The 116,733-nt window shown below is 45.4% G+C and overlaps 1 protein-coding gene across 3 annotated transcripts; it reads right to left on the bottom strand.

The window, feature by feature from the left end:
- Positions 1-11,448: 11,448 nt before the first annotated feature.
- Positions 11,449-64,315, bottom strand: kdm8 (lysine (K)-specific demethylase 8). 3 transcript variants are annotated; one of them, XM_068056058.1, is made up of 8 exons: positions 64,159-64,312; positions 27,139-27,831; positions 21,115-21,290; positions 20,156-20,288; positions 14,687-14,737; positions 13,984-14,133; positions 12,663-12,755; positions 11,449-12,214 (listed from the first exon to the last, which is right to left on the bottom strand). In XM_068056058.1, exons 2-8 carry the CDS (start codon positions 27,592-27,594, stop codon positions 12,050-12,052), a joined length of 1,224 nt encoding a protein of 407 aa, XP_067912159.1. In that variant the 5' UTR covers positions 27,595-27,831; positions 64,159-64,312; the 3' UTR covers positions 11,449-12,049. The 3 variants fall into 3 exon arrangements, with proteins under 3 accessions (XP_067912159.1, XP_067912158.1, XP_067912160.1); XM_068056057.1 differs by having other exon boundaries at positions 64,163-64,312; XM_068056059.1 differs by lacking the exon at positions 12,663-12,755 and having other exon boundaries at positions 64,163-64,315.
- Between the last annotated feature and the right edge of the window lie 52,418 nt (positions 64,316-116,733).

The raw sequence follows: 116,733 nt of genomic DNA, 5'->3' as shown, positions 1-116,733 counted from the left end.
GGATGTCATGATGGAGGAGCCTTGACTTTGACCAACGGTTCCAGGTTGTTGCTACCTATGTAAATGAGAACAAGGACTGCAGGGTGAATGGTCAAAACTGACCACAGCACCATATGCAGGAGGCATTCAAGTGGGGGAGTGAAAAGGAATGTGGTCGTGATAGGGAACAGTATAGCAGGGAATAAATACTGTCCTCTGCAGCCTTGACCAGGAGTTCTGAAGGTTATGTTGTCTGACCGCTGTTGGGATTAAAGACCTCCTCGCAAAGGGAGAATAATTTTGGACTGGGAAGATCTAGTTGTCGTAGTCCACATAGAATCAACGACATAGGCAGATCTCTGAATGATGTTCTGCTGAGAGTGTTTGAGGAGTTGGGATCCAAATTTAAAAGCAGAACCTCATAAGTAATAATAGCTGGATTGCTACCTGAACCATGAGCCAGTTGGCCTAGGGATAAACAGATTAGGTTAAATATGTGGCTGATGGAGTGGTGTGGGAGGGAGAAGTTTTGCTTCATTGGCCACTGGCACCAGTACTGGGGAAAGAAGCTCCACTTAAGCTGGGCTGGGACTGGTGTCCTGGTGAATTGAATACAGGGCTCTAAACTTAAAACTTAAAAAAAGGGGGGGGTGGGGAGAGGGAGGATCCAGGAAAGGGTAATTTCAAAAGCAGCAACAGAAATGGCTCAGTTCTAGAACAGAGCTGCATTTTGGATAAAAAATAAGTAGAGTGGGTAAGGAAGGGACAGTAAGAGTAACAAAGGTAATAGGGCACTACACACCATCCTGACTTGGAACTGTATTGCCATTGCTTCACTGTCGCTGCGTGAAAATCCTGGCATTCCCTAACAGCACCGTAGATATACCTACACCACATGGACTGCAGCTGTTCAAAGTGGCTCACCATCACCTACTCGAGGGCAATTAAAGATCAGCAGTAAATGCTGGACTTGCCAGCGATTTCATCACTTGAGCAAATTGGGAAACTACATTAGAAGATATGATGGTAGACAAGAAATTAATAGCCTTAAAAGAGTACATAACTTGCAACAAATATAAACATTAGAGGCAGAGACAGGTGAAATTATAATGAGGAATAAGGAAATGGCAGAGGCAGTAGAAGACGCACAAAAATTTACAGAAATAATGGGGAACCAAGGGTCTAGTAAGAATGAGGAACTTGAAAGAAATCAGTATAAGTAAAGAAATTGTAGTGACAAAAATTAATGGGACCAAGTGGCAACACATCCCCAGGATCTGACTACCTGCATCCTAAGGTTTTAAAATAGGTAGCTGCAGAGATGGTGGATGCATTGGTCTTGGAACATCCAGATTTTGTTTGATTCTTCAACAGTTCCCAAAGATTGGAAGGTAGCAAACATAACCCCATTATTTAAGAAAGGAGGAAGAGGGAAAACTGGAAATTATAGGCCAGTTAGCCTAACAATAGATTCTAGCATTTTGCCTACTACAATTAGGGATGTTCAAACAGGGCACTTAGAAAATCATATGATCAAGCAAAGTTAATATGCATTTATAAAAGGCAAATAATGTTTGACCAATCTATTGAATTTCCTGAAGATGTTACTAGTAGGATGGATAAAGGGGAACCAATGGATGTAGTGTATTTGGATTTTCAAAAAACATTCAATAAGATGCCACACAAGGGGCTATCACACAAAATTAGGGCTCATGGAAACTCATCTAACCTGTCTATATCCCTCTACAGCTTTGTTAGAGTGGAATTGACTAAAATGAACCACTCGATGCTCAGGTCTGTTCCAATTGTCAAAAGGTTTATTTTACACTGGTGGGGAGTAAGACTTACCATGCGCTTCTCCACTGAACAAAGGAAAATCCACAACGGATATACAGTTACTCAGCCCATCTTGGCTGGACACAATCCAATCATAACCGTTATTGATTACATACATTACCAATAAAATTACTAATTGGGTATCATGTGGTTGTGGGGATAGATCGTGGTATGCCCCTGACGATCTCAGAATGTTTACCAGGCCCCCTTATCAACTATCCTTGAGTCTTCACAATGAATCTTTCTACCACTGTCAGGCCTGCTTTCCCAGCTGCTTTGTGCAGTCTGCAATTAGAGCAGCTGTCTTATGCACTGATATGAGGGGCCCTTTTTGGTCAGCCTAATTGCCTGTGCTAAGCAGTACCATGCTTTTGGCTGCAAGCTCACTAACTTGTCCCACAATGCCTTGGGTAAATACTCTTATTTTGTAACAATATGTGGCTACACTTTCATCTTGTATATTTATTTAGCTTCATCGGCCACAATTTTCCCCCTACAAGCTTCTTTTCCTCCTCCTCACCACTGACCTTCCCAGCTAACTTTGTATTGTCAGAAAACCTGGGAGACGTTACTCCCAGTCCCCTCATCTAAGTCAATATAGGTAGTAAATAGCTGAGGCCCAAGTACTGATTCTTGCAGTACCCCACTAGTTACAGGCTGGAAACCCAAAAATGTCTCATTTATTCCTATTGTCTGCTTTCTGTCCATTAACCAATCCTCGATTTATGCTATATATATATATATATATATATATATATATATATAGCATAAAACATGTTTTATTTGTTGACACTCTTTCTCCACAGATGCTGCCAGCCCTGCTGAGTATTTCCATCACTATCTATTTTTAATTCAGATTTCCAGCATGCGCAGTATTTGTTTTTATTCTTCTTAGGGTGTTTGAGGCCTTTGCCAGGTATTTATGAAAACTCCCCACCCAATTGTCAGCTCCATTCCTCTTCTGCACTCTGCGTTTTCTCACCTGCTGCAAATCCGACACGATCGCCTCTGTCCAGCTCCAGCCACCACCAGCTCACGATAGACGTGTTGGCGACCCCAGTCATAGGACAACCCCTCATCCGACGAACCAGTCTAGTGAATCTTCGTCGCATTCCCTTTAGGGCAGTTATGTCCAAAACTAATATAGTACTCCAGGTATGGCCTCACCGGTGCCCTGTATAATTGTATTAAGACTTATTTACTTATACTCCAATCCCTTTGCAACAAAATTTGACATACCATTAGCCTTCCGAATTGCTTGTTGTACTTGCATGTTAACTTTGCGATTCATGTACAAGGACACCTAAGTCCCTCTAAATGCAAACATTTCCCTGTAGCTTGTGATATTTTTTGTCTACCAGAAGTAGCTTGCACTAAAGAAAAGGTTAGAGATCCCTGCCCTAGAGGAGCAATTGAGTGCAACAAAAACAAGAAATGCTGGATTCACTCAGCAAGTCTGGCAGCATCTGTGGAAAGAGCAGAGTTAACGTTTCGGGTCAGTGACCCTTCTTCGGAACTGACAAATATTAGAAAAGTCACAGATTATAAACAAGTGAGGTGGGGGTTGGGCAAGAGATAACAAAGGAGAAGGTGCAGATTGGACCAGGCCACATAGCTGACCAAAAGGTCACGGAGCAAAGGCAAACAATATGTTAATGGTGTGTTGAAAGACAAAGCATTAGTACAGATTAGGTGTGAATATACTGAATATTGAACATCAGCAAGTGCAAACCTGAAGAAAAACAACCTGAAAAAAACAGTGGGTAAGCAAACTGAACAAACTAAGATGAAATGAAATAAATGCAAAAAAAGATTGTAAAAAAATGTAAAAAGGAATGCAAAAAAAAAAAAAGAAAAAATAACTAAAAATGACTAAAAATGAAAGTAAAGTGGGGGGCTGTCATGCTCTGAAATTATTGAACTCAATGTTCAGTCCGGCAGGCTGTAGTGTGCCTAATCGGTAGATGAGATGTTGTTCCTCGAGCTTGCGTTGATGTTCACTGGAACACTGCAGCAATCCCAGGACAGAGATGTGAGCATGAGAGCAGGGGGGAGTGTTGAAATGGCAAGCAACCGGAAGCTCAGGGTCCTGCTTGCGGACTGAGCGGAGATGTTCCGCAAAGCAGTCACCCAGTCTGCGCTTGGTCTCCCCAATGTAGAGGAGACCACACTGTGAGCAGCGAATACAGTATACTACATTGAAAGAAGTACAAGTAAATCGCTGCTTCACCTGAAAGGAGTGTTTGGGGCCTGGGATAGTGAGGAGAGAGGAGGTAAATGGGCAGGTATTACACCTCCTGCGATTGCAAGGGAAGGTCCCCTGGGACGGGGACGAGGTGGTGGGGGTAATGGAGGAGTGGACCAGGGTGTTGCGGAGGGAACTATCCCTTCGGAATGCTGACAGGGGAAGGGAGGGGAAGATGCGACTGGTAGTGGCATCACGCTGGAGGTGGCGAAAATGGCGGAGGATGATCCTTTGGATATGGAGGCTGGTGGGATGAAAAGTGAGGACAAGGGGAAGCCTGTCACGGTTCTGGGAGGGAGGGGAAGGGGTGAGGGTAGAGGAGCAATTGAGTGACCGTCAATATTGCTTGAAGTTTAGAAGAATGAAAGATGAAGAAATTGAAACATAAAACATTCTTCAGGGACTTGATGGATAGATGATAGTGTTTCCCCTGGCTGGGGAATCAAGAACATGGGGTCACAGTCTTACAGTAAGGGGTCAGCCAGTGGAGAAATTTCTTCACTCAAAGGGTTGTGTGTCTTTGGAATTCTCTAGCCAAGAGAGCTGTGGATGCTCAGTTGTTCAGTATTCAAGATTGAGGTCGATAGATCTTTTGGGCATTAAGGGATAAGCGGATAGTGATGGCTAATCTTCTACCTCAACTCCACCGTCCGTGATCTTGTTGAATGATGGAGCAGACTTGAAGGGCCAAATGGTCTACTCCTGCTTCTATTTATATTCTTATGAACTGATACTATTCTAGTGCCAAACCTGTAACTAGTACTTCAGAACTGTACTTAAAGCAGTGTGCTTTATTGAATTCCCCCACCTCTGATTCAACAACAATTTTCATTTAGTTACAACCGTCGAACCTGTCAAAGCCCCAATCAAAATGTGGCGGGACTAGCGCACTGTTAATTCAATCCCGTCACTCCACAGGTCAGCTAACATATCATTTAAAACTTTCCAAATTAAAGACCCAGCCAAATTGTGCCATCTATTAACCCCCCCCCCCCCCCCCCCGAATGAGGCTAACCAAACCAGGTGTCTTTAAATCAACAAATTAACTCTAATTAAAATAACTAAATTCTTAAACAATATGAAGACATAAACAACATTTAAAATAGAAAAAGATTGAGTCATTGCAAAGTTATAGTCCAGTGTTGCTTGACGTCCTCACAGGATGTTGCTGTCCTTCTCCAGCAAATTTCAACAGTTAACGACTTGCAGACACTTTCAACAGAATCAATCTGACTTGAATTTTTGAGGGATAAAAGATTGTCACAGTCTAACTTCCCTTCAATTTAAATTACCAGAGATCTCTGTTTTAGCTTGACTTTTTTTTTTCCAGAATTTTGACAGATAATAATTAAACAGACTAAAATCCTATTCCTTCAGTTTAAATGGTAGAGAGAACTCTTTTTCCAGGTGCTAATACCAGCTGTCCTCTGTCTGTGGTCTGTTAGAACAGACTGTCTTCAGCAAAAGCCAGTTCAAAAACTGAATTGTAAAAAATTTATTGCATGAATCTCACTCCCAGTGGCGGTTTCCATGGCATCGAGAATGCACCCCTTTGAATCGCAGTCTCCAAATGGCTGTTTCTAAGACAACAAAAATGCACCTTCCTGTAACTCCTGAGGCTTGCCAGTTCTTAAAGCAATACTGATCCCTTGCAAGCCTTAAAGACAAACCCCATATTCCCGAAAAAAAATCTACAGGACCTTGACACCACCTTTAATAGAGAGAAATATTATGTGGCACTGAAACAAACAAAAGGAGACTTAAGGAGGAAGAGTAGGACTTTAAAAGTGAGCATCATATAATAACACTGAAGGAGGCCAATGGGGCTGTTGTGCCTGTGTCAGTTCTTTCAAAGAGCTATCCAATTAGTCCCACTCCCTTACAAATTATTCCCCTTCAATTACTTATCAATTTGAAAGCAATTGAAGCTACTTCTATAACTCATTCAGGCAGCAAATTCCAAATAATAACTACTTGTGTTTAAAAATAATTCTCACCTTGCCTCTGGTTCTTTTGCCAATTACCTTAAATCTGTGTCCTCTGGTCTGAGGAAACAATTTTACTCCCTTCATGATTTTGAACACCTCTACTAAATCTCCCATGAACTTTCGATGGTCTAAGGAGAAAAACCCCAGCTTCTCCATTCTCTCCAAGTCCCTCCTCCCTAACACCATTCTAGTAATTCTCCTCTGCACCCCCTCCAAGGCTTTGGAATAGTTCCTAAAAGTGTGGTGTCCAGATTTGAACACAATAGCTAGGGCCGAACCATTAATGTTTAAAGGTTTTGTACTCTATGCTTCTATTTATAAAGCCAAAGATTCCATATACTTTTTAAAATCTTCTCAACTTCTGCCACCTTCAAAGATTTGTGTACATACACACCCAATTCTCCCTGTTCCAGCACCCCATTTAAAATTGTACCTGTTAGTTTATAATGCTTCACCATTTTCTTTTCCTACCAAATATGTCACTTCTCATTTCTCTGCATTAAACTGCATTTGCCATTTCACCAGTCTATGTTCTGCTACAGTTAAGGATCCTCTTCATTGTTTAATACATTTGAGTTGTTATCTACAAATATTGTAGTCATGCTTTGTAGGCCTAAGTCAAGGTCATTAATACAGTAGACTAGAATCTAATGTGGAATGATTTTATGTATGATTGTGAAGCTGTAGGAAATAGTTTACAGTCGAGTTCTTTTTTAATTTGGTCGTGGGATGTGGGCATTGCTGGCTATGCCAGCATTTATTGCCAATCCCTAATTGCCCTAGTGAAGCTGGAGGCGAGCTGCCTTCTTAAACTGCTGCAGTCCTTGGGGTGTAGGTACACCCACAGTGTTGTTAGGAAGGGAGTTCTAGGATTTTGATCCAGTGACAGTGAAGGAATGGCGATGTAGTCAGGATTATGTGTGGTACGGAGGGGAACTTGCAGATGGTGGTGTTCCCATGCATCTGCTGTCCTTGTCCTTTTGGGTGGTAGAGGTCGGAGGTTTGGAAGGTGCTGACGAAGAGGCCTTGGTGAGTTGCTGTAGTGCATCTTGTAGATGGTACATTGTTGCCACCGAGTCAGTGGTGAAGGGAGTGAATGTTGAAGGTGGTGCCAATCAAGTGGGTTGCTTTGTCGTGGATGGCGTCGAGCTTCTTGAGCGTTGTTAGAATACTCCACTTGCCTGGATGGGTGCAGCTCCATCACACTCCTGACTTGTGCCTTATAGATGGTGGACAAGCATTGAGGAGTTAGGAGGTGAGTTACTCGCCACAGAATTCCCAGCTCTGACCTGCTCTTCTAGCCACAGTATTTATGTGGCTGGTCCAGTTCAGTTTCTGGTCAATGGTAACCCCCAGGATGATATTAGTGGGGGATTCAGCGATGGTAATGCCATTGAACATCAATGGAAGATGGTGAGATTCTCTCTTGTTTGAGATGGTCATTGCTTGGCACTTCAGTGGCAAGTAACATTTATGCCACACAGCAGCCCAAGCCTGGATGTTGTTCCAGTTCTGAAGAAGGGTCAGACCTGAAATATTAACTCTGCTTCTCTCGCCACAGATGCTGCCAGACCTGCTGGGTATTTCCAGCGTTTCTTGTTTTTATTTCAGATTTCCAGCATCCACAGTATTTTGCTTTTATGTAATATGGATGTTGTTCAGTTCTTGCTGCACATGGATTGGGCTGCTTCAGTATCTGAGGAGTCGTGAGTGGTGCTGAACATTGCACAATCAGCAACCATCCGCACTTCTGATCTTATGATGCAGGAGGGTCATTGGTTAAGCAGCTGTAGCTAGTTGGGCCTAGGACATGACACTGCAGAACTCTTGTAGTAATGTCTTGGGACTTAGATGATTGACATCCAACAATCACAACCATCTTCCTTTGTGCTAGATGTGCCTCCAACTAATGGAAAGTTGTCCCCAATTCCCATTGGCTCCAGTTTTTCTGGGGTTCCTTGATGCCAAACTCAGTCAAATGCTGCCTTGATGTCAAAGGCAGTCACTCTCATCTCATCTCTGGAGTTCTGCTCTTTTGTCCATGTTTGAACCAAGGCTGTAATGAGGTCAGGAGCTCAGTGGTCCTAACGGAACCCAAACTTAGCATCAGTGCGCAGGTTATTGCTGAGCAAGCGTTGCTTGGGTATTCACCGAGGAGAGGGACATGACGGATATTGAGGTTAGGGACAGATGTTTGATTACTCTAGGTCAAGTCGGAATAAGGAGAGAGGACGTGTTGGGTATTCTAAAAGGCATTAAGGTGGACAAGTCCCCAGGTCCAAATGGGATCTATCTCAGGTTACTGAGGGTAGCGAGAGGGGAAATAGCTGGGGCCTTAACAGATATCTTTGCAGCATCCTTAAACACGGGTGAGGTCCCGGAGGACTGGAGAATTGCTAATGTCCCCTTGTTTAAGAAGGGTAGCAGGGATAATCCAGGTAATTATAGACCGGTGAGCCTGACGTCAGTGGTAGGGAAGCTGCTGGAGAAGATACTGAGGGATAGGATCTATTCTCATTTGGAAGAAAATGGGCTCATCAGTGATAGGCAACATGGTTTTGTGCAGGGAAGGTCACGTCTTACCAACTTAATAGAATTCTTTGAGGAAGTGACAAAGTTGATTGATGAGGGAAGGGCTGTAGATGTCATATACATGGACTTCAGTAAGGCGTTTGATAAGGTTCCCCATGGTAGGCTGATGGAGAAAGTAAAGTCGCATGGGGTCCAGGGTGTACTAGCTAGATGGATAAAGAACTGGCTGGGCAACAGGAGACAGAGTAGCAGTGGAAGGGAGTTTCTCAAAATGGAGACGTGTGACCAGCGGTGTTCCACAGGGATCCGTGCTGGGAACCACTGTTGTTTGTGATATACATAAATGATTTGGAGGAAAGTATAGGTGGTCTGATTAGCTAGTTTGCAGATGACACTAAGATTGGTGGAGTAGCAGATACTGAAGGGGACTGTCAGAGAATACAGCAGAATATAGATAGACTGGAGAGTTGGGCAGAGAAATGGCAGATGGAGTTCAATCAGGGCAAATGCGAGGTGATGCATTTTGGAAGATCCAATTCAAGAGTGAACTACACAGTAAATGGAAAAGTCCTGGGGAAAATTGATGTACAGAGAGATTTGGGTGTTCAAGTCCATTGTTCCCTGAAGGTGGCAACGCAGGTCAATAGAGTGGTCAAGGCGGCATATGGCATGCTTTCCTTCATCGGACGGGGTATTGAGTACAAGGGTTGGCAGGTCATGTTACAGTTGTATAGGACTTTGGTTCGGCCACATTTGGAATACTGCGTGCAGTTCTGGTCGCCACATTACCAAAAGGATGTGGATGCTTTGGAGAGGGTGCAGAGGAGATTCACCAGGATGTTGCCTGGTATGGAGGGCGCTAGCTATGAAAAGAGGTTGAGTAGATTAGGATTATTTTCATTAGAAAGACGGAGGTTGAGGGGGGACCTGATTGAGGTGTACAAAATCATGAGAGGTATAGACAGGGTGGATAGCAAGAAGCTTTTTCCCAGAGTGGGGGATTTAATTACTAGGGGTCACGAGTTCAAAGTGAGAGGGGAAAAGTTTAGGGGGAATATGCATGGAAAGTTCTTTACGCAGAGGGTGGTGGGTGCCTGGAACGCGTTGCCAGCGGAGGTGGTAGACGCGGGCACGATAGCGTCTTTTAAGATGTATCTAGACAGATACATGAATGGGCAGGAAGCAAAGAGATACAGACCCTTAGAAAATAGGCGACATGTTTAGATAGAGGATCTGGATCGGCGCAGGCTTGGAGGGCCGAAGGGCCTGTTCCTGTGCTGTAATTTTCTTTGTTCTTTGACAGTACTATCACTGACCTCTTCCATCACTTTACTGATGATCTAGAGTAGACTGAGAGGGTCGTAAATTAGCCAGGTTGGATTCATCCTGCTTTTTGTGGGCAGGACATACTTGGGACAATTTTCCACATTGCCAGGTAGATGCCAGTGTTGTAGCTGTACTGGAACAGCTTGGCTAGGGGTGTAGGTAGTTCTGGAGCACAAGTCTTCAGTACTATTGCCGGAATGTTGTCAGGGCCCATAGCTTCTATACTGCCCTATTAAACACTACCAGGGCAGGTACAGCAAGGGTTAGATACAAAGTAAGCTTCCTCTACACTAGCCCATGGGATACATGCACATTAAAGCACTGAACTCCAACTACTGCACCCGTTCTATGAACAGTTATCCAAACAGTTCCTCAAGATGGATCCAAATTCACTTGCCTTATAGTTGGTGGGGACAGGGTTTTACTCCATCGACACAGGTTAGCACAGAAACCTCTTCTGTCTATGAGGAGTTGGGCAGCAGACAACCATGGGATATGTAGGGATGGGACGAACACCACTCCTGGCCTAATATAGTGAAACAGATGTCCTCCAGTTCTAGTTTACAGCTCTGTTTAAGTTTGGACTGTTTAATGTTCATTTGCTCAGACTATAATTGATTTTGTTCTTACACACAGATCAGTGAGCAGGGCACAGAGTGCAATGGTAATGAACTATTGATCAAATATTTATACCAATGACAGTTTTAACACCCCTGACCTCCTTACTCCAAGACAAGATCTCTCTGGCATTGGCACCTTTGCAACAAACTACACACAAGGTTTCTGATTTAGCATTGCTTAATTATCACAGGCAAATTGTGTTAAAAATACAGCTATGATCTTGGTGCTCAATGGAAGCATCAACACAACCTACAGAACTGAAACACAACTTGAAAGTGACTGAGGACCACAAGTTTTTCATGCACATAATGATGCATGCCATTTATCAGCATGACATACCCACCCTCAGTGCTCTGGAGGCATTGAGAATTATAGCAAAAAGGATACAGATTTGTGTGCTGGTGACAGCTGGGTTTTGGAAGCAAGAGAAAATTCCAAACAGAACACCTTGGACTGAACTACTGCCCCTGCCCCACTCCCATGGTTCCATATGCAGTAGCAGCCTATCTATACTTCGCCCAAGTTAACAATTAACATGTGGGCGTCTGGAGAGAGAGTGAGTCTTGGGAGGCTATTCAAGCATGGGGGTATCATAGGTTCGGCAATTCCTGTCTTCACCCAACATTCTCAAACCATCCAACCCAGGACAGCAACCAGGGATCAGGAACCCTGGCTGTTTATAACAATGGCACAAAACAAATTCAGTGGGTCAGTTACCATGCATTTGTCCATTCAACTATCAGTTGAGCCCAGACCGAAGATTGGGTACGAGAGATCAATGTTTTGACAGAAAACGCAAGCCTCAGCATGCCGTGTACGAGAGTGCACGGTATTACTCACACCTGGCACCAGGTGTCAGTACAACACTGCTTTCAGTGTAATCCTTTCTGTTCCATACAGTTGAAAAATCAAATTCAGGTATAAAGCAAAAAAACATTTTAATTTCAGTGAATCACAAAAAGGATGGGTTTCCATCACTGTGGTTGGTTACTGTCCAAAATCATCTCATTGAGTTGAAAGCAAGTTTCCTTTCTCCAAAGCAAAGTTCATCTCGTCACAGATTGAGAAGGAAGACCTCGTATTGTGCAATAAAAACAAAGTGCTGGAAATACTCATCAGGTCTGGCAGCATCAGTGGAGAGAGAAGGACAGTTAACATTTCAGGTGATCTAAGATGATCAAATGAACTGCATTCAGCTCGGATTGCTCCTGGTGATGAAATGTGGTTTCATCCAAGGGGAGTCAGCAGCTGCAGAAATGTTCACTTTTTGACCAATAGCTGATTAACGCTCGAAGCTCTGCACGTGATGTGAAGCCATCTCTGTCTGTCTCCTGTTCCATCTCTTTCTATTTGTCCCTCTCTCTGTTCATGTCTACCTTTTGTTCGCTCAGTCTGTCTCTTACTCTCCCTCTATCTCTCTCAGGTCAGTTACTGTAATTCTCTGTTGCTGCATTCACCTCCAGGATTGAGAAACTGCAAACAGCTCAATGTCCCACATTCACTCCATTCCAGATGAAAACGATCAGGACCACCAGAAACTGACAGAGAAGCTGATGTCCAGGGACCTTACGTAATGCCAGTACTTCACTGGGATAAACAGGACCTCTCCTGGCCTCAGTGTGCATTCCTGAAAATCAGCCAAGCCAAACTCTGGAAAATTTATCAAATCCGGATTCTCCACATCCACCTGAAAAAAACAGAAATGCTGGTAACCTGGAGCTGGGATCAGTTAATCAGCTCAATCCTGTTAGAACGATAACACACTCAATTAGCTAGAATCTACAGACTAGGATAAATGGATTAGCAGAGGGAGAGTGAAGGATTGGTCCTTGCCAAAATCTCTGTTCTTTCACTCTCCTCCCCTGAACCCCTGCCTCCCACTCTCCATCGACTGTCCCCTTGCCAGCTCCATCCCCTCCCAAGCCACTGTCTGTGGCTGAACCAGACTTCCTGCAACTTCAGCAATCCTATGTGGCCCTGAACTGAACTTCTGATCTTAATATCTGCTCCACCACCAAGGCTGCCTATGTCCAACCCAGTAACATCACTCCTCTCTGCCTTCCTCAGCCCATTTGCTGCAGAAACCCTACCCCATGCTTTAGTTCCCTCCCCAACACTGAAAGCTGCTTCCCTACCTGACTGGTGTTGTGCAGCAGCTGGGTTGGGTGAGGATGCAGCTTCGCAGTTTGTGCTGGGGAATACAGGCGAATATATTTCCGTCCCACCACCTGCCAGAAAGAATGGTTTAAAGTTTCTCACACAGATAAAGACAAACCTTCCAACAGACTGATTTATGTGCTTTGACTTTTAACTGGTGTCGCCAGCTTCCCCTTCACACCTAACCCAAGTGGTCATTCTTCATGTGTGAATTCAGGCAGTAAGCGTGCTAGTGTGTGCATGCGCACACTGCACATTCACGTGCAGACACAGCTGAGAAAATTCTGAAAGAATCTCCTGCTGCAAAGCTAACTTTTTACTTGCTTGGCTGGAACATGGTTCAAATAGTACCATCACTTGCAAACTAACTTTTTTTTTTATCATTTACAAATTCCTGGAGGGATAAGAACTCTACGTACAAGTTCAACATCATTCTAATAAACCCTTCATCACAAACAGGCCTGTCCCAGACCCTGACTCAAGCTTTATTAAACTGTACAGTCTCCTAATAGGACACCATTCCTTTTAACGCACTGAATTTCAGTGCCTGCAACATACAGCTCCCTCAGACATTGCAGGAGTTGACTGGACAGTGTGAATGAAGGCGGCCTCACATGACAGACAGAACAGGTCGGCTAGTGCCTGCAGAAAACTAGATACAACGCAGTCACTCCATGATGGTATCAGGCTCTTGCAGCAGTGTGGAAAGCTGCCAACACTTAGAGCAAGCCTGGCGCCCAGTAAATCATCTCCTTCAAATAGTAACAAGTCCTCTAAATGACACACCGAAGACCATCAACTTGACTTTATGCTGAGGAATTCCACATTTCTCCCATGCTTCACTTCCTCCGACAACATACAGACTTTTAAACCCCTAGCATGGCGTCACCTAATCAATACTTCACTAGATAGACACAAGGCAGGGCAGCTATTTGGCTTATTCTAGTTCAGCCATTCTGTTAAATGATTCTGGGGTTTTGCTTGCACTATCTAGCCACGATTCCCATCCAGCTATTGATTGCTGTGTGATAACTATCCCTATGCCAGTCCTATATTCACTTTATCCAGAATCTGTCCTCTCTCTCTGCTATCACAATTTAATTTAAAGCAGTTTCCTTTCGGCAAACTTCAGTATCTCTCCATCTCGTTGTAACCTTGATCCTGCCCTGAATCTGACCTTTCCCCCAGATCCCTCACTATAATCTGGCCTCTTCCCAGACCCCTAACCATGATCCAGCCTTCCTCGTTACGATGCAGCAACGAATTTGCAGTTTTGCTGTTTTTGTTTCTTGCCCTAACCTGTGTCAGGAAATTGTGTTGTGGGTCCTGATGTAAGGGAGAAATTGTTCCCATGGGCCCAAACCAAGCATTTATGGTGATCTCATCTTCATCTCCATCGCCTAGACAACAGTAATCTGGTATGTCAATGTCTTGCCGCAACTCTGGAATCTGTGGAAAATAATAACATAACACAGAAAATAAACTCTATAAATGACATGCACAAAATACACACGACCTAAAGTTGGACCTTGCTGATGGGGCAGGTACAGCTCAGAGTTGGACCACACTGACAGGGCAAGTACAGCTTGGAGTCAGACTGTGCTGATGGAGCAGGTAGAGCCTAGAATTGCGCAGAGCGGGAATAGCTTAGATTGGATCTACAATCTGAGCTGCTCTGCCTCATCCTAGCAGGCCAGATACATTCGGCTGGAAGAAAAACACAGAATATCCCAGTCCTGATGCTTTGGTGAGAATAGGCTTATTCTGATGGCTCTGGTGGTTGAATAGCCTAGCAACCTTCACTGTCTAGACTTACACAGTGGTTGAGTTGACTAGTGCCCACTAAATAGTTTGTGTACTTCAGAAGCCAACATAGCATGATAGGAATTGTATAAAAATACAAAGGACCAGACTCAAAGACATGATGTAAATTATGACAGCAATGTCTAGCCACTAGGTTGGGCTCACTCCATGAAGTGGAGGGACAGAGAAAGTGCCTCACCTGCTCAAACAGTTGGTGCTGAGCTAGATATCCGATGGGGTCCTCTTGCACCTGTAGTGAGAATCAATAAGCCAGTGATTATAAATTGCACTTTCGAGTGGGCAAGTAACATGGCATAGGCCACACATCCCACCAACTCTATACTTACTCAATGGCCAACATGCCCAGTTATGTAGTAATAGCTCCAGGGAACACACCAAGATCCCTGGCTAAACTGTAGGTTAGAACTGCTTGCTCACTGAGTCCCCCAGAAGAGTCTCACTGCCCCTTGTTCAAGGCTGGGGTTTAGCTGGTTATAAAACCATTCTACAATTACACTTACAGTGCTCCTCACAGACAGAAAGGCACCTTTGCGCAGAGGGAAGCTAAGCAGGAGAAATAAAAGGCAAATGTGAAATATGTTAGGGAGCAGAGCCAAGATCATGGGTGGGGAACTGAGGTCCAGGAAGCTTTGAGAAGCAGATAACAAGGCAGTGAGCCAGAAAGTTACAGGTTGGGAATTCTCGAGTTCAGGGTATAATAAGAGAGGGTGCAATGAGTGAGCATTAAGGAGTAGACTTGTGTGAGGGGATGGATGGTTGCAGGAGATTGCTGGAGAAAGGTGGGTTGAGCCTTGAGATGACAAAGGCATGAAATAGGGTAACAATCATCACGTCTAGTTGCAACAAATGAGTGCGTTGGCAGTGTGAGGAGTACACATTCTCTGAACCTTTTCCATGGAAAACCTGGGCTGGATTTTCTTTCCAGGGTCAGGAACCTGACGCCCAGATCATTTCTGGGCCCTGATCCCTCTCCACGTCAGTATCGTGAACGCAATGCTATTTTCAAATGTAAAAGCAAATTGGCCTGGGGGCTTTGGGACCGGCAAGGAGATGGGACTCTGTAAACGAGGGCCCTTTGGAAAGGCGAGCGGCAGCCCTGGCTGGGCTCACTACTCGCTGAAGAAATGGAGCCGCAGGGGACTTCTAGGAGAAGCAATGGAATGAGCAGGCATCCACAGGTGGCCTCGTGATTCTCAGACACCTTCCTCAAGGCATTAATGGAGGCGGTCAGTGAGAGGACAGACATCTTCTTCCCACCATCCTGGAGAAGGAACCCCCCCAAAGGGAACAAAAAAGGCACAGATCAAGGTGGCGAGTGAGGTCAGTGGCAGGGAAGTGACCTGAAGGATTTGGATTCAATGCCAGAAGAGATTCAATGGCCTCACAAGGTCTGCAAAGGCAAGTGGCAAGCAGCAACTGGATGACGTGACCAGCTCTATATATAGCAGCATGCAGATGAACTCAACTCACAGAGTGTCGAAAGGTCTGCCGAACATCGTTAGATGAAGTGGCCAGTTCTATCACTGAGATGGCAGCCACCTTCACATATGGGGTGATTTTCAGAAGGGGGCATCACTGAAGCATGTCCAGTTTATGTGCATGTCATGCTGATGCTGGAACAGGTGGTGAAGGAGGGCATCCTACTCGTGAATCATTCTCTCCTCATCCTGCAGGAAAAGAGAGCTCACAATGCCCACAAAATGGCCAGATTGGATGGTGTGCCCAAGTTGTGCAGTCTAATGCCAATGGAGGCGGCAACGCTGGATATTACCAGGGTACTGACATGCCAGTCCGTGGGCAATGGGGAGATGGGAGGCCAACATCAGCAGGGTGATTTGACAGTTCTATCTTGGGGTGAAGGGCAAAGAGGAGATTGCTGCAGAATGCAGGCTTTGGCTCTTAGACAGATTGGTTCTCTGGGGTTGATTGTGCTGGGGGAACACAATGAGTAGTTCTCATAACCATCTTCCCACAGGGCCAGTAACTGAGGTGGAGAGCAGCGCCAAAGGACAAAAGTCACCGTCCTCCTTGGCGGTGGGAGAGCTATCAGAGGCAGCCCATCATTCCTCAGCACCTTCCACACACTCACTTTGGTCAGGCCACAAACTATCTTAAAACAGGGAACACTGGGTGAACCTCGCATCACACATGAGCAGGAGGAGGAGCGTGAGGCAGCGTCAGCTGTGGGCAGTCCCCTCGGAGGAGAGTCACAGTGATGCTCCACTGGGCAAAGATGCTGGCCCTTGAGGAGTCATAAGCAAGCAGGGTCTTCTTGAAGCAGATAGGAATCTCTGACAAACAGGACCCTGACGCCTTAAGGAGCCATGGATAGGCAACGGAGGAGTCCATACAGTGCAGATGCTCTGTCATGACTCAGCATTTTGAGCGCATGAGCTCCTCCATTAAGAGGTTGGGCAACCCCTTTTCTAATTCTTTCATGGGATGTGGTAGTCGCTGGCTAAGTCAGCATTTATTTCCCATATCTAATTGCCCTCGAGAAGGTGATGGTGAGCCACCTTCTTGAACTGCTGCAGTCCATGTGGTGAAGGTGCACCACAGTGCTGTTAGGAAGAGTTCTCCGGGATTTTTACCCAGCGACAGTGAAGGAAAAGCGATATAGTTCCAAGTTTGGATGGTGTGTGGCTTGGACGGGACCCTGCAAGTGGTGGTGTTCTCATGCATCTGCTGTCCTTCAAGGTGGTAGAGGTCACGGGTTTGGAAGGTGCTGTCGGAGAAGGTGTGGTGAGTTACTCCAGTGCGTCTTGTAGATGGTACTGCTGCCAATGTGCAGCAGTGGTGAAGGGAGTGAATGTTAAAGGTAGTGAATGGGGTGCCAATCAAGCGGGCTGCTTTGTCCTAGATGTTAAGCTTCTTGAATGTTGTTGGAACTGCACTTATTCAGGCAAGTGGAGGGTATTCCATCACATTCCTGACTTGTGCCTTGTAGATGGTGAACAGGTGGTGAGTTACTTGTTGCAGAATTCCAAACTTCTGATTTTCTCTTGTAGCCACAGAATTTATGAGGCTGGTCCAGTTCAGTTTCTAGGATTCAGCGATGGTAATGCCATTGAATATCAAGGGGAGATGGTAAGATTCTCTCATTTGAGATGCTCATTGCCTGGCACGAATGTTACTTGCCACTTATCAGCCCAAGCCTGGATGTTTCCAAGTCCGCTGCATCTGGATACAGGCTGCTTCATCATCTGAGGAATCGCGAATGGTGAACATTGAGCTGAGGACACTACCCTGAGGAACTGCTGCAGTAATGTCCTGGAACTGAGATGATTGGCCTCCAACAACCACAACCATCTTCCTTTGTGCTAGGTATGTTTCCAACCCGCAGAGAGTTCCCTCCCCCCACCCCAACCGTCCGATTCCCATTCGCTCCAGTTTTGCTAGGGCTCCTTGATGCCATATTCAGTCAAATGCTGCCTTGATGTCAAGGGCAGTCACTCTCACCTCACCACTGGAGTTCAGCTCTTTTGCCCATGTTTGGACCAAGGCTGTAATGAGATCAGGAGCTGAGTGGCGCTGGCGGAACCCAAACTGAGCATCGGTGAGCAGGTTATTGCTGAGCAAGTGCCGATTGATAGTACTGTCGATGACTCCTTCCATCACTTTGCTGACGGTCGAGAGTAGACTGATAGGGCAGTAATTGCTCAGGTTGAATTTATCCTGCTTTTTGTGGTAAGGACATACCTGGGCAATTTTCCACATTGCCAGGTAGATGTCAGTGTGCTAGCTGTATTGGAACAGCTTGACTAGGGGCGCGGTTTGTTCTGGAGCACAAGTCTTCAGCACTATGGCCGGAATGTTGTCAGGGTCCATAGCCTTTGCAGTATCCAGTGCTTTCAGCCGTTTTTGGATTTCACGTGGAGTGAATCAGATTGGCTGAAGACTGGCATCAGTGATGCTGAGGACCTCAGGAGGCCGCCGAGATGGATCAGCCATTCGGCACTTCTGGCTGAAGTTGGATGCAAATGCTTCAGCCTTGTCATTTGCACTGATGCTGGGCATCCCCATTGTTGAGGATAGGGATATTTGCAGAGCCTCCTCTTCCTGTCAGTTGTTTAATTGTCCACCACCATTCACGACTGGGTGTGGCAGGACTGCAGAGCTAAGATCTGATCCATTAGTTGTGGGACTGCTTAGCCCTGTCTATTGCATGCTGCCTGCACTGTTTGGCACGCAAGTAGGCCACTGCTGTAGCTTCACCAGGCTGACACCTCATTTTTAGGTATGTCTGGTGCTGCTCCTGGCATGCCCTCCTGCACTCTTCATTGAACCAGCGTTTGTCCCCCAGCTTGATTGTAATGGTAGAGTGGGGGATATGCCGGGTCATGAGGTTACAGATTGTGGTTGAATACAATTCTGCTGCTGCTGATGGCCCACAGCGCCTCATGGATGCCCAGTTTTGAGTTGCTAGATCTGTTCAAAATCTATCCCATTTAGCACGGCAGTAGTGCCACACAACACGATGGTGGGTATCCTCAATGTGAAGACAGGACTTGGTCTCCACAAAGACTATGTGGTGGTCACTCCCATCAATGCTGTCATGGAAAGATGCATCTGCAACAGCTGGACTGGTGCGAACGAGGTCAAGTAAGTTTTTCCCTCTTGTGAGTTCCCTTACCAACTACTGCAGACCCAGCCTAGCAGTATGTCCATTAGGACTCGGCCAGATAGGTCGGTTATGGTGCTACCAAGCCACTCATTGTGATGGACATTGAAGTCCCCCACCCAGAGTCCACTCTGTGCCCTTGTTATCTTCAGTGCTTCTTCTAATTGGTGTTCAACATGGATAAACACTGATGCAGTCGAGGGGGGCGCCGCAGAGGCAAACGGGAGGTTTCCTTGCCATGTTTGACCTGATGCTATGAGACGTCATGGGGTCCGGAGTCAATGTTGAGGACTTCCAGGGCAACAGTCTAGAGGCTGTACATCACTATGCCGCCACCAGGACAGGACATACCGAGGGATGGTGATGGTGGTATCTGGGACATTGTAAGGTATGATTCCATGAGTATGACTATGTCAGACTGTTGCTTGACGAGTCTGTGGGGTAGCTCTCCCAATTTTGGCACAAGCCTCCAGTAAGGAGGACTTTTCAGGGTCGACAGGGTTAGGTTTGTCACAGTCATTTCCAGTGCCTCGATTGAGGCCAGGTGGTCTGTCCGTTTTCAGTCCTTTTCTTAGACTTCGTAGTGGTTTGATACAACTGAGTGGTCTGCTAGGCCATTTCAGAGGGCATTTGCTGACAGGCCATTTAATGAGCTCCTCAAACAGCTCAACCACCAATTAATGGAAGTGTGTGGGTTTTTGGCCCTCCCTCTCCATCCCTGGCATTCCTTTTGAAAACGCTTCGCAATCCCGAGGTGTCAGGATCCTAAGACACCTTCTGGGAATATGATATTCAATCCCTGCCCGCACCCGTACTCACCACCTGATTGCATCAAACCCTTATTTCCGAAATCTACAAATTCTGCACAAACAGTTCATTAGCTGAGCCAATATTCCCCAAGTACAGAAACTTAATATGTGACTACTGACATTACAATGAAGATAACATGTATACATTTTGCTGGTTTTGAAAATTATTTATGCCTCAGAGCACAATAGGTTGGAACAAGTGATGTCAGAGACTAACCTGATCCAAAATATACTTTTCAATGAATTCGCCCACAGTCATCAGGGTCTGGGACCATTGCTCATCTGTGTAACGAGAGCCCAGCTCTACAGGCACAGTGCGACAGCCTGCAATGTCACGGATGTAATCCATGCTGTGAAGAGAACACTGTCAATTTCTCTATAAAATCCAGGAGCACATATTTTGGGCAGACTATAAGGCACTGAATAGGTTGAAGGTTTTCAATACTGGGAATGTTTACTGTCTGTTAACAGATTCAAACACTCCCAGGGCAGTTACAGCATGGGTTAGATACATAGTTAAGATCCCCTTGACACTATCACATCAGTCCAGTACTGGAGAACGGTCAATTTGATTTGGAGTGATGCTTGAACCTATAAATTTCTGACTGAGAGGTGGGAGTGCTTATACCACCCAACCCCACCCCCACTCTCACATGCATCCCCCCACCCCCCAAAGTCAAGCAGGCACTTCTGTTCCATCAGCCTGACCCAGCACTTACGTACCAGAGGTGAAAATCAGTGTCTAACCCAATAAACCACCTAGTCTCTGTTCCACCTGCGTTCTCCCAACACAGTACAACGGCAAGAGCGAATGTCTCACTGTACTGTTGCTTTGCTTGGATTCTAAGGACCTGCATATTGTTAACAGAAGAAAAATGACTGGGCTGTTGTTACCATGATGCATGGCATCATTATGTTGTAAGGTTACTGCAGATAGGATAATTATTGCTCATTAATCAAACTCCCATCCAGAATGGCTTGCAAAGGTGCACTGCACACAGCTTCCTGAAAAATGTCCTTTACATTTTAAAACTGGTACAGATTAGTACAGTATTATTGCAATAACATACAATTTACTCATTTGATTTAAACATAAAGGATGGAGCTTGCTGGCAGTTTATCCAATTTTTAATACATTGAGATTCTCAATGCATAGGATTTGCACCTTGTACCTACCTCCATTTGCAATCCCTCACAGCGGGCCAGTGATCAACAATGCCCTCTAGTATGACAGGTTTCTGTGGAATGAGAAACTGGGTTCTGAAATGTTCCAGTGAAGGGCAACGGACTCTCGGAACTGCTGTTCCAGTTCCAGTTTTGAATTCTTGCATCAAAGGAGCAATATTTAGTTTCTGGAATTACAAAGTCAGTTAAATTTTTCAAAAAGTTTGCAATCTGTCAGCACTTGCTATTAATCCCATGTTTATTTCTGCCAAATTCCCCCTAATTTATCAGGGAATACATTCCTCATGTGAGTAATCTAAGAGGTGGACAAAGGTTAGACATTTCCATTCTCCAATTTTCTCCTCTCCCAGGAACTCAAGAATCTCTGGATTGGTAAAGACAAAGGTCCATTGAATTCTATCATCCTAGTAGTCGAACGATACAATAAGGTTGTTGTTGATTAATCATAGCTATCAATCTCTACCAATTAGTCTACAACAGACTCAGACATGAGGTGAGGAAAATTCCCAGTGGTTGGTTCCCCAGTAGAGTTTGGGAACCATAGGTCCAAAATCACTTGCACCAGCCAAGAATACGACATTCACCACCTCCCCTCTTGCAACTATTGATTCGCGCTAGGATAAGGTTGCCGTAGAGTACCTCACCCAACTGACCACTCAGTACATGTGAGTCAGTGTGGGGGAGTTCTGCGATTGACTCAGGATTTAGCATGGCTCTAGACTCACTCAATTTTTATTAAATCTGTTCATGCGATGTCAGCATCTCTGGCAAGCCCAGCATTTTATTGCCTATCCCTAATGGCCATCAAGAAGGTGGTGGTGAGCCACCTTCTTGAACTGTTACAGTCCATGTGGTGTAGGTACATCCAGTGCTATTAGGGAGGGAGTTCTCGGATTTTACTTTGTGACAGTGAAGAAATGGCAATATAGTTCCAAGTCAGGATGGTGTGTGACTTGGAGGGGATACTTGCATGTGATAGCATTCCCACGCGCCTGCTGCCCTTGTTCCTTTAAGTGGTAGAGGTTGCGGGTTTGAAGATGCTGTCGGAGGAGCCTTGTTGAATTGCTGCAGTGCATCTTGTAGATGGTACTGTTACAGTCAAGTGAGGAAGGGTAGAAGGGCTTCCCCTCTTTTCCCTGTCCTTGTTTGACCACATCAGGTTTAATTCTTTCTTAAAGTGGATGTCCTGGCCAATTCAGCATGTGTTTGATTACTTACTTGCTAAAATCATAAGAACCAATCGGACATGTTTTTGAGTTAACAAAGAGCTTAACTTTATTGTACCTAACCAAACTAATAAAATAATAAACAGCCTGCCAACTTTCAGTGTCTCACACATACTAGAGGTTTACACACGCAAATAGGTTAGAGTGGGGAAAGGTAGATTGGTTGAGTTAGAGTCCATAAAAAAGTATACAGTCTGTGGAGATTGGTGATTTGGCTAGCTTCTAGCTGAATTCAGTGGTCCTGAGGCTTTTAGTTTGAAGAGGTAGATGACTAGTTTTGAGAGTCTCTTGGAGATAGCGATGCAGATGATTTCCTCCAACAGGGTTTCTCATTGTAGCCAGAGTATGCAAGGGTGGTCAGTCAACAAACAGGATTTGAAAGCTTTCAAGCTGGATTGAAGAGAGAGGAAGAGAGGGACCTCCACTTCGGGTCTGCTCATGTCAGAGTCCAGTTGCTTCTTCACTGCTGCAAAGAAAATAAAAGCTTAAAACCACAGATGGGGAGGGGCTTGTCACATGACAGTCACTCAGTCATTCAAACATAGCAGTTAGCAGTATCTTTCTACTTGCTGAGAGAACAGGTAGTTCCTTTAAACTTCCTGGGTCTTGGTTCTTGCTGGGGATTGAGTAGACATTTCTTCTCTCTCCTCACAGGCACTGCAGTGTAGAATACAGTGTTGCAAATTAGATGATCATCTTCAGCTGAAACGATGACTTTGCTGGCAGCTTGCCTTTTTAAAAATGTCTTAAAAAAATATATAAATTCAGATATCCAGTCAGTGGATTAAAGAAAATTATCATTCAACAAAACACATTGGCATTACACTTCCCTACCACACGAAATGAAGTGTGACAACAGGAACATTTCATTATGAGGCCACAAATTAAAAAAACTGTACACACACACATTCATCAGTCTCTCAGCCATTGACACACTCTAGTTTTACTTTTCTCCGATACCATTTACTAGCACTCTAGAATTCAATGCACTCTCTGGGGGAGAGGTCATGCCTTTTCCCAGCAGAAGGAATTGAGTGGCCCCTGTATCCCTAAGTATGACTATGGGCTTACTCGCCTCACTTGAAGGGTATGGGGTCACTATTCCTCTGGACACAAAATCCCGGTAACTCTCAGGGATTTTGTTAAGTTTTCCCACACACTCATCGGTAGGTTTACTGGATTTTACTTCCACAGTTAAAGCCACAGCCTGGTCTTCTGTGCTTTCCATCAGGGCCCCTTGTCCTGCACTAGTCTGGCGTACCCTTACTAAACCTATGAGTTTTGCCTGTAACTTTCAGCAGTCAGCTTGACGGTGACCTGTCTTGTTACAATGGAAACATATAGGCTTCCAGGATTCACTTCAGTTTGCAGCACCTTCCTTTTTGGCCTAAGGAGGGTTCCCTGTGTTTCCAGCTCTCCCTTCTCGCTCATGACTGTTCATCCTCCTATCACTCTCACCTTCTGCCCTTTTTAGGTTTTTGTAGGTGACTAGGGTAGGATTTCCCTTGGGGCAAGGGCTTGTGAATAAGCGTATAATCATCAGCCAGGATTGCTACCTGCCTGGCTCTTGGAACTTTTTGTTCCTCCGTATGGTTTCTTATGGAAAAGGGAAGCAAGTTTTTGAACACCTCGAGGAGGATCACCTTTCTGAGGTTTTCATAGGTGGACTCTATCTTAAGTGCCCTTATCCATTGGTTGAAAATGAGTTGTTTAACCCTTTTAAACTCGATGCAAGTTTGTTCCGGCTGCTTTCGGAGAGATCAGAACTTTTGGTGGTACACCTCCAGTACTAGCCCATATGCGCCCAGGATAGCATTTTACTCATCTCATATGAACTCTCATCAAGCAACAGTGAATAAACCTCATGGGCTTTTCCTGTTAGTTTGCTTTGCAATAATAATGTCCTGCTGTCTACTGGCCACTTCAACTGTTTTGCAAGCTTTTCAAAAGAGATGAAAAATGCTTCCACATCTCCGTCAATGAACTTTGGTATCAACTGGGTAAACTTTAAGAGCTCAGCACTCGGTCCTGAGCTAGGGGTAGTTCCCTCACTAACGGTTCCTTCACTGGGTCTTCCCCTACTAAGTTCGAGCTGCCTTAACTCACTTTGGAAAACTCTTTCTTTTTCCCTTTCCTGGAATTCTCTCTCCTTTCTCTCTCTCTGGAAAGCTCTTTCTTTCTCTCTTTCCTGAAACACTCTCTGCACTTTCTTCTGGAATTCTAATTCTAGTCTCCTCTGTTCTAGTTGTATCTTGGCTAATGTAAATTTGTCTGCTTCAGATTCTATATCTGTCTCCAGTTCTTCAGTGTCAATTTTAAAATGGCTGGCCAAAAGTTTTAGGATTTAGGGTTTCTTAGCTTTTGGATAGATAGTAATCTCTAATTGCCCAGCTACAATCCTTCAACTCTTCAACAGACAGGGCTTTTAACCTGGCCCAAAGTTACTTCACTCAGCTCTAGGAAGGTACTGGCTTCGAATGTGGACAATTTAGTACTCTAGCAGTGAAAACCACAAGAAAACCTGTATTAAAATCTTGACATTATTGGTAGGGATCAATTTGATTTCCCGCTTCCAATTTCCCATTTATCTTTGGGTTTGAACCCAGACTAAACCCAAAATTTCTGTTAGGGTCAAGTGAGGAAAGGTTGAGGGGCTTCCCTCTTTTCCCTCTCCTTGTCAAACCACAAAAAGTTTAATTCTTTCTTAAAGTGGATGTACTGGCCAATTTAGTAGGTGTTTGATTACTTACTTGCTATGATCATAAGAACCACCAAGCGGACAGGTTTTCGGGTTAACAAAAAAAAAAGGGTAACTTTATTGTACCTAAACCGAACTAATAAAATATAAAACAAGGCATCAACTTTCACTCACACACACACACACGTTACAGAATTGGGGAAAAGTAGATTGGTTGAAATCAAGTCCATAAAATGAAGTATACAAGTCTGTGGAGATTGGTGATTCGGCTGGTTTCTAGCTGAATTCAGTGGTCCTGAGGCTTTTAGTTTCAAGAGGTAGATGACTGATTCAGTGAATCGCTTGGAGATAGCGATGCAGATGATTTCCTCCAACAGGGTTTCTGACTGTAGCTGGAGTATGCAAAGGTGCTCAGTCAACGAGCAAGATATGAAAGCTTTCAAGCTGGAATGGGGAGAGAGCGAGCGAGGAAGAGAGAGGGACCCTCACTTAGGGTCTGTTCATCTCAGAGTCCAGTTGCTTCTCTGCTGCAGAGAAAAGAAAGCTTTAAACCACAGATGGGGAGGCGCTTGTCACATGACAGTCGCTCAGTCATTCAAACAATTCAGTTAGCAGTATTTCTCTGCTTGCTGAGAGAACAGGTAGTTCCTTTAAACTTCCTGTGTCTTGGTTCTTGCTGGGGACTAAGCAGGCATTTCCTCTCTCTCCTCACAGGCATTGCAGTTTAGGATACAATGTTGCAAATTAGGTGATCATCTTAAGCTGAAAGGATGACTTTGCTGGCAGCTTGTCTTTTAAAAAAATGTCTTTAAAAATAAAAATCAGATTTCGAGACAATGGATTAAAGAAAATTATCATTCAACGAAACACACTGGCGTAACAGTGCATAACAGCTGTCACTGTGCACCGGTGGTAGAAGAAGTGAATGTTTAAGGTGGTGGATGGGGTGCCAATCAAGTGGGCTGCTTTGTCCTGGATGGTGCAGAGCTTCTTGGGTGTTGCTGCAGTTGCACTCAACTAGGCAACTGGGGACAATTCCATCACACTCCTGACTTGTGCTTTGTAAATGGTGTACAGGCTTTGGGGAGTTAGGAGGTGAGTTCCTCGCTGCAGAATTCCCAGCCTCTGAACTGCTCTTGTAACCAGAGTATTTTTATGGGTAGTCCAGTTAAGTTTCTGGTCAATGGTGACTCCCAGGATGTTGATAGTGGGGGATTCAGATGATAATGCTGTTGAATGTCAAGGGGAGATGGTTAGATTCTCTCTTGTGGAAGGTGGTCATTGCCTGGCACTTGTGTGATGCAAAAGTTATTTGCCACTTACCAGCCCAAGATTCCCATATTTGCCAGCATGGGTTTCTGGATTAGAGGATGATCACAGTAATGAAGCCAATGTAAAACTCAGACTGCCTTCCCAGACAGGGGCCTATCTGCACTGGGACCCTCATGTCCTCAGTGCTACGGTAGCACAGCACTTGCCAACTGAAAGTTGATTCTCCCTGTGATTCTTCCAATCTCAAACATGCAATCTGGGAGTACACCAAATAAGAGCTGGGAACTTCCCTAGAGGTGGAAACTAAATCACAGCACGTTGTCCCGCAATGGATAGTCAAAAACTGACAATGGACAGACAGGCCAGGCACTTTCCTTGCCCTCTGACTACACTGGCTGACATTACATGTCACCCTGCGGTCTAGAAACAAGGAAACACTGTGAAGAAAAGTAAATTCATTCTTTGGTCCAGGACTGCCAGTAACTCATACAGCAACCTGGCAGTTTCACATTTCCATTTCCCACACCAGCTATCATTTCACTTCTCTCATCGCTTTATAGCCAATTAGTATTGAATTACGGGCAGTTGCATCTTAGATTTGTGTTGTGCCGAACAGATTTGAAACTATTCCAAGCTCATTTCCCTTATGATCACGCACAGCCTAGTCTACTTTTATCCCATTGCATCACCCATTCCAGGTCCAATCTCTGTGGGATTTAAGTGGAAAAAAACTGACTGAAGTGTTTGCTTACTCTTTCAGTTTTTAAAGGTAGCAATGAGGCACATGGAGAACTGGCACAATAATAATGAAAACGGTACCTTTTTGCTCGATTCCTGATCGGATGTAGCATCTTCTAAAGGCCTCTTGCCAGTGGTATTGTGGCTCTGAAGGACTTTGACCAGTCTGATGAGAATGTTGTCCAATATGGTCGCCCCCATCAACAATCCCATATCACAAGTTTTTATTGCCTCTCTAACTGCTGTCTCATCCTTGCACAGACAGACAGCTTTAAAAAGACAGCCATGTGAATAGACTCTCCTCCATTCCTTGTCCACCTCCTTCCAAGTTCCAATGTTGAGCTTCTCCCAGGAGAAGTCTACAATAGTCTGACTGAGCTGCAGACACTTGGCTACATCCTGGCCTTCATACAGTAACTCCACCGTTTGTCTTAATAAGAAAATGAGGCTCTTATCCACCGTTCTGTTGAACCTCAAGCTTAAGTTTTCTAAACTGGGTGGCAAAAGTGCCATTACCTCATCCCAAAGGCAAGACATCTGTTAATGAGCTTCTGTTAATCTGCAAATTCAGTATGAAAACAGTCCTACTATTGTTATCTTGGGAGTTGATAGCAAAACATTTCAGAGTTTAAAACTACAAAGAGATTATTCAACCATTTAAGGGACTAATGCTGGGGCAAGACTTTTTTTCCGCATACAGTAACTATGATGAGGTCTGTGTTTGTAGACTTGGCCTGGTCTTCACTGGCTCAGACATTGGCTGTGGAGACGGTCCTAAACAAACCAGAACAAATTTTCCAATTACTGTTTTAATAAAACTGCTAGAACACGATGAAACACAAGTTATGGAAGCTACAGAGCAATTATCTACGAAAATATCAAACAAAACTGAAATTGCCCTTGCTCTCTCCTCAACTTGTGTATTTATAATTTCTCTCGTTCTCTCCTGGAGGACTTTCCGGTGTCCCACAACAAAAGATTCTGGTAACTTATCCACATGATCATGCTTCAGAGTGTCTTTCACTAAAGCTCAGCTCCTGACCTTATTACAGCCTTGGTTCAAACATGAACAAAAGAGCTAAACTCCAGAGGTGAGGTGAGAGTGACTGCCCTTGAAATCAAGGCAGCATTTGACCGAGTATGGCATCAAGGAGCCCTAGCAAAACTGGAGTCAATGGGAATTGGGGGAAAACTCTCTGCTGGTTGGAGTCATATCTAGCGCAAAGGAAGATGGCTGTGATTGTTGGAGGTCAATCATCTGAGCTCCAGGACATCGCTGCAGGAATTCCTCAGGGTAGTGTCCTAGGCCCAACCATCTTCAGTTGCTTAATCAATGACCTTCCTTCAATCATAAGGTCAGAGTGGGGATGTCCGCTGATGATTACACAATGTGCAGCACCATTCGTGACTCCTCAAATACTGAAGCAGTCGGTGTAGAAATGCAGCAAGACCTGGACAATATCCAGGCTTGGGCTGATAAGTGGCAAGTAACATTCGTGCCACACAAGTGCCAGGCAATGACTATCTCCAACAAGAGAGAATCTAACCATCTCCCCATGACATTCAATGGCATTATCATCGCTGAATCCCCCACTATTAACATCCTAGTGGCTACCATTGACCAGAAACTGAACTGGAGTAGCCATATAAATACCGTGGCTACAAGAGCAGGTCAAAGGCTAGGAATCTTGCGGCGAGTAACTCACCTCCTGACTCCCCAAAGCCTGTCCACCATCTCCAAGGCACAAGTCAGGAGTGTGATGGAATACTCTCCACTTGCCTGGATGGGTGCAGCTCCAACAACACACAAGAAGCATGACACCATCCAGAACAAAGCAACCCGCTTGACTGGCACACCATCCACAAACATTCACTCCCTCCACCACCGACGCACAGTGGCAGCAGTGTGTACCATCTACAAGATGCACTGCAGCAATGCACCAAGGCTCCTTAGACAGCACCTTCCAAAGCCGCGACCTCTACCACCTAGAAGGACAAGAGCAGCAAATACATGGGAACACCACCACCTGCAAGTTCCCCTCCAAGTCACACACCATCCTGACTTGGAACTATATCGCTGCTCCTTCACTGTCGCTGGGTCAAAATCCTGGAACTCCCTTCCTAACAGCACTGTGGGTGTACCTACCTCACATGGACTGCAGTGGTTCAAGAAGGCAGCTCACCACCACCTTCTCAAGGGCAATTAGGGATGGGCAATAAATGCTGGCATAGCCAGTGATGCCCACATCCCATGAATGAATTAAAAAAAACTAATGTGTTTGTTCATCCAATGCAGGCATTTTTGATGCACACTCAGATTAATTATTAATGCACGTGTTGCAAAGAACTTCCATTTACAGAATATTCAATGCTACTCAGTTAACTAACAACATTTCAAACCTGCGATTTCTTTAATGGACTTGCTAACCTACTCCCCTTTGGAGGGGAAACTAGGATCTGGGTTTTTAAAGAAAAACCTTTTCTACCTGTTTCTTTCTTTAAAACTCTTTGTGCTAGTTCCTTTCCTCAGGTTTACAGCCAGTTTCTCCTCCTCTCTCTCTGCACCAACGTGCTGAGCTTGGCAGTTGCATTGTTGAGAGTAGTGGCACGTTGATTTCTCTCCAGAGATTGACCTGCGAACCATGACCCACTGGTGACAGCAATAATATTGCTGACATGCCAATCTGCACCAATTCAGTTGATGGACATTCAAGACTAAATTGATTACATTATAAAAAGACCTGTTAGAAGGGCATGTATTTGAATCATCTCCTGCATTGCAACATACCAAACGACTCTGCAAGATTTTAAAGAGGATGCATTTTACAGCAGCGTTGCCATCTCATCCACTGTCCACTTATACTGCTCACAACCTAGATAGAGCCCTCAGGATGAGAAGTACAAAGATGCAACTACAAATTCTAGCAAGCGCGAAATAACAGAAGTTGCAGCTCCTTAAGTTGGTAGATGCACCAACCTGCAAGTGAGTGAGTCACACAGAGCACAGACATCCCAGGTTCACTGGCCAGCATGTGCCATTAGCTAATCATAGGCAAGGTGGTAGTAGGAATGCTGTTGTACTGTATACTCTGGGTTAGAGGGACAAATGAAGTTCAGTTGCGGTCTTCCCTTACTGCCGATCACTATTTTTCAATTCTTGTTATGTAACGAGAGGGCCGGTCGTCGGCATCCCTTCCATCTACATGAGATACGAATGCATTTGGCCCCTTGAGCATGCGCCACCATTCTATAAGACCATGACTGATCTATTTGTGGACTCAACTCCACTTTCCTGTCTACCCTCGATACACTTTGACTCCCTTGTTTGTCAAGGGTGGCGCAGTGGTTAGCACCGCAGCCTCACAGCTCCAGCAACCTGGGTTCGATTCTGGGTACTGCCTGTGAGGAGTTTGCAAGTTCTCCCTGTGACCGCGTGGGTTTCCGCCTTTCCGCCGGGTGCTCTGGTTTCCTCCCACAGCCAAAGACTTGTAGGTTGATAGGTAAATTGGCCATTGTAAATTGCCCCTAGTGTAGGTAGGTGGTAGGGGAATTGAGGGGATGTGGTAGGAATATGGGATTAATGTAGGATTAGTATAAATGGGTGGTTGATGGTCGGCACAGACTCTGTTTCAACGCTGTATCTCTAAACTAAAAAAAAGAAAAAAGAATCAGTCTACCTCTACCTTAAAAACATTCAATGACCCTGCCTCCACCACTCTCTGGGGAAGAGTGTTCCAGACTCACGACCCTCAGAGAAAAAGCATCTCCTCATCTTGGTTCTAAATGCGAGACCTCTTATTTTTAAACTGTGCCTCCTAGTTTTAGTCTCTCCCACAAGGGGAAACATCCTTTCAGCATCCACCCTGTCAAGTCCCCTCAGGATCATATATGTTTCAATAAGATCACTTCTCGTCCTTCTAAACTTCAATGAATACAGACCCAACCTGTCCAACCTTTCCTCATAAGATAACCCTATCATCCCAGGAATCAGTTGAGTGAACTTCTCTGATCTGCTTCCAAAACAATTATATTCTTTCATAAGTAGAGAGACCAAAACTGCATACAATACTCTAGATGTGGTCTCACCAATGCTCTGTACAACTGTAGCAAAACATCTCTACTTTTATATTCCATTCCTCTTGCAATAAATGACATTTCAGTTGCCTTCTTGATCAATTGTTGTCCCTGCAAACTAACTTTTTGTGTTTCGTGTATTAGGACACAGCGATCCCTCTGCATCTGAGTTCTGCAATCTCTCTCCATTTAATTAATATGTTGCTTTTCTATTTTTCCAGGCAAAGTGGACAAGTTCACACTTTCCCAAATTGTACTGCATCTGCCAAATCTTTGCCCACTCACTTAACCTATCTATATTCCTTTGCAGACTCCTTATGTCCTCTTCATAACTTACTCTCCTACCTATCTTTGTGTCATCAGCAAATTTAGCAACCATACATTATGTCCCTTCATCCAAGTCATTGATGTTGACTGTAAATACTTGAGACCCCAACACTGATTCCTGTGGCACTCTACTCGTTACAGCTTGCCAACCTGAAAATGACCCATTTATGCCTACTCTCTGTTTCCTGTTGGCTAACTGCAATGTATCTTTGCTGAGTGTCATGAAATCTCTCCTTAAATGTCTGCCACTGCATCTCTACTGACCTTTCCCTTAACCTAATTTCCCAGTTTACTTTATCCAGCTCTGTCTTCAAACCCTCAATTACCTTTAAGTTTAAAGCACTAGTCTTCGATCCGCTCTTCTCACTCTCAAACTGAATGTGAAATTCAATCATGTTGTGATCACTGCTACTGAGGGACATCTTTACTATGAGGTCATGAATTAAACTTGTCTCATTACACATTACCAGATCAAGAGTAGCCTGCTCTCTGGTTGGCTGTGGAATGTGCTGCTCTGAGAAACTGTACCAAAAACACTCCATGAACCCATCCTCCAGGCTACCATTGCCAATCCGATTTGTCCAATCTATCTGTAGATTAAAATCACCTATGATTATCGCCGTACTTTTCTCACAAGCCCCCATTTATTTATTCCTGTATACCCCGTCCTACAGTTGGTTACTGTTAAGGGGCCTATAAACTACTCCCACAAGCGACTTCCTACCGTCTCTATTTCTTATCTCTACCCAAACTGATTCTACATCTTGATTTTTAGAACTAAGTGTTAGTATCTAATAGGTTCTGTAGCAAGCAATAAACAAACAATCACCACCAAAGCATCCCAGTCTCAGTGTCTTCTTCACAAACAAGCTTGGAAGTTTCTCTGACACTAAAGTCACTTCTTTCTATTGTACAATGTCATCCTTAATTTCCCATCATTCCGAATGTCATGTACCCTTGAATATTCAGGTCCCAGCCTTTGTCATCTTGCAGCCATGCATCTGTGAGATGATGGACATGCAGCAAATCCATGGCGATGTAATAGTTGCACATGTTGCACTTTTGCCGATGGCTGAAGAGACCAATCTGTGAGATGCAGGTTCTGCTGCACATCAGGTAGTTATCAGGTGTCATTGTGAGGTGCTGTTTTCAGCATTGGTGCGTGCTGTAAAGCTGCTGTAGCCACTGATGGCACATACTGGCCCAGAGGCAATGGCGCCATTTCCCTCTGCTGTTGGGTAGTGTCTCCCACGCGTGAAAATCAATGTTTAGGGCCTTCATGTTACGCTTGAAAGCAGCCTTGAATAGCAGCTTTTGGGTGTCCTGCTGAATATCCTTGAGAATGCATCAGTCTTCCATCCTGCAAATGTGCCCGAGCCAGCAAAGTCGCTTCTGTTTGATGAGTGCTCGCATAATTGGGAGATTTACCTTTGAGAGGTCTGTCCTTCCATGAGATGCCAAGAATGAGCTGCAGACATCGAAGATGAAAATTGTTGAGCTTCACTTCTTGATAGCTGCACAACCACATCAGGTGCTGAGAACACAGGCCTCATAAACCAACATCTTGGTCCTAAAGGTCAGCAGCTTGTTGTTTGTCCATGCATGTTTTGTGAGGCGGCCAAAGCTAACAACTGCTTTCCCCATGCATGTGTTGAGTTCTGCATCAAGAGTCAGATTGTCTGTCACCGTGAACCCAAGGGATGTTGTTCAGTGTGAGCAAGGGCGGTGATGTGACACACTGTCCCAAAACCACTGTTTTCCTGACGCCTATAGTAAGGGAGAGCAGGTTACTGGCATGGCAGAAACATGAGTTTTTGTCACTTGAGTATCTGTGTGGGCGACTAGCGCGGCATCACCAGCGTAGAAGTTTTCTGATCAAGACGCGCTGTATTTTTGTCTTCGCTTTTAATCAGGACAGATTGTAGAGCTTGCCATCTGACCTAGTTTGCAGGTAAACATCTTCCATATCTGCAAGGAAGGCAAAGGTCAGGAGCATGCAGAAGAAAAGTACCAAACAAAGTGGGGGCTGGCCCTGTTTCACTCCATTCCTCACTGTGAAATTGTCAAAAGTGGAGCTGTCAAACTATACAGTACTCTGCATGTTGTCATGAAAGGAACGGTCGAGACTAAGGAGCTTTTGGAACAGCCAATTTTTTCCAGAATCTTGTAAAATCCTGCTCTGCTGATGGTGTTGAGTATTTTTGCGAGATATGTTTTGTTCCCTACACTTCTCTTGCACCTGGCATATGGAGAAGATCATGTCCGCTGCAGATCTGCCAGCATGGAAACCACATTGTGCTTCTGGATACACTCAATCTGCAAGCTGATGGAGTCTTTTCAGCATCATCTTAGCAAAGGCCTTCCCAGTAATACTGAGGAGTGAGATACCCCTGTAGTTGCTGCAGTCTCCTCCGTCACCTTTGTTTTTGTATAACATGGTGACTTTTGCGTCACGCATGTCCTGTGGAATAGATCTTGCCCTCAAACAGAGAAGGTGGTCATGAAGGTTTAGCAGTAGATGGGACTTTCCATGCTGAAAACAGTTCAGCTGGAATTCCAACCTCGCTAGGTTCCTTTCTGCTTGCAAAGGAATCAATAGCCTATTCAAGCTCAAGGGATGAAGGCTCTGCGGCTAACTCGTCCATGACAGAAAGATGTGGAAGAGCATGAGGTGCAGACTAAAAGATGTCCGGCTCACAGGAATACAGCTCACAGTAGAGTACAACTCAGTGGGACATCTGTTTGTTTTCCTATCGGTGAGTACTTCACCACCTGCCGATATTAGAGGGGCAACTTTGGTCCTGATAGGACCAATCACCCTCTCGATCCCATCATACACAGCACTTAGATTTCCATTGTCACAGTCAGTTTGGATTTCTTGACATATAATCATCCAGTGTTTATTTGCGCAGTGTCTCCATCTTTTGCATGACTGCCTTGGCTACTTTCAAGTCATGCAGTGTACTGGCCGTTAGGTTAACATTGTGCATCAGGTAGGCTTTGCTTTTCGCTTCAATGACAGATGTCATCTCTGTTGAATTGGTCTCAAACTAGTCTTTGTTGCAGGATCCACTTTTACCAATTGTTGCTGCTGCTGTGTCATAGATGATTGAACTCAACAAATTCCAAGCTTCATCAATATCAACATCAGCATTTCCTGATAAACCTTTAGCAGGTAGCAACTGCTCGAGTGCTAATGTGAACTGCTGGCATTATTTCTTGTACCAGGGATGTTGGCGTGTAGTATGCGAGGGTAGGATAGCAGCAGAAAGATTTACATTTATTTAGCAGCCTTCACAACCTCAGGATGTCCTAAAATGCTTTACAGCCAATGAAGTACTTTTGAAGGGTAATCACTGTTGTAATGTAGGAATTGCAGCAGCTAATTTGCACACAGCAATGTGGCAATGACCAGGTAATTTGTTTTGTGATGTTGGCTGAGAGATAACTAGTGGCCAGGCCACTGGGGCAACTACCTGCTCTTCGTCGGAATAGTACCACAGAATCTTTTACATCCACTGAGTGGGCAGACAGTGCCTTGGTTTAACAAGCGACAGAGCTAAGCAATCCCACAACCAATAGATCAGATCAAAGTTCTGCAGTCCTGCCACATCCAGTTGTGAATGGTGGTAGACAATGAAACAACAAACCGAAGGTGGAGGCTCCACAGAAATCCCTATCCTCAATGATGGGGGAGCCCAGTACATCAGTGTAAAAGACAAGGCTGAAGCATTTGGAACCGTCTTCAGCCAGAAGTGCCGAGTGGACGATCCATCTCGGCCTTCTCCTGAGGTCTCCAGCATCACAGATTCCAGTCTTCAGCCAATCCAATTCACTCTATGTGATATCAAGAAACAGCTGAAGGCACTGGATACAGCAAAGGCTATGGGTCCTGTCAACAACCCAGGTGTAATACTGAAGACTGCAGAACTGGGGCTGCAGAACTAGCCATGCCCCTAGCCAAGCTGTTTGAGTACAGCTACAACATTGGCATCTACCCAACAATGTAGAAAAAAGCAGGACAAATCCAATCTACCAGTCAATTATCACCCCATCAGTCTACTCTCAATCATCAGCAAAGTGAAGGAAGGTGTCATTGACAGTGCTATCAATCACACTTACTCAGCAATAACCTGCTTATCGATGCTTAGTTTGGGTTCCGCCAGGGCCACTTAGCTCCAGACTTCATTACAGCTTCGGTTCAAATGTGGACAAAAAGGCTGAATTCCAGATGCGAGGTGACTTGACATCAAGGCAGCATGTGACCCAGTGTGGCATCAAGAAGCCTTAACAAAATGGAAGTCAATGGAAATCAGGGGGAAAACTCTCCTCCACTGGTTGCAATCATACCTAGCACAAAAGGAAAATGGTTGTGTTTGTTGGAGGCCAATCATCTCAACCCCAGGACATCGCTGCAAGAGTTCCTCAGGTAGTGTCCTAGGCCCAAACATCTTGAGCTGCTTCATCAATGACCTTCCCTCCATCATTAAGCCAGAAGTGGGGACGTTTGCCGATAACTGCACAGTGTTCAGTACCATTTGCAATTCCTCAGATACTGAAGCAGTCTGTGCCTGTATTCAGCAAGAGCTGGACAACATTCAGGCTTGGGCTGTGTTACGACCAAGGCGGAAGGAGTGCACTGTTTATTTTCGTTCCACTTCTCCACAGGCCACAACATATATTTACATTTTTTTCCCACATACCGATACGGAGACTCTATTTTTATCCCAGAATAAAACACACCAACCAGGTTTCTTTAACAAACAACAAAATTATCAGTTTATTATAAGACAATTCTTAACCAGTAATGAAGCAATGCATGAACACACAGATCGAAATATAAAAGTTCCCTTTTTACCATAGCCCTTCACACTCACACACATACACTGGTTAACCAAAAAAGGAGATTTACCCTTTAGAGCTCCTATTACAAATAAAAACAGAAAAGAATATGTTGGCTGAATACTTGCTAATTCTTGAAAAAAAAAGGTATGAGTAGATGTAGATGTCCTTTTTTGTTTGGCGCCCCAAATATGTGTAGACAGCTGTCATTGGGATCTTCTTAAAACAGTTCTTGTCAGGCGACGGTGAAGATCAGTTTGGGCAGGCTTTCCAGGGGGAGAAAATGCAGCAACACAGGTTTCAGGCAGTTGCTTTTCAGCTTCTCAAGAGATGGAAAACTGGCAGGCTTTTTCAAAGAGCTGGAACAGACCGAGGTGGGGTTTATTCTCTTGGCAGGTTTTCTCCAACTGTCTTTTCAAACCTTTGTCCATATCCCAACTCACTGTCCAAAATGAAACCAAAAACAATGTCATAAGAATCAAGCCTCCTGTTCCAAAAATCTTGATGTCATTTCTTTGTAAACATCTTTCCCCAAGTCAAAAACAACCCCTGCTGGGTAATTATTGGACGACAGGTGCCTTCTCGTAACTGTTCACAATCCAGACCTCAGTGACCCTTGTAAAAAAAAAATCCATGGACTCCTTTCCAGTTTTAAAACACAAATCCTCAAAATTTAACAAAATGGAAGCACTCGTAACAGCTGATAGTGGCAAGTAACATTTGCACCACCCAAGTGCCAGACAATGAACATTTCCATGAAAAGATCTAAACATCACCCCTTGATGGCGTTACCATCACTGAATCCTCACCATCAACATCCTCGGGGATACCAGTGACCAGAAACTTAACTGGACCAGCCATATAATTACTGTGGCTGCAAGAGCAGGTCAGAGGCTAGGAATTCTGCAGCGAGTAACTGATCTCCTGACTCCCCAAAGCCTGTCCACCATCTACAAGATGCAAGTCAGGAGTGAGAGAGAATACTCTCCACTTGCCTGGATGAACACAGCCCCAACAACACTCACGATGCTTGACACCATCCAGGACAAAGCAGCAACTTGATCAGCACCCTATCCACCATCTTAAACATTCACTTCCTCCAACACTGGCGCACAGTGGCAGCAGTATATACCAACTACAAGATGGTCTGCCGCAACTCGCCAAGGTTCCTTCAACAATACCTTCCAAGCCCGTGACTTCTACCACCAAGAACAAGGGCAGCAGACACATGGGAGCATCACCACCTGCAGGTTCCCTCCAAGCCTCACATTATCCTGGCTTGGAACTATATTGCTGCTCCTTCACAGTCAATGGATCAAAAATCTAGAACACTCTCCCTCACAGTACTATGGGTGTACCTACACCAAATGGAGTGCAGCAGTTCAAGAAGGTGGCTCACCACCACCACCTTCTCAAGGGCAATTATGGATCAACAATAAATGATGGCCTTGCCAGCAACGATCACATCCCACGAATGAATTTTTAAAAAAACTTGAAAGATGGTACCCCCCGACAGTGCAGCACTCCTTCAGTACTGCACTGGAGTGTCAGCCTTGATATGTGCGCTCAGCAACATTCATGTAATTTAGAAAAGAGCTAGGCATCATTTGAAATTCTGACTTCACCAAACAGAAGCATCCTGAGCAAGAGACGAGGGATGGATGGCCCTCCCCATTTTAATCTAGTATGGGGATAATGCTCCACAACAACGCCTGCTCCCACATTTTCAGCAGCTATAAACCATAAAAACACAGTAACACACAGCAGTAACAGAGGAATCAGCTCCCTCGATAGCAATTAGGATTATGAAACAATTCAGCAAATTCCATCTATTAAGCAACATATTACCTAACTACACATCATAAAACTGGCTTCTGAAAAGTTAATGGAATGATTACACGGGTAATAATGTGCAGCTTGAGAACAAGGCTTCTCTCCACTATCGGCAAGTTGTCTTCCGATTAGAATTGGCCTGTGTGTAAGCTATTTAGAGTCTGTCTCAACTCAGCTCCTAGTGAATCTGAATTCACAGAACACAACTGCCATCAACTCAGCACAGCTCTGCAATTGCACTGAGGGGTACAAGCACAGCTGATGTGGGAAATGGAAAGAAAAAAGAGAAGGCTTGTATTTATATGATGCCTTTCAAGACCTTATGACGTTCCAAAGCACTTCACAGTCAATAAGTACCTTTGAAGTGTGGTTACTGTTGTAATGCAGGAAACACGGCAGCCAATTTGCATACAGCAAGCTCTCACAAACAGCAATGTGATGTCGATTGAGGGATAAATATTAGCCGGGACGCCACAGATAACTCCCTGTTCACTGGTGCCTGTTGAGGTGTTCTTCTAAGGCTGGGGTTAAGGCACAGGGTTAGGGCAGCTGAAGGCGAGAAGTGTCATGGTCACGTTACACCTAACTCAAGTGTTTCAAGCCAACACAGGGCTGATGAAGAACTAGCACGTAACCAGACCCTAATTAACAGAAAAAGTCACCAAATAAATAATACAAAACTGGCCTGTCAAGTGATCTGGGAACTTCTTGTATCTATTCCTTTTCGTGAGTGGACTGTTAATCCGTACGTTTGTTTGCCTACCTTGTATGACACTTCCAATTGCAATGTAGGAGAAGCAGATGTTCTTATCCGTATGTTCCTGGTTTATTCTAATATGTTTGACCTTCTCTTCACTTGAGGGCTTCATTTATTCTGCAACTCATGCTCAAGTTTGCAATCGTTTAATCAAACGACACTTTGTTCAAATTAAACATTCAAGATGTGCAGAAAGAAAAAGTTGTGTAAAGAAACACTGCAGCCTTAATGAGCAGTGTGGCGTGTTGACCAGAAATTGGGACTGTTCCCTCCTCTCTGAATCCCTGATGTTTCTGTTGCTAGGTGCTGGTAGAATCAATGTGACATAAGGGCCAGGGTTAAATATGTGAGAAACAAAATCATTTGCCATCTGGTGAACAGCACTACACTTCCGCGTTCAGGATCTTATTCTGTTTCCTTGTCCTTCTCCCACTCCCAATGAAGGAACTGACTGCTGCTAGGGGTAAGGGTGCTGCAGGTGCCTGCCACTATTATAATTTTCCCGAGTAACCGCTTACAGGTGTGAACCTCAATAGCAATTGAACTCTGGAGCCATGAAACCTGGGCTCAATTCTGTCCGCACCCAACATCCACAAGACATGCACTTTCAAGCAGTATTCACAGGATAACAATCTGAAGGAATAAGCTTAGCTGATTTTCTCTTTGCCAGGCTCAGGGGTTCCTCGAGAAACAGGAGCACTCAGAGCAGAAATTGAACCAGGACCCTTTCTGGTCTGCATACCTCAATAGCATGCAGGGCAGTGGATCCACCCTCTGAGCCAACAAAGGAGGCTGGACCCTTCTTAAAATTTTAAAATCTTTGCCCCAACTGTCATGGGAATGGTAGCTTGGTGGTTATATTACTGGACTAGTAATACAGAAACCTTGACTAATGATCCAGTGACATGAGCTCAAATTCCACCACAGTTGCTAGGGAATTAAATTCAATTAAACAGATAAATCTGGAATAAAAAGCTAGTATCAGCCATGTGACCATGGAACTACCAGATTGTCGCAAAAAGTAATTTGTCTCTGGGGAAGGAAATCTGCCATCCTGACCCAGTCTGGCCTACATGTGACTCCAGACCCACACAATATGGCTGACTCTTAACTGCCCTCTGAAATGGCCTAGCAAGCCACTTGGTTGTATCAAACTGCTATGAAAAAGTTTAATGAGGATAAAACTGGTCAGACCACCTATGCACCGGACATGACAAAAGTACATCCAGCCCAGTCAACTCTGCAAAGTCCTCCTAACATCTGGGATAGCTGTCCCACAGTTAGGTCAAATTAAAAAAATCATATCTTTCAGCCATTGTCCCAGACACCGCCATCACCATCGCTTGATACATCCTGTCCCAACAGCAGGACAGACCCAAAAGAGGCAGCAGCACAGTGGTATACAATTTGGAGGGAGTGGTCCTCAGAATCCTCAACATTGACTGCAGATCCCATGAAGTCTCATGGCATCAAGCCAAATATGGGTAAAGTAACATTCTGTTGATTACCACCTACTATCCTCCTTCAGTTGATGAATCAGTACTCATGTTGAACACTACTTGGAAGAAGCAGTGAAGTATTAAGGGCACAGAATATACTCTGGGTATAGGACTTAAATGTCCATGACCAAGGAGGAAATTTTAAGGAGGTGACAGGGTTCTCAGCTGCCGACTGGAGAGCCAGTGAGTGATCCACGCTGCCGCCTCCTCCTGGGAAGGCCCGCCGTATTATGAGCCAATCAGGCAACTGACAGGGCACAGGCAGGCCTTTTGCTGGATTAGGACCCCAGGGACAGGAAGTCCCGCCTGCCAAAAACGGGCAACTCTTTTGTACAGCAGCACCACTGGAGGCGCGATGGCTGCTGAAGGAAATACTCCCACTGGAGGCCCAGGATTGTTGAACGACCCAGCCAAAGGTGAGTGATGGCAGGAGGGGATTCACAGGGTGGAGTCTGCGGGGCACGAGATGTAGGGGGTCAGCAGCAAGGGCAGGGGGGTAGCTCTCAGTGCTCCCCCCCCTTCCCAATGCCAGGTCCCTCAATCAGGCACTGAGTGCCTTGAACGAGGGACTCCCCGGGGAGACCTCAAGCAACCCACACAGATTTGCAGGTCATGCTCCCCGCATGGTGACAGGCCTGCCCACCACTGGGTTAATACCAGCGGTGCTGGGAAGAGGCCCTTAATTGGGCATTAATTGCCCACTTAAGGGCCTCAATTAGTGGCTGGATGGGAAGGCCATCCACAGGCCTTCCCACCAAGGACTTAAAGGGGGTTGAAGCAGGAAGGTGGCAGTGTCCCCAGCTGTCACCATCCTGCCTGATGAAATGCCCTCCCCACCTCCGAACTCGCCACAGGGGAGAGCACAAAATCCAGCCCAAGACTGCCTTGGATGCACCAAACTGACCGATCTGGAGTACTCCGTCCAGTTTTGGTCACCACACTTTAGGAAGGATATGAGGGCCCTTGAAAGGGTACAGAGGAGATTTACCAGAATGGTTACAGGGATGGGGGATTTTAGTTACAAGGTTAGGTTGGAAAAGCTGGGTTTGTTCTCCCTAGAACAAAGGAGATTTAATGGAATATACAAGATTATGACAGGCTTAAATAAGTTAGACAAGGAAAAACCGTTCCCACTAACAAATGGTACAAGGACTAGGGGACACAGATTGAACGTTTTGGCCAAAAGATGTAGGGGAATATGAGGAAGAACTTTTTTTTTTTACACGGTGGGTGGTAATGACCTGGAATTCGCTGCCCACAAAGGTGGCGGAAACGGAGACTATCAATGACTTCAAGAGGAAGTTGGATGGCCATCTGACAGAATGGACTTGCCGGGCTACGGGGATTGAGCTGGGGAGTGGGACTGACTGCATAGCTCCATGGAGAGCCAGCACAGACTCTATGGGCCAAATTGCCTTCTTCTGTACAGTTTGCGACTCTATGACACTATCTGGCACAGTCCCGAAGGACACAGCCACCAGGCAGGGCCTGCAGCAGATGGAGACAGAACCAACACAAGGAGAAAACCTACTTGATCTTTTCCTCATCAATCTACCCAACACAAATGCATTTATTGGTAGGAGTGGCCACTACACTGTCCTTGTGGAGAAAAAGTCCCGTCTTCACATTAAGGACACTCTCTGTTCGGCTGTATGGCACTACCACTGAGCTAAATGGGATAGATTCAGCACAGATTTAGCAGAATGTGTTTTTAAAAGGCATGAAACTTCTAAATGTCGATGTTCAGAAACTTGGGTGAATTCGTACAAGTAACATATGCAGATACAGCAACCAATTAGGAAGGCAAATGGCTTGTTGTACTCCAATCACGTTGCATAAAGGCCAAGAGTAAGGAAGTAGTGCTACAATTGTATACAGCTTTGGTGAGACCACACCCGGGTGTACTGTGTGCAGTTTTGGTCTCTGTATTTAAGGAAGGATCTACTTGCATTGGAGGTGGTACAGTGAAGGTTCACTGAGTAAAATTGGACCAACACTCGCTGGAGTTCAGAAGAAAGAAAGGTAATCTCATTGAAACGTACAAGATTCTGAAGGAGCCTGACAGGGTAGACACAGAGGTTGTTTCCCCTGATTGGGAAATCTAGAAAACAGGGGCACAGTCTCAGGATAAGGTTATTTAGGAGTGAAATGAGGAAACATTTCTTCACTCAGAAGATTGCAAATCTTTGGAATTATCTACTCCAGCGTGTTGTGGATTCTCTATCATTGAGTATATTTCACACTTAAATAGATTTTTGGCGTCTCACGGAATCAAGGGATATGGGGAGCAGGCAAAAAAGTGCTCGGCAGAACATCAGCCATCATTGTATTCAATGGTGGAGCAGACTTGAGGAGCCAATATGGTCTACTCCTGCTCATATTTCTTACGTTCAGTTCAAAACTGGGCATCCATGAGGCACTGTGGGCCATCAGCAGCAGCGGCAGAATTGTACTCCACCACAATTTGTAATCTCATGACCTAGCACATCCATCAATCTATCAGTGCCAACAAACTAGGGGACCAATCTGGCTTCAATGTGTAGAAGAGCACGCCAATGGCAGTACCAGGCATACCTAAAAATAAGGTTCCTATCTGGTGAAGTTACAACACAGGACTACATGCATGCTGAACAGCAGAAGCAGCATGCTATAGACATAGCTAAGTGATCCAACAACCAACGGATCAGATCAAATCTCTGCAGTCCTGCCACATCCAGTTGTGGATAGTGGTGGACAATTAAACAACTAAGGGAGGAGGCTCCATGAACATCCCCATCCTCAATGACAGCACAGCCCAGCAGGTGAGTGCAAAAAACAAAGCCGACACTTTTGCAACTATCTTCAGCCGTAAATGCTAAGTGGATGATCCATCTCTATCTCCTCCTGAGGACTTCAGCATCACAGATGCCAGTCTTCAGCAAACTCAATTCACTCCACATGATATCAAGGAACAGCGAACGCACTAGATACAGCAAAGGCTATGGGACCAACAACATTCCAGCTGCAGCACTGAAAGCTTGTGCTCTAGAACTAGCCGGGCCCCTAGCCAAGCTGTTCCAGTTCAGCTACAACACTGACATCTATCCGACAATCTGGAAAAGTGCCCAATATGTCCTGTCTACAAAAACAGGACAAATCCAATCCAGCCAATTACTGCCTGATCAGTGTACTCTCAATAGTCAGAAAAGTGATGGAAAGTGTTGTCAACAGTGCTATCAAGCGGCACTTAGCAATAAACAATACACTGCTCGCTGGTGGGTCACAGCCTCAGATTAAAGGGTTAGCCATTTACGACTTAGCTTAGGATAAATTTCTCCACTCACAGCTATCAATCTTTGGAATTCCCTAACGCAGAGAGCTGCGGATGCTCAGTTGTTAAGTATATTCAAGTAAATAGACTTTTGGGTACTAAGGGAATTAAGAAATATGGGGATAGTGCAGGAAGGTGGAATTGAGGTGGAAGATTAGCCATGATCTTGTTGAATGGTAGAGCAGGCTCAAAGGGCCAAATAACCTACTCAAGCTGAATTTATTATTTTCTTATACTCAGTTTGCGTTCTGCCACAACGACATGGCTCCAGATCTGATTACATGCTTTGATGACGATCATTAACTTTGATTCATAACTTGTCAGATACTGAAGCAGTCTGTGTCCATATGCATGAAGACCTGGACAACACTGAGGCTTGGGCTGATAAGTGGAAAGTAACATCTGTGCCACACAAGTGCCAGAAAATGACCTTCTCCAACAAGATAGAAACTAGCCATCTCCCCTTGGCATTCATTGGCATTATCATTGCTGAATTCCTTCCAATCAACATCCTGGAAGTCACATCTGACCAGAAACTTTACTGGACTACGTACATAAAAGCTATAGCTACAAGAATAGGTCAGAGGCTGGATATTCTGCAGTGGCTAACTCACCTCCTGATTCTCCAGCATTTGTCCACCATTTACAAGGCACAAGTCAGGAATGTGATGGAATACACCCCACATGCCTGGATGAGTGCAGCTCCAACAACATTCAAGAAGCTTGACACCATTCAAGCCAAAGCAACCACCCGACTGACATCCCAGCCGCCACCTTAAACATTCACTCTTTCCACGAACAGAGCGCCTTGGCAGTGCCATCTACAAGCTGCACTGCGGCAACTCACCAATGCTTCTTCGACAGTACATTCCAAACCTACAATCTCTACTGCCTAGAAAAATAAGGTAGCAGGACTATGGGAATATGACTGCCGCCAGTGCATGTTCCCTTCCAAGTCACACCATTCTGACTTGGAAAGATCTCATTACAGCATTGGCCCAGATATGGACAAATTAGCTGAATTTCCCCGACTGATGATGTCTTTTTTTAAAACAAAAATCCTATCAACCTCCTTGTGCTGACGATCCACAGTAATACTAGGTTATGATTCCAGTGTCTCTAATCAAACCGTAGCCATTCTTCAAGTGTGAGCTCGCACGGTGAGTGTTGGCTGGCCAGCTGATAGTAGGGGCCACTGGGTTTCAGCTGTGACTCAGTGGTAACACTCTCAACTGAGTCCGAAGGTCATAATTTGAGGCACCACTCGAGAGATTTAAGCACATAATCCAGACTGACATTCCAGTGCAGTGGTGAGTGTGCGCTTCGGATGAGATATTAAGGTACTGGGTGGAAACTGCCAAGAACACAAAGGCGGGGTTGGATGCAGGACCTGGAGCAAAAGTTAAAAACAGCACGTCAGGTTGGCTCCCCGGCACGTTCCCATGTTAGAGCGATCTCGCTGGAGGCAGGGTCATCACGGTCACGATTACACGCCTGGCATTGGCAGGTAGCCAATTAGGCCCACTGAGGGTCCACTGGGGGCAAGCTGACAATGGCCGAGGATCTTCCCAACATTGGAGCAGCCCCCACATCCCCGAGCGTCAAACCTAGAATCTCCTTGGAGGCAAACTCTTGGCGGCAGACCAGAGGGCCATTGGAGCCAGAGGCTGCATGTTCAAATGAAGGAAAAAAGGCCACAGCCACAGCCAAAACTATAGTCGTGGGCACAGCACCTTAGAAAAGTTACAGTTACCTTGGAATGAGTGCAGTGCAGATTCACCAGAATGTTACCAGGGCACCAATGATTAGATTATGAGGAAAGATTGGCTAAACTAGGCTTGTATTCCCTGGAATATAGCAAGTTAAGGGTGATTTAACAGAGGTTTTTAGAATTTTGAAAGGAATTGATCGAACAGATAGAAAGAAACTTTTTTCTGCTACAGAGTCTAAGACATGGGGACATAACCTTAAAATCAGAGCCAGGCTGTTCAGGAAGGAAGTTAGGAAATACTTCTTTACGCAAAGGTTGGTAGAAGTGTGGAACGCTCTCCCACAAAAACCAGTAGATGCTAGCTCAATTAATAATTTTAAGTCTGAGATCGATAGATGTTTGCTAGCCAAGGGTATAAAGGGATATGACGCCATGGTGGTTGGAGTTAGATAGAGATCAGCCGTGACCTCGATGAATGGTAGAACAGGCTTGAGGGGCTGAATGGCCTTCTCCTGTTCCTATGTTCCTTTATAACAGTGACTACATTTAAAAAGTACTTTATTAGCTATAAAGTGCCTTGGGATACCATGAGGTTGTGAAAAATTTATAAATACAAACTTTTTCTATTAATCCTGATCACATCCAACAGGTACTTTCCAGCACAGATTATTTAGCAACAATAATAAATGGTAACGCTGGCTGATTGCAGGCTCATGAGGCGACAAACACTGAAGCCAAATGCCACCCTTCCTGCACCCCGGCCACAGTGCCGCCCAGCTGGGATCAGATAACTCAGCACAGACCAGTGACTGAACCTAGAACCTTCTCGTCTACATCGCTCAGTTCCACTCTGCTTTAAAGCTTTACTGTTCCAGATCTATTAATCAGGTTTATAAAATCAACTCTACACTGTCCCAGTGAAATGAACGAATGAATGAAAATGAAACTGACAGTAGCAAATAGCCCTTTTTCTGGAGTCTCCTTATGACTAAGCTCTATAATTACAGTTTGAAATGGCACTATCCAGAGACACAATGCTTTGATTGTATTCTCTACAGAAGAGCATCAGGAAGTCCTGGGCAATCACACTGATTCTACAAATCAGTCGTTTAGTTCGAAACAGAATTGTTTTTTTTATAAAAGGTAAACTAAGTAATTTTATGCAAGGTAATTGATCTGTCAAGTCAAAACTCGCAAGGAGACAGTAACTCTGTCAGTTTGACTCAGTTGGTAGCGCTCTCACCTTGAGACAGGTCATGGGCTCAAAATTCACTACAGGATTTGAGCATATAATCTAGAGTTGGTGTGGGGTTGGAGTAACATATAGATCAGGCTGGGTAAGGACAATGGGTTTCCTTCCAAAAGGACATTAGTGAACCAAGGAATCTTTAAAAGGTCAATCAAACAAGGCTTCAGTTTTAATGACTTGTCTGAAGGGAGGTATCTCGGACAATGCATGAGAGTACTAGATTACATGTGCATGTCCTGATGTGAGAGTAACAGTCCAAAAATCCTGACTCAGAAGTGAGAATGCTAACCAAGTCAAGCCAACATTGGAGACTAGTTACTTGACCATGGACCTCACCCAACATCTACAAATATACCACAAGGGTCATTGCATATGCTGACTTTTCTCTCCCTCGTTCAGATTTGAACCAAAGGAAAAAAAAAATGCCATGAGATCTTTAACACCTCAACAAAGGATTTTTAAAAGGGTTTCCACTCCCATCCTCTGAATGCAATGTTTAAACCCCTATACACAGCACAGATTTCTATTCCATTAAGATTCTCTTCCCAGAAACATAATATTCATAAATTAAAGCATGGCATATAAAACAGCAAAGACGTATCCTCTGTCCCCTTCTAGACAATAATTTTCAAATTCCACTTTAAATAAATCAGTGTACATTTTAAAAGTGCATTGTCATTATTTTTCTTAATCTTATTAAAAACTGCAGCAGACGTGCATGTTGAAAGAATCTGGAAATAAGATTTAAGTACTCATTTTTTTGAGATGAATTGATTTTTTAAGTGACAGCATCTGTTTGTTTATATTTCATTTGCAGCTAATTCGTCCCTGGATGGCTGTTTCTGGCTGTTCGGTGAATATTAACCAGCTGTCACAATTAGGCACAGCAAATCCAATTAGCTCATGCGTAAAGGAGTTTCTGGACATAGTTTAGAAGTAATAATTTTTTTTTTAAAACTGGTGCCAGTTTGTACTTTACAAAACTGTGATAAATGAATCCTATGTTGGTTAAGGAGCCGGAGATGAATTAAGGAGCCGGAGATGAATTAAGGAGCCGGAGATGAATTAAGGAGCCGGAGATGAATTAAGGACATGGTGTAACCAGAAGTTTGTCGAGTGCTTCTGGCAATCCATCACTGTAGACCAGAGCTCAGTGCTACCGTCAGTTAGTGCCAGTCACTCACTGCACCAGTTCAACAGAATCAATCCCTTTTGTCATTTTTCCCTTTCTTCTCACAAGGGCAGACCCTAGTTGGGATACAAATCCACAAGCAGTACTTAGCCAAATGGCCATCATCATGCATGCCTATAGAGAGTGGCAGAGGTTCATTAACCTCAGAAAGCATCACAACTGAGTTTGGTCCTGTCCTCGCTGGATTTCCAGATATGTATTTTCCAGTTGGAGTCATTGCAAAGTAATCAGGATTCTGAATGATATCTTTCTTCTCTGTGGCTCAGGGGCAGTGAGGTTAACTGCTGTGGCCTGGCTGTGACACTGCTTACGGTCTCTCCCAACTTAGTGTCCTTTCCAACTTAGTACCATCTGCAAATTTGGATAAATTTTCCACTAATCCTTAATTCAAGTCATGAATGTATATACACCACTTATCACATCTACCAATCAGTGTATGGTCTCTTTATCCATTTTCTCTGTCTTCTACCTACCAATCCAGAAGTGAGAAATTATACCTATCAGGAAAGATTGAACAGACTGGAGTTCTTTTCTCGAGAATTGAGAAGTCTGAGGGGTGCCATAATAGACTTTTTGAGACAATGTAAAGAATGGGATCAGTCCATTAGTAAGGGAGGATCTCAGATCAGAAGAACAAAATGTGGAATCTGTTTGGGTGGAGCTAAGAAACAGTAAGGGGCAGCAAACATTGGTAGGAGTTGTTTATAGGCCACCAGACAGTAGTGGTAGTGTGGGACATGGTATTAATCAGGAGATTAGAGAAGCATGTAGCATGGGTAACACAGGAATCATGGGTGAATTTAATCTGCAAATAGACTGGGTAAACCTAATTAAGCACTAATGCTGCGGCGGACAAGTTTCTGGAGTGTGTTGGGATGGTTTTCTAGAGCAGTATGTTGAGGAACCGACGAGACAACAGGCTATTTTAGATCTAGTATTATGTAATGAGAAAGGGCTAATTAATAATCTTCTTGTGAAAGAACCTTTAGGCATGAGTGACCATAACAAGATAGAATTTTACATTATGTTTGAAAGTGAGGTAGTTCAATCTGGAGCCACGTTAAATTTGAACAAAGAAAATTATGAAGGTATCAGGGGCAAACTGGCTAAGGTGGATTGGGAAAATACATTAAAAGGTATGACAGTACGTAGGCAATGGATAATCTTTAAAGAAATATTACATAGTTTACCGCAACTATACATTCCTTCAAGGCACAAAAATCCCAAAAGTAAAGGTAGTCAACTGTGGATAACAAAGTAAGTTAAGGATTGTATAAGATTAAAAGAAAAGACCTACAAAGTTGCCAGAAATAGTAGTAAACCTGAGGATAGGGAGGATTTTAAAATACAGTAAAGGAGGATGAATGCAACCTAGCAAAATATATTAAAACAGACTGCAAAAGCTTCTATAGGTACTGTCATGGTCCTGTAGTTTTGTTTCCGGGAATATGCAGTTTACCTTTAAGGCTTGCAAGGGATCAGTATTGCTTTAAGAACCAGTAAGCCTTAGAGGTTATCGGAAGGCACATTTTCGTTGTCTTAGAAACAGCCATTTGGAGACTGCGATTCAAAGGGTGCATTCTCGTTACCGTAGAAACAGCCACTGGGCTGATGCAATACATCTGTTACAATTCAGTTTTGGACTGGCTTATGAGTTGGAGACAGTTTGTTCTAACAGACAGAGGACACAAATGTCATGAGCACACCTCAAAAAGAGCTCTCAAACATTTAAACTGAAGGAAGAGGATTTTAGTCGGTTTATTATCATCTCTCAAAATTCTAAAAAAATGTCAAGCCAAAACAAAGATCTCTGGTAATTTAAATTGAAGGGAAGTTAGACTGTGACAATCTTTTATCCCTCGAAAACTCTGAAATCAGATTGATACCATTGAAAGTATTTGCAAGTCATTAATTGTTGAAATTCGCTGGAGTAGGAAAGCAACATTCTGTGAGGACTTCGAGCAACACTGGACTGTAAATTTGCAAGGACTCTAATTGTTCTATTTTAAATGTTGTTTATATCTTCATAGTGTAAGAATTTAGTTCTTCTAATTAAAAAGAGTTAATTTGTTGATTTAAAGACACCTGGTTTGGTTAGTCTCATTCGGGGGTTAATAGATGGTACAATTTGGCAGGGTCTTTCTTTAACTTGGCAAGTTTTTAGTTTAGTTTAGTTTAGAGATACAGCACTGAAACAGGCCCTTCGGCCCACCGAGTCTGTGCCGACCATCAACCACCCATTTATATACTAATCCTACACTAATTCCATATTCCTACCACATCCCCACCTATCCCCATCACCTACCTGTACTAGGGACAATTTATAATGGCCAATTTACCTATCAACCCGCAAGTCTTTGGCATGTGGGAGGAAACCGGAGCACCCGTAGGAAACCCACGCAGACACAGGGAGAACTTGCAAACTCCACACAGGCAGTACCCAGAATTGAACCCGGGTTGCTGGAGCTGTGAGGCTGCGGTGCTAACCACTGCGCCACTGTGCCGCCCCTAATTAAATGGTATGTTAGCCGATCTGTGGAGCAACGTGATTGAATTAACAGTGCATCGGTCCCACCACAATCAGAATCGTATATTTTGATTGGGAGCTTCGACAGGAGCGGTCGGTCGTAACAATACGTAAAAAGGAACGTTTGTCTAAGGCAAATGTGGGTCCATTACAGGCAGAGTCAGAAGAATTTATAACGGGGAATAGAGAAATGGCAGAGAAGCTAAATGATTACTTTGTGTCTGTCTTCACTGAGATCCAAGGAATTAGGGGGAATGAAGAATTGAAGGAAATTAGTATTAATTTGAAGGTTGTATTGGAGAAATTAATGGGGCTGAAGGTTGATAAGTCCCCAGGACATGACATTCTACATCCCAGAGTGTTGAAAGAGGTAGCTATGGAGATAGTGGATACATTGATCATCTTCCAATATTCTCTAGATTCTGGAGCAGTTCCTGCAGATTGGAAGGTCACAAATATCACCCAACTATTTAAGAAGGGAGGGAGAGAGAAAACAGGGAATTATAGACCTGTTAGCCTTACATCAGTCATTGCGAAAATCTATTCTAAAGGATGTGATAAATGGACACTTGGATCATAAAGATCCAATTGGGCATAGTCAACTTGGATTTATGAATGGGAAATCATGTTTGACGAACCTGTTGGAGTTTTTTTGAGGATCTTACTAACAGAATTGATAAAGGATAGCCGGTGGACGCGATATACTTGGATTTTCAGAAGGCTTCTGATAAAGTCCCCCACAGGAGGTTGGTTAGCAAAATTAAAGCACATGGAATAGGAGTTAATATACTGGCATGGATTAACGATTGGTTAACAGGCAGAAAGCAGAGAGTAGGAATAAACGGGTCATTCTTGCATTGGCAGGCTGTGACTAGTGGGGTACCGCAGGGATCAGTGCTTGGGCCCCAGCTGTTCACAATATATATCAATGATTTAGATGTGGGGACCAAATGTAATATTTCCAAGTTCGCAGATGACACAAAACTAGGTAGGAATGTGTGTAGTGAGGAAGATGCAAAGTGGCTTCAAGGGGATTTAGACAGACTTGGTGAGTGGGCAAGAACGTGGCAGATGGAATATAACGTGGAAATGTGAGGTTATCTACTTTGGTAGGAGGAGCAGATGTGCAGAATATTTCTTAAATGGTAAGAGATTAGAAGCAGATGTACAAAGGGACCTGGGTGTCCCTGTCAATAAGTCACTGAAAGCTAACACGCAGGTGCAGTAAGCAATTAAGGCAAATGGTATGTTAGCCTTTATTGCAAGAGGATTTGAGTACAGGATTAGTGAAGTCTTGCTTCAATTGTATAGAACCTTGGTTAGATTGCACCTGGAGTAGTGTATGCAGCCCTTACCTTAGGAAGGATATTATCGCCATAGAGGGAGTGCAATGAAGGTTCACCAGACTTGTTACCGGGATGGCGGGACTGACCTATGAAGAGAGATTGCGGAAACTGGGCCTGTATTCTCTGGAGTTTCGAAGAATGAGAGGTGATCGCATTGAAACCTACAAAATACTTAAAGGGATAGACAGGGTAGATGCAGCTAAGGTGTTTCCCCTGGTGGGGAGCCTAGAACCAAGGGACACAATTTCAAAACAAGGGGGAAGCCACTTAGGGCAGAGATGAGGAGAAATTTCTTTACCCAGAGGGTTGTGAATCTTTGGAATTCTGTACCCCAGAGGGCCATGGAAGCTCAGTCATTGAGTATGTTTAAAGCAGAAATTGACAGATTTCGAAATACCAATGACATAAGGGGATATGAAGGAAAAAAACATTGAAGTGTATGATCAGCCAAGATCATATTGAAAGGCTGGGTAGGCCTGATGGGCTGAATGGCCTACTCCTGCTCCAATGTTCCTATGAAAGGGTTTGATAGGGTAAATGTAGAGAAAATATTTCCATTGTAGGGGGCACCAAAACTAAAAACCATAAATATAAGATAGTTATTAGTACATCACATCTGTTAACCTGAATGTGATTTTCATTCACTTGTTTTATTTCTTGCGATACGTGCATTCCTGTACAGAACTTTTACCTGTAACGATCCCACCTTGCCCACATGTCCTGCTGGGCTTTTTAAATCACTTAGTGTGGATTTTCCCCTCCCACCCATGTACAATAGGATCCTCTTTATCCCTCCAACTTAGTAAAGCTTGCTGTCGAACTGGCAATCACTGTCTTGTCTCCAGCAGTCTCTCTTCCTTTTGCCATCTTTCATGATTTTGTTGATAGTACAAAGGTTCTTGTTCCTCTCAAGTTCACGCTTCCTATTCGGGGTGGACTATTCCTTGCTTTTACTGCCTGTTTTCGAGTGGCCACAACAGGTAAATCATGAAATTGTGCAAGCAGGCTTACAACCAAATGTGTGAATTGCGCGGGCGAGCTTATCGCCACGCCCGAATTGTGCGGGTGAGGGTACGGTCAAGCCCCTGAATCGTGTGGATAAGCGTACTGCCTGGTCATGAACCGTGTGGGCAAGCATACCGTCAAGCCCCTGAATCTTGCGGGCAATTTACCGCTAAGCTCTTGAATTGCGTGGGTGAGCATACTGCCAAGCTCTTCTATTGTGCAGGCGAGCGTACCGCAAACTCTTGAATCATGCGGGCAAGCATACTGGAAACCCCTGAATCATTTAGGCGAATGTACCACCCAGCCCCTGTATCGTGCGGGCGTGCGCGCCAAGCCCCTGAATTGCACGGACGAGCGTACCGCCAAGCCCCTGAAACGCGTGGATGAGCGTACCACCAAGCCCCTGAATCGCGCAGGTTAGCGTGCTGCTAGGCCCCTGAATTGTGCGAAGGAGTGTTTGGGGCCTTGTATGGTGAGAAGGTAGGAGGTAAAAGGGCAGGTGTTGCATCTCCTGCGCTTGCATGGAAAGGTCTCATGGGAAGGGTGTTGAGGTGTGGACCAGGGTGTCGCGGAGGGAATGGTCTCTTTGGAATACGGAAAGAAGAGTGGAAGTGAAGATGTGTTTGGTGGTGATGTCATTCTGCAAGTGATTGAAATACCAGAATATGATCTCTTGAATATGGTGGGATAGAACGTGAAGACAAGGAGACCCTATTGTGGCCCTGGGAGGGAGGGAGTGAGGGAAAGGTGTGAAAACAGAAGTGCGAGTAATGGAGTGGTTGAAGGCCCCGTCAACCACGGTGGGGGAGGCAAGGGGGATACGGGATTCTCGGTTGAGGAAAAAAGACATATCAGTAGCGCTGGTATGAAAGGTGGCATCAGTGGGTGAAGCAACAATTTATGTATACTTCTTTCAATTTAGTACACTGTATTCACAGCTTACAATGTGGTCTGCTATACACTGGGAAGACCAAACGCATGCATGACCCTGAGCTACCAGTTGCTTTGTTCACTTTGTTTTCACACTGTCCTCAGCCTCCTGCAGCGTTCCAGTGTAGCTCAACCGAAGCTCGAGGAACAGCACTGCATCTCTCGATTAGGCACTTTTCTGCCTTCTGAACTGAACAATGAGTTCAACAATTTCAGCCCGTACTCTCAGCACCCATTTTGTTTCCTTTTCTCTGCATGTTTCAGTTCCCTTGTTTTTGTTTCACCATTCTGCAATTCACACCTGCTCTAGGCACATCTTTTGTTTCTTAAATTTCCTTCCCTGCCCCATCACCACTCCCTTCAGCCCTGCACGACAAACTCTTTTGTCATTTAATCTCCTTTGTCTTCCACACTATCACAGAACTTCCCTTTTGTTCTTTTTCCCACCCTCCCATTTCACCTTCTTAAAAACTATTACATTTCTAACTTTTCGCAGTTCTGATGAAAAGTCCGTTATATGAGTTATACGAATTAGGAGTAGGCCACTCGACCCCACGAGACTGTTCCTCCATTCAACAAGATCATGGCTGGCTGATTGTAACCTCAATTCCACATTCTCACCTAGCCCCGATAAGCCTTCATCCCCCCCTCACCCATCAAGAATCTATCTACCTCTTTCTTTTTTATTTATTTAGAGATACAGCACTAAAACAGGCCCTTCAGCCCACCGAGTCTGTGCCCACCAAGAACCACCCATTTATACTAACCATTCTTTCTTTTGGGCCTCCTTATCTCGAGAGACAATGGATACGCGCCTGGAGGTGGTCAGTGGTTTGTGAAGCAGCGCCTGGAGTGGCTATAAAGGCCAATTCTGGAGTGACAGGCTCTTCCACAGGTGCTGCAGAGAAATTTGTTTGTCGGGGCTGTTGCACAGTTGGCTCTCCCCTTGCGCCTCTGTCTTTTTTCCTGCCAACTACTAAGTCTCTTCGACTCGCCACAATTTAGCCCTGTCTTTATGGCTGCCCGCCAGCTCTGGCGAATGCTGGCAACTGACTCCCACGACTTGTGATCAATGTCACACGATTTCATGTCGCGTTTGCAGACGTCTTTATAGCAGAGACATGGACGGCCGGTGGCTCTGATACCAGTGGCGAGCTCGCTGTACAATGTGTCTTTGGGGATCCTGCCATCTTCCATGCGGCTCACATGGCCAAGCCATCTCAAGCGCCGCTGACTCAGTAGTGTGTATAAGCTGGGGGTGTTGGCCGCTTCAAGGACTTCTGTGCCTTGCCACCTGATGCCAAGTATTCTCCGAAGGCAGCGAAGATGGAATGAATTGAGACGTCGCTCTTGGCTGGCATACGTTGTCCAGGCCTCGCTGCCGTAGAGCAAGGTACTGAGGACACAGGCCTGATACACTCGGACTTTTGTGTTCCGTGTCAGTGCGCCATTTTCCCACACTCTCTTGGCCAGTCTGGACATAGCAGTGGAAGCCTTACCCATGCGCTTGTTGATTTCTGCATCTAGAGACAGGTTACTGGTGATAGTTGAGCCTAGGTAGGTGATCTCTTGAACCACTTCCAGAGCGTGGTCGCCAATATTGATGGATGGAGCATTTCTGACATCCTGCCCCATGATGTTCATTTTCTTGAGGCTGATGGTTAGGCCAAATTCATTGCAGGCAGACGCAAACCTGTCGATGAGACTCTGCAGGCATTCTTCAGTGTGAGATGTTAAAGCAGCATCGTCAGCAAAGAGGAGTTCTCTGATAAGGACTTTCCGTACTTTGGACTTCGCTCTTAGACGGGCAAGGTTGAACAACCTGCCCCCTGATCTTGTGTGGAGGAAAATTCCTTCTTCAGAGGATTTGAACGCATGTGAAAGCAGCAGGGAGAAGAAAATCCCAAAAAGTGTGGGTGCGAGAACACAGCCCTGTTTCACACCACTCAGGATAGGAAAGGGCTCTGATGAGGAGCCACCATGTTGAATTGTGCCTTTCATATTGTCATGGAATGAGGTGATGATACTTAGTAGCTTTGGTGGACATCCGATCTTTTCTAGTAGTCTGAAGAGACCACGTCTGCTGACGAGGTCAAAGGCTTTGGTGAGATCAATGAAAGCATTGTAGAGGGGCATCTGTTGTTCACGGCATTTCTCCTGTATCTGACGAAGGGAGAACAGCATGTCAATGGTCGATCTCTCTGCACGAAAGCCACACTGTGCCTCAGGGTAGACGCGCTCGGCCAGCTTCTGGAGCCTGTTCAGAGCGACTCGAGCAAAGACTTTCCCCACTATGCTGAGCAGGGAGATTCCACGGTAGTTGTTGCAGTCACCGCGGTCACCTTTGTTTTTATAGAGGGTGATGATGTTGGCATCGCGCATGTCCTGGGGTACTGCTCCCTCGTCCCAGCACAGGCATAGCAGTTCATGTAGTGCTGAGAGTATAGCAGGCTTGGCACTCTTGATTATTTCAGGGGTAATGCTGTCCTTCCCAGGGGCTTTTCCGCAGGCTAGGGAATCAATGGCATCACTGAGTTCCGATTTGGTTGGCTGTATGTCCAGCTCATCCATGACTGGTAGAGGCTGGGCTGCATTGAGGGCAGTCTCAGTGACAGCATTCTCCCTGGAGTACAGTTCTAGGTAGTGCTCAACCCAGCGGTCCATCTGTTTGCGTTGGTCAGTGATTATGTCCCCCGATTTAGATTTGAGGGGGGCGATGTTCTTGATGGTTGGCCCAAGAGCTCTCTTCATGCCATCATACATTCCTCTGATGTTTCCGGTGTCTGAGGCCAGCTGAATATGACTGCATAGGTGTTGCCAGTAGTCGTTTGCGCAACGCCTAGCTGTTCTTTGTGCAGTACTTCTGGCTGCTTTAAGTGCTGCGGATGTTAAATCGCTGGGGGCTTTCTTGTAGTTCAACAGTGCAACTAACCCTACAGTTTAGTTTAGAGATACAGCACTGAAACAGGCCCTTCGGCCCACCGAGTCTGTGCGACCATCAACCACCCATTTATACTAATCGTACACTAATCCCATATTGCTACCACATCCCCACCTGTACCTATATTTCCCTACCACCTACCTATACTAGGGACAATTTTTTATAATGGCCAATTTACCTACCAACCTGCAAGTCTTTTGGCTTGTGGGAGGAAACCGGAGCACCCGGAGAAAACCCACGCAGACCCAGGGAGAACTTGCAAACTCCACACAGGTAGTACCCCGAATTGAACCCGGGTCGCTGGAGCTGTGAGGCTGCGGTGCTAACCACTGCGCCACTGTGCCGCCCAGTAATCCCATATTCTCTACCACCTACCTACACTAGGGGCAATTTACAATGGCCAATTTACCTATCACCTGCAAGTCTTTGGCGGTGGGAGGAAACCAGAGCACCCGGCGAAAACCCACGCGGTCACAGGAGAACTTGCAAACTCCGCACAGGCAGTACCCAGAATTGAACCCGGGTCTCTGGAGCTGTGAGGCTGCAGAGCTAACCACTGCGCCGCCCTTATAAGAGGAAGAGAGTTCCAAAGACTCACGACCCTTAGAGAAAAGATTTCTCCTCATCTCTGAGTTAAATGGGCGACCCCTTATTTTTAAACACTGACCCTTAATTCTATATTCTCCCACACGGGGAAACATCCTTTTCACATTCACCCTGTCAAGACCCCTCAGGATCTAGTATGTTTCAATCAAGTTGCCTCTTACTCTTCTAAACTCCACTGGATACAAGTCTGTCCAACCTTTCCTCATAAGATAACACGCCCATTCCAGGTATTAGTCTAGTAAACCTGCTCTGAACTGCTTCCAAGGAGACCAATAATATACACAGTACTCCAGATGTGGTCTCACCAATGCCCTGTATAACTGTAGCATAACCTCCAGACTTTGCATTCAATTCCCCTTGCAATAAACAAGAACATTCTACTAGCTTTCCTAATTACTTGCTGTACCTGCATACTAACCTTTTGCGATTTATGCACTAGGACACCCAGATCCCTCTGCATCTCAGACCTCGCAATCGCTCATCATTCAGATAATATGCTTCCTTTTTATTCTTCCTGCCAAAATGGACAATTTCATATTTTCCCACATTATACTCCATTTGCCAGACCTTTGTCCACTCACTTCACCTATTTATATCCCCATCGTTGACCTGAACCATTAACTCTGTTTCTCTCTCCACAGATGCTGCCAGAGCTGCTGAGGATTTCTAGCATTTCTTGTCTTTATTTCAGATTTCCAACATCTGTAGTATGTTGCTCCTGTTTCAGCATGTTTTGGAGGTAAGAAAGAAGTTGGCGAATGGTGGGAAAGGAGGAAAATGGGCAGAAAGCCGGGGGAGGGGGGGGGGGGGGGTGGGGGAGAAACGGGGTCAGGGAAATGGAAATGGGGATTAGAGAAAAAACAGGGATGGGATTGCCAAAATTCCAAGATTTCTCTGAAGACCCCAGCAATTAAAGACTAATCTCCAGGACACCATTATGAATAACTTGGAGAAAAATTATAATTGAGCATTTGTTTTTCTAATTTTCCATGAACAGTTTTTAGTTATAAAAAATTTGGAGCTGGTACTGAAAAGCTGCTTGGCTGACGGTAAAGAATCATCGAATCAAGTAATGAAGAACTGATTCACTTTCAGATTGATGTAGGTAGGTGGCGTATCACAGCGATCAATGGTGGGAGTGTTTGGGGGGGGGGGGGGGGTCGAAGACGATACACTGCGAGGATAGACACACTGGGCGACCAAAGGCAAAGGGGTGTGGGAGGGTGAGGCACCACGATGATGAGCATGTTAGGTAACCAATTATGAGTATCAGGGTAGGCCACCATGTGGGAGGCATCATGAGGATTGACCTGCTGAGTGACCAATAATGGTAATCAATTCTAAGAGATAGGATAAACTGTCACTTAGAAAGGTACAGGTTAATCAGGGATAGTCGGCATGGATTTAAGGGAAAGTCGTGTCTTACTAACTTAATTGAATTTTTTGAGGAAGTAACAAGGAGGATTGATGAGGGTAGTGCAGTGGATGTTGTCTACATGGATTTTAGTAAGGCATTTGAAAAGGTCCCACATGGCACACTGGTCAGAAAAGTAAAAGCCCATGGGACACAGGGGAATGTGGCGAGTTGGATCCAAAATTGGCTCAGTGACAGGAAACAAAGGATAATGGTCAATAGACGTTTTTTGGGAATGGAAGGCGGCTTCCAGTGGCGTTCCACAGGGCTCAGTGTTGGGTCCCTTCCTGTTTGTGGCATATATTAATGATATGGACTTAAATATGGACGGCATGATTGGGAAATTTGCAGATGACACAAAAATTGGCCGTGTACTTGATAGTGAAGAGGATACCTGTAGACTCCTGAATGAGATCAATGGTTTGGTTGAGTGGGTGGAAAAGTGGCAAATAGAATTCACATCCAAGGGGAATTTCACACAGCGAGTGGTTAAGGTCTGGAATGCGCTGCCTGTGAACGTGGTGGAGGCAGGTTCAATTGAAGCATTCAAAAGGGAATTAGACAGTTATATGAAAAGGAAGAATGTGCAGGGTTACAGGGAGAAGGCAGGGGAATGGAACTGAGGGAGTTGCTCTTTCAGAGAGCAGTGGTGACATGATGGGCTGAATGGCCTCCGTCCACACTGTAACAATTCTGTGATGTGCGAGGTAATGCTTTTGAGGAGGGCAAACAAAGCAAGTGAATGCACATTAATCGGGAGGATACTGAGAGGGGTAGAGGAAATGAGAAACCTTGGAGTGCAAGTTCACACGTCCCTGAAGGTGGCAGGACAGGTAGATAAAGTGAAGAAGGCATATGGAATGCTTTCCTTTAATGGCCGAGGTATAGAATATAAAAGCAGGGAAGTAATGCTGGAACTGTATAAAATGCTGGTTAGGCCACAGCTGGAGTACTCAGTACAGTTCTGGTCACCATATTACAGGAAGGACATAGATTGGGACCTGAATATTGAAGGGTACATGGCATTTAGGAAGGACAGGAAGCTAGGAAAAGGTGGAGGGGTAGCTTTGTTAATTAATGATGGTATTAGCGCAATAGAGAGGGATGACCCAAGTTCAGGAGACCAGGATGTAGCAGTCTGGGTACAGATGAGAAATCATAAAGGCAAGAAGTCACTTGTGGGAGTGGTGTACAGGCTACCTAACATTAACCACACTGTAGGATGGGGTATAAAGGAAAAAATAATGGCAGCTTGTCAGAAAGGTACAGTGATAATTAGGGGGGTATTTCAAACTACTTATAGACTGGAAAAATCAGATGGACAGAGGTAGCCTAGATGAGTACATAGAATGTTTTTGGGATAATTTCTTGGAACAATAGGTCCTGGAGCCAGACAGCAGGCTATCCTAGACCTGGTATAGTGCAACAAGATAGGATTAATGAATGAACTCATAGTTAAGGCGCCCCTAGGTAGCAGCGATCATAATATGATTGAATTTGAAGTCTGAGGGAGAGAGAAGTGGGTTCAAGACTAATATTTTAAACTTAAATAAGGGCAATTATGAGGGCATGAAAGCAGAGCTAGCTAAAGTGAACTGGCAAATCAGGTCAAGGGATAGGTCAATAGAGATGCAGTGGCAGGCATTTAAGGGGATATTTCAGAATACACAGAATGGATATATTTCAACGAGAAAGAAAAATTCCAAGGGTGGGATCCACCATCCGTGGATAACTAAAAAGGTTAAAGATAGTATCAGACTTAAAGAAAAAGCCTATAATTGCGCAAAGATGGGAGGCAGGTCAGAAGATTGGACAGAATATAAAAACAGCACAGAGTGACTAAAAGATTGATAAGGAGGGTAAAACTAGAGTATGAAAGAAAGCTAGCTAGAAGTATGAAGGCAGATAGCAAGAGTTTCCATAGATATTGAAAAAAGTAGTTAATAAAGTGAGCGTTGGTCCTATTGAAAGCGAGTCTGGGGAATTAATAATGGATAATAAGGAGATGGCAGATGAATTGAACAGATATTTTGCATCGGTCTTCATTATTGAGGATACAAATAACATCCCAGTATTAGCTGTAAGTCAGGAAATGGAAGGGAGGGAGGAACTCAAGAAAATTACAATCACCAGGGAAGCGGTACTGAACAAATTGTTGGAGCTGCGGGCTGACAAGTTCCCGGGTCCTGATGGACTTCATCCGAGGGTGTTAAAAGTGGCCAGTGAGATAGTTAATGCTTTAGTTTTAATTTTCCAAAATTCCCTAGATTTGGGGAAGGTTCTGTTAGATTAGAAAATAGTGAATATAACTCCTCTATTCAAAAAAGGGAGGGAGACAGAAAGCAGGAAGCTACAGGCCAGTCAGCTTAACATCTGTCTTAGGGAAAAATGTTAGAAGCTATTATTATTGAAGACGTTATAGCAGGACACTTAGAAAAATTCAAAGTAATCAGGCAGAATCAACATGGTTTTGTGAAAGGGAAATCATGTTTAACCAATTTATTGGAGTTCTTTGAGGGAGTTACATGTGCTGTGGATAAAGGGGAACCAGTGGATGTCTTGTACTTAGATTTCCAAAAGGCATTTGATAAGGTGCCACATCAAAGTTTATTGTGGAAAATAAAAGCTCATGGTGTAGGAAGAAACACTGCCATGGATAGAAGATTGGCTAGCTAACAAGAAACAGAGAGTAGGCATAAATGGGTCATTTTCTGGTTGGCAAGATGTAACGAGTGGTGTGCTACAGGGATGTGTGCTGGGGCCTCAACTTTTTACAATTTATATAAATGACTTAGATGAAGGGACAGAAGGTATGGTTGCTAAACTTGCTGATGACACAAAGATAGGTATGAAAGTAACTTGTGAAGAGGACATAAGGTGACTGCAAAGGAATATAGATAGGTTACGTGAGTGGACAAAGACCTGGCAAATGGAGTATAATGTGGGGAAGTGGGAAATTGTCCACTTTGGCAGAGAGAATAACAAAGAAGCACATTATCTAGGTTGTGAGAAATTGCAGAGCTCTGAGATGCAGAGGGATCTGGGTGTCCTGGTGCAGGAATTGCAAAATGTTAGTATGCAGGTACAGCACATTAATTAGGAAAGCTAATAGAACGTTATCGTTTATTGCAAGGGGAATTGAATACAAAAGTAGGCAGCTTATGCTTCAGTTATATAGGGCTTTGGTGAGACCACATCTGGAGTACTGTATACAGTATTGGTCTCCTTATTTAAGGAAGGAAGGATGTAAATGCATTGGCGGCAGTACGGAGAAGGTTTACGAGACTAATACCTGGAACAGGCGGGCTGTCTTACGAGGAAAGATTGGAGGGGCTAGGCTTGTATCCACTGGAATTTAGAAGAGTAAGAGGCGACTTGAGTGAAACATACAAGATCCTGAGTGGTCTTGACAGGGTGGATGTGGAAAGGATGTTTCCCCTTGTGGGAGAATATAGAACTAGGGGTCACTGTTTAAAAATAAAAAGTTGCCCGTTTAAGACAGAGATGAGGAGAAATTTTTTCTGATGGTCGTGCGTCTTTGGAATTCTCTTCTTCAAAAGGCGGTGGAAGCAGAGTCTTTGAATATTTTTAAGGCAGAGGTAGATAGATTCTTGATAAGCAAGGGGGTGGAAGGTTATTGGGGGTAGGTGGAAATGTGGAATAATCAGTTCAGCTGTGGACTTATTGAATGGCGGAGTGGCCTACTCTTGCTCCTAATTTGTATGTATGTTCGTATGTACATCATTACTCTGGAGTACAGAGGAGATTTGGCCTAAATGTGGCCTAACCATCAGCCTCAAGAAAACAAACATCATGGGACAAGACGTTAGAAATGCTCCATCCATCAATATCGGCGACCATGCTCTGGAATTGATTCAAGAGTTCACCTACCTAGGCTCAACTATCACCAGTAACCTGTCTCTCGATGCAGAAATCAACAAGCGCATGAGAAAGGCGTTTGCTGCTATGTCCAGACTGGCCAAGAGAGTGTGGGAAAATGGCGCACTGACACGGAACACAAAAGTCCAAGTGTAACAAGCCTGTGTCCTCAGTATCTTGCTTTATGGCAGCGAGGCCGGGACAAAGTATGTCAGCCAAGAGCGACATCTCAATTCATTCCATCTTCGCTGCCTCCGGAAAATCCTTGGCATCAGGTGGCAGGACCGTATCTCCAACGCAGAAGTCCTTGAGGCAGCCAACATCCCCAGCATATACACCCTATTGAGCCAGCGGTGCTCGAGATGGCTTGGCCATGTGAGCCGCATGGAAGATGGCAGGATCCCCAAGGACGGATTGTACAGTGAGCTTGTCACTGGAATCAGACCCACCGTCCATGTCTCTGCTTTAAAGGCGTCTGCAAGCGCGACATGAAGTCCTGTGACATTGATCACAAGTCATGGGATTCAGTTGCCAGTGAACGCCAGAGCTGGTGAGCAGCCATAAAGGCGGGGCTAAAGAGTGGCAAGTTGAAGAGACTTAGCTAGTGGCAGGAAAAAAGAAGCACAAGGGGAGAGCCAACTGTGTAACAGCCCTGACAACCAATTTTATCTGCAGCGCCTGTGGAAGAGTCTGTCACTCTAGAATTGGCCTTTATAGCCACTCCAGGCGCTGTTTCACAAACCACTGACCACCTCCAGGTACTCTCGAGACAAGGAGGCCAAAGAAGAAGACGACAGAAGAGATTTACAAGAACGTTGCCAGGGCTTGAAAATTGCAGCAATGAGGAAAACTTAGATAGGCTACGGTTGTTTTCCTTAGAACAGAGGTGGCTGAGGGGTGATTTAATTGAGGTGTACAAAATTATGAGGGGCCTAGATAGACAGGAAGGACCTGTTTCCCCTAGCGGAGAGATGAATTACCAGGGGGCACAGTTTTAAGACAATTGGTAGAAGGATTAGAGGGGATGTGAGGAAAAACTTTTCACCCACAGGGTGGTGGGTGTCTGGAATTCACTGCCCAGATTGGTGGAAGCAGAAACCCATCTCATTTAAAAGGCATCTGGACCTGAAGTGCTGTAAGCTGCAGGGCTATGGACAAGGTGCTGGAAGGTGGGATTAGATTGGGTGGCTAGTTTTTTTTAACTGGCATGGACACGATGGGCTGAATGGCATCTTTCTGTGCCATCATTTTTCTCTGGTTCTATGGAAGTATGAAGGCAGAGCATTGAGAGAATGGACATAAAAGCAAAATACTGCGGATGCTGGAAATCTGAAATAAAAACAGAAAGTGCCGGAAAAACTCAGCAGGTCTGGCAGCATCGTGGAGAGAAGCAGAGTTAACGTTTCAGGTCAGTGGACCTATTAGACATGTTGCGTGGGGACAGTTGGGGCACGAGGTGATGGAATGAAACCTCACGAATATGTCCAACCAGAGTTTGGGAACCCTAAATGGGGATAAGGGGACATGGGCAAAAGAAAATGTGGGAGATAAATTACAATTCAACAATGCTTTCCTGACATTTTTGCTTCATCACATCATAGCAACCAAATATTGAAACAGACACTGTAGGTTCCCCCTCGGGCCTGTTCCACCTCTTACCTACCAACATCACAGACGTCATTCTCCATCTTTCCCTACTGCCGAGCCACTAACTGAACGCAAGTGCTAATGACGTAAACGAGCTGCGCACACGTTCCATTACCGTCGCAGCTCGGTACGCAAGTGTTGATGACGCGCTGTGCGGCGTCAAATCACAGGACTGCACACGTTCGTTCTGAGAAGCGGGTGCCGCAGACGGGCTGTGCGCATGCGTGTTTATTGCCGTTCGCGTTAATGGGGCAAAGTCCAGTTACTTGGTGAGTCAGTGCAAGCGAAGGGATACTGAGCATGGCTGGCAGGCAAATGGCTCTATTAAATACAGCAAAAGAAAAGCATTAAATGCTGGAAATGAGATGTTGGGGGTGTCCTTTGCTATTTGAGTGTGGCTAGGAATCCCTATCCAAACATTAGCCTTTCCTTTCAACTAAACCACACAGTTCAGTATGATAGCACTGACAAGCTTCCTGCTTGTAAAGTACTTAATTGACTGGAAAGCACTTTGGGATGTTGTGAGATCATAAATGCAAGTCTTTCTTTCAGAAGTTGACAACCCTGTTTGTTTTATGTTTCTATTTTAAATTTTCAACATTCACCTTTACTTCACCAAACGTATACTGGGGACGAGACAGTCTGCAAACTTCTGAAACGAGAGCTAGACATGAAAGCTCTGACTGACAATTGCACACAGTGAGAGTCTCTTTTCTCTTGATTCTCCAGTGCACAGTCTCTGCTCCTCGGCACCCAGCCCAGTTACCAAAGAGCAGACAGATTAGTTGTAGAGTTGGGGAAGCGCCAAGTATGCAGAGGGGTATTGCTGGAGTTCAACCAACTAAACCACACAGTTCGGTAAAAGCAAAATACTGCGGATGCTGGAAATCTGAAACAAAAACAAGAAATGCTGGAATCACTCAGCAGGTCTGGCAGCATCTGTGGAAAGAGAAGCAGAGTTAACGTTTCAGGTCAGTGACCCTTCTTCGGAACAGTTCAGTAGTTCAGTAGCACAGCACTGACAAACTTCCCACATACAACACAAAACTAGTCTACCATCTGAGACATTGGGCTGAATTTTTGACATGGAGGAGGGAAACAAGAGCTGGGATTGTTTTCGGGTCAGAAACCCGCCTCCAGTGGGAAACTGATTAAAGTTAAGATTTTCATGGGGGCGAGCCTTCAACTGATATGGAGACAGGTTTCCTGTCCACTTAGAGCCAGTGGGGGCAAAAACAGAGGCGAGTCCGATGAAGTGTGGGATTCATTTAGACTCCCACGGCAGCCATCACTGAGGCTGATGGTTGTCCTGAGGAAGAGATTTGTGGTTTGTGCCAAAGCCTTCCACTGCACCAGAGGGAAGCGAGATGTCAGAGAGAACCCAAAGGCTGGCACCCAGGACAGGCAGCCCTCGCTGCTTCAATGCTGACCCAGATCTAATGCTGGAGGCCATGAGGGAGATGAGGGAGGTCCTCTTCCCGGAGGATGGCAGGGGGAGGCCACCACAATGTGCAGCAGGGGCATGTTCAACGTCATCTCCCTCCACCTCCTTCCTTCTCCTCCTCTCTCATCTCCTTCTCCTACTCCTCCCCAGATGAGCTGTCTCCTTCCAGGGCCTCATTGTCCTCAAGGTCCACACCTCTCTGAAGGGCCATGTAATGGAGAGTGCTGCAGACCACCACAATGACCAAGACCCTTACAGGAGGGTATTGGAGGGCACCACCTGACCAGGCCCGGCAATGAAATCTCATCTGTTTTAGCCCAATGGCCCGCTCAATGGTTGTCCTACTGAGCCAGTGGCATTGGTTGTATCGCCTCTGTGCCTCTGTCTGGGGCTCCCGTAAAGAAGGTGTAGTCATATCTTCAAGGGATATCCCTTGTCACCTAGGTTCATCCATGCACTTTTGGGGGTTGGTGTGAAGACCTGAGGCAGCCTGGACTGGCAGAGGATGAAGAAGTCATGGCAGCTGCCAGAAAAGCGAGCGCACACATGGAAGAAGCTCTTGTTGTGGTCTCAGACCTGTTGGACAATGAGGGAGTGGAAGCCCTTCCCGTTGATGGATCTCACTGGCAGGTTACTGGGTACCTTAGTGGCCACATGGATGCAATCTACGTTACCCTGTACCTTGGTGAATCCAGCGATAGTGGCGAAACCCATGCCCTCTGTCCCTGCCAGGCTGTGTCCATTAGGAACTGAATGTACTGTCCAGCTCTACAGTGACCAGCGAGATATAGTGGTGTGCTGCCAAGGTGCACCAAGGTGCGCAGCTGATTCTTGGAAAGAGCCAGAAGTGAAGTAGTTCAAGGCCACAGTAATTTTGACGGCCACTGGCAAGGCATAGCGACCAGTTCTGCGAGGTGTGAGGTCTTCCAAGACAAGTGACCATCAGCCTGGAGAGTGGCAGTCTCCTATGGCATTGGGGTCTTGGTCATCTCCAGATAACTTCATCTTTGGCGGTAGATCCTGTGTCAAAGGTATGGCCTCTATTGCCTTCCTGCCCCACTTTCCTATCCTGTGCCCTCTTGATGCCAGGAGTTCTGCCCTTCCAGTGGAGGGTGCTGCCCCTTATCACCACTAAGCCCAAAATCTGACAGCCGTGCCCCAATGCCAGCTGCAGCATTCCTATTAAACAGGTGGCCGTTCTATTGTGATTGGCAGCCTTGCCCCTGCTTTTCTGCCTCCATGATGCCAGTGGATTGACGACTCCGTTTGATGCTCAAGTGCTGAGTGCCCATTCTCCCTGCCACCTGAGTAGCACCAAGGGCACCTACTTTACCAAGTGCTGAGTCCCCCTTTGCCCTGCTGACCCTGTTAAGGGACAGCCTTGACTGGCTTCCCACTGTTTACCCACCTCCCATCAGCTGTTCAGAAACTGACAGCTTTTGAAACTCGTGCACCCCTTTAAATATTCTACCCTTCCCCTTCAACATGCTCTGAAGGAGAATTTAACTAGTTTATCTGCCCTCAATTGGGAGGTGAGAAGGATTCCTGTCCAGCTCTCCACCCCCCCCCCACACCCACTGGTGATTATTGCCAGTGCCTTGAAATTGACACACCATCTGGCGCAGGTATTTTCAGAGCCCCCCAGCCTCTGTTCCCAACTTCAGAAATTCCATGGCTTAGATTAGATTAGATTAGAGATACAGCACTGAAACAGGCCCTTCGGCCCACCGAGTCTGTGCCGAACATCAACCACCCATTTATACTAATCCTACACTAATCCCATATTCCTACCAAACATCCCCACCTGTCCCTATATTTCCCTACCACCTACCTATACTAGTGACAATTTATAATGGCCAATTTACCTATCAACCTGCAAGTCTTTTGGCTTGTGGGAGGAAACCGGAGCACCCGGAGAAAACCCACGCAGACACAGGGAGAACTTGCAAACTCCACACAGGCAGTACCCGGAATCGAACCCAGGTCCCTGGAGCTGTGAGGCTGCGGTGCTAACCACTGCGCCACTGTGCTTGCTGAGATTATCTGGAGGAATCCTAAACTTCAGTGACAATTCTACCCCTCCAGATCCCATTAATGAAACAGGTTTGCTGCTCTGCAGTACAGACCTGCTTCTCCCAGTTAAATACTGGTAAGACCAAAGCCACACAGTACCCTTGTCGCTGACCCCATTCCCTCCCCCCCTCTCCCCCCCCCAGGCACAGTCTCTGGTTGAACCAGAGTCTTTGCAACTTTGGCTGTTCATTACCATCACAAAGAACGTCTACCTCCACCTCTCTAATATCACCTGCCTCTGTCAGACCCATCTTCTGCTGAAACCCTCATCCATGCCATTGTTATCTCCAGACTTGATTATTCCTACTGTGCTGACCAACCTTCCATCTTCCACCCGCCATTAACTTCAGCTGATCCAAAACGCCACTGTCTTGTATTGTCTTTCTTTTGGGCCTCCTTATCTCGAGAGACAATGGATACGCGCCTGGAGGTGGTCAGTGGTTTGTGAAGCAGCGCCTGGAGTGGCTATAAAGGCCAATTCTGGAGTGACAGGCTCTTCCACAGGTGCTGCAGAGAAATTTGTTTGTTGGGGCTGTTGCACAGTTGGCTCTCCCCTTGCGCCTCTGTCTTTTTTCCTGCCAACTACTAAGTCTCTTCGACTCGCCACAATTTAGCCCTGTCTTTATGGCTGCCCGCCAGCTCTGGCGAATGCTGGCAACTGACTCCCACGACTTGTGATCAATGTCACACGATTTCATGTCGCGTTTGCAGACGTCTTTATAACGGAGACATGGACGGCCGGTGGGTCTGATACCAGTGGCGAGCTCGCTGTACAATGTGTCTTTGGGGATCCTGCCATCTTCCATGCGGCTCACATGGCCAAGCCATCTCAAGCGCCGCTGACTCAGTAGTGTGTATAAGCTGGGGATGTTGGCCGCTTCAAGGACTTCTGTGTTGGAGATATAGTCCTGCCACCTGATGCCAAGTATTCTCCGAAGGCAGCGAAGATGGAATGAATTGAGACGTCGCTCTTGGCTGGCATACGTTGTCCAGGCCTCGCTGCCGTAGAGCAAGGTACTGAGGACACAGGCCTGATACACTCGGACTTTTGTGTTCCGTGTCAGTGCGCCATTTTCCCACACTCTCTTGGCCAATCTGAACATAGCAGTGGAAGCCTTACCCATGCGCTTGTTGATTTCTGCATCTAGAGACAGGTTACTGGTGATAGTTGAGCCTAGGTAGGTGAACTCTTGAACCACTTCCAGAGCGTGGTCGCCAATATTGATGGATGGAGCATTTCTGACATCCTGCCCCATGATGTTCGTTTTCTTGAGGCTGATGGTTAGGCCAAATTCATTGCAGGCAGACGCAAACCTGTCGATGAGACTCTGCAGGCATTCTTCAGTGTGAGATGTTAAAGCAGCATCGTCAGCAAAGAGGAGTTCTCTGATGAGGACTTTCCGTACTTTGGACTTCGCTCTTAGACGGGCAAGGTTGAACAACCTGCCCCCTGATCTTGTGTGGAGGAAAATTCCTTCTTCAGAGGATTTGAACGCATGTGAAAGCAGCAGGGAGAAGAAAATCCCAAAAAGTGTGGGTGCGAGAACACAGCCCTGTTTCACACCACTCAGGATAGGAAAGGGCTCTGATGAGGAGCCACCATGTTGAATTGTGCCTTTCATATTGTCATGGAATGAGGTGATGATACTTAGTAGCTTTGGTGGACATCCGATCTTTTCTAGTAGTCTGAAGAGACCACGTCTGCTGACGAGGTCAAAGGCTTTGGTGAGATCAATGAAAGCAATGTAGAGGGGCATCTGTTGTTCACGGCATTTCTCCTGTATCTGACGAAGGGAGAACAGCATGTCAATAGTCGATCTCTCTGCACGAAAGCCACACTGTGCCTCAGGGTAGACGCGCTCGGCCAGCTTCTGGAGCCTGTTCAGAGCGACTCGAGCAAAGACTTTCCCCACTATGCTGAGCAGGGAGATTCCACGGTAGTTGTTGCAGTCACCGCGGTCACCTTTGTTTTTATAGAGGGTGATGATGTTGGCATCGCGCATGTCCTGGGGTACTGCTCCCTCGTCCCAGCACAGGCATAGCAGTTCATGTAGTGCTGAGAGTATAGCAGGCTTGGCACTCTTGATTATTTCAGGGGTAATGCTGTCCTTCCCAGGGGCTTTTCCGCTGGCTAGGGAATCAATGGCATCACTGAGTTCCGATTTGGTTGGCTGTATGTCCAGCTCATCCATGACTGGTAGAGGCTGGGCTGCATTGAGGGCAGTCTCAGTGACAGCATTCTCCCTGGAGTACAGTTCTAGGTAGTGCTCAACCCAGCGGTCCATCTGTTTGCGTTGGTCAGTGATTATGTCCCCCGATTTAGATTTGAGGGGGGTGATCTTCTTGATGGTTGGCCCAAGAGCTCTCTTCATGCCATCATACATTCCTCTGATGTTTCCGGTGTCTGAGGCCAGCTGAATATGACTGCATAGGTGTTGCCAGTAGTCGTTTGCGCAACGCCTAGCTGTTCTTTGTGCAGTACTTCTGGCTGCTTTAAGTGCTGCGGATGTTAAATCGCTGGGGGCTTTCTTGTAGTTCAAAAGTGCAATGCGCTTAGCGGCTATGACAGGTTCCAGCTCTTCATTATGAGATTGAAACCAGTCTGCATTTCTCTTCGCACTTTTGCCGTAGGTGGTCAAAGCTGACTCATAGATGGCGTCTCTGATGTGGGCCCACTTGGTCTCAGCATCCCCTGTGGGAGTGTTTTGAAGGGCTGTTACAAGTGAATTTAGAAATTTTTGTAACAGCTGTGGGTGAGAAATTCTGCTCGTGTTGATGCGCGGGTGGCCCTTCTGCTTGGAATGATGCAACTTCTTTGGTCTGAGTCTAACCTTGCTGCACACCAGGGAGTGGTCGGTGTCGCAGTCCGCACTGTGGAAGCTGCGTGTGATTTGAACACTGTTTAAGGCGGCTCGCCTTGTGACAATGAGGTCTAGCTGGTGCCAACGACGTGATCTTGGGTGCCTCCATGAAACCTGGTGACAGGGTTTAGTGTGAAAGAACGAGTTGGTGATGCAGAGGTTATGATAGGTACACAACTCAAGCAGTCTCTGCCCGTTCTCATTCATCCTTCCAACGCCATAGCGCCCAAGACAGGAGGGCCATGAGTCATGGTCGGCCCCAACCCTGGCATTAAAGTCCCCCAGCAGGAATAGGTGTTCGGTGTTGGGGATGCTGCTAATGATGTTATGGAGTTGTTCATAGAACTGGTCTTTAGCTTCAGGTGCGGAACAGAGTGTTGGAGCATAGATGCTGAGTAGGTGTACTGGACCAGAGGTGGTGAGCAGTCGGATGGACAGTATGCGTTCCGAGCCATTTGAGGGAGGCTCTATCATGCTGAGCAAGGAGTTTCTGATGGCGAAGCCCACTCCATGCTGTCTTGGTTCTTCAGGATCCCTGCCCTGCCAGAAGAAGGTGTAGTCTTGCTCTGCTAGAGAGCCACTCGCGGGGAGGCGAGTCTCCTGAAGTGCTGCAATGTCCACATTGAGTCTACTGAGCTCGTTGTTAATGATGGCGGTCTTCCGAGAATCGTTGATTTGTGTAAGGTCTTCCGACAGGCCAGGACACATAGTTCTGACGTTCCAGCTTGCAAAGCGAAGGGCTGGTACCTTCTTTCCTTTTTTCATGTTGTTTGGTGCGGTGTATCAGTCCACCTTTCGGGCAATGACCCTGAGCTCCAAGCACCCATTGAAGCAGGCAGACTGTGGCGGGACAGAACCTTATTGACCGGGGGCTGCCCGGTTTGAGGCGGGCGGTAGCTGTCCAGTGAGGTGCAATGACCTCTCCCACCGACAAAGGCAACCCGTGGCGCCCAGTTTCTACGCCAATTTATCTGGACTTATAACCCGTAACTGCTGCCTTCCGTGTTGTTTCAGTCGCTGTGAGGCAATTATGGAGTGACCTCTCCATGGCGCATGCCTGGGCAAATTTATGGAGGTTGAGAGTTGCCCAGTCGTCAAAACCCCCCTCTCGGCCTTTCTGGTGGGGTCCAAAGGAGTGCAGGACACGACGTTTGGCACCAGTATGGCTGCAGGAACTGCCGGAAACATGCCAAAGGTGACACATGACCGCCTACGGGGTTCCGCTCCGGATTTTCTGTTAGGGTTTACTCCCTTAGCCTTGGTCTCTCCCGAGACGCCCACAAGGCAGTGGGGTTGTTGGGGCCCCTACGCAGGTGTAGGATGGTGCCGGTGGGAGGAGGGGATGCAAGGGGGAGGGGTAGAGGGAGGGGGTGGGGGGGGGTGCAGGGGAAGGGGGTGCGGGGTGAAGATGGTGCGAGGGGGGGGCGGGCTGGGACGGGGTTGTGAGGGGGTGAGCTGAGAGGGTGGAGCAGGGAAGGGGACGGGGGTGGGGGGGGGTGGTGGAAGGGGGGTAAAGGGGGGGGGGGGGAGGGGGGGTGGAATCTGGTGCAGGTAATTTCCTCAGTGCCCACCATCGACGTCCGGAAAGCTCATCCACGTCCTTCGGGAGGTGAAGCATCATTTGGCAGACTTAGAGGTGATTACATTTGCTAAGGGTTTTTTTTTTGCAGTGGTTTAAATAAAGGCATGCAGCATTGCCGACAGTGCGCTGCAGATGCTCTCCGAGCCATCTCCCGCGGGCGCTTTGAAGTTGCGGCCGGGGGGGGCCGTTCGTGGATGTTTTGGGTGTTCGGGGCACCTTTTCACAGGACTTCTCTCGGGTCCCGCAGCTCCTTCTTCACCTCAATGGACTTACCGCATGCCGTGGCTGCAGACACTCTGGACTGTGAAGACAGCAGGATCGGAGATTAAAGTATCGGCAGCTGTTCTCGTCAGTTTCATCCGGATCAATTTCATTGAGAAAACAAAGAGCAGGTGTGGCTGGGGGAGGGCAGTGGGCCCAGGTAACATACACTAAACTAACTGTTAACTTTTAGATAGGGCTAAAATGAACTGATTTAAAGAGCCAGGGGAATTTAAACAGTTTAAGAGGGCAGATTGGGGGAGAAAACGTTAGGGATGGGAGCAGATGGCCATGGATAGAGTTGAACAGCAAGGGAGCTTCCTAGGGAGCTTCCAGCCCAGGAGCCCACACAAAATGTCACTCTCATCGCCCCTGTCCTCTCTGTCCTACCTTGGCTCTTCATCCTCCAATGGTTTGAATTTAAAGTCCTCATCATTGCCTTTAAATCCCTCCAGGGCCTTATCTCTCCCTATCTCTGAAATCTGTTGTAACCGCACAACCCCCACCCCCTTTGAACTCTCCATTGCTTTGAATCTGCTTTCTGTACCTTCTCCTCTCTCTTTCCCCACATTGGTGGCCCGGCCTTCAGCTGCTTACTCTACCTCAACGTTTTATCACCCCTCTCGACTCCTTTCAAAACCTCTCAAAACACATCTCTTCAGCAAAGCTTTCAGTCAACCCTATTAATCTTTCCCTTTCTATTACAGAATCCACTTTCATGCCCTGAGGTGCCTTGTGTGTGTTTTTATTTTAAATAAATGCCAATTGTGCTTGTTAAGATAAACAAAGATGCATCAATTTTATGTAAAAATTCAAATATTCCAGGGGACCCCTGGCTCCCTTGAAATGCACCATAGTTTTGTGTCTTCAGCATCTGGATTGCCCCATTAGTTTAATGTCCTTATCTTCTTTGCCCACCAATGAATAATGAAGGGATGTTGGTGTTATCTATAGTTTGTGGGACAGAGTCCATATAAAACCAGTAGCTTTCACATGACAGGGCCATCCTCACGTTGGTCAGCTTTCTAGAGCTATGTCAGCTCTGTTTGAAATTGTGATCAGTTTTGTAGGTTGGCCCTATGAACTGAAACTTTGTCAAGATGCCAACCTTGGCTCAAGTTAACCTCTCACCTCTGAGTCAGAAGATCATGAATTGAAGCGCCACTCTGGATGGGGGGTGGGGTGGGAGATGGTGGTGGAACGGTCACACACATCCACGAGTAATTTCTGAAAGGGTTCCCCTGATCTTCCAACTATAACATCAGTAGAAATTAGAAGTGACTATATTTTGGAAGTACCTTATTTATTATGAAGCATCTTGGGGTGAGGTAAAATGCTGTATAAATGCAAGTCTTTCTGTCAGGGTTGGGAGGACTGGAATTAGAAATCCAGGATTCTTGCATTAACACCTTGGTGTGGAGTAGAGGCAGGCCTCTGGTACAAATGCCATCTGCTACATTAGATCTGACAGCTGCCTGTTTCCGCAAATAGGACTGTCACATTCAGTTATCAGACCACCCAGGGTCCACATCATTCCTTCTAAGCCCTGAATTATATGGAAAAAGCAAGAACTTTCTGATGGATGGAATTTTAATCAGCCAGTTGTATTTGTTATGGGTAAAATAGGAAACTTCTTGCATTTCTACAGCACCTATCACAACCGCAGGATGTCCCAAAACACTTTATAGCCAATGAAGTTCTTTTGAAATTAAGACAGAAAATGCTAGACGTACTGAGCAGGGATGGTAGCACCTGTGGAGAGAGAAACAGAGTTAATATTTCAGGTCGATGACCTTTCATCAGTTCTGGTGAAAGGTCATTGACCTTAAACGTTAACTCTGTTTCTCTCTCCACAGTTGCTGCCATACATACCTGCTGAGTATTTCCAGCACTTGCTGTCTTTATTTCAGATTTCCAGCATCTGCAGTATTTTGCTCAAGTGCTTTTGATGTGTAGTCACGACTGTAATGTAGGAAACGTGGCAGCTAATTTGCACACAGTAAACTCCCACAAACATCAATGTGTCAATGAGCAGATAATATTTTAATGATATTGATTGAGGAATAAATATTGGCCCTGGTCTTCTTTGAAATAGCACCGCAGGATCATTTATAACCTTATGAGAGAGCAGATGGGCCCTTGCTTTAACATGTCAGCAGAAAGACAGCACTTCTGACAGTGCTGCACTCCCTCAGTACTGCACTGGAGTGTCAGCCTGGATTCTAAGCTCAAGCCTCTGGAGTGGGGCGTGAAACCACGACTATTTGACTCAGAGGGGAAAGTGCTAGCCACTGAAGCAAGATTAACTCCCCAGTCAATATCAAAAATTAGAATGAGAAACTTCAAGAGCTTTGTCTGTCATATGAGCTTCTAATTATAAATCAATGCACACTACCACAGCTGGGATTCAATCTAGTTTGCCTGCAGCTTGTGGTTAAAGAGACTATGGAACCTTGATTGACAGATGGGTGATTGCTTTGTACCCGTAGGTATTAACAGCTTTGTGAAAGAGCCGGAATCCCAGGTCTTGGCAGCTGAGTAACTATTAAAGCATGAAGTGCAACACTGAGCTGAGTCTATCAAACAAATGACAGCTGATTCATTTGTTTGCAAGTCAAACTGAATGTCCCACGTTCTTTCCTGTCAGTGCGCAGTTAACTGACCCCGGCTGAAATGATGGTGGGGGCACTCTAATTGGCCTCAGGACCTTTGGACAAGTGAGCAGAACAGTCAGCAGGTTGGTCCAGTGACCCCCTGTACCCTTCCGAAGTGGCATTCTACTTGTAGAAGCCAATCAGTGACTGTCAGTAACCTCATTACCAAACCGGATACTTAGCAGGGACAACTAAATAGCAATGGGGTGGGGGGGGGATGGGGTGCAGGAGTACTGCCAGATTTCTCCCCTCCAAAGTCCAAATTGACTGATGACAGTGTAACTAGCACAGCACAGACCAGGGATGGACCCTGGGAGTGGCAGCCAGTTTCCTCATCCACATGGCTCAGCTACCCCTTGAATAAACTCACTCAGGGAGGGGGCACTTTAAATAATAATAATGAACTTCAGAAGGACATTTTCCTCCTGATAAACAGAGGGTACTTGTTATCTAACCCACCCATTGGAAATTCACAGGATTGGGTGCCTGCCTGCTTTACACACTGACCTGGTTCACTCTCTTTAATGGAGATTAAAATCAGGCAGTTGGATCAATCCCATTGGGTGGGCTAGGTTACAAATATTGCAGATCGCGGAAGGGGTGGGCGGGGGGTGCAGAGAAACAGTGAGAAGATAGATGTGTGGTGTTTTGACATGCTGATGTGTGGTAAGTGAGCAGGCAATGGTAAGTTTCACACACTTACAGTTTGATTTTCAATCCAGGGTTGGGAACCTGATGCCCAGATAATTTCTGGGTCCTGACCCTGTGTTGCATCTGCATCGCTCATGCAGTGCAATCTTCAAATGTAGATGCCCTAAGTGAGCAATTAGTGGCTCTGAGCTCTGCCAGGAGGTGGGAACTGCCTGCTGAGCATGATCGTCGAAGGCAGATGGCAGCCATGATGGGGCCCTCGAGGAAAATCCTGTGCCATATTACTGTATCTGAAAATGCTTTATAAAAAACCTAAAAAAAAATCCACTGCAACCAGTGTAGAAGGGCCAGGGCCTGGACCTGCAAAGTAAGCCTGTGCGCCAAGTGCCAGCGTTGGAGCCACCCCAACAAGTGCAGGCAACGGTTGGTCAGCTACAGGCAGCCTGGATACTGCCCCAGCCCTGGTCCCATGGAGCAGGAGCTGCCAGCAGAAATCCGAGCAGGTCACCCTGAGGAAAATTAGGCTGGCCAAGGCTGCCAGCAGCTTCCAATTGGTGTACGAGGAGATCCAGGTAAAGGAAGGGATTAGTGGAGATACATCCTGCACTAGTACAGTGATCCGCAAACATTTTTGGTTAAAGGACCTCTTTTCAAATTGATCAGTAATCACAGACACCCCTCATTTAAATTATAGTACTATAAAATACTAATCGTATGAAAGTGCTGCATGTAAGGAGTGTTTCAATACTGCTTTTAAGAAAACAGGTATTTGCTTACCCAGAGGGTGGTGGGTGTCTGGAATTCACTGCCAGGAACGGTGATGGAGGCAGAAACCCTCAACTCATTTAAAAGGTACCTGGACATGCACCTGAAGTGCTGTAACTTCAAGGCTACAGACCAGGTGCTGGAAGGTGGGATTAGATTGGGCAGCTAGTTTTTACAGCCGGCACAGACACGATGGGCTGAATGGTCTCCTTTTGTGCTGTAATTTTTCTATGGTTCTATTAGTGAGATGGGTTTGCCTGCTTCTCACTGCAGAGTCTGTCTATCCTTGGTGGGAGCACTGAGGCAGCACAGAACAGGAGTGGAGTACAGGAGCACAGCACAGGAGCACCGCAGGACCAAAGTACCGGAGCTAAGCTGCCAGAGACAGAGGAAGAGTTGAAGGAAGAGATCTGAAAAGATACATTTTAAAAGAGAAAACAGGGGCAAGGGGTGAGCTGCAGGGCCACAGTGTAATAATGGCAATTTACTGTTATTATTGCCATGGATGTGGTACTGTGAGTAATTAGGGTTCTCTGATCATCACTCTCAGTGTGTACATGACCTGAAGTCCAGGGGGTGCCTGTGCTGTACAAAGTGTGTAATTATAGCAGACTTTTTTAAATCATTGTAATAAAACATTAGGATTTGGGGAAAAATCCTTCTAGGTCAGATCTAACTATTTCCCCTGGGGAAAGGTTAGGTATAAAAGGGGAACGAGTGCAATAATGTCACAGTCGAAGAACACTTCACTTCCTACAATGAATGGCACTTCATACAGCAGCTCGTTTTCACAAGTATACATCTACTGACAGCTCACAGTTCATAGGCTATTTATTTATAGACTCTGATTGATCTATTGGCCTCAAAAATGGGCCTTAACCTTCATAGATGCATTGATGGGACAGTGCAGAGGCACCTTTACTTTGTTTCTAACCTGGGCTGTACCTGCCCTGGGAGTGTTTGATGGGACAGTGTAGAGGGAGCTTTACTTCATGTCTAATCTGTGCTGTACCTGTCCTGTAGGGTGTATTGCGCTGACTTGCTTGATAGATTAAAAACAAACAGGCTCCTCACAGTGAAAGGCAAAAGCAGCAATCTTTCGCTGCCTCATTAAACATTCTTTGTACTGTGGTTGTAGAACAGCGCAGTGCGTCTGTGTAGAAATCTATAGGGAATGTGCCTGAGGGCATCCCAGTGGTTGTAGAGCTTTGTTATACAGATGTGGGCCAGGATTATATCCCCAACCTCTGGTAGTATTTGGGTCACTGACTGACTCAGGCCCCCTCCCTTTGTCCCCAGGTTACAATGTGAGGAAAGGTTTGCATGGGCTCCTGCTCCCATTACCCAATGGCAAGTGTGTGTGCAGATGTGGGGCCAAACCAGGATCAGGTGTGGCCAAGATTACCCCATGTGGTCGAATAGCCATCAACATTCATTCTCTGGGCTCAGCAATGAAGTGAGACAGCAGGCTGAGCCCAACATGCACATTCAGGAGAGGAAGGAGAAAAATCATGATAAATAAATTCCAGCACTCTTATAATCACTGCCCAGGATTGTTGTGTATTGTTCTTACTGCCAGGACATTCTTGAGGCCAACCATATGTGCAGTATTGACATCTACGTGTACATTCTTCATCCTGCTTTTGGGCATGACAAATTTCTTGCAGTTTCTGTAGACTTGCTGGCCACTGTTGTGCAGTATATTGTGAATACGACTCCATCTTGTCCACACAGTTCACGACCTGTTGAGTCTGATGGTCTACCATTGCTCTTGATAGCGCATCAGCTGAGTTTGCATCTTTCCCTGATATATACGGTCTCGTACATATATTGTATCAATTGTAACTAGAACTTCTGAATTCTTGGAGGCATTTTTGCGATCTGCTGCTCATCCAGTAAGGAAACTAATGGTCTGTGGTCTGTCTCAATGATGGCTTTCAATCCTATAATGTAATCAGAGAACTTCTCGCAAGTCCACGTGACTGCAAGTGCTTCTTTTTCAATTACTGCATATCTGGTCTCTGTCTTGGACAAAGCTCTTGATGCATAGAAGAGGCTGTTCTTGGAAAAGGACTATCCCAAACCCTGTGGATGAGGCATCTGCAGTGATTGTTGTTGGTAGTGTAGAGTTATAGTGTGCTAAGATGTCAGGTAAAATGAGCATTTCTTGAACTTATCGGAATGCCTGCTCTTGATGTGAATGCCAACGCCACGCTTGATCTTTTTTCAAGAGTGTTCTTAATGGCTCGGTTACCTGCACTAAATGAGGTAAACATTTGGCTAATTGATTCACCATTCCAAGAAATCTTTTGAACTGTTGGACAGATGTTGGAGTTGGAAACTCATTAATGGCTCTCGTCTTTTGCGGGTCTGCCATTATGCCGTTGTTACTTACTATGTGTCCCAAGAAACGAATTGATGTCTTGGAGAATTCACACTTGTTGCTAAACATACGCCCTTCTTCCTGAAGACAACTGAAAACCACTTTTCCTCTCTGGTCATGTTCTTCGATGGATTCCCCATGGACCAGGATATCACCCCTCTGAGGCCTTGCAGAATGTTGGACCTGGCCCTTTGGAAGATTTCAGGTGCAGATGTTATACCAAATGGTAAACAATTGAAGCAAAATCTTCCAAATGATGTGATAAATGTTGTGAATGATCTTGACTTCTTGTCCAACGGAACCTGCCAAAAGCCACTATTCGCGTGAGTTTGGTGAACATTTGGATAGCTTTGCTAAGCTTTCGTATACCAAAAACATAGCTTAACAAAGCAGTGAAAAGAGAAATTTATCCTGTGTTAAATCCACACAGATACGAAGAGTACCATTTAGTTTCAGAACTGGAACCATAGGCGAACACCACTCTTGTTGGTTTCGTGACAGGACAAATGACACTCATTCTGGTCATCTCTTCCAGCTGATTGTGTACTTGGTTCATCAATGGGTGTGGTATCTTTCTGGGTGTAAAGATAAATACTGGGCTGGCATCTTCTTTTAGTGTAATTCTATACTGTGTCTCGTAGCCTTTCTGAACTCGAAAACAGTTTGGGATAGTCTGCTTGAAAGCAACAACTTGACTCTAGCCGTTTGCTTTCATCCATCTTTTTGAGCGTAGGTCTAAGCACATTTTTCTACTTAACAGGGAAAATTCTTGGTTTTTCAAAAAGTATAGGGTTACCATAATCTTCCTTCCTTTATATTGAAGAGTTGCTTGAAACTTATCTTTGGATCCCTCCTGAACCATACAACTGTGTGTCCGCTGGTTTTAAGCAATGTCTTGTCAACCACGGCTCTTGGTCTGATGGACCTGTGACACTAACACCTGTGTCCAATTTGAAATTAGTAATATGTCCATTGACATAGATGTCTGCTGCCCAAAATCCTTGATTCTTTGGGCCTCCTTATCTCGAGAGACAATGGATACGCGCCTGGAGGTGGTCAGTGGTTTGTGAAGCAGCGCCTGGAGTGGCTATAAAGGCCAATTCTGGAGTAACAGGCTCTTCCACAGGTGCTGCAGAGAAATTTGTTTGTTGGGGCTGTTGCACAGTTGGCTCTCCCCTTGCGCCTCTGTCTTTTTTCCTGCCAACTACTAAGTCTCTTCGACTCGCCACAATTTAGCCCTGTCTTTATGGCTGCCCGCCAGCTCTGGCGAATGCTGGCAACTGACTCCCACGACTTGTGTTCAATGTCACACGATTTCATGTCGCGTTTGCAGACGTCTTTATAACGGAGACATGGACGGCCGGTGGGTCTGATACCAGTGGCGAGCTCGCTGTACAATGTGTCTTTGGGGATCCTGCCATCTTCCATGCGGCTCACATGGCCAAGCCATCTCAAGCGCCGCTGACTCAGTAGGGTGTATAAGCTGGGGATGTTGGCCGCTTCAAGGACTTCTGTGTTGGAGATATAGTCCTGCCACCTGATGCCAAGTATTCTCCGAAGGCAGCGAAGATGGAATGAATTGAGACGTCGCTCTTGGCTGGCATACGTTGTCCAGGCCTCGCTGCCGTAGAGCAAGGTACTGAGGACACAGGCCTGATACACTCGGACTTTTGTGTTCCGTGTCAGTGCGCCATTTTCCCACACTCTCTTGGCCAGTCTGAACATAGCAGTGGAAGCCTTACCCATGCGCTTGTTGATTTCTGCATCTAGAGACAGGTTACTGGTGATAGTTGAGCCTAGGTAGGTGAACTCTTGAACCACTTCCAGAGCGTGGTCGCCAATATTGATGGATGGAGCATTTCTGACATCCTGCCCCATGATGTTCGTTTTCTTGAGGCTGATGGTTAGGCCAAATTCATTGCAGGCAGACGCAAACCTGTCGATGAGACTCTGCAGGCATTCTTCAGTGTGAGATGTTAAAGCAGCATCGTCAGCAAAGAGGAGTTCTCTGATGAGGACTTTCCGTACTTTGGACTTCGCTCTTAGACGGGCAAGGTTGAACAACCTGCCCCCTGATCTTGTGTGGAGGAAAATTCCTTCTTCAGAGGATTTGAACGCATGTGAAAGCAGCAGGGAGAAGAAAATCCCAAAAAGTGTGGGTGCGAGAACACAGCCCTGTTTCACACCACTCAGGATAGGAAAGGGCTCTGATGAGGAGCCACCATGTTGAATTGTGCCTTTCATATTGTCATGGAATGAGGTGATGATACTTAGTAGCTTTGGTGGACATCCGATCTTTTCTAGTAGTCTGAAGAGACCACGTCTGCTGACGAGGTCAAAGGCTTTGGTGAGATCAATGAAAGCAATGTAGAGGGGCATCTGTTGTTCACGGCATTTCTCCTGTATCTGACGAAGGGAGAACAGCATGTCAATAGTCGATCTCTCTGCACGAAAGCCACACTGTGCCTCAGGGTAGACGCGCTCGGCCAGCTTCTGGAGCCTGTTCAGAACGACTCGAGCAAAGACTTTCCCCACTATGCTGAGCAGGGAGATTCCACGGTAGTTGTTGCAGTCACCGCGGTCACCTTTGTTTTTATAGAGGGTGATGATGTTGGCATCGCGCATGTCCTGGGGTACTGCTCCCTCGTCCCAGCACAGGCATAGCAGTTCATGTAGTGCTGAGAGTATAGCAGGCTTGGCACTCTTGATTATTTCAGGGGTAATGCTGTCCTTCCCAGGGGCTTTTCCGCTGGCTAGGGAATCAATGGCATCACTGAGTTCCGATTTGGTTGGCTGTATGTCCAGCTCATCCATGACTGGTAGAGGCTGGGCTGCATTGAGGGCAGTCTCAGTGACAGCATTCTCCCTGGAGTACAGTTCTAGGTAGTGCTCAACCCAGCGGTCCATCTGTTTGCGTTGGTCAGTGATTATGTCCCCCGATTTAGATTTGAGGGGGGTGATCTTCTTGATGGTTGGCCCAAGAGCTCTCTTCATGCCATCATACATTCCTCTGATGTTTCCGGTGTCTGAGGCCAGCTGAATATGACTGCATAGGTGTTGCCAGTAGTCGTTTGCGCAACGCCTAGCTGTTCTTTGTGCAGTACTTCTGGCTGCTTTAAGTGCTGCGGATGTTAAATCGCTGGGGGCTTTCTTGTAGTTCAAAAGTGCAATGCGCTTAGCGGCTATGACAGGTTCCAGCTCTTCATTATGAGATTGAAACCAGTCTGCATTTCTCTTCGCACTTTTGCCGTAGGTGGTCAAAGCTGACTCATAGATGGCGTCTCTGATGTGGGCCCACTTGGTCTCAGCATCCCCTGTGGGAGTGTTTTGAAGGGCTGTTACAAGTGAATTTAGAAATTTTTGTAACAGCTGTGGGTGAGAAATTCTGCTCGTGTTGATGCGCGGGTGGCCCTTCTGCTTGGAATGATGCAACTTCTTTGGTCTGAGTCTAACCTTGCTGCACACCAGGGAGTGGTCAGTGTCGCAGTCCGCACTGTGGAAGCTGCGTGTGATTTGAACACTGTTTAAGGCGGCTCGCCTTGTGACAATGAGGTCTAGCTGGTGCCAACGACGTGATCTTGGGTGCCTCCATGAAACCTGGTGACAGGGTTTAGTGTGAAAGAACGAGTTGGTGATGCAGAGGTTATGATAGGTACACAACTCAAGCAGTCTCTGCCCGTTCTCATTCATCCTTCCAACGCCATAGCGCCCAAGGCAGGAGGGCCATGAGTCATGGTCGGCCCCAACCCTGGCATTAAAGTCCCCCAGCAGGAATAGGTGTTCGGTGTTGGGGATGCTGCTAATGATGTTATGGAGTTGTTCATAGAACTGGTCTTTAGCTTCAGGTGCGGAACAGAGTGTTGGAGCATAGATGCTGAGTAGGTGTACTGGACCAGAGGTGGTGAGCAGTCGGATGGACAGTATGCGTTCCGAGCCATTTGAGGGAGGCTCTATCATGCTGAGCAAGGAGTTTCTGATGGCGAAGCCCACTCCATGCTGTCTTGGTTCTTCAGGATCCCTGCCCTGCCAGAAGAAGGTGTAGTCTTGCTCTGCTAGAGAGCCACTCGCGGGGATAGTATAGGGTTACCATAATCTTCCTTCCTTTATATTGAAGAGTTGCTTGAAACTTATCTTTGGATCCCTCCTGAACCATACAACTGTGTGTCCGCTGGTTTTAAGCAATGTCTTGTCAACCACGGCTCTTGGTCTGATGGACCTGTGACACTAACACCTGTGTCCAATTTGAAATTAGTAATATGTCCATTGACATAGATGTCTGCTGCCCAAAATCCTTGATTAAGGTCATTAATTTTGCCTATGAAGTCTCCTGGTTTATCTTCCAATGGAAGTTGTTCCATTTCATTCACTGCTTTTTGTGTGAAGGCTTTTTGCTTTGTAAATTTGACAGAAGAGGTCTTGCTCTGGCACATCTTTCCGAAATGACCTGTCTTTTTGCAGTTAAAGCATTCTGCTTTATTAGCAGGACACTGTTCACGTCTGTGGGTCTTTCTGGTTCCACAGTGCTGGCACAGTTTCATGGTGTTTTGCACCCTCTCTCTAGTGTGTACCTTCTTATCTGCTTATCTGGAGATAGCTTTTCCATCCTGGGCTTCAGGAACTAAACCATCGTTGGATTTTTTCTGATCCAAGCCCTCGCTTCAGGCCTCAGAATAGCTTTGGTTTGTCTTTGGACTTCTGCCTGTTGCACCATCTGAATCATTTTCTCGAGTGTGAGATCATCTTTGGACTGCAAGAGGTCTGACAAGGACTTATCAGCTATTCCCCCTCCTATTCAGTCCCTGATCAACTCACATTCTATTCTCCTTACTTGCAGCCCTCCGCCAATCTGTACAAATCACAAATAAAAGTATCCATGGATTTGCCCAGCTTCTGGACTCTCTTATTAAATTTTGCTCTTTCCAGGATCTTATTACTTCTCAAATTAAAATATTTGTCGAATGCTTGTAACACGTCTTTAAATTTGTCTGAAGCTTCATTTATGCCTTGCCTTACGATCACATCATCAGCAATGGCACGCTTGGAGTATAAAAGAATATTAATTTGCTCAGCCTCTGATTTAGTGTGTAGCTGTGAAGCTATTCTAAATCTTAGAAATCTTTTTCTCCACATTGACCTATTCTGTATTTGATTGGGTCCTTCCCAATTCTGGAAGCTTTCAGGCATCATATGTTTCAAATCCATTGTTTGCTAGACTTTTTTAGGGTGTTCCCCTTTCTTTAAGAATTTTTTTTAGGCTTGCTTGCTTTAATAGAGGTGTCCCCACTCTTTTCGGGAGTTCCGATATTTTTCGGGGATTTCCCAGTCTTCGCCTTTGTGGATAGCCCGAGTAAAAGATTTTTCTTTCTGTGCACAGTGCATCGTTAGAAAATTATTTCACCCTTTTCCAGGGTTTCTTACCCAATCCCCGATCATCAGTACCCTGACTTGCCCGATTGCTGGATTCTTCTCACAGGCCACCACACTTCTGTAGTGCAGCCTGTATGTCTGTGCACTGACTGTCTGTGTCGTCCTACAGCTATGGAGCAGCTATGGAGTGCTTCACAGCCTCTTCTGCAGGTAAGCAGTCTTTTTCAGTCTTCTGGCTCTACTGTACCGGGCAAGTATTTTTCTTTAAATTTTTTCATTGTTTGCCACTGCCACCATAGGGCTAAAGAATAACTCATTTATTATATAGCTCTGTAACACAGGAGTCTGTGCTCTACGGGCTGTTCCCAGGGACGCACACCGAGACAAACATCAACTGCTGCTGGAGGACTATCAATTCGGTGAAAGACGCCCTTTGGTCTGCCCGAAACTTGCTGGTCTTCCAGCGCAAAGTGTTGTCCACGACCGAATGTTGCAGACTGGCACATTCCAAGGTACAGGACTATGTGCTGAGGGACGCACTGAAGCTTGGGGCAGCCGCAGCAAAGGCTCAATGGGGAAAGACCACAGTGTAAGGTCCCCCCACCAAGCTGAACTGAGGGGCTGGATTCATGGGAAACCCCTTGAACAGTATCGGAAAAATTTTCATTTGCTGTAAGATGTAAAAATGTTAATGACATTACAAATGAAATGGAAGGGTTGTGAGGCAACTCATGATTGTAATGAAGCAAATGGACCACCTTTGCACTGTTTGTATTTTTGACTTGGTGCTGTTTGAAACTGTTTGGCAATGTATTTTTCATAGATTTTATGAATAAAGTATATTTTGGGAAAAAAGTATATATATATATACACACATAATTTTTTTGCACTCTCTATAAGCCTGTCTAGCCAGCATACCTCATGCTGCTTCTAGATTTATCCCAGTCTAATACCTATGTGACTATTACATTATCATCACGACAGTGGGAGGGGTTTACTCTCACTGTCTCAAACGCTAACCCTTTCAGGACCTTATACTATAAGGATGTGGGCCTGTACCTTAGTCTTCAACACAGTATGGGCAGATCCTTGTGAAGAAGCAGTAATTCTGATGTTTTGCCAATGGTAAAGCTGTTCATTTGTGGTTAATTTAATATTGCACTGTGCTGTAATTTATAAAACTTTCTTTCAAGAATGAAGAATTTAATTCAAGTTTGTAATTTTCTTATTGGATAAATTTACTGCAGTGTTTAATTGCCACGTAATAGGAAAAGACGACAGTTCATTAGCAATAAAAAACAGGATCTGATTTCCTCAGGGTTTAGATAAGGAGACTGTTAGGAAACAGATACATGCTAAAAGGTATAAAATACAGTCTTTCCAATCTCCCATGGCACTGCTCCCAATGGGGCAGATTTAGAGTCCTGATATACGTTTTATATTCTTGGGACGTGGCGTCAATGGCAAGGCCGGTATTTATTGCCCAAGCCTAGCTGCCTGAGTGGTGGGCCTCCATCTTGAACTGCTGGTAGCGGTTTGATACAACTGTCACTTTAAAGGACAGTTAAGGGTCAACCAAGTTGGTGTGTGACTGGAGTCACATATAGTCCTAGGCTGGGTAAGAATTAAAAGACATTAGTAAACAATTGTAATATATAAATTGCAACTGAAAATCTTATAACTGGGACTCTTCCAGTGCTCAGAGACCTGTATAATGGGCACCCAATGAAAGTACCAACCAAGCTATAGACAGATATAACTTGGGTTCGATGCACAGTGAAGCTCCCTCTGCATTTTCCCAACCCCAACCTCTAAAGAATGGCCAAGTATGCTAAAGTATTTTGTTTTTCTCAGTCTCTTTCTTTCTCTGAGGGTTAATTTTATTAAATTGGAATCCCGATGTAAAACTCATTGTTTATTAATAGAACTACCTCTTGGGGGAAGTTTAACCTCCCCCCACCCACCTGCCATGATGGCTGCTGAGGGGCTTGTTGGTCAGGATGAGCAGGGATGCTTCTCTCCAGCTCCCCCCACCAAGCAAACTCGCTTCGTGTGCTGGATCAGCCGATCCCCCCAATCTGCAATCTCCCCTCCACCCAACACACAACCTCTCCTTCGATCAGGTGTAATCTCCTCTCCGTCCCACAATCTCCCCCCAGCCATCTCTCTCTCTCTCGGCCTGAATTCCCACAGCCAACCCCGCCCGCCTTTGTCTCACAATATCCCTCTGACCCACAATCCCGCTACCAGTGAGTTCTGCCACCTGGAATTTCTCTGAGCCATTACAGCTCCCGACCCACGATCTCCCCAACCTGTGATCTCTCTGACACGTGCTACCCGCAACCCGCCCGACCTGCAAAATCACCTCCGCCCTGTGATTTCCTCCTGATCCGCAATTTCCCCTTCCTCCCTCCCAACCAGGCTTTTACCTGAATTTTATGCATCCTCTATCTTTATCTTCAGTCTGGTGTAGAATGTGTTTTCTCTTGGAGAGGGAGGAGAAGTAATGGCAGAGCTGCTCATCACTCAGTGATAGCGAATGCCACACCTTTGACCAGACAGGGGTCCACAGAGCACCCCCCCCCTCTCCCTCCGAGCCTTAAGTACCTGTTCACAAACAAGGAACTTACTTACCTTTAAGCACACTATATGTCCTTATACAACACCTTGATCAGGCTTCACTTGGAATGCTGTATCGAATTTTGGTAAACTCGCATGAGTGATTTTGAGACTTTGGAAAGGGTGCAAAGGAGGGTCACGAGATTAATTATCAAGATAGGCTAAAGAAGTTGGCATTCTACACTTTATAGAAGTGTTGATTTACGAGTGATCTGATTAAGGTTTAAAGATGATGACTGACAGAGATTGTGTTCCAGTTTGCTCCAATTAAGTAGGTTAGCAAAGACCAGGGGCAATTTTAAGTTGTTCAAGGCCAGATCTAATTTAGATGTCAGGAGGTTATTCTTTTCCTGGAGAATTGTGGACCTCTGGAACCAGCTGCCATCTCACGCGGTGGACGCTGACTTGCTGAGTTCCTTCAAGTGAGAGATGGACCTGTTTCTGGCTAGGGTGGAGAACACCTCATACAAGAGATAGGTACTGAGTAACATTAATCAGGGCCAGTGGTGATCTCCTGGTCTAGTTTGCAATCGCCCATGGGGGTCAGAGAGGAATTTTCCAGATTGTTTTCCCTATTGGTTTTTATCTGATTTTTCACCTCTGCCAAGAGTTCACATAGTTTTGAGTGGGGTGAACAGTGTATTTATTATGATACACAAGGTATCACAAATTGTGTGGGACAGGCTGGATGGACCAGAGGGTCTTTCCCTGACCATTTTTCAACGTTTGTAGAGCCTCTGTGTTTGTTTCCCATCCCTCTCCGATCCTCCAGTCAGAAATGGGTTTAGCACAGTGATTAAGGGCCCTCAAAATTGGCCCTCGCTCGTGGTACTAAAAGAGAATGAGGTGGTGCAGCTGGAAATCCTGGGGGAGCAGAGACGAATGCGGGAAGTTCTGCATGAGTTTTGCCTGATCGACAGAAACCTTGAAGTAATTCTCCAATGTAGGGGTCTCGAGTCTCTGCCCCTTTCTCCTCTGCTTTGCACCCAAAGAGTAAATGTTGTCTTGATGCAATTTGTCCAGTGTGAGCATGAGTGTGATTGGCACAGATATGTGCTGCTCATATCTCCCATGATATTCAAAGCAGGGGAATGCTACATTGGTATGGATGCAAAACACGAGGTAGTAGATCAGCTGCCCATTACACCCAGTTAGAGAGAGACAGAAAGACAGAGAAAAAGAGAGGAAAAAAAGGGAAAGGGACAGACAGATGGAGTGAGACAGATGTAGAGAGAGAGGGAATTCGAAAATAAGAGGGAGAAGATGAAATGGACAGTGAGAGACAAAGAGGGAGAGGTACAGAGGCAAGAGCAAAATTGAGAGACGTGAGTGAGAGTGCATACTGCCCTCTGTTCTTGTGCATTGAGTGAGGACAAGATCAGGCTTTGGCTGTGATGCTCCCACAGCTGAATAACTCGCCAACAATCACACATGAAAATTGGCCATAGACTGGGATCATGGAGGGTTGCCGGGTGATTGTACCCCATGCCGCCAGGACAGCAGGCCAGACACTTGGGAAAGACAATTGTGATGGACAACAGTTTGACTGAAGGGTATAACATTTGTGTTTCATTCTCAGGTTGTGAGTGACATTGGCAAGGCTGGATTTATTGACCATCACTAGTACTGAATAGGTAGTGATGGGTCATCTCCTTGAACCGCTGCAGTCGAAGTGGTGAAGCTACTTTGAAGAAGGTGTGAAATGGGTAATTTCAGATATTGATCTGGTGATGAGGAAGGAACATGTGATACATGTCGGAGTCTGGATAGTTTGTGACTTGGAGTGGAACTAGTAGCTGGTGGTATTCCCAAGCACCTGCTGCCCTTGTCCTTCTCGGTGGTACAGGTCACAGGGAGGGAGGTTCTGGTGAAATGATCTTGGTGAGTTGCTGCTGTGCATCCTGTAGATCGTAAAACACCGCAGCCACAGTGCACCAGTGGGGGAGAGGATAGAGATTGAGACCATCTGTTGGGTGGAATTTCATGTCAGTAAAGCCTGAGCCCTGGGCTCTGAGGGACCTGTCACCTCCTGTAGTTCTCCTCGATGTATTAACTGCCTGCTTTCATATTCCAAGCCCCCTGTTGACCTCTTGTTGAAACAGTCCGGTGAGAGGCTTCCTCTGGGGGGGGGGTAGATTTATGTTATTTTTTTGCTCTGCATCTAAATATCAGCAAATTATATGCAGCAGAAATTGATGTTTTTTAAAATATTGAACACTGTTTAAATTTAAGTTGAGGACTTCACACAGGGAGAAGAGCATAAAGCAAGAAAGTCTCTTTCACAGAAGCATTAGGCACAGAAGTAAGCAAATAAATCACAATGGATTGATTCAAGCAGTGTCAGAAAAGCAGAAATATCAAAAGTATTATGTATGACAAATCTATGGGCGAGTGCTCGGTAATGGAGCAGGAGATGTAATGCAGCTATTACTGGTTAGAGACTGGGCGAAACACTCATGCTTTCCTTTCATCTACCCTATCATCAAAACACGATATTCATTTTCTCAACGCCTGCCCTTAATAAACAGTTCATGTACACTCAATGGTCGCACAGTGGCATGGCCAGGCCTTCACATCGCAATGAAATATACTTGAAAGTAGAAATGCAGTGAGGGAACTCAAAGCTCATCCTACAACACTCCCTCTTTCCTTCAGTCCGGTAAATAGAGGCATTCATCTGTGAATGGATCCAAAGGCCATCTTTATAATTTCTTTCAGACTGTACCTGTGCTGGTTTGAAGTATTACTGCTATTTTCAGGCTTTCTGTTGGAGTTTAGTCTCTTGACGAAAAAGCCTTGTGCCCTCACTGGAGATTATATCCTAAATTTAATCTTCTGTTTCACAGAATTGTAGAGCACAGAAGAAGGCTATTTGGCCCATCGTGCCTGTACTGGCTGTTACTACACTGTCCCATCAAACACTCCCAGGGCAGGTTCAGCATGGGTTAGGTACAGAGTGAACAAAAAGGGTTAGATACAGAGTACAGCTCCCTTTACACTGTCCCTTCAAACACTCCCAGGGCAGGTACAGCACGGGCTAGAGCGACTTTAATGCCGTGAGTGGAAAATCTAACGTCACAAAATGAGTACGCAGTGGAAATATCTCACAGCAACCAGAAGGTGGCAGTGGTTACACACATAACCAGGGAGTACCTTATTATATTGTGATCTTTCTGTGCCCAACCAAGGAAGAGGCAGAGGAAGAGAGACAGAAGAAGAGGAAATGGCAGAGGGAGAGCAAGAGAAAGAGAGCTGGTGGGATAGAGGAAGAGAGGGAATGGAAGAAAGGTGAGAAACAAGAGAGCAAGGGCAAGAAAGAGAGGGAAGAGAGCAAGAGGAAGGGGAGAAAAAGAAAAAGAAAGCAAGAGAGAGGGGAAAAGAGAGAGCAAAGGAGAAGAGGAATGGAGAGCACAAAGATGAGGGAGAGCGGGAGCAAGAGAGAAAGAAGTGCAAGAGACTGTGAAAAAGAGTGAAAGAGCAAGAGGAAGCGAGGAAGCATGACTGTTAGAAGAAGAGAAAGTGAGAGGGGTATGTGAGAGTGTAAGAAAAAGAATGTGAAGAGGAGTGAGAATATAAAGCTTTGATTTAGCTCAGAACATCTACATCATGACGCAAATCAACATAATTCAGTATAAATTACAATACATGGTGCTGTGGGCCTGAATCATAGTGACATGGGATATTGGGCAGGCCAACATATTCGACTCTCCACTGATTCAGTCATGTGGACATTATATTAAGCTTGTTAAAAAAATGGCATTCTTTGTAAGAATCCCGAGAAAGGCTCTTTAGCCAAAACTCAAGAGTGCCGAGGAACCAGTCACACTCCTGGAAACACTTACTGATGACTCATCAAATTGGAGTGAGGTACTTGGGATGCCAAGGAGCAGTTAATGGCCTTCAGATTGTGGAAGGCAGAAGAAAGCAAATGGAAGATCCCTTAGATTTCACTGTGATGTCGTTCCACCCACACAATTTGGTATGAGATTTGTGGAGCAGGTGAGAGAGCAAAGATTGAAATGATCCAACAATTGAGGCAAAGCAAAGGCAGTTCTGAAAGACACAGCCTCTGCAAGTCCCAAATCTCCCTCAGGATCTGAGAATTAACTTTCTACTGTAAATGTAGAGACTTGGAGTCATTTTTATTTCATTTATTTTCAACACAGTTGAGCTTGACCCAGCCCTCACTTGAGACTCATGCACAAGCACTATGAGCGAGCCTTCAGATCTCAGCAAAGCAATCGCAGAGCCACCAGACGCTGAGATCAGCTAATTCAACACTCATTCGAAATTACAACTGTCTGAGATTTCTGTGATCCTCAAATTCTGGCCTCTTTAGCATTCCCCACATCCTTTGCTCCATCATTAGCGGCCATGTCTTCAGGTGCCCAGGCCCTAAACTATGGAATTCCCTCCCGAAACCTCCCTGCTTCTCCAGCTCTCTCACCTGCTTTAGGACACTCCTTAAATTCTATCTCTTTGACCAGGCTTTTGGTCACCTGTCCTAATGTCTCCTTCTTCAGCTCTGTGTTAATTTCTGTCTGATTATGCTCCGATGAAAGATTCGGAATGTTTTACTACATTAAATGCGCTATACAACTGCAAGTTGTTGTTTATGTTGATTGGGGCCTTCCTTTATAACCCCGTTCTACATTCTTTAATGAACTGAACCATTGGAGAAGGTAGCATCTTTGATTTGATTTCCAAAGCCTTTTCACTGGTGAATTTTTGATGAGACAGTGTGGAGGGAACTTTACTCCAAATCCACCCTGTGCTGTTCATTCCTGATACAATCAAGGATTAATGAATACCAAGCAATAATCAGGTGCCAGGTTTGATCAATTATTGGGGATTAGTCAATTACAGCGCCACAAACCAAACAATTTTTGCCATTAAATAGCGGGATACGGGTTTCTTACCAGCTTTCATTAAACCTCATTTGTGATGGTAAATTGTAAAGAGTTTTATGCTATGAAAATGTTGATAGATTATAGATTTATGGGGATGAAGAATATAAATGTAATGATATAGTGGATAGTATGTTAATGAGTATTAAGCATACCAATTAAGGACTTACCCATTTGAAAATCTGAATCAGTTTCCCACCAGAAGCGAGTTTCTGACCAAAAACCAGTCCCGGTTCCTGTTTCCTGCCTTCACAATGAAAATCCAGCTCATATGCTCGCCTGCCATATACAACTGGCTGGATACTGTGTAAAGCTGTCTCCACTCTGCCCCATCAAACACTCCCAGAGCAGGTACAGCATCAGTTAGAGTAAACTTCTACACTGTTCCATCAAACAGTCCCAGAGCTGGTACAGCTGGTCCACTTAGAGCCAGTGGGACCAGGGATGGAGGTGGGTCAGATCAAGTGTGGGAGTCATAGAAACTCCCATGGCAGCCATCACTGAGGTCGCTGGTTGTCCAGAAGGAAAGATCTGCCTTCCACAGCACCAGAGGGAAGCAAGATGTCACTGGCGAGTTGGAGCTCTGGCACTAAGGGCAGGGCAGACTCTCACTTCATTGATGCTGACCTGGGTTTAATGATTGAATTAGGGAGGAAGAGGAAGGAGCTCCCCTTCTCAGAGGGTGTCGTGCAGCAGGGGCAACTTTCTGTTCAGTGTTATCCCCCTCTGCCTTCTCTTCCTCCTCCTCTCTTACCTCCTGCTCCTCACCCGATGATCTGTCTTCTTCCAGGGCCTCACTGTCCTCAAGGTCCACATCTCTCTGGATGGCCATGTTATAGAGAGGGCCGCAGACCACCATAATGACAAAGACCATTGCAGGAGGGTATTGGAGAGCACCAGCCAACTGGACCAGGGACTGGGATTGCATCTTCAGAAACCTGATGGCCCGCTCAATGGTTGGCCTGCTGAGCAGGTGACAATTGTTGTTTCACCTCTGTGCCTCTGTCTGGGCTCCTGCAGAGGGGTCAGTAGATATCTCTTCAAGGGATTTCCCTTGTCCTCTTGGATCCATCCACACACTTTGGGGGGGAATGGAGTGAAAATCCAAAGCAGCCTGGACTGGCAGAGGATGAAGGAGTCATGGCAGCTGCCAGGAAAGCGAGTGCACACATGCAGGAAGCTCTTGTTGTAGTCTCAGACCAGTTGGACATTGATGGAGTGGAAGCTCTTCCAGTTGATGGATCTCACTGGCCGGTCACTGGGTGCCTTGATGACCACATGGGTTCAATCGATGATGCCCTGCACCTGGGGGAATCTAGCAACAGAGACAAAACCCACTGCCCTCTGTGCCTGCACAGGCCCATCTGTGTCAAAGTAGATGTAGTCCTTTGCCTTCCTGAATATGGCATCTGTCACCTTCCCTGACGGTGTGATGAGCTGCCAACTGCGAGATGCCACCTAGGTTTGCAGCTGATCGCTGAAATGACCCAGTTGCATAGAAATGCAGGGTGACGGTGACCTTGACGGCTGCAGTTAAGGGACTGCCATGGGGGACTCGAGGCCTCAGGTCATTGTGGATCAGAGCACAAAGGTCAGTGGCCATCTTCCTGGATATGCACAGTCTCATATGGCACTAGTATTCTGCCATTTGCAGGTAGCTGACACTTGGGCTGTGCACCCGATGTTTTGGGTAGTGCCTTCCTCCCCTTGCTGCCCCCCCACCATGCTCCTCTGGCCTCCTGCTATCCAGGAGGTTGTATCAGTCACAGCTCATCCTGACTGCTCTGTCCAATGTCAGAGTAGCCTGTTCCCATCAACTGGGCTTTGTGCATTCACCAGGCCTTCCCCTGCCAACCACAGGTGCCCCAGCAATGGCAGCATGGTCACGTCCCTTTCCAGATTCCTACCACTCAACACCGAGGAAAGCAAGTATTCCAGATCCAGCAATGGCCACTTTGTGGCGCTTTAGGAGCAGCTGAGCTTTATTTTGTGCCTCTGCATTACTTTAATCAGCCCTTCCCATAGCCATCATGACCCTCCACATTGTTCATGTCTCCCAAACTCTGCCGTTGTCCGGATATGGTGTTCTCCCCGTTCCCTTTCTTTAATTCAAAACAGCTGCTGACAAGCCTGTTAATGAGCTCCTCAATGAGCTCAACAGGCAATTAATCGGAAGCCTGTGTAATTGCCATTCCCTCCCTCTCGGCGTCCCTTTAAAAATGGCTTCGTGTTCCAGAGGCGGCAGGATGCAGCGCCAGCCTCCGAGTACACAATCTTTAAATTGTGGTTGCAACTGCACCTGCATCCAGTGGTTTTAAAAATCTAGCCCAATATTTCTGACACTGGAACCTGGATTCTCTGAGCTATTTTAAGGGTTCCCATTGAGATTAAAATGACAGCCCCCCATTTTACTTTCATTTTTAGTTATTTTTTCTTCCTTTTCTTTACATTCTTTTTTACATTTTTTACAATCTTTTTTTTGCATTTATTTCATTTCATCTTAGTTTGTTCAGTTTGCTTACCCACTGTTTTTTTCAGTTTTTTTTTCAGGTTTGCACTTGCTGCTGTTCAATATTCAGTGTATTTACACCTAATCTGTACTAATGCTTTGTCTTTCAACACACCATTAACATATTGTTTGCCTTTGCTCTGTGACCTTTTGGTCAGCTATGTGACCTGGTCCAATCTGCACCTTCTCCTTTGTTATCTCTTGCCCCACCCCCACCTCATTTGCTTCTAATATTTGTCAGTTCCGAAGAAGGGTCACTGACCCGAAACGTTAACCCTGCTTCTCTTTCCACAGATGCTGCCAGACTTGCTGAGTGATTCCAGCATTTCTTGTTTTTGTTTCCGATTTCCAGCATCCGCAGTATTTTGCTTTTATTATATGAGATTAAAATAATATTCATTGGAAAATCTAAGTGGGGAAGTGACCCCTCTCCCACCAGTGATACTTGTCCCATTTATTCCATATTGCTTCCTGTTACTTATTTCGGTCTGTTCCATCCTGAATCCAGATTTTTCAACTCCAGCATTTAAATCCCTTGGGTAGGTGAGTCCAACCACCGAGCTTACCGGAATTCCTTCACTTAATTTCTTAGTAAGCTTCAGTAAAGTGCCCAGGATAACAAACAGAGCAAGTTTTCCATGAATTAGTTTAGCTACTTTAATAATTCTGTGCTACCATAGAATCTCTCTCTCCTTTGATGAGCAGTAGAAGATCAAAAATTCAAACCTTACTTTAGTTTTAAACTATTAAGTGAATTTACTTAACAGAAATTGAATGGATGAATAAGCAATGGGACTATTATCATCTCTGAGTCAATATTCTGGAATTCCCTGCTGAACAGCATCTTCACCTTCAATTGACCTTCATTGCCAGGGGGTTGGGATATAAGAGTAAGCAAGACTTGCTGCAATTATATAGGGCTTTGGTGAGACCACACCTGGAGTACTGTGTACAGTTTTGTTCTCTGTACCTAAGAAGGATGTACCTGCCTTAGATAGGGTGCAACAAAAGTTTACTGGATTGATTCCTGGGATGAGAGGGTTGTCATATGAGGAGAGAAACTTTTTTAAATTTGTTCTTGAAATGTGAGTGTTGCATTAATTGCCCATCTCCAACTGCCCTCAAGAAGAAGGTGGTGGTGAGTCACCTACTTGACTGAGTGGCTAGCTAGGCCATTACTGTGGGTCTGCAGTCACATACAGGCCAGACAAGGTAAAGACAGCAGAATTGCTCCCCTAAAGTAGTGAACCAGTCAGGTAGTTTCATGATTTTTTTCTAGATTTATCAATTAATTGAATTTAAATTCCCCCAGCTGCTATGATGGGATTTGAAGTCATGTCTGTGAAGCATTGGTCCAGGCCTCTGAATTACTAGTCCAATAACATTACCACTCTGCTACTATCCCCAGTAGTTTAGAAACTTAGGAGAATGAGAGGTGATCTCATTGAAACATATTAGATTCCGAGAGGGCTGACAGGTAGATATTGAGAGGCTGTTTCCCCGGCTGGAGAGTCTAAAACTAGGGGACATAGTCTCAGGATAAGGGGTTGGCCGTTTAGGATAGAGTTGAGGAGAAATGTCTTCACGCAGAGGGTTGTGACTCTTTGGAGTTGTCTACCCCAGATGCTCGGTTGTTTTCAAGGCTGAGATTGATAGATCTTTGAATGCTAAGGGAATCAAGGGGCACATGGGCTGGGCACGAAAGTGGAATTGAGGTGAAGACCAGCCATGATATTATTGAATGGAGGAGCAGGCTTGAGGTCTACTCCATATTTCCTATGTTCTACGTTCACCCCATGGACTGCAGCAGTTCAAGAAGGCCCATCACCACCTTCTCAAGGGCAATTAGGGACGGGCAATGGTGATTGAATCATAAAACCCTTTACAGAGCTAAAACCAACCCAAACTGCTTCATTCTGGTCACTTTGATGAGCATCAAGATTCCACACACCCCTCAAAACTGGGGAGCATATTCATCTTGTTTTTTTGGCATGCAAGTTTTTTAAATATTGCAACTAAATGTTTGGAACTGATCTATAGACAACTCATGCCCCATGTAGTTGTTGGACAGTATTAATGATGGCTCATCCAGTGCCATTGCTTCTCCTTCAGTTACCAGTGACGTACCAATTTAACACTATGAGTGGAGCACATTGCTAATGATCTTTTAATTAATGCTGTTCTTCATAATTACTGAAACAGATTGGATAAACAAAGGAGTGTAATTATAACCTGACTAACAGATTTTATAATTTACAAAGCCTTGGCTCCATTGTCCTTCCATTCAGTCATCACTGACCTGTCACCCCAAATCAAGAGAGCAAGCAGAGTTTTGTTTGGGTGAGACTGAGGGATCCATCGCTCTTTAGTGAGGAGATACATGCAAGCGTCATGTAAGAGACGAGAATGACTGCTAGTTTGTTGCCTCCTCTTTTAAAGAAGTAAGGTAGATTTGTAACCTGCCGCCTAGGTGTAACACTGGCCTTGTGGATTGCTGTCTGATGTAGAAAGCAATGTGAAGACATCCTGGAGTCTTTCACATGGTGAGTTACTTTAGACTACTGTTATTGCAGCCAATCTGCACTCGTAACTTTGATGAGTTGGAGACTTAGCACAACCCACAGCAGTCATGGCTTGAACTGCGAAGAAGAAAGACACAATGGGCGGCACAGTGGTGCAGTGGTTAGCACCGCAGCCTCACGGCTCCAGCGACCCGGGTTCATTTCTGGGTACTGCCTGTGCGGAGTTTGCAAGTTCTCCCTGTGACCGTGTGGGTTTCCGCCGGGTACTCTGGTATCCTCCCACAGCCAAAGACTTGCAGGTTGATAGGTAAATTGGCCATTGTAAATTGCCCCTAGTGTAGGTAGATGGTAGGAGAATGGTGGGGATGTGGTAGGGAATATGGGATTAATGTAGGATTAGTATAAATGGGTGGTTGTTGGTCGGCACAGACTCGGTGGGCCGAAGGGCCTGTTTCAGTGCTGTATCTCTAAAAAAATAAAATAAACATGCAAGGTAAAAGAACAACTTACAGTTATACTACTTTCTTTTACTCACTTGAGTATATCGGCATCGTAGGCCAGGCCGACATGTATTGCCAATCCCTAAATGCCTTTGTGATGGTGGTGAGCCGCCTTCTGGAACTGCTGCAGACTCTCTGGTGAAGATTCCCACAGTGCTCGTAGGTAGGGTGTTCCAGGATTTTGATCCAACAATGATAAAGGAACAGCAATATAATCCCATGTCAGGATGGTGTGTGACTTGGAGGCGAACTTGCAGCTGGTGGTATTCCCATGTGCTTGCTGCTCTTGTCTTTCTAGGTGGTAGAGATCACAGGTTTGGAAGGTACTATTGAAGAAGCCTTGGCGAGTTGCTTCGGTGCATCTTATAGTTAGTACACACTGTAGCCATGGTGCACCAGTGGTGGAGGGAGTGAAAGTTGGTGGTGGATAGGGTGTCAATCATGTGGGCTGCCATGTCTTGGATGGGGTTGAACCTCTTCAGTGTTCCAGCTCATCTCATCCAGGCAAGTGGAGAATATTCCATTACACTCCTGACTTGTGCCTTGTAGATGGTGGACAGATTTTGGGGAGTGAGGAGGTGAGTCACTCACCTGCTGTAGTAGCCACAGTATTTATGTGGTTGGTCCAGTTACGTTTCTGGTCAATGGTGACCCACAGGATGTTGATGATGGGGGATTCAACAATGGTAATGCTGTTGAATGTCAGAGGGAGATGATTAGACTCTCTCTTGTTGGAGATGGTCATTGCCTGGCACTTGTGTGGTGTGACTGTTACTTGCCACTTATTGGTCCAAGCCTGAATACTGTCCAGGTCTTGCTGCAAGTGGGTATAGACTGCTTCATTATGAGGAATGCGAACACTGTGCAATCATCAGTGAATATCCCGACTTCTGACTTTAAGCACATGTTTCTTTCAAAGAAAAAGTAAATTACATAATTTTTCTTGTTCTTTCTTCAGGCGCCCTTTCAAATGACTGTAATAAAACCAAAAAAACTAAAGAAAAAGTTATTTAACATTCTTACACCAAACGACTTAACGCCAGCCTCTTAAACAAACTTTAAACAGACAGAATCTTTCCTATATCTTCTTTATTTATCCTTCTCTCCCTTAAACCAATTTCCAATTCCTGACATTTGCTACTTTAAAAAAATCAGTAAGACATGTCTTTAATTTAAACTGCAAAAAAGCAATAGCAGATTTTAAACTTTGGTCCAATTAAAGAAAAGTGTTTTAAAACTTCAAATTGGATTTCTTCCAGGCATCTTCAAGGCTGAAGCTTATCTCTGACAAAATTGTTCATTGCCTTTTCACAGTTGCAAAACCAACTTTTAATATAAAAATTACACCAGGATCTTTAATTTAAAATGCAATTCAGTTTTTATATCCCATTTCTGGGTGTGCAATTTTAAATTGAAATGAACAGACTCAACAATCACATTCACACTTTCTTAATTCCAAACAACTTAGAAATATTGATTCCTGTAATGGGTTATGAATTCAAAGTACCAAAATCTGTGTTAAATTCTCTGTCCCGAGCCCAAGGAATACACAGGTTCAACCAGTTCACAAAGAAAACATGACTCAGAAATATAGAAATAATAGAACAGGTAACAGACTCATGCTTTCAACACTAAAGCCAGAATATAAAGGGTTAATGACTGTTACCTCTACAGAACACAAGCTACACAGAAAAGGACATTCATTCGTGGAAGCTTCCAACATTCATACAAACTCAAACAAAAGACACAGAAACTGCTTTTACTTACTTTAAATTTCACTAAAAGCATCTTGTTTAAGTTGTCCCTCTTTCCCGCAACCCCAAGACATTGTTGCAGGAGCTCCCCAGGGAAGTGTTCTAGGCCCAGTCACCTTCAGCTGCTTTATTAATGACTTCCCTCTAGCATAAACGGAGCTCTGCCGTCCAGTCTCTAATATGGGTAGTATCTGTGTTAGACTGTTAATCACTGCCTAAGTTTGTGACTATGGTTTATCTGAAAACTTAATAAACTTATCCTTACCTTTATCTCAATAAAGTCGATTCACAACAAACTTTGTGCTGCCAAGCCTATTCCCATCTCAGAAGGGGGTGTAAACCATCCCTATCTTATCAAATCTTATAATCGATGAGCAGGTTTGTTTTTATTCATTCATGGGATGTGGACGTCGCCCAAAAGGCCAGCATTCATTCCCCATCCCTAATTGTCCTTGAGAAGGTGGTGCTGATTCATCTTCTTGAATACAACTGAATAGCTTGCTAGGCCATTTCAGAGGGCAGTTAAGAGTAAACCACATTTCTGTGGGTCTGGGCCAGAGTGGATAAGGACGGTAGATTTCCTCCTTTAAAGAACATTAGTGAATCTGATGGACTTTTTGACAATCCGGTGATTTTTAGGTCACCATTACTGATACTAGCCTTTTAATTCCAGATTTTATTTAATTCATTAATTTTAAATTCCCCTGCTGCTGTGGTGTCACTGGATCACTAGTCCAGTAATAAAATCACTGTGCCACTGTACTCCTTGGTTATTGGTGAGTAAGTGCCACTTCATTGCACTATCAACGACCCCTTCCATCACTTTGCTGATGATTGAGAGTAGGGTGATGGTGTGGCAATTGGCCAGATTGGATTTGTCCTGCTTTTTGAGGACAGGACATATTGGAACAATTTTCCACCTTGCTAGGGAGAAGACTGTATTGTAGCTGTACTGGGACAGCTTGGCCAGGGGCACAGCAGGTTTTGGAGCACAAGTCTTCAGCGCCACAGCCAAGATGTTGTTCGGTCACATAGCCATTGCTGTATCCAGCGCGCTCAGCCATTTCTTGATATCATATGAATTGAATTGAATGGCTGAAGACTGGCTTCTGTGATGATGGGGGCCTTAGGAGGAGGTAGAAATGGATTATTCACTCAGCACTTTTGGCTGAAGATGTTTGCAAGTTCTTCAGCCTTGTCCTTTACTCAAATGCGGGGCTCCTCCATCTTTGAAGCTGGGATGTTCGTGGAGCCTGTTCCTCACGGTAGTTGTCTAAATGTCCACCACCATTCATAACTGGATCTGGCAGGAGTGCAAAGCTTTGATCTGATCCATTTGTTGTGGGATTGCTTATCTCTGTCTACAGCATGCTCTTTTCACACGCATGTAGTCCTGTGTTGTAGCTTCACTAGGTTGGCACCTCACTTTTAGGCATGCCAGGTGCTGTTCCTGGCATAGTCTCCTACACTCCTCATTGAACCGGGCTGGTCCCCTGGCTTGATAGTAATGGTAGAGTGGGATTACATATTGTGGTGGAATACAATTCTGCTGCTGCTGATGGCCCACAGTGCCTCATGGATGCCCAGTTTTGAGTTGTTAGATCTGTTATAAATTTATCCCACTTAGCACAGTAGTGGTGCCACACAACAGCGTGATGACAGAATTTCATCTCCACAAGGACTGTGTGGTGGTGACTCCTACCAATACTGTCATGGACAGATGCATTTGCAATGGCTAGATTGGTGAGAATGAGATAAAGTGGGTTTTTCCCTACTTTCCCTACTGGATCTTTCAGCACCTGCTGCAAGCCCAGTATGGCAGATATGTCCTTCAGGACTCAACCAACTTAGTCAGTAGTGATGCGACCGAGCCCTTCTTGGTGATGAACAGGGCTTAAAGGACATTCTGCCTGATTTTCCCTTTATTGCCCAGAGGAGCTAAGTGTAGTTGGAACATCTATACAGGATCAAGGAACTCATGTCATGCAGACCCCCACCTGCCAGGAATGAGGCATATTAATTTTGCCATATAAACATTGATTTTTAAACTGTTGCTGGAGTGAAGAAATGACTTGTTTGAAGATACCAGACACTGGGCTGGAAGGATGTTTGCATACTAAGAGATGCTGCTTATGGAGACAAAGGACTATTCCCTGCTCCAATTAACCCAAATGGATTTTGATTACCAGACATTGAAGATGTAAGGAAGCACATACCAGGCACTGCTAAGATGATGCAATCCACAGAACCAGGACTGGTGAAACCAGCTGGTCACATGACTAACTGGCTGGTCCAGGTTTTTTGAACTAGCCACAGGACAGTTTGAATTCAGAAGGCAGTGTGCAACTGAAGCTGAAACAAGCAAGTCTCTCACCTGGCTGTCTCTCTTGCTTTCTCCCAAGCCACCAGACCCATGGAAGACACAAAAACCTCAAGAGAGAAAAGACTCCAACATCAGAACAAGTTGAAGCGTGAACTGGGCCCCAACGAATTGCAAGACTTACAGGCAACCAAAGACTCCACATTGAACTTAAAGGACTGTAACTAGTAGATATTGCCTCAAACTTTTCCCCTTTATTCCTTTTACTTTTTCTGTCTCTATCTGCGTGTGTGTTTATCACATATGCATACTAGCGTGGTCGTGTTGCATATTCATAGTCGTTAACTGGATTAGAGTTTAAGATTAATAAACTTCCACCTTTCTTGTTTAAATCTAAGGAAACCTGTTTGATTTATTTGCCTTACAATTGGAGCAGTGAACAAGGATTCAGTAAGGGGGAGCTAAAAACTTGGTGTTTTAAAATTAAACCTAGTTACGGTTAAACCAGACAAAGGCTGAGAGGGAACCCTAGACCCCTCCTACCTGGTCATAACACTCACAACAAGCTAGAAATGGAGTCTGGAACCTGCAAGACTGGTATGGGTTGGTAACACCTTTATCCACGGTACCACCAGAATTTGATCACTGCTTGAAATTGGCATTTGAATTTTGTTGCTTCCACTTGAACTTCTCGGATGCCACAAATCACTGCCTCACGAATAGCCTCCGTTTTGAAGTTTGACTGCAGGAGAAACAGTTAAACAGGGTGACAAAAAACAAAGGCCAGCTCTCTGCAGATACAGCTGAACACTAGAAGCAACTGATGCCAAAAGCCAAATATGTATCTGTCAGGCAGAAGGAGCTGGTTAATATTTTTCCCTCTGTCAGTGAATTAACAGGAACAAACTTCTTTGAGTCTGAGGCATATTGCTGTGGTTTTCCTAATGCACCGTGTGTTATATCAAAGGGCGATCAATAATTGGAGTTCAAGCGTGGCACATAGTCTCTTCTGCAGACAGCTTATTTCATGGATCAGAGAGAGCACACATAGCCACGGCCTGTTCAGCAGTTGAAGGAATTAATCAATTCTTATTCTTTAATGGAGAAAAAAAAAGCCCAAGACCTAATCTTGACTGGCCTGGCTCTCTCTTGCTTGATAATGACTCAAACTGATAAGGCTTGATCCATGTGTACAGTAACCTGCCTTAATGTACTGAGACATGAATAGAATAATGTTGAGCCAATAAGTATCTGCTGATATCAGCAGGTTACCTTGTTGAATGCAGATAGAAATTCCCTGGCTTTTTGTATTCCATCTAATATTCTTTTGTTCTCACTGTCTGACTACCTATCTGTAAAAGTCTTGTATCAGGCAAGGGTCCATCACACTCTATTGCCACACACCGGATGTCACATTCAATTGTCACACAAGAGAAGTCACTCTCCATTGTCACAGACTGGACATCACACTTCATAGCCACATCAGATGAATTCTCCTCTCATTAACCTCATGATGTGTCTAAGAATTGGCCTCTAATGGACCTCTGGAAGTGCCTATTTCCAGACATTGCACCTTGTTGCCTTTAAGGTGCAGGCCAAGTTACACACAAATACACCTTAACAGTAGAATAAGGGGTTGATTTTCATTTGCAGTGCCTGGGTTAAGGTGGTGCCAAGGTGGAGCATGTAACCCAAGATATGACATCTCGCCCATGCTGAACAAAATGAAAATCCACCCCCTTTCTATGTCATGTGATTTAACACCCCTGTGTTACAAATGCAGTATATCTTCTGCCTTAGCGTAAGTAATGCCACAAGCACTCTGCTAGTGCTCTGTAAATAAAAAAAAGATTTTTTTTTACCACCTTCAGCGGAAGAGTATTATAGAAGCAAGGAGAGCTCCCCAGTGGCTGAGGCAGTATGTATGTCACCAAGTGTGTTACTGAACCATACAGACCCTGTCATGGTTGGGGATGGGAGAAAAGCAGGGGGCTGGGGTTGCTGGAAATATCTACTCAATGATCCACAAAAGCAAAGAACAGTACAGCACAGGAACAGGCCATTAGGCCCTCCAAGCCTGCGCCCATCTTGATGCCTGTCTAAACTAAAACCTTCTGCACTTCCGGGGACCGTATCCCTCTATTCCCATCGTACTCATGCATTTGTCAAGATGCCTCTTCAACGTCGCTATCGTACCTGCTTCCACCACCTCCCCCGGCAGCAAGTTCCAGGCACTCACCACCCTCTGTGTAAAAAAACTTGCCTCGCACCTCCCCTCTAAACTTTGCCCCTTGCACCTTAAACCTATGTACCCTAGTAACTGATTCTTCCACCCTGGGAAAAAGCTTTTGACTATCCACTCTGTCCATGCCACTCATAACTTTGTAAACCTCTATCATGTCGCCCCTCCACCTCCGTCGTTCCAGTGAAAACAATCAGAGTTTATCCAACCTCTCCTCATAGCTAATGCCCTCCAGACCAGGCAACATCCTGGTAAACCTCCTCTGTACCCTTTCCAAAGCCTCCACGTCCTTCTGGTAGTGTGGCGACCAGAATTTCACGCAATATTCTAAGTATGGCCTAACTAAGGTTCTGTACAGCTGCAGCATGACTTGCCAATTTTTATACTCTATGCCCCGACCGATGAAGGCAAGCATGCCGTATGCCTTCTTGACTGCCTTATCCACCTGCATTGCCACTTTCAGTGACCTGTGGACCAGTATGCCCAGATCTCTCTGCCTGTCAATACTCCTAAGGGTTCTGCTATTTACTGCATACCTCCCACCTGCATTAGACTTTCCAAAATGCATTACCTCACATTTGTCTGGATTAAACTCCATCTGCCATTTCTCCGCCCAAGTCTCCAACCGATCTATATCCTGCTGTATCCTCTGACGATCCTCATCATGATCCGCAACTCCACCAACCTTTGTGTCGTCCGTAAGCTTACTAATCAGACCAGCTACATTTTCCTCCAAATCATTTATATATATACTACAAACAACAAAGGTCCCAGCACTGATCCCTGTGGAACACCAATAGTCACAGCCCTCCATTCAGAAAAACACCCATCCACTGCTACCCTCTGTCTTCTATGACCGAGCCAGTTCTGTATCCTTCTTGCCAGCTCACCTCTGATCCCGTGTGACTTCACCTTTTGTACCAGTCTGCCATGAGGGACCTTGTCAAAGGCTTTACTGAAGTCCATGTAGACAACATCCACTGCCCTTCCTTCTTCAATCATATTCGTCACTTCCTCAAAAAACCCAATCAAGTTAGTGAGATACGACCTCCCCTTCACAAAACCATGCTGCCTCTCGCTAATAAGTTCATTTGTTTCCAAATGGGAGTAAAATCCTGTGCCGAAGAATCCTCTCCAATAATTTCCCTACCACTGACGTAAGGCTCACTGGCCTATAATTTCTTGGATTATCCTTGCTACCTTTCTTAAACAAAGGAACAACATTGGCTATTCTCCAGTCCTCTGGGACCTCACCTGTAGCCAATGAGGATACAAAGATTTCTGTCAAGACCCCAGCAATTTCCTCTCTTGCCTCCCTCAGTAATCTGGGGTAGATCCCATCAGGCCCTGGGGACTTATCTACCTTAATGCTTTGCAAGACGCCCAACACCTCCTCCTTTTTGATAATGACATGACCCAGACTATCTACACTCCCTTCCCTAGACTCATCATCCACCAAGTCCTTCTCTTTGGTGAATACTGATGCAAAGTACTCATTTAATACCTCGCCCATGTCCTCTGGCTCCACGCATAGATTCCCTCCTCTGTCCTTGAGTGGGCCAACCCTTTCCCTGTCTACCCTCTTGCTCTTTATATACATATAAAAAGCCTTGGGATTCTCCTTAATCCTGTTTGCCAATGACTTTTCATGACCATTTTTAGCCCTCCTGACTCCTTGCTTAAGTTCCTTCCTACTTTCTTTATATTCCTTAAGGGCTTCGTCTGTTCCCAGCCTTCTAGCCCTTACGAATGCTTCCTTTTTCTTTTTGACTAAGCTCACAATATCCCTTGTTATCCAAGGTTCCCGAAACTTGCCAAACTTATCTTTCTTCCTCACAGGAACATGCCGGTCCTGGATTCTGATCAACTGACGTTTGAAGGACTCCCACATGTCAGATGTTGATTTACCCTCAAATAGCCGCCCCCAATCTAAATTCTTCAGTTCCTGCCTAATATTGTTATAATTAGCCTTCCCCCAATTTAGCACCTTCACCCGAGGACTACTCTTATCCTTATCCACAAGTACCTTAAAACTTACGGAATTATGGTCACTGTTCCTGAAATGCTCCCCTACTGAGACTTCGACCACCTGGCCGGGCTCATTCCCCAATATCAGGTCCAGTACGGCCCCTTCCCTAGTTGAACTATCTATATATTGTTTCAAGAAGCCCTCCTGGATGCTCCTTACAAATTCTGCCCCATCCAAGCCCCTAGCATCAAGTGAGTCCCAGTCAATATAGGGGAAGTTAAAATCACCCACCACTACAACCCTGTTGCTTTTACACCTTTCCAAATTCTGTCTACATATCTGCTCCTCTACCTCCCGCTGGCTGTTGGGAGGCCTGTAGTAAACCCCCAACATCGTGACTGCATCCTTCCTATTCCTGAGCTCCACCCATATTGCCTCGCTGCATGACCCCTCCGAGTTGTCTTCCCGCAGTCCAGCTGTGATATTCTCCTTAACCAGTAATGCAACTCCCCCACCCCTTTTACATCCCCTCTATCCTGCCTGAAGCTTCTAAATCCCAGAACATTTAGCTGCCAATCCTGTCCTTCCCTCAACCAAGTCTCTGTAATAGCAACAACATCATAATTCCAAGTACTAATTCAAGCTCTAAGTTCATCTGCCTTACCTGTTATACTTGCCGCATTGAAACAAATGCACTTCAGACCACCAGTCCCGCTGTGCTCAGCAACATCTCCCTGCCTGCTCTTCCTCTTAGTCTTACTGGCCTTATTTCCTAGTTCCCCCTCAGTTATTTCACCTGCTGTCCTACTGCTCTGGTTCCCACCCCCTCTGCCACACTAACCCTCCCGAGTGACGCTAGCAAACCTCGCAGCCAGGATATTTGTGCCCCTCCAGTTTAGATGCAAACCATCCTTCTTGTACAGGCCCCACCTGTCACGGATGAGATCCCAATGATCCAGATATCTGAAACCCTCCCTCCTACACCAGCTGTTCAGTCACATGTTTCGCTGCACGATCTTCCTATTTCTAGCCTCACTGGCACGTGGCACAGGGAGTAATCCCGAGATTACAACCCTAGAGGTCCTGTCTTTTAACTTTCTACCTAACCCCCTGAACTCACCCTGTAGGACCTCGCCACTCTTCCTGCCTATGTCGTTAGTACCAATCTGTACCACAACCTCTGGCTGTTCACCCTCCCCCTTCAGAATGCCCCCTGCCTGTTCAGAGACATCCTTGACCCTGGCACCAGGGAGGCAACATACCATCCTGGGGTCTCTTTCACGTCCACAGAAGTGCCTATCTGTGCCCCTGACTGTAGAGTCCCCTATAACTATTGCTCTTCTGTGCTTTGTCCCTCCCTGCTGAACAACAGTGCCAGCCATGGTGCCACTGCTCTGGCTGCTGCTGTTGTTTTCCCCTGATAGGCCATCCCCCCCAACAGTATCCAAAACGGTATACTTGTTAGAGAGGGGGATAGCCACAGGGGATTCCTGCATTGACTGCCTGCCCCTTCTAGTGGCCACCCATCTATCTGCCTGCACTTGGGTGTAATCACGTCTCTAAAACTCCTATCTATGACACTTTCTGCCACCTGCATGCTCCTAAGTGCATCCAATTGCTGCTCCAACCGATCCATGCGGTCTGTGAGGAGCTGCAACTGGGTACACTTCCTGCAGATGTAGTCGTCCGGAACGCTGGAAGCGTCACGAACCTCCCACATCTCACAGGTGAAGCACTTTACCCCTCTAACTGACATTTCTAGCACTAATTAATAAATTAATTTAAAGTAAATACTTAAATACTTATTAAATCCTTACTAAATTAAGTTACAATTAACTATGTGGTCCCTAGCGCTAGATTTCTGCTATAAGTATTAAATGCTAAATACAGTAATTTCCTCCCTCCGGTTTAGTTACTCCTCTACTTATTAATTAATTAGTTAATTAGAGTTTTAATCAATTTTAATCAATGCTTTATTTTCAATTTCAGTGCAGATTCCCTACCAGCCAATCAGTTCACAGCTTTCCTGTGACATCACTTTTTCAGTTTTTAAAAATTTTTTTTCAGTTTTTTTTCCACCCGAGGTAACTTACCGCTCCGGAACTCTGCCCTCCAAGTCTTCTCCCTGGATGTTGGCAGTGAATCCCCGAGGTAAGGTTTTTATACTTACCGCTCCGGAACTCTGCCCTCCGAGTCTTCTCCCTGGATGTTGGCCGCGAATCCCCGAGGTAAGGTTTTTATCCTTACCACTCTGGAACTCCCCCCGCCGAGTCTTCTCCCTGGATGTAGGCCGTGAATCCCCGAGGTAAGGTTTTTATACTTACCACTCTGGAACTCTGCCCTCCGAGTCTTCTCCCTGGATGTAGGCCGCGAATCCCCGAGGTAAGGTTTTTATAGTTATCGCTCCGGAACTCCGCCCTCCGAGTCTTCTCCCTGGATGTAGGCCGCGAATCCCCGAGGTAAGGTTTTTATACTTACCACTCTGGAACTCTGCCCTCCGAGTCTTCTCCCTGGATGTAGGCCGCGAATCCCCGAGGTAAGGTTTTTATACTTACCACTCTGGAACTCCCCCCGCCGAGTCTTCTCCCTGGATGTAGGCCGTGAATCCCCGAGGTAAGGTTTTTATACTTACCACTCTGGAACTCTGCCCTCCGAGTCTTCTCCCTGGATGTAGGCCGCGAATCCCCGAGGTAAGGTTTTTATACTTACCACTCTGGAACTCTGCCCTCCGAGTCTTCTCCCTGGATGTAGGCCGCGAATCCCCGAGGTAAGGTTTTTATACTTACCACTCTGGAACTCCCCCCGCCGAGTCTTCTCCCTGGATGTAGGCCGTGAATCCCCGAGGTAAGGTTTTTATACTTACCACTCTGGAACTCTGCCCTCCGAGTCTTCTCCCTGGATGTAGGCCGCGAATCCCCGAGGTAAGGTTTTTATAGTTACCGCACCGGAACTCCGCCCTCCGAGTCTTCTCCCTGGATGTAGGCCGCGAATCCCCGAGGTAAGGTTTTTATAGTTACCGCTCCGGAACTCCGCCCTCCGGGTCTTCTGCCTGGATGTAGTCCGCGAATCCCCGAGGTAAGGTTTTTATAGTTACCGCTCTGGAACTCCGCCCTCCGAGTCTTCTCCCTGGATGTAGTCGGCAAAAGCAAGTGTCAAAATATTAGTATTGGTTTAAATTAAATCAACGTCACAAAACTGCCAGTTACAAAATTTTAAATTTTTGCAGAACATATTTCATAAACCTTTATAAATCACTGGTTAGCCCTCAGTTGGAGTATTGTGGGCACAATTTAAGAAGGAAATGGTGTGGAGGAGTTTTACTAGAATGGTATCAAGGATGAGGGATTTTCGTTATGTGGAGAGAGTGGAGAAGCTGGGATTATTCTCCTTAGAACATAGAAGGTTAAGGGAAGACTTAATAGAGGTGTTCAAAATTTTGAATGCTTATGATAATGTAATTAAGAAGAAACTGTTTCCAGTGGCTGGAGGGTGGTAACCAGAGGACACAGATTTACAATAATTGCCAAAAGAGCCAGAAGGGAGATGAGGAGAATTTTTTGATGCAGCGAGTTGCTATAATCTGAAATGTGCTACCTGAAAGAGCAGTGGAAGCAGGTTCAATTAGTACCGTTCAAAAGGGGCATTGGATATATACTTGAAAAGGAATAAAAATGCAGGCCAAGGGGAAAGAGCAGGGGAGGGAGAGTAATTGGATAGCTCTTTCAAAGAGGCATGATGGGCCAAATGGCCTCCTTCTGTGCTGTATCATTCTATGATCCTATGATACATCCAATGCAATATTTAACATTTCTAAACATTAGGTCATTCTGGCATCAATCATGACCATTCAGTGTTCTTTCAGTCTCTGAGATTTGATTCTTAGTGAAGTTAATACTTCTTTAAAGTTTACAATTTCTGACAAGTTTTAATGGGGAAAAAAAGTCATATTTAATTTTAGATGGGCAAGTTTAATTGGACATGGCATTAAAAATCTATTCTTACTGAAAAGCCTGAAGGGACAAATAATAAATGGGTGCTATGATTATGATCACTAATTAAATATCACACAGAGCAGATTACAACAGGACAGCTTATGAGAGTGACAATGCGTCAGGTTTTAAAAAAGATACACACAAGTCTTATTTCTCCTCTGACTCCTTCATTTGTTTATCAACTCCAAAGCGCCCATCCTACACACTGCTCTACTACTCTGAATCCTCTCATTGATTACTGCAACTAAGACTCATTTTACTACTTCATACTCTAACTCAGTCTTTAGTGGGACCATATCCCATGGACTCTTCACTTCTCTTTCTTTCCTCCTACAGTTCAATGCTTTAAAAATCCCGAGCTGCACAACTCACACAGACAAAAAACAAATGTCAACCTGATGCAGTAGAGATTGGGTTTTCAGACAATGATGTTAAAGTGAATCATTAAGACTGTGTTGAGAAAGCTCTTACTCTGTATCTATCCCATGCTGTACCTGCCCTGGGAGCGTTTGATGGGACAGTATGGAGGAGTTTTGGGCTGACCGATCCTTTGTCCCCTTCACTGTCAGGTCAGATTACCTGAAGGTGCTGGGGATATGGTTCGGAAGGGCCGGGGCGTGCACCAAAACCTGGGAGGAGCGAGTAGCCAAGGTACAACAAAAGTTGAGCATGTGGGGGCAGTGATCTCTCTCCATTGTGGGTAAGAACCTGGTCATCAGGTGCGAGGCGCTCACGTTGTTGCTGTACGTGGCGCAGGTCTGGCCCATACCCCACTCCTGCGCTGTGGCAGTCACCCGAGCCATTGTCCGCTTCATCTGGGGATCTAAAATGGACCAGGTCCGGAGGGACATGATGTTCAAATCTCTGGACAAGGGCGGGAAAAATGTACCCAACGTGGCCCTCATCCTGATGACCACCTTCGTGTGTGGCTGCATCAAGCTGTGTGTAGACCTCCAGTACGTAAACTCCAAGTGTCACTACGTGCTGAGGTTCTATCTGTCCCCAGTGTTGCGAACGATGGGCCTGGTCACATTGCTGCGGAACGCTCCATCCAGTTGGGCCGTGCCATACCACCTATCCTTCATGGAGCAGTTTCTGCGGGAAAACACCTTTGACCACCGGTCCATCAGGCAGTGGTCTGCACGGAATGTCCTCAAGGCCCTACGGGAAAAGGAGACAGTGGATCCTGTCGGATGGTTCCCCGAGCAGACCGTCAAAGTCATTTGGCGGAATGCCTCATCACCAGATCTTTCAAACAAGCACCAAGACGTAGCTTGGCTGGTGGTGAGAAGGGCCCTCCCCGTCAGATCCTTCATGCACACCTGAAGTCTCGCCCCCTCCGCACAATGCCCCCGCGGTGGCTGTGGTGGGGAAGAGACGGTCGCCCACCTCCTCCTGGAATGTGTCTTCGTAAAGCAGGTGTGGAAAGAGATGCAGTGGTTTTTGTCGAGGTTCATCCCAAGCAGCTCTGTAACACAGGAGTCTGTGCTCTACGGGCTGTTCCCAGGGACGCACACCGAGACAAACATCAACTGCTGCTGGAGGACGATCAATTCGGTGAAAGACGCCCTTTGGTCTGCCCGAAACTTGCTGGTCTTCCAGCGCAAAGAGTTGTCCACCACCGAATGTTGCAGACTGGCACATTCCAAGGTCCAGGACTACGTGCTGAGGGACGCACTAAAGCTTGGGGCAGCCGCAGCAAAGGCTCAATGGGGAAAGACCACAGTGTAAGGTCCCCCCACCAAGCTGAACTGAGGGGCTGGATCCATGGCAAACCCCTCGAACTGTATCGTTAATATTTTCATTTGCTGTAAATGCAAAACTGTAATTGGCATGACAATTGTGAAACGGAAGGGTTGTGAAGAAACTCATGATAGTATTGAAGGAAACTGATCTCCCTTGCAATGTTTGTATTTTTTGGTGCTGTTTGAAACTGTTTGGCAATGTAATTTTTACAGATTTTTATGAATAAAGTATATTTTGGAAATAAAGAAAAAGTATGGAGGAGTTTTCACTCTGTATCTAACCTGTACTGTTCCCTCCTCTGGCAGTGCTTGTTGCTGGCACTGGGCACTTCAAAGTGTTCCTTACTGTTACCACCAGGTGAGAAAGAGGTCGAGGGTTCCCTTTCAGCCTTCACCTGGTCTTACTGCAACAGGGTTTTATTTTTAAACACATTGTGTTTTGAGCTTCCCCTTGGTGAATCGTTGTTCACCACTTTCCAATTATAAGGCAAAGAAACAAGCACAAACAGGCTTTCTTAGGTTTAAAGAAGAAAAGTGAAATTGATTAAAACTTAAGCTTAAAAACTCTAATTCAGTTGATGCCTATGGATACACGATATGCCCACGCTAGCATGCATACGCGATACACACATGCAAATAGAGACAGACAAGAGCAGAAGAAAAATAAAGTGGAAAGGTTTGAGGTAATATCTGAAGATTTTTTGTTATGGGTCTTCGAGCTCACTGTATAGTCCTTGCTTGTAGGTAGATCTTGCTTTTTGTTGGGGCCCAGTATTCTTTTTAAATCCTGTTCATTGTAGGAGACTTTTCTCTCTTGAAGTTCATGTGTCTTCAGTGGATTCCGAAGCTGGTGAGAAAGAGATGGGAGCCGACAGGAGAGGGATGTTCTCAGTCCAGGAGCAAAATGCCTTCTGCCAGTTCAAACACTGTCTCTACAACTTAAAATTCCCCAAGTTGGCCAGCAGGGTGCTCATGAGACTGACTGGTTTCACCAGGCCTGTTCTGTATGTTTTGTGGGAGCAGAGGATAGCTCCTTTGTTCCAACCCTGTCTGCTAATAGGCAAAAATGTCTTTCTGGCCAGGGGCCTGGCAATTCCTTGTAACAGCCCTTCTCTTCGTCCCAGCAACAGTTTGAAATTTAATGTCCATGTGGCAAAACTAATGTGCCTCATTCTTGGCAGGTGGGGTCTACATGACACTTACCTTGATGAGCATGTATGAGAAGCAATATTTTGAGCAAAAAATACAAAGGTACTGCCCCAATTGCCAAAGTACTAATAGGATTACTGTGCAGTTAAAATAGTGCCCAAAATGGCTACCTGATTGTGGTATCCCCTCAAGGATGCCTTGTAACAGTTCTTACTACAGTATGTAGATAGTCCAACTAGGGATGGGGCCATTCTGGACCTGGTATTGGGGAATGAGCCTGGCCAGGTGGTCAAAGTTTCAGTGGGGGTGCATTTCGGGAGCAGTGACCATAATTTCATAAGTTTTAAGGTACTTGTGGATAAGGATAAGAGTAGTCCTCGGGTGAAGGTGCTAAATTGGGGAAAGGCTAATTATAACAATATTAGGCAGGAACTGAAGAATTTAGATTGGGGGCGGCTGTTTGAGGGTAAATCAACATCTGACATGTGGGAGTCTTTCAAACGTCAGCTGATTAGAATCCAGGACCAGCATGTTCCTGTGAGGAAGAAAGACAAGTTTGGCAAGTTTCGGGAAGCTTGGATTACAAGGGATATTGTGAGCCTAGTCAAAAAGAAAAAGGAAGCATTTGTAAGGGCTGGAAGGCTAGGAACAGATGAAGCACTTGAGGAATATAAAGACAGTAGGAAAGAACTTAAGCAAGGAGTTAGGAGGGCTAAAAGGGGTCATGAAAAGTCATTGGCAAACAGGATTAAGGAAAATCCCAAGGCTTTTTATACATATATAAAGAGCAAGAGGGTAACCAGGGAAAGGGTTGGCCCACTCAAGGACAGAGGAGGGAATCTATGCGTGGAGCCAGAGGAAATGGGTGAGGTGCTAAATGAGTACTTTGCATCAGTATTAACCAAGGAGAAGGACTTGGTGGATGATGAGCCTAGGGAAGGGAGTGCAGATAGTCTCAGTCATCTCATTATCAAAAAGGAGGAGGTGTTAGGTGTCTTGCAAAGCATTAAGGTAGATAAGTCCCCAGGGCCTGATGGGATCTACCCTAGAATACTGAGGGAGGCAAGGGAAGAAATTGCTGGGGCCTTGACAGAAATCTTTGCATCCTCATTGGCTACAGGTGAGCTCCCAGAGGATTGGAGAATAGCCAATGTTGTTCCTTTGTTTAAGAAGGGTGGTAAGGATAATCCAGGAAATTATAGGCCAGTGAGCCTTACGTCAGTGGTAGGGAAACTATTAGAGAGGATTCTTCGGGACAGGATTTACTCCCATTTGGAAACAAACAAACTTATTAGTGAGAAACAACATGGTTTTGTGAAGGGGAGGTCGAGTCTTACTAATTTGATTGAGTTTTTTGAGGAAGTGACGAAGATGATTGCTGAGGGAAGGGTGTTGGATGTTGTCTATATGGACTTTAGTAAAGCCTTTGACAAGGTCCCGCATGGCAGACTGGTACAAAAGGTGAAGTCACATGGGAACAGAGGTTAGCTGGCAAGATGGAGACAGAACTGGCTCAGTCACAGAAGACAGAGGGTAACAGTGGATGGGTGTTTTTCTGAATGGAGGGATGTGACTAGTGGTGTTCCGCAGGGATCAGTGCTGGGACCTTTGCTGTTTGTAGTATATATAAATGATTTGGAGGAAAATGTAGCTGGTCTGATTAGTAAGTTTGCGGACGACACAAAGGTTGGTGGAGTTGTGGATAATGATGAGGATTGTCAGAGGATACAGCAGGATACAGATCGGTTGGAGACTTGGGCGGAGAAATGGCAGATGGAGTTTAATCCGGACAAATGTGAGGTAATGCATTTTGGAAGGTCTAATGCAGGTGGGAGGTATGCAGTAAATGGCAGAACCCTTAGGAGTATTGACAGGCAGAGAGATCTGGGAGTACAAGTCCACAGGTCACTGAAAGTGGCAACACAGGTGGATAAGGCAGTCAAGAAGGCATACGGCATACTTGCCTTCATCGGTTGGGGCATAGAGTATAAAAATTGGCAAGTCATGTTGCAGCTGTACAGAACCTTAGTTAGGCCACACTTAGAATATTGCGTGCAATTCTGGTCGCCACACTACCAGAAGGACGTGGAGGCTTTGGAAAGGGTACAGATGAGGTTTACCAGGATGTTGCCTGTTCTGGAGGGCATTAGCTATGAGGAGAGGTTGGAAAAACTCTGATTGTTTTCACTGGAACGACGGAGGTGGAGGGGCGACATGATAGAAGTTTACAAAGTTATGAGCGGCATGGACAGAGTGGATAGTCAGAAGCTTTTTCCCAAGGTGGAAGAGTCAGTTACTAGGGGACATAGGTTTAAGGTGCGAGGGGCAATGTTTAGAGGGGATGTGCGAGCCAAGTTTTTTACACAGTGGGTGGTGAGTGCCTGGAACTTGCTGCCGGGGGAGGTGGTGGAAGCAGGTACGATAGCGACGTTTAAGAGACATCTTGACAAATATATGAATAGGAAGGGAATAGAGGGATATGGGCCCCGGAAGTGCAGAAGGTTTTAGTTTCGGCAGGCATCAAGATTGGCGCAGGCTTGGAGGGCCGAATGGCCTGTTCCTGTGCTGTACTGTTCTTTGTTCTTTGTACCACAGATATAATGGCATTTATTTTGGGTGAGTTTCGGGCTGAAATGGGAAACAATGAGGTGGAGAAGCTAGCTCTGCCTCCTTGACCCTTTTTAAATGTGGCAGAAGGCCTTCTGTCAGCCTTAAAGGTTTTTGGGAGGGACATTCAGGCACAGATTTTTTTTGTGGAAGATTTGAGGCAGCAGTGTTCAGGAACCCATCTTCCCCTGGACACCAATATGGGAGATAATCCAGGCCCACATTCTCACTCTCCCCTATCATGGACACTATGCACCCATTGAATTTCCTTCCACACAATCTCCCCTATCATGGACTCTACCCCTCCCCACATTTAAAATCTGGAGGCAACTCTTTACATCTGCGCTGGGACTCTCTCACTTAGAGGGGTCCTGACTTTGGGACTTTCTTTTTTGAAGGGTCCCTTTCGGGGCTCATTTCTCAAAAATAAGGGTAAGATTTTAGCACTCAGAGTTACTACACATTTCAGACGCTTAAAGAAATGACACGATGATTGGTGGTAGAAAATAAAGATGTATAGGTTTCTTCTTCATTATTCTCAGCTGTTACTTTCACAGAATTGGCAATGGAGCTCTCAATCATTTTATTTCTGTCTATGTGAGTCTCCTACACAGACGCCAGCAGTCCAACCAGGGCCTGTACAAAGCATATTCTCTTCTCTGTGGCAACCTGCAGAGAAAGGGAGAGACTGGCACTAGTATACTGAGAAAAAGACTGAGAGGATAACCAAGGTAGAAGGCATGTGTGTGCCAGAAAGAAAAAAAGTGATAAAAAGAGACAGAGAAACAAAGAGAGTCAGAAAGAGAGAGAGTGAGAAACAGAGCAAGAAAGACAGAGAGAAACAGAGAGAGACAGGTAAATAGAGAGAGTTAGAGAGAAACACAGAGAGACAAACTGAGCAAAATAGAGACAGAGAGATGCAGAGAGAAACAGAGTGTGAGGGAGATAGAGAGAGATAAACAGAAAGAGAATGTGAAACGGGGAGATAAACAGGGAAAGAGAAACGGAGAGAAAACCAGAGAGAGAGAGATAAACACAGAGACAGCAAGAAAGACAGAGAGACAATCTGAAAGAAAGATAAGAGAAATGCAGACAGAGAGAGAAATAATTTTTCAGAGAGAGTGACAGAGGAATCAGAAAGGGACAGAGAGTCAGAGGGAGACAATGCTTACACAACAGGGAAGGGAAAAGCAACAGAAAGCAACAAATACAGAGAGCAAGAGCAGAGATATAAACTTCAGCCCTTCAGTCTCAGAACGCAAAATCTTGCAGGGCACCTTCTTTTGCTGAATAATATTTAAAAGATAAAGTCAACCTGAAACAAGAACACAGGGCATCAGGGCAGGATGGCACAGGGGTGGAGCGTGAAGGGCAAGTTAGGGACAGATTTGAAGATGATATATTTAAACAGAGTGACTAACAGCTGGAATGGAATTATCAAGAAGGGTCGTGGTGGGGCCAGGTCACTGAGCTCATTCAACAGCTGGATGGGGGAATGGGGACAATATAGGGTTGGGATTGGGGAAGGAAGGGAATAAACAGGCTGGGATTTCAGTGCATGGACTCTGGTGAAGAAGCTCATTGATGACAAAGCCTCTTTCTGTACTGACATTTCTATATATCCATGATACTGTGGCTGTAGGCTGGTGCCTGTGAACACACCAGGTATAGTCTGGCCTAGAATGGTTGTTTCCTGTCAATTCTCCAAATA

Source organism: Heterodontus francisci, chromosome 24 (genome assembly GCF_036365525.1).
Source record: "Heterodontus francisci isolate sHetFra1 chromosome 24, sHetFra1.hap1, whole genome shotgun sequence".
Taxonomy (NCBI): domain Eukaryota; kingdom Metazoa; phylum Chordata; class Chondrichthyes; order Heterodontiformes; family Heterodontidae; genus Heterodontus; species Heterodontus francisci.
This window is presented reverse-complemented; position numbering and strand designations above follow the sequence as displayed.

What these genes read in the sequence shown, in the direction of transcription:
- kdm8 (XM_068056058.1), bottom strand. Translation starts at nt 27,594, where the DNA reads ATGTCTTGCCTTTGGGATGAGGTAATGGCACTTTTGCCACCCAGTTTA. An exon ending in AGCACCAACTGTTTGAGCAG is followed by an intron (nt 14,134 to 14,686) that starts GTGAGGCACTTT and finishes TATTTTCCACAG; the next exon opens with ATTCCAGAGTTGCGGCAAGA. An exon ending in AACACAATTTCCTGACACAG is followed by an intron (nt 12,756 to 13,983) that starts GTTAGGGCAAGA and finishes TCTTTCTGGCAG; the next exon opens with GTGGTGGGACGGAAATATAT.